The sequence below is a fragment of the Lonchura striata genome, chromosome 5, assembly GCF_050655825.1.
Source record: "Lonchura striata isolate lonStrDom1 chromosome 5, ASM5065582v1, whole genome shotgun sequence".
In the NCBI taxonomy this organism is placed as follows: Eukaryota; Metazoa; Chordata; class Aves; order Passeriformes; family Estrildidae; genus Lonchura; species Lonchura striata.
Genome location: NC_140707.1, coordinates 55,140,459 through 55,284,637, shown reverse-complemented (window position 1 = coordinate 55,284,637; position 144,179 = coordinate 55,140,459). Strand labels below are relative to the sequence as shown.

General features: G+C 35.9%; 1 protein-coding gene and 1 long non-coding RNA gene across 7 annotated transcripts; one reads left to right on the top strand and one right to left on the bottom strand.

Moving 5' to 3' along the window:
* Positions 1–71,770: 71,770 nt before the first annotated feature.
* Positions 71,771–138,872, bottom strand: FLRT2 (fibronectin leucine rich transmembrane protein 2). Of its 6 annotated transcripts, none has more exons than XM_085580611.1 (2): positions 138,725–138,872; positions 71,771–88,159 (listed from the first exon to the last, which is right to left on the bottom strand). In XM_085580611.1, exon 2 carries the CDS (start codon positions 87,747–87,749, stop codon positions 85,764–85,766), a length of 1,986 nt encoding a protein of 661 aa, XP_085436737.1. In that variant the 5' UTR covers positions 87,750–88,159; positions 138,725–138,872; the 3' UTR covers positions 71,771–85,763. The 6 variants fall into 6 exon arrangements, with proteins under 6 accessions (XP_085436737.1, XP_085436739.1, XP_021398561.1 ...); XM_085580613.1 differs by lacking the exon at positions 138,725–138,872 and adding an exon at positions 137,639–137,797; XM_021542886.4 differs by lacking the exon at positions 138,725–138,872 and adding an exon at positions 135,839–137,543.
* Positions 137,940–143,434, top strand: LOC146767381 (uncharacterized). The gene is made up of 2 exons (XR_014955719.1): positions 137,940–138,264; positions 138,872–143,434. It is a non-coding gene; the product is annotated as an uncharacterized LOC146767381 (long non-coding RNA).
* The last annotated feature ends 745 nt before the right edge of the window (positions 143,435–144,179 follow it).

The following is a 144,179-nucleotide window of genomic DNA, read 5'->3' as shown; positions in this document are numbered from 1 at the left end:
TCAGGGTAACATCTCAACCTTTATGAAAGAAACACATGAAAAGTTAAATTTTACCTCCTGGGAGATAAAGGAAAATTCGGCTAAAAGACTAAATTCCAGCAGTTTTGATTGTCCTGTGAGCTGATAGAAAAGACAAACCTGTTTTAGAGAGGGATGAGAAAAGACTGGGGGGGGGGGGGGTGGGGAGGGGGGGGCGGGTGGTGCAGGGAGGGAAGACAAATATATGAAAAGGAAAAATGTTCAGGCAGCCAGGAGGGTCATCCATGTCCTGGGGTGAATCAGGCACAGCATCACCAATCACCAGCCAGTGGAAGGAGAGGATTTTCCCTCTGTGCTCTGCACTGTTGTGGCTTCACCTTGAGTGCAGTTTTGAGCACCATAATATTAAAAAGACTTTATGTTATTAGAGATTGTCCAAGGGTTATTAGAGATTGTCCAATGAGGATGGTGAGAGTTTTGGACAAGAAACTCTATGAGGAGGAACAGATCACTTGGGCTATTCAGCCTGGAGGAGACTGAAGTGAGTCCTTATTGCAGTTACAACCTCCTTGTAAAAGGAAGCAGAGGGGCAGGCTCTGATCTCTTCAATCTCATTACCATCGACAGAACCTGAGCAAATGGCCTGAAGTTGAGTCAGGACAGGTTTAGGTTGGATATCAGGAAAAGGTTCTTCACCCAGAGGGATGTTGGGCCCTGGAACAGACAGACTCCCAGGGAAGTGGTCCCAGCACCAAACCTGACACAGATCAAGAAGTATTTTGATAATATTCTTGGGCACATGTCAATTCTTGGGGTGTTCTGTGCAGAGCTCGGGGTCGGAATAGATCCAGATGGCTCCCTTCTAACTCAGCATATTCTGTTCCATGATTCTGTTTGATTCTATGGTTTTGAGAGCACATATACCTAACAAACTTTAATTTGGGTGACATTGTAGAAATATGTCAATTTTAAAAAGAAAGAAGCAAATTAATCTGATCAAAATAATAGCTTCTTTTTGAATAAATAAAGAAAAATCATTATCAATTTTTATATAATGATTGATGCAACAGAAACTACTACTCAAATGATAGACCATTGTGACAAAGACAGAGAAAGACTTGACGTATGTGGACTGATGAGTTTTCCAGGGCTTAAAATGCAAAAGCAAGATGCATATTTATTTTATTGTGTGGCCATATGTTTCCATTAATGAGAAAAGATGAAGCAGAGAAGGCTGCTGAAAGCCAAAGAGATAGCAGGAGAAATATTGCTAAGGTATCTTTGAGGGGAAATTAAAATAATTTTTTTTTTTTGAGCAGATGGAGACTTAGAGAATCCAATATGTATCCTAATATATATCCTCAAACATTTTCACTGGAATATTACCAACCTCTTATATTAGAGTCTGGAATTGTAAGGATTTTGAAGTTGTTGGTTCTGCTGGATTTAAGACTCTCTGATACAAAAATACACTATTGAGATTGGAAAATTTAGTGGGAAATAGAAGTAGAAAGTTCAGATGTATTTCATGAAAAGAAAAAAAGAAACCATTTTCATGGGAGTGGGTTTTTTTGTACAAATAAAGTAGAAGAGAAAAAAAAAAAATAGTGTCAAGATATATGAGTATGATTTCCACTAAACAGTATATCAGTCAATATTTCTGTCAATAAACATTGCAAAATCAATGTGAGAATCTTAAAACTCTTTTCTATATGATCTAATAGACAAGAAAAAAGTTGTAACAAGTCCACTTCTGTCAAGAGTCACACTAATAATTCTGCCTATTCTGTTCATGAATTCAGCAATAGCCAAAGAAATGGAACTGGTAATAAACCACTATGTAACTGCAAATATGTAATTGGCACAAATATGTATCTAATTAAGTAAATGCTATCATGTAATGGCAGATCCAACAGAGGACAATTAAATTCATGTTTGATGGCTGATAGGTCCTATGAGTTTCTCATAATTTAATCTGTGATGTGGTGTGCTGTGATGCTGTTTTCCCAGCCTTGGAGAGAAAGGTGGCAACATCAACTGAGATTGTGACTTGTCCTGCTCTCTGAGCCTCAGACAGCTCAACCAAAGCCTTCTGTAGGGAGGAAAAATTTGGGCTTTTCTGGGCAATAAAGACTATGGAGGTGCAACCATCATTTAAATTCAAGTAAGCATGTGGAAAGCAGTAAGCTTGCAGCAGAAGTTCTATCATATATATATATATATATATATGCCTTAAGTCTGGTTTTAGGCATCTGGGTTCTGTATAGAGTGTTATGAGCTCTGTACCCTCATGTCTCTAAAATAAACCAAGTAAAACACAGTCTTTAGAGAAGGTGTATTATTCTAACCACATGTAGATGAATCACACTGTAAAACACTTAGGTGTCTCCACTGTAAAAAAGACAGCTGAAGGGGAGGTGGGTACTTAGATCTGGATGGATCAGCTCCAACCTGATAGGGTCTTTCTTACTCATAGCAACAAATAAATCTAGCACCAATTCTCAAAAATGATGAAAAGCAGTATGCTTTTCTAGTGACCTAGATAGTACTGTGAGGTTTGTGTAAGGCAGAACTAAACATAATCAACTGGATTAAAAAAAGAGGACCCATCTTGTTGGGACAAGGAAGGGAAGACTTATGTTCAGAACTTTATTTACTCTGGCTCACTGAACAGCTGAACGTTTATGCTGCTTAAAGTGCTGCTTTCCTGTTCCCATATATATGCTTGCGACTTCCAAAATATACACCCTTATAAAATGCAGACTTTTGAATCCTACTGGTGTCTACACTTAAAAAAACAAAATAAATTATGCAGAATAGATTTGCATAACGTTTTTGATTACCTCGGATCTGGTTGCACCAAATTACCTTCTACACAGATGTGGCTCTAGGAAAGGTTCTTTCTGTGTATGGGGAGATTAGTGAACCTAAGCTACTGTAAAAATATATTTTTTGTATCAAACCTGACTCAAATAAGCTTTTATAAAGATAGTGTAAGATCCAGAAAACATTTGTTCTAGCTCTATCTGTTGTGGATGATCCTTGTAAGAATTTCAGCAGTGAATATTAAGTGAGAATTTCACAAAAGGCTTTCAGACTTCATGGTTATTATAGAAACTTAAGAGTTTCAAAGCTGGTTCCTCATGAGTCCAACATTTAGCCCTTCAAACTCTTAGGTATGACTACAATATTTCTATTTTCTTTCTTTTCTACATAGATCAAAATTTGGGGGCATGAAAATATGCCATATGAACTGCTAAATATTTCAACAACTAAAGTAAATAAATACTAATTACCTACACAGAACATGGAGTTGTAAAGAAAAACTAGCTTGTCTTTGTTAGCGAGCTTCTCATTTCATTGTGTTTATGTAGTAAGATCTTGGTACCAGGGGAGCTGGAAGAGTCCTCTCCTGGCTTCTGTGGAAACTAAATGTGCACATATATATAATTATAATTTTTTTTTAATATGTTTGGCTAGAAGGGAAACTGTTGTAATTTTTCTGCAGGTTTTGTGTAATCTGAGAAGAGTTGAGGAAGGTAGGTAACCCTGGAGAATACCCTGTCCCACTCTTCTGCTCAAAACAGGTTACTCAGGACCAGATGCAGCCAGGTTTTGAGTATCTCTGAGGCAGACTACACAATTTCTATGGGCAAGCTGTAAAAGAATTTATTTTTCTTCTGTTGAAATTTAATATACTATATTTTAATTAATGCCCATAACCTCTTTTCCTACCACTGAAACTCTATGACAAAAGTCTGTCTCAGTCTCTACAGACTCCCATCAGATATTTAGACACATTGATAAGATCCTCCCTAAGATTTCTATTTGTTTACATAAACATGATAGAAATTATTATAATTAAAACTTCCTTTCAGCACAAGCTATTCTTTTAAAAGATAACTTTATTTTCAGGGAATTTCAATAATTTTAATAATTAGTAATTCTTCTTAATATCTTCTTTATAAATTTAAAAGGAAATTATATAAGGAAATATATAATTATATATTATATAAGGAAATTTATATTTCAAGCTTTTCCCCAACATTCAAAATGCCTTAACATTTTTTTAAAATTACTTTTGGCTTTTATAAATTGTTTTTGCCAATCAGACCAGCTTTTCATGTGTTAAGTTATATAGTTATATACTTATTCAAAAATTTTCTAGTATCACACATGAAATGATGCTTTGATTGATTTAAATCTCCATTAATTATTTTTCCGGTTCTTAGATCAGAATCTGTATTAGAAATTTATATTAACCTATATGTGATTTTGGAGGTGAGCTAAAGAACAGATCTGCACTTCTCATGTTACATGCAATTTATTGGTAGACATTGTCAAGAGGTTGCACTCATTAGATGTCTTGTCAGTTCCTTCTCTTTTCAAGAGTTTTTGTAATATTCTTAATATGGTACAAAATAACAAAACATCAGATTTAGAGTCAGTGTGCAAAATACTTCCTTAGCTGCTTTTAGGGAGCAGCTGTAGCAACTGTAGAGGAATACAAATTTTGGTTTCAGTCTTGTTTCAGTTTCTGACCAATTATTAGGCACAATAAAAGTAAAACCATAGAAAACTTTAGTAAGTTTAGTTTTCACATATTACACCACATTTATGAAGATCAGAATAAATCTATTAAAATGCATACAGCATATTTTATATCAAATTGTACTACAGCTTTTAAATTCATTACTTAGCTCATAGGATGCTTCTAAAATATTTCATTTTTAAGTGTGGTCATTATAATTTAAAATAAAAAATTATTTTGGAATTCAGACTCTGCATTCTGACATTAAATTATAAAGTATTTTGCCATTACAATTTAAATTGCAGTGAATGGTTCTGATTGCTTACCTAAATCATTTTATTAATTCTACCTCAAGTATAAGTTGATAAGCACGTTCATACTATGCATTTTTTCAGAGTATAATTTGAAAGTTTATTTTAGGAAAACTAAGATAGTTAATCCTATATTTTCAATCAACTTCTTAGGATTATTTAGGATTTTAAAATTTGAATTAATGACTTTTCAGACAGAAAAGCTTCCCTTCATAATCTAAGTTATCCTTTTTGATACTGTTTTTTCAGGATTAATTTCTATGATGCTTTGAAATGTGAACATTTTTCAGATAGAAATGAGTTGGTATTGACCAATGTTCACAATTTTATAAAAATGTACAGGCGACAACAAAGCAATTCTGATTTATTGCCCAGAACCTACCCCCATTCTACCAAACAGTAGGGAAGTGGATTTTTTTAATGCTATTAATGCTAAAGACTATATTTAAGAAGAATCAAGAGGATAAAAATCTTATTTTACAAAATGTAAGCTTAGCAACCATCTTGGTGGGCATATACAGGTTTATACATGCATATATCAAGGTTTCCTGACAAGATTATTTTCAAGGGTCAGATTTAATATTTGATTTCAGTCAGTTTCAGAAGCAGTCAGCCAGTTCCATACCAGCTAGTTAGATTTTCTTCATTATTGTTTTACACTATAGCCCAGATCTTCCAGGATGTCACTAGGTTGATGGCGTTCTTTGCATTAGAAAATCACTGTAGTAATCAAGAGGAAATAAATTTAGCAAACAAGAAATTGAGGTTCTGAAAGAAAGGGAATTTGTAGTAATTTAATAGTCTTCCTGTATAGTGCTATTATTATTTAGAGGTGTAAATGTCCATAAAACGGGCTAGATTAGATGTGAACTAAATAACTAGAAGTCTGCCAGTCCAGCTTTCAGAAGTGTTAGACAGGCCAGGGCAGCAATGAGACCATATATTTCTTTTGGATGTAAAAAATATGCTAAATTAATGACAATGAGATAAAATCCATAAGTGTGTACATGTACAAGACATTTTCAATATCATTACTTCTGTACAAATACCTCCAAAACACTCTAAGAAATAGTTAAGGAGAGTAGATCTAGTATTAATTAATCAACAGTCAAATTAAATTAGTAACTTGAACCAGCAAAAGTGAAGGGAAAGCCAGTGGATACATCCCTGAGACATTTCAACTTGAACATCAGCTGAAATAGTTTATACTGAATATTTAAGGGTATTAATGTAATTTCTTCCATGTTTTCTCACAAGACAAGAGAGAAAAATGGCATTTTTATTTTTTTTGCAATGGTCAAGCATTCATCAGGTTCCTATATAACTTAAATGATAGGAGATATTTTCACTTAATTCTTAAATCATGGAGCTGTTCTCATTCTGTTTCACAACAGTAGGCATAAAGGAAGAGGTAGAATATAAAACAAAACCATTCTGACTTCTGCAACCCAGCCATTATCATTGTTGCTCTGTTTCTCATTTTAGGCTAGAAAGTCTCTTCCCCACTTCACTCCCTAAGAAAACAACAGCACACCAAGCCAAGAAAAGCCTGAAATATATTCCTGTGAATTATTGATGTAATAAAAATATGTTACTGGAAAAGCATACGCACTTCAGAGTACCAATATTTTTCAATGGAACAATAACATAGCATCAAAACCTGACTACGTCCTGTAACTTTATTTTGTTCTCAAAGGATGCTTGTGCTCATCAGTTATTTCTGTATTCTAGTTGTAGATTGTGTAAATGTATTTAAATTTAGTCTTTAATTTGTCCTAAATAAGCTAAAGTTTTCATTAAAAAACACAATCCCCACATGTGAAGTGCAGAGCTGCAACAGGATTGCCTGCTTTCCAAAGTACATAGTCTGGAGCTTTGGTATGGAGCCAGGCCAGTGACCAGGGTCAAGGAGTGAGCTGCACTAAAACTTTAAACACTCTCAAAATTCAACTGCTTGGCTCAGCAATGCTTTTTAGCTTAATATTAAAATATTTCTGTGTTGCATGATGTTTGGACCAAGTACTAAGATCATTGTTTGCTTTGGGATTTTGATTTGGATTTTTCTTTCAGGATGGGAAAGACTTTTGTGGAGTAGTGAGGTAGGGCTACCTTTTTGAAGAGGCATCTTTGGTGGTTGCCTCCTATATGGGTCATGTATCCTCTTTGGGAAAGGGAACAGCTGGGAAATGTTACAGAGGAAGAGTCAGTAGCCATATGAAGTTCTAGAGTATTTCCATTTGTTCCTCTCCAGTGCCTGATAATTGCCTGCCAATCATCTATACATATGACCTCAGATTTTGAAAGGGCTATCCTTTGTGTACTTGTGCCATGATTATCTCAAAGCTACATGCCAATATGCACATTCAAGCAAACAAATCACAAATGTTATCCCATTATGTCACAAGCTGTACTTGTAGGTGTTCCAAAGTACTTGACTCTATTGCAAATGCTCAGGCTGCCAACGCCCATACATATGGTGTAGTTTCATAAATAAGGATTTGTGTCCAAAGTGTTAATTCCACTGTGAAGGATCTGAACCAATATTTTTGTTGAATGTGGTTCCTTTTCATATACTTTTCAAGTCTATGACATTTTTGGCTGATTTAAATTAACCGACAATATTTCTGGTTTGAAGAAAAACACCTATCTTTTTTTAATGAAAGAGAGTTTCTAGCTGTAGTTTTTGCTTTTTTCACTGCCAAAACCCAATCCAAAATCAACCATGTGATTTATGAAGATAGCCTTGCCCTGGATCTTTTTCAGGCTCACCCTTTACTGTCTGAATAATAATGTCAAAAACAGTGAAAAAATAAAAATAATTTATTTATTCTAACATTTTTTATAAAAAGTTTATTCTAAAACTTCACAAACAAAACATTTCTAACCTGGATTCATGCAAATAATAGATCTGTTTAGGTTATACTAGAGTTGGCTGGCTGTTAAAGCAGAAATGCTATCCAGTTAAGGCCAGCCTGGAATGACCATGCACTAAATACTAGCTGCATTTTTTTTTTTTTTAGGAAGAGAACATATTTGCTATGGTTTATTAATTTATAGTCTTCTTTTGCATAGCCAGAAGTGAATCCATTAACATAATAGATCACTCTTTAAGTTAATAAATGCTTTCTTTAATGCACTTCACTCCGGTGTGTAACTGGGCAAATGATTAAATACATACCCGTGATGGTGGGAAAAAATCTTTCTGACTAAATGACCTCGTGATCAATGACAAGGAAGTCACAGTGAAGTCCTTTTTAAAGGGATACTGTAAAAGTTGTAACACAAAAGCATTAACCTGCAAGTGTACAAGAGCAAGTTGTCATTCACTTTTGAGAATCTGGGTTTGCATTTTTTGTCATCTTATCATTACAAATTGTTAGTTCTATTTTAAAGTACAGCATCACTCATTGTAAAATTCCCACTGTTCTTAGGTTTTGTTGTTTGTTTTCCCCTAATACTCTGTCTGCATCTGCTATTTAAATTTTATCACCTATGAATAAGAACTGATTAAATTCTTATGAATACCACAGGACACATATTGTTTGGAGCCCAAAATTCTTGAGGAAGATAGAACCAATCAAACAGGCCTTATTGTGAAAGCATGGTTTTCCTAGTGTATTGTTCACTGCAGCAGGCACATTTCAGCCTACACTTAACTGGGAAATACCATGATATATCTGTTCAATCATGAGAGTGGTATGGATATATATTACCCTGAAATTTGGCCCAGAACTGTCTTACTGAAATCATATTTCATAACAATGCCTTCCTTCTTCCAATCTCCTGCAATATAATTATTTTTTGCACTTAAAACTGTTTGAGTATGGTGCTTTGTAGTACCATGACACAGAGTAAAATATTTTTAGATTACAATGAGAAGAAATACTTTTTTGCAGAAAAAACCCAAAACATATACAAAGTATTTTCCAAATGTATCTGTTCTTGACTCTGCTACAGAATTCCTCTTGGGCAAGAAATTTAATATTTCTTTGTCTCACTTTTTTTCCTGAAAAATGGCAATAGCAGTATTTTCCAAATGCTTTCTATCAATCTTGTCTCACTAAAATATGGGTTCTACTGTGCAACAACAGGAAGTGCATTTTACTGCATAACTATTTTCCAAACACAGTGAAAATTTTCCTAGAAATTAGCCAATAGAAGACTTTAGGCCAAATGAATAGCTTTTCTTATTTTTTTCTTATTTTTGAGGCATTGATGAAAATAGTGTAGTGGGATTCAGCTCAGCTTTTGATTTTTTTTTTTCCTGAAGATAATCAATGAACAATTTCAATCAGAAACCAGGATATATTTATGAGATCCACAGAAGAGAATAGACAGAGAAAAATTTCTAACAGCCCCTTGACTCATTTGTGCAAAACAGTAAGGCACAGGTTTCTGTCCATTCACTTTGCTGATAAGATAATTTCTCTTCTTCCAACAAAGAGATCAGTGAAGCAATAAATCTATGTCTGTTCTTTATGCATAGACAGAAACAAGGGAGAATATGTTGGAATGAGATGTTAACTTGAACATTAAGCTGTCATGTTAATGGATCTACTACTTTTCCCTACCATGCTTCAATATTCTCCCTTGACCAGATTTTTTTCATTAACTCCTCATGGTGCAATATTTAAGGGGACTGTTACAACTCTTTCACGTATTCTCATAAAATAGTTGTTTGTTCTTTACACTATTTCTCTCTCCATCTGATGTGTTGGATTATTGTTGGTAACCTTATTGTTAATCAATAAGGTTAAATAATGTTGTTTTCACAAAATTCTGGATACTTTAATAAGAATCTCCTGAGAGTAACTTTTCAACTAGCTGTGTTTCACTGCATTTTTCTTCCTCTATGGATTATGTAGATTTCAGACCAATAGAGTTTTACTGACAGAAGTTATTTAATTGAGGCACTTCTTATTCCACCAGATGTCTGTTCATAACTGAATTTATTCACTTTTCATTGATTATCCCACAACTGCAAGAAAGAATACTGGAGACAAAATGTAAAATTAAAAAACAGACACACACTAATGCACTAATGTCTCTAGGTGGATAATCAAGACACACACAAATTGTCAAGTAATGTTCACAGAAGTCAAGGGTAGTCTGTTGAATTTGGACACAAATTCTATTTTCTGACCACTTGTCCTCCCCTGTGGTTTTATTCTCCAATTCACTGTAAGGCTACACATGCAAGCAAGGTTTTAGACATTGCAGAGTTGGATTTAGGGTAGTTGTTTCAGAATTCTATTTGAATTTTTAAAGTCATAGACCTAAAGGGCAACTCATCCATCAGGCAGAATTTAAGTGTGTTCAGAAATCACCTCAGTTCACTCCACAGTCAAGATTACTGTCCATAACATGTTGATTATTGCTGCATTTTTCTGCATTTAAGTTAAAACTTGAGCTTTCAGTCAATATGATCCCTATGATAAGAAGTGGTATTTTTGATCTCTCCTTCTGAAATAAATGTCAAAATTAGAAATTTCATTCTATATTTTATAAATTTTCCCAAAAGAGATGACTATTGGAATGATCTCTTCCAATTACATGCTTAAACTGCAAAAATCTATAAATTCCAAGAATACATAATTAATAAATTATTAAGTTGAAAGACCAAAATATGTCAAATATATATGTGAATAACAGTATATGTTATATTAACAAAGAATAATACAAGTGAGAATAGCTGCCTACAATGAGACCTTTCTAGTGAAAATGCAAGCTACATGTAGCAGACCTATACCCAAATGACTACTGATTTACACATTGGCTAGACCAATGAATAGATTTTTTTTTAAATCCTCTCAAACAGTTCTGTTACATCATTAGAAACTTATTTTTTTTTTTTCCTCCTACTTTTTGCATGAACTTGTTAAGCTGTAGGAAAGATTTTGATTTGCATTCAAATTCTTGAGCCAAGTTTATAGTGGAATACAACATAATCCAGTTCATGGGAACATTCCCTTGTGTATCACTGAAGTGCATTCTGGAGTCAAATTTGTCAGCTATTCTAATAGTAGACAGCAAAGATACATAGCAATTTAGAACAAGAAGTCAAGAGAAATGTCATGTGAGTGGTCTGAGGATTTACTTTGGAAAAAAACTTTGTAACATGCAAAAGAGAGCAGGAAATCATAATATGTAGAATTTGTAAGTAATCTAGCTGAAAGTAAAAAAAAAAAAACAAACCTTTGTGGTTTAGACCCATTGCTAAAAATAAAACCATAAAACACATTTTAACCCAATTATTAAGTAATTTTAAATTACAGAGTTAAAATACTATCAGTACATGAAAATTACTCCTTCCTGTATCTTGGATTTTCTGGCTGATAGTAACTGCTGCAGGAAACCTTGTAACTCAAGCTCTTCCGCTTTTTTTTTTCTTTTCTTCCCCCCAAAAGTTGAAAACAAAAATCTTGACATGACACAGATGTAGATTAGAGGAGTGGTTTCTTTCAAGTGAGAAGGATTAATGTTTCTCAATATACTGTGGCATGAAAACCTACACTCTGCAAAAGCTAACCTTATCTTTCCGTAGGACGTTGCTGTCGCACTGTAATGCAAAGCAGCTTCAGCATTGTGTTCAAAGTTGGCACACAGACAAGCGTTCATGAGTACAGCATTGGGATCCAGATATATTTAAATTTATTAAAGCTTGACAAAGCATTGCTGCTATTTTCCAAGTCAATACATCATATCACCTAACAATGACTTGTTAGAAGTGAAAAATTAGACCTCTGAAATGTTTACTTCTAATAATAGATTAGTTACGATACGAAGTATCCCAAGAGTAGATTCTTAAGGTCTATCCATTGATAGAGAAGTCCATGGAGATTTGATTGAAGATAAAAAAACAGTGTAGTATTCTCTTTTTACATGAGAAGGTAAGCCAACATACCAAATTGAGGACTGTGTGAAAACAAAACATATATGAAGAAGGCCAATGAAAATATAATTACAATTGGTCTAGAAATATCAACACAATTATGAAGAGAATGAGCAGTGTTGGCCAGGAAGAACTCAAACTCACATTTCACATTCTGCTTGAGTGTGGGAATTAGAAAGAAAATTTCCTCACATGGAGTCTCATTTCAATCAGCCAGAAGGATGGAGTGGAATTCGTTTATATCCCAAGAGTAACGTACCACAGGGTGTTTGAAATTGCACAGATTTACTGATATCAAGAAAAAGAAAACAGAGTAAGAAAAACAAATTCTCTTCAGGACAGTGTCCAGGTGCCTTCCCAAAGTCCAAGTGTTTACTGCAAGAATTTAAATTGAAATAGCTAAACATAAAAGGAAAATAATGAATGGTGGCACTCATGTTGAAAATTAAGAAATATAGAATAATTTTTAAAAATAGAACAGTCTATTTAGGTTTTTTATCCTTCCCTGCCACATGAAGTAAGGTATCATAGTAAAGACACAAAAATTCCTGGAAAAGTAGATTTCATATTACAGCAAAGTTTATCTATTGAAAATACAGGATGCTGTATTTTGAATTGCATGTAGTAACAAACTAGTGTCATTTCTTATGAGCAATACTATGAAAAAGGATTATAGTAAAGTACGTTACAGAGGTATAAGCACTTGGAATTAAATGTTTGAAATTTTCTGAGGATTGCTTAAGGATATTAATCCTTAGCACTCTGTAGCACAGAAAATCTTCAAGACTTAAGTTCTCCGCATTGAAATTAATCTTCAGGCTTTCCAACCTTGGTATAAGAAAAATGAAAATATAAATCTATAATACTTTTTGAGATGCCTATCGATCAAGAAGCTGTCTTTTTCTATTTATTGTGGAAACTAAATGGGATAAAGTCTAGGGCTGAAATTCTCAGGGAACTCTGTCAAAGTTGGGCCCTGCTTAACAAGAGGAGAACATGGTGCTACATAAGAAGCCAAAGGGTGGGAAGGCTGATGTGAAACTCAGAGGCTTCTCTGAAAGATCTCATGAAACTCATAGTTTCCCATAAATTTTTCAGTTTTAATGAGTGTAAAAATTTCCCTGAAATGAAAATATTTCTAAGGAAACTAGGCAAAAAAATTGAGATTTAGCTTTTAAAAGGTATTCAATAACATTCTGCCTCTAGGATGCCTGCAGATAAACATGAAAAATGTAATTATAAAACTGTCAGCTCAGGTACTGGAGACTCTCTCCCTCTCTGCACTAGTACCAAACTTCTTCTATATTTTTTTTGCTGCAAAGGGAGACAGTTACCTGAACTTTTTTTTTCTGTGTGATTATCTACATTGTATGGATGTTCTTCTGTATCTTTGAAAAATGTTTAAAGACCTCATTTTAGGGTTTTTTTTTTAATACATAATTGATTTTGTCTTCTTTTTCTGAGGAATTCTTAAACTTATTTTGATAATAATATGAATCTGAAGAAAGTTTGAGATAAGAATTGTGAAATATAGTAATAAAAATATGCTTTATTTTTCTGATATTTATGTATGTAAAATATATCTTCTAAGAGTATTTTCTAAATTATCAGAAAGTGTTGATTTACAAATGGAATAGGAGGGAACAGTATATGATACACAAAAAATGGTCTGAGTTCAACTTGTATATAATTCCTTCTACTTTAGTGTCATTACATCAAGAATTTCTGTGACTGACTGCACTCAGAGCACAAAGAAGTTAAAGCTACTTGATGTTTTTGAGGATATGCAGACACAAAGCAGCCAGAAAAGGGCTTTACAGTCACCAGAGTAAAGTTTTGTGGATTCACAGTAAGTCAAACATACCCACAGCTGAAGTAATCTGTGAGAATGTAACAATTTTTTTCTTCCAAATGCTGCCATGTTAAAAAAAAATTGTGGATATTGTCTCTATTTTTTGTTTTAGTATTGCTCCTACTTGTTACTGCATTTTCCAAGCAATGTGAGGACTGCTCTTTGCTCACTGCACAGACTCTCAGCCAGAGTGTCTGCCTAAGTGCCTTTATAAATGGACAGTAATACAAATGATAGAAGGAGGAACAGGACACAAGAAAAGAAGAGACTTGAAATTACTAATCAAATTCAACTTTCCACTGTTTCAGGTCAGTGCTACCTCTTAACATATTTCATTTCAAAGGGTCAAGATCTCTTCAATAAATTCAATTGTGAGCAATGTTTAATGAAAAATTATAGCAACATCTTAAGCAATAGATGAAAGCTGAGAGAAATCCAACTGCTGTTTGCCAGTCTGAATTAGAAAGTTGAAATTCAGGTATGATTCATCTTATTCTGGGCTGAAACATTACATTGGCTTAAGAGGAAAAATTTTGAACCTTATCAGGTCTTTTGAGTAGTGGACTTCAGCCACACGTATCCCTCTTATAAGCACTAGCAAAAACACAAACATTGGAATCCTTCCAGAATACATACTGTGGTGGGCAAACAAGTGAAAATGTCTGTAACACTGTGAAAGAAAAGTTTGTAAAATGGCCCACCCTCCTGCTCCAAACTTTGACAGGGACAAATTTTCTTCTTGCAACTTCCCTGCTCTCAACACATTTTTATGTGTCCTTCTCTTCCTCTTTAAACTCCCAACACATATTTTTGAAGTCCTATGATTACAAAAATCAGGGGGATTTAGTCCATATTAAACCTGCAAAAGTCTCAGTTTCCAGTGAAGCCTCCAGTTCATTTTGCAGAGGCATAAATGCCATGAGAACTTGTATACTGTAAGGAAGTGTCAGGCTTTCAAGCAAGAGATTTTATCCTGCTACCCTGGTCTGAATGTTACAAGTGGGAAGACAAGAAAGGGATGAGGGCTGGGCAGAAATGAAAGAACCAATGAACATGCAGACAAATGTATATACATTGGTGTGATTCTCTGACTACTGTACAAATATTATAGTTTTTAAATAATTTATCACATAAAAATATTGATGTAATTTTCTTCAAGTATGTGTTTTGCTTATTTCATCTTATCAGGAGGCAGTAACAGATTCCAGGCACTTAAGTGACCCGTGGCAATAGAGAGACAACAAAAAAGTAGCTAATTAAGAAAAGCAAATGGTTAAAAAAATGCTTCTGTAATATTCTTACTATAACCTTTTGGGCAATAGATGGCAAATTTTAGTAATTTTTTTGGTGATCATTAGTTATCTTAGTCACCTGTATTCTTCAGGCATGGGAACAAACAGAAAGAACAATTCTTTCAAAGGAATGGATTAATGTCTGACCTTCCTAGAGAGGGAGAAAATTGGAGATGACCCACTATCTCTAAAAGACACAAACACAAAAACGTAAATAAAATTAATAATAATAAATATAAGTTATATATTTTGCTTCAAAATATCACAATTTCAATGATATTTAATAATTCCTGAGTTTCTGATTTTATAATACTTTATGTAGGATATGTTACTTTTTGACAAAATAGTAATAACATGACTAATCATTAATTAAATTTCAAAATACATCAGCTTTAAAGAATGTGACATGGGATCTTCAAAGTCACTAACATTTCTTCAATATATTACATGTTTAGCTGAAAATACAAACACATTTTACAAAAGCATGCTGTGTTAATTCTCATAATGTGACTTCCAAGATTCTAGTAAATGAGAAAAAAAAATTTAAAGCATTTTTCAGAGAAAACCTTTGAAACAAAAAGCTGAGATAATAGAATTTGGGGAAGCACCTCAGTTATCAAAACAGTGATTCAAAATCAGAACATATCATTTGCACATGAGGACAGGGAATTTTATCTCCTAAAATGCAATGTATTGCTGGATGAACTATGTGGTAAACTTCAACATGTTGTTGATATAAATGATCTAATCTTTCACAAAAGCCAAAAGATGAGACTTTCCCTGAAGCACTCAAAGTATCCTTTGTCAGCACTGTTTCTTTTGAAAGGAATTCAGTTCTCACGCTGTAGTTAATCCTTGACCTGCCATCCACGCCTGCCAAGGAAACTGACACTTAATGTCAATTAGAGTGATCTCTGTTGTGACTTGGACACAGCTCCACTGGGACCTGGACTGCAATCAGCAACAAATTAAATGAAGGACTTTGAACAGGTCAGATCATATAGTCATGAAATTGAAGCCATCAGACATGATTTAGCCAAATTTCAGCTGGCGATTGATAAGCTGGTGGCTCTATATTACCACTTCTGTTATTCTACTGACAATTTGCTGAGCCATCCAAAATATGTCCGGGGTCATATGTCTCCAAAGACATGTGCCAGGGTGTGCCAGCTTGTGTCTATTGCATAGATGAATGTTTCCAACCCATTGCAGTCAATGTGCTTTTTGTTTATCAATCCAGATAACCTGATTATAGAATCAAAGCCAATCAGAAAAATGTCATAGTAAAGGAGTACATATTTTAAAGGCGTTACATAATATTTATGCCACCCTACCTACTAATATTTTGTATAAATTATTTTTCAGCTGTAGTTCAACATAAGAGCAGTAGGATCATATATACTGTTTTAGTCTTCCTTATATATTTATCATACACCTTAACATGAGTTAGGTAGAATTAGGCCTCAACTCCTATATATACAATCAGAAATTTTCTAGGCATCATCAGTAGGCATAAAGCATTTATCAGTTTAGTTCATGGTAATCTGGTATAACAAATATTACTGTTAAATTTAAGATAAATATGTATATTTATAAATAAGATATCTCTGGACAAACAGGATCATTTTTTCAAGAAAAGGAATTTGTTTTAAAGAGTTACAAACAGAAGGAACCATTTGAGAAGAATTTGCCAACAGAGCATTAAAACAACACTGTAGAGTGCCAGAAAATCTGGAAAATCATTTGAGACGATAGGAAATATAGTAGAGTATTGTATATGAATAAGACAGGAGAAGCAGTTCCAGAAATAACTTTTGCTTACCTGTAGGAAAGAGCGGATCAAGCACAAGGCTAAATAGATTCCCACTCCCGCTCTGAAGTTCATTACACTTACAAAAAATATACAATGTAAAGTATGAAAAATAAAAATGTGTCTATAAATCTAAAATATAAATGTTTACACATTTTTACTTGGAATACAGACTTGAAGCCATACCTAATAAAAGTACAACTGTCCTTTTAAATATGCAGAAATATGTGAACTATGCTTAATTAATCTCAGAGGCAGCAGATCTCCAACTTTACTTTGAGGGAATGAATGATTAATGGTTATTATTTCTTTCCAAGGCTTTTTTTCTTTTCTTATAACAAGGGCTGCAAATGCAATGATGCCTGGGAAGCTGTGACTACCACTAGACACCTTTCTGTTACAGTGCACAACGTTCTTCTTTGCACTGGCAAGAGTCAGAAAATACCCAAACAAAATTTCAGCATTTTAGGTCAGGAGAAAACCTGAGCTCGGCTGACTATAGTCTACAAAGGTGAAAGGACTTTGTGGGTGGCATCATTACTGACCTGGGAACTCAGCTGGACACACTTGAAAAAATCCACTAAATCTTTTCCTGAACAGAGAAAAGAATAATTCAAGACAAATCATGCCATAAATAGTTGTGGGAACCAGACATTTTTTTGTTTAATGAAACATGGAAGTGAATGAATGATCTTTTCAGCGATCACATACTTTTAGCTCCAATTCAGAAGCTGATTACTTAAAATATTGACACTCTTTTAATGTAATGCTTATTTTATATCGGTTAAAGTCCACTGAAATCTGTAGAATTATTCTTAATTTATGTTGGCATAAAAAACTTAAAAACCAATAAAAATCTCAGATTCTCCTCAGGTCTGAGCTTTTTGGTTATGTTTCTTTGGTGGGTTTTTGTCTACTAGCTGACTTTCTGTTATGCAGTTATAACTTTGCATTTCATTTAAGGAGTTTTAAACTTGGTAAAAATGTACAAAAGACTAGCAGCTACTGAATATTTGAGGCAAAATTGTCCCAGTATGTCTAGAAAATAAATTAAACCAGCCCTTACCAAAGAGAAGCTCTGTATGTCTTCAGCCAAGCAAAATATAATCTCATAATTCTTTGAGACTCTTTTTCTAAAGGAAATAAAAAAAACCAAATAGAATAGTTTTTTAATGGACATTTCCTGGGAAATTCAGGCTATGTTTAATAACTTTCATTATTTTCCATATATGATGACCAGAAGACTATAAAGGTTGTTGATTTATCAACTTCCCAAATTGTTGTAGGAAATGGGAAACCAAAGTGCTATTGACAGCGTGCTGTCACTCTCTGAATCCCACCTTGTTATTTTAAGAAAGCCTGAAAAAAAGCAGCAAGACATGAAAACTGAAGCTTAGCAGTACCATTGGTAAAGCAGGCAGAAGAGCTTTCAATCCATGTATTGGACACTTCAATACCACATGTAAAATTGCTTGATTTTTTTCCCCCTAAGTGTTATGATAATAAATGGAAATCAAAAGGGGGCACCCACTGTGACCTTTTAGATCTCAGATTGTTTCTGATGACTCTAGTGAGTTCAGTGATCATGGAGCATTGTCTGCTCCAGATGGGAAAAGTCCAAAATCCTTCCTTTTGAGGTTGTAGCATGGAATAGAAAAAGCCTTTCTTGAGGAGTGATCTCTAGGTTAAAAAGGTTTAAATGAGGTTAAAAATTCTTAATTCAATGAGTATTCCAACTGTCTTTTGTAGGATTGTGGTTTTTTTTGGTGGGGAGGGGTTTGAAAGTTGAATGAATCATTGCTAAATCTATTGTCCTTGGCCACAGCACCATAGAATGAATTTCATTTATGCACTGGTTAATTAATGCAAATTTCTTTTGTTAAACTGAATAAAAGGTTATTCTGAAGTTTATATTATGTTCTGCTTTGTAGCAAATGAAACAGTCATCATGTCTGAGAGTTGCAGTTTTAATGATACAGTACATTAGAATTCATTATTCTCTTAAAGATGTGTGTGTTCTGTTATGCATACAGAGAAATGCATACATAGGTACAGCAGACAGTGTCAAATGAAAGAAAAATAAATTACTTTGTTGTCAGTGCAAAATCCCCTATCCTTATCTCTATGCTTTGCATGGCAAACACAATGTTGAATTACTACCTCTTCTGTAGACATAAAAGGCTAGATCCACACAGAATACATGCTGATTATAAAAAATGCCAGCATTTCTCTGGACCTACTGCGTCCCAACTCCATAGTATTATTAGACACAGTAAAGTCAACTCCACAGGAAGCTCATTAAAGTGACTTGTGGACTATAGGAATGCTTAAAAGGTTGATAAAGAGAATCTTTGATCTAGAGATCTATGAAATCTAGAAATCTATGTCAGATTTCAGTAGATCCAGTATCTACATGTTTTTTTCATAGCAAGTGTAATTAGGGTTATGTGAACACTGTTTAGACATAGCAAATTCTTTAAAATGACCTTCCTCTTTTTGTTTCCAACAAGTAAGAAACCACTTCAAATTAGAAACTATTAGATGTTATAAGCAGCAATTTCTAGATACGAATCTATTTCTTTCCAAAAAAAGCAGAAAATTAATTTAAAAAATTAGGGGTGTTAGCTTACTAAATATAATTCATTTATTTTACTTTTTGCAACATCAGTAGATTAATGATATATGCCAAACAAAAATGTTTCTTGGGCTGGTGATTTTTTTCCATATTGAGAAATAGAACAGTGAATTCAAAGACAACTCAGTGTAAAATGTCTGAAAACCCACAGAACTGAAGTTACCAGTTAGCCTACTCTTCTGCATTAGCAGATTTAAACATTATCAGAACACACAATATCTTAATGGGACATTATCAAGTGTTTGCGTATAAGTGTATATATGTGTATTTTTCTTTTGCTTTAAAAACCTCTTAGGCACTTTTTCTTTGTCAAAATGGATTCTCTTCATTGGGCAAATGGACTTATTTCATTCTCAGCACAAGACAGTTTGACCTATTGAAAATAAAATTAGTTTTACTGGTTTAATCCAAAGTCACAGTCATTGAACAGTTGACACTATTATATTCTATTGGTCTGATTATATCTGTCATAAGCATCTATGTAATAAGGGAGAAAATAATGTATATTCAGCTATCAATAAAGGTCCCCTGACATAGAGAAAAGCATATCAAAAAAAGAGCAAAGTTTTTATTGGTGATTTCTGTGTAATGCATATGTGTGTCTGTAACAGTCCTTAGTGGAGTTTCTCTCCAGGCTTCCCACATATGAGGTGGGATCCACAGCCAGCTCAAGGGGCTTTGGCTCAGTGGTGGAATCTGCAGGGTAAGGATGTCTCTGTGAATGTCTCTGTGAATCAAAACCTACTTCCTAATGGAGCAGCGTTCTCATGGAGGCCAGGTGGGGATAATAGCAAAAAAGAAAGGGTTTGGAGATGGATACACAAATTCTATCTAAGTATATGGGTCTTGCATGGGTCCTGCAGATTGTTGAATAGGTTTATTAATTTAGCCACCAGCTAAGTTTTCAGGTAGTCACTATCCAACACATAAATCAGAAATCAGTAGCTTTCTCTTCTGCTGTCATTTGTCATGAGAAAGAAAAGGTAAACAATTCAGTTATTTCTCTTCATCCATTCTGATTTGTCACATTTAGCTAGTTTCAATTTTTTTTTTTTTTTTGCATTGATTAGCATTGCTTAAGGGAGAACAGAGAAGGGAGAGCAATCTCAAAAATTATTAGGTAGTAGCATCTAATTTTGGTGCATACTGCTGCTCATCACTTTTACTGCACTAGGAAAAGGAAAATTCCAGAACTTAAAAAGCACCCAAACATAAGCAAATAACCAAAAAAAGGCATAATTTTGTTGCAGTGACTACTATTGATCTGCAAGCTGCAGTTTGGCACACAGTGCTGTGGTGTTGTGACAAAATATGTAAATTTGTACTATAATGCAAAAGCAGTTAATGTTGAGTGATTCCATAATTGGCTCAATCATTTTCCATTGTTTTAATTGATATTCAATATACTCTTCTATTTAAAGTGAAACTTAAAAATAGCAGAAGTCTAATTATAGTCACATTTAAATCTGTGATTTTAACACCACTAAAATTACTTGTCATTTTCTAAGGTTGAATGTGTATTGACTTTATCTAAATATTTTTTTTAAATAACATTCTCCAGTTTTAAATGGAAGTCATTGGTGAGCAGAGGGATAATGAAGTGTGGGAAAAAGATATAGTCATGATTTAAATTGCTAAATTTTATGGAAATACACAAAGAGAAAGAGCGCATTTGATATTTTTGTGTGCATTTTTATTTTCCTATGCAAGTTAAGGCTGAGAAATGTTTTTCAAATGAGTTCAATTTTGTTCACATAGAAATATTGTATTTTAGGAACTAGAATATCAAGCATAACTGCTGCAAATATTTGTATTAATAGTGTTTCCTTTCACAAATATACACAATCTTCATATATAAGCATATCAATCTTCCCAAATGTGCGATCACAATCAAATTATGTGGGATTGAGGATCTTTTCTGTTATGGAAAAACTCTATTCTTGGCTACACATAATGGTCCACAAAAAGTAATTACAAACCAGCTAATGATTTTATTTATTTCTGAACTAGATCTTGTTGCTTCTCATTTCACCTGGAAAATATCCAGAGAAAGACAGATTTTGGCTCAGTTAAGTAACTATTACTCTTTAGAATTTGCAGGGATTGTTTCCTTTCATGTTGCTTTTATATGAAAATTCTGTTGGAATTTATTTCTTGGGTAGTTGGCTTTTACTGAAGAGTTGTACTAAGACATCATTCCTATAGATATGACAATTATGTAGTCTCTGTTCTACAGCATATTAAAAAGTTACATGCAACATTGACAAGTTTTCCCATTTGTGCTGCAAACAGAAATGAACTGATAACAATTAGATCTTTGTCAGTAGGAGCAGGCAGGCCTGGGCTCCATCCCTGGCTTTCAGCTGACTAGCCTGGCTCATCTGACTCCAAGACATGACTTATAAGATCACTATTAATGAATCCCAAAAAATCAGGAATACTCTGTGGTTAGACTAAAAACTGGACAGGGCAAATCTGAAATGTATAAACCTGCATAGATTGTTTCAATTGACTGTTACTACAGTTTTGAGAAAGAACTACTCTTTTCCTTGAAAACATCAATTTACATAAATATATTCAAATGCATAATACCCTGAAAGTTTAAATTACTTTTCTATATTCTGGATGGGGAATTGATCAGTCAATCATTAATGTCAGTAAGCTATAAGCACAAGCTGAGCTTCCCAAAGACAGGCGTGCATATCTAAGAAGCAAGACAGTAACTGATATCCTGTTTGTGACATTGCAAGGAGACTGCAAATCCTGTCATTTAGCTTGCAAAATTATTTTCACTTCCTTACCCCTTTCCTTTTGAGTACATAATTTCCTCAGCTACAATATAACTTTTTCTTTTTTTTGAAGGCATGTACACACAATTCAGAGTGAGGTTGCAACCCTTAAAAGTAGCAAGACACAGGAGAAAACCAGATGTAAGATATCAGCAATTCAAACAGCATTGAGAATGCTTATGGGAAGATCTTATGTTTCTTGCTGAAATAATTAATTGGATTTCTAAATATTTCTATGTAATATTTCTAAATATTATGGTTTCAGATAAAACTTTGGAAACAGCAAATCTAAAACAAGATCCACTTTTTATATTATCTTGTTTTCAAGACAAACTTGTAATGGAGAGACACAGGATTGTTGCAAGTGTTGTTATGAACTGAGTCAATGAGAAATTTAAAACTAAAGGCTAAAAAAGTATCAGCTTGGAGAGAGATTTCTTTCTCCTAGGGCCCTTTGACCTCTCTTTGGGCTGGTAAGAATGCTGCTTCTCAAGGTGACTATAATGGTGGGAGCTAGTACATTCCAACATATGGATTCAGCTGACCTCTCTATCACTCAGTTCCCTCTAAAAATTAAGTTGGTACAAACGTAAGGAATTTTATTGCATGTTTGAGTGGATAAAATTCTAAAAATTAATGCAAATTTCAGAAACTTAATTCAAGTAAGACTTTTCTATGTTGAAAGAGAAAATTGTAGCATTTAAATTATTACATATTTATCTACTTTTAACAATCATGATTGAAAGTATAAAAATGACTTTGAAATTTGCTTGATATTTTATATCCAGACAATGAAACCTGTTATACTTTAGCTGACATTTTATTCAAATTTTAGCTTATAAGAAAATTCTAACTATCTTCATGCTTCTGACTTGTGAGGGAGGTGTATGTGTGTGTTACAAAGGTATAATTTTCATGGTTCTACTGGAGATTCATTTGTTTTGAGGAAAATTTAAACTGATGCTCTTGACTGTCATGCTGTCTATGCTGTCAAATATCAATGAGTAATCTCCTTGATGAAGGCTGAGTATTGCACTATCTGCTTCATCTTCTTTAAATACTGAGATGAAGAAAGATTTGGGGGTGTTGTCAATGACTCAACATGACCTAGCAACCAAGAAAACCATCAAAATACATCAAAAGGTGTGTGACCAACAAGTCAGGGGAGGTGCTTCTGTCCCTCTGCTCCACTCTTGTGAGATCCCAGCTGGAGTGATGCGTCCTAGTCTGGGTCCCCCAACATAAGAAGTACTTAGACCTGTTGGAGTGAGTCCAGGAGAGGTCACAAAGGGGACCAGAGGTCCTGCAAGGCTGGAGTCCTGCCAGAAAGACAGAGAGGGACTATTTACAAGGACATAGAGTGACAGGACAAGGGAGAAAGGCTTCAAAATGAGAGGCTAGGTTTAGATTGGACTTTAGGAAGAAATTCTTTACTGTGAGGGTGGTGAGGCCGTGGCACAGGTTTCCCAGAGAAGCCATGAATGCCCCATCCCTTGAGGTGTTCCAGGACAGATTGGATGGGGCATTGAGCTACCTGATATAGTGGAAGGTGGCCCTGCCCATGGCAGGGGGGTTGGAATCAGATCATTTTTTTGGCCCCTTCCAATCCATGCCATCCTATGATTCTATGATTATGACCCATGACTACCAAAAGTTTCATTGATATGGTTGTGCCACCTTATGATAGCTAAGGACAACTGTGTAGTTTTTCTTCTTGGTGTTTTTTTAATTTATTCATTATGTTATTGATGAACCTCTTACACTTAACTGGAAACAGCGTTTGCTAAGTCCTTGCAAAGTGTTTCAAATCTGCCTCAGCTGGTAACAATGGCTTGGCTCAGAATTGCACGGCACTGTTTACATGAGTATTGCCACAGGGGCTTGAATATTTCTGTTGTGATTTCTTTATTTTCTTCTGAAATTAAAATCACTTTCTAACTTGATATGTAGACAATATTTTCCCACCTTTTGAATATATTTTTCCATTTCTTTTTCTACAGGGAAGTGTATTTTCTGGATATGTCACACTATGGCAAATGAGGGACCATAATTCATGCACCAGCTTAATCTCCTGTATACAAAAGCTTCTCAGTACAGATGATCTGTGAAGCATGCCAAGCCTCCAAGACAGAATTCAAATAACAGGCAAGTCAACAATAAATTCTTATAGTAAAATTAACTGTGCTTTTATAGGAAACAAAAGCACCATGCAGTGTCTCTGAAAAGAGAAGCAATGTGCTTACACCCTTTGGTGCCACAAGTACAAGGGCTATACAACATTCAAGAACATTTTTGAACTGCAAGAATGACATCAAAGATTCACTCTTGCTGAGTCTTTGATGAATGTGGTAACACTTTCTGAGAATGTACCTCTCTGCAGCTAGAATAGCATCAGTTATTTTATGTTTTACATGTGGATACACAAACAAGTCACTTTGGGGCAGTCTGTTATGTATAGATCTCCTCCTCTACAGTCTCCATGCACAATCAAACATCTATGACACAAATCCTTCTTAAAGAAAATAGTAACTGCAATGAAATATACCTTTTTCATTGTGTGAAGGCCCTTTTTTTGGCAGCCATAGTATTTCATAGATTTAGTGGAATAAAGCAGCACTACTGTACAATAAATCTCGTTACTTTTGAAATATGCCTACCTGGCTTTTGTTCATGTGTTGACAGGCTGATTCTGACAGCAGACATTGTGTTTTCTATGAATACTACATTTTGTTTATGCAGCACATCAGGCTTGTTGCCAGGGACTTTAGATGCAACCTCAAAACCAACATTATAATAACAAGGATATTTTACACTACATTGCACTTAGCCTTAGCAATCACCTCATTCCCTTTAATGGCATTTGCCAGTTACAAGACTGAGACAGCATGGAGTGAGCTCATGTTAGGAGATCATTAACACAGATAGTTGCCAAAAAGTGCAGCTCTGTCAAGTATCAGGTTCTAGAGAAATCCTGCAAAATGGAATGCCTCTGCTTCTGTCAACATTACCATGACCTGACTGCAATCTAAAATTTCACATAACAGGTAGCTGAACTTAAGAATTGTTCTTTTCTGTGGTTTTCATTTATAATATCTTCCTCCTATATAGATTCTCTGGTATCTTACAATGTCATTAACTAGCAGAATGATCTCATCAGTGAGATAGTCAGTGTCTCTTCTTTTACACCTTTGTCTATTCTCACCAAATGTGTAAGGATTTAATTTCCTTGTGCATTATCCATCATGTGTCAGTAAGATACAGTAAAAGACTGATAGGCAGAAAGATAGTATTACTAAGCAAAGTGCATTTTCTGGATTGCTAAAAATCCACTCAAAATCTTTCAAAAATGCTAACTAAAATACCCTAACATAATTTTAGCAAAAATCATTGTCAGGGTGCTAGAGCATCAGATAGAAGAATAGCAAATCTTCTGTCCTTACCTCTGACCAAAGCTGAATTTGGTTTTCAGCAATACATCCCTGCTGCTTACATTGCAAGAGTGACTGTGGCACCTGCATTTCTCCTCATCAAATCAGGTGCTCCATGCCCTGAGCACAGCCATGCTGCAGGGCCTTGCAATGGTGTGGGTCACACAGGGCTCCACACTGACAGTGCAATCACCAGGAACGATCATGGGGTGGGCGATGCTGTGGCCAAGCACCAAGGCTGCTTTCTGCTCTAGCAGAAATGAGAGTGAGCCCATGCAGTTACAGCGGGGAAAACCACAGCAAGAATCATCTGGGGACATGAGTCAGTCTGCCACTCACAAAGTGGTATTCTTACCTCTCCTTATAGGATAAGGCAACCTCTTTTATGAAGGATACACTCATTATGCTATATTCTTAGTTTTTAACCTCCCTCTGCCCCTACCCAAAAATATTTCTATTGTCTGCTGTGCAAAAATCCAAAGAATTTTGTTTTCCGTTTGTTTTCCAGCTCTCTTAGACAATGTTCTTGTTGTAAACCTGATAGAGTATTCACAAAAACATCAAAAACTTCACTACCCTCACAGCCCAGACTGGATAGTGCCTTTGTTAGTGACTCCTTGGTGTCAGTAGAGGCTTCCCAAGGGACCAGCAGCTGAAACATTCGAGTGCTGAACATTTTCTGTTTGGAGAAGATAAGCTACTGTGAGGCAGTCTGCAATATTTATGAGTCTCTTACCATATCAACAGCTATATTTTTTTAATTCTACAAATAGATTTCTGGAATTATGTATGCAATTCTGGAAATATACGTACTGAAGGATTCAGATCTTTCACTAAAATATTTTCAGTAATGAGGTCTGTTGAAGTAGGTTCTACACCTTAATATGTTTTCTGTTGAAAATTATCTTATGCTCTACATTTAAGATCTTGTGGCTTACAAAGAAATCCATGTTCAATAATAGAGCTTTTCTGTTAAATTAGCTTTATTTATCAAATAGGTATAATTCCAATTATGAGAGGGTTTAGGCCGACAGTTATTAAATAACTTCTGAACACAGGTTGTAACATGTGCCAAGACTACATATGGTGAAAATTTAAACAAATACTTAGTAGAATAATAACTCACAAGGGAGTTAATTGTCCTGGTTGTACATTTTTTCCTTACACAAACTGTTAAAGTTTTGGCCTTTTTTGTTTTCATATGAGCATGCCATTTTGCTAATGGATTTAACACCGCCATTTGCCCCAATTTCCTCATGTCTACTTCAATCAGCACACCAACCACTACACAGAAAGAAATGCATATAGATTCATCTCCTCCATTTCAGAGCCCTCAAGGAGGAAATCTGTTATTCCTTCTCCTTTGAAAAACTGTATTTAGTGATAGGTTAAGAGATGAGGTACAGAATAAAGTGAGACCTTCCCCAGAGCAGAGCTGGTTTCAGAACCATTGAGATAAATGCTGTTTCTATACATATTATAGAAAAATACATTGATTTTTCCTAATTTTTATTTGTCATCACAGTTTTGTCTTTGTTACTATTTACTTTCTTGTTTCTTTGAAATTTCTTTACCTCCTTTCCTTAGATCATAAATTTAATTCTCACTCTCACAGTCTTTTGACTATCTCCATTTGCCTTAATTGAGACCTGATTCTGGGAATTGTTCTTTTGAATGCAAGATTTATATTGGTTCTTGTTTGTTCTTTTTCTCTTTTTGTGGAGTCCTCTCAGAGTAGATAATTGAGTAGTGTAATGCTCCATATAGCAAATCTGATTACAAAAACATAATCTAAGATGACTGCCTTTCAAGCCTCACCTTTTTTTATTAAAAATTGTCTTTTTCATGCACAGCTCAAGGCTTTATCAATACAAAAGGTGCTAGCATGCCAGAAAATTCTATTGGCCTACCTAGTCTTTTAATTATAACATGTGAAACTTAAGAGGTATTTTCTCCTGTTTTAATGTAGTGCTACATTATTAGACATTATGGCATTAAAAAACAACCCAAACAGAAACAACCAAACAAAAATCCATTGTAACATGATTGAAGTAAGTAATCATGAAGGAAAATACTAATAACTGAAGTTATTTGGAATAACATCTTTTGCTGTCAGAAATTAGTGATTGCTCTTTTTGTTTCTCTTGAGATTTGTCTGTATATTAAGAAGGGGAAATACTTGAACATAAATGACATTATTAGTGATTTTAATTTCTTGATGGTGATGGAATATGTCAATATTTCCTTCTTTAGCTTTTATAGATGACTGCTTTCAAAAATCTGAAATTTCTAGAATCATTAGAAATTTGATTTCTTGCAAAAATATATAGTAGAAGTCATTATTCACTTTTTTCTAAGACATTTCCTATATGACTTCTACGTAGTTAGTAGAGAGGTGTTAAAATTTTACTGCCTCCTCCTTTGCTCCATGAACATTGAAGGCAACAAGCACCTTCAGGTCCTACACAATTCATTATTTTTATATAGTTTGTACTACTCAAAAGAGCTTTTAATGTAGTTTTTTCAATTATATTTTCACCCACTGGGCTTGCATTTTCTACTGAATTTGAATTTTGCTGGATGCAGCTTCTGGAAAGCAGCATCCAGATCCCTGTCTGTGACTAACTGCAGAAACCACATAGTGACAGTAATGATGCTTTTTTATGTATCCACCCACAGAAGAGAAACAACACTATATGACTTCTCTGGCTATTCTCAGATTTTTAAAGTCTGAATACTGACAATATCTACACAAATGTTGATTAGAAAACTGCATTCTTCTTAGCTGACAGAATATTCAAAAAAGAATGACTAGGAAGAAATTGTTAACTTTTCATAAATAAGAGGGGAAGAAACTACTAATAGCATACTGCTATTTAACATGTTTCACTGAATGAATGCTGATTTAGTACATTAAAAACCATTTTTTTAAAAGCTTTGATTTTGTATTCAGTTTTATGTTATATGTTTTTTTTTAAATATATATCATTCACTCATTGTTTGAAATGAAGAGAGGAAAAGCTAAACATTATATCAATTTTTATATGCTGATATCCAGCACGGTTTTTCCCAAGAACTGTTCTGCCAGATTAGGTCTATGAAGTGCACTCTTTCATGAATGTTCAATATTTGAACTGCAACTATTTTATATTCTAATGACAGCCAGGGTAATTATTTGTGATACTTTGCATTGTTATTCCAAGCCTCTAACTTCTCATATCTCTTCACCTTGTTATGTATCAGTGAAAATAAAAGAAATATTTCCTAGATTAAAAAAAAAAAAAAACAAACCAAAAACGAGTGTGACCTGTGGCAAAGAAGGTCTAAAGGGATGGTTTGTAGACTGTTCACACATCATTTCAGTGTCAAGACAAACTTTGATGGGCAACATTACTAACTTGAGGCTGTTGCATGGTCAATTTAAGCTGATTGATGACCCCATTTTTATTCGTTCTAAATGGCTTGGACATCACAAAAGTGCTTTAGCATCCTTAGTAAAGGTTAGGAGTTTAACAAACTGTACTGTTATACTACTTTGTCACTGGTGGAGGTGACAAGACCTGGATTTATCAAGGCAGTTAAGGGGGCATTAGCCTCCTATGCTGCAGTTTAATTATGGTGCATACAGTCTCAATCATGTAACAGCAAGAGTGTATTTGGTATAATCATCCCATCCATGGTGGCCTCTGTTGAGCTATTCACCTAAGGGAGGCTAATAAATATTTGTTGCAATGTTTGCTCTTGAAATAGATTGCAGATACAAGACAGATTTCTTTCCACAAAAACACTTAGATTTTTTTTTTCCTAGTGAAATGGAGGGAATAGTGCATCTTATTGGTCCCATGGGAAAACTCAGCAGCCAAAGTTAGAAAGTGAAAAATAGAATAACACTGTCTCTTAATACATTTAGGCTGAAATCCAGTAAATTTTTAACTGACTCTATTGTGAAGTTTTGTATAGTTGTCTACTATATAAATTATCTTAAAAAGTAAACTATTTTCTAGATCAAATTTGATTCATGTGAGAACTTGCAAGTGTCCTGAATTTGTTGTTCTATTTGTGATTGTAACTCTGTATCATTTGAGTAGAAGATCGGCAGTCAGGAACTTAAGCTGTCATCTAGTATTATATTTTACTCCTGTAGTCACTGTTGGTTTTTCCTTTCCTTAATCACAGACAAAATTTTACAGGACTGGGATGGTCTTTATCTACCTTTGATCAGAGCGAGTTCTTTCATTGTTTAGAAATTTATGTCAAAATTTTATGAAAATAAATTTCAACTTCTGCTTGGTTCATGAATGATTTAAATATTGCTCAAGGTAACTCACTGTTTGAACAGAGAATTGTGTCACCCCAGTGATATGTTTTTGCTCTATGACTAGATGAAATCCAAGCAAAAAAATTCTATTTTATGTAGTAAATATTTTGGAAATTAACATTTCTGTAAATATTTTCCGCATGAAAGTGAATAAATGTTTTCAAGTAGATGAAAGTTTTATTCAAGGCAACATTTGTGAAAAGTTTTTCATACTTGCTAAAATCTAGACTATAGCTGCTGTCAGATGATAGCATTTTGTACAGTTTTTGATCAATCTCCTGTAATCTAATTCATGTCTTTTTTTTTTTAAATTTTGTTTTTGTTAGCGTTGTCTTTCATTTACAATGAAATATAAGGATTGAAATATCCTATTTCATGTTATACCAGACCTTTATTTTACTTAGACTTGATAATTTCTTGTGAGATGTGAAAAATTTGAAGCATCAAGAAAAGTATGAGAGAAAAAAATTAAATGTCAATATCTCTGCGGACAAAGAAATCAGCAGATAAGTATATTTCCATATGCCTATGTAGGAAAAGTTTAGATTAGAAATGAAATGGGAGAATTATCTGCATATTCATGTTTTACAGACAGATAATGAACCCTTTGGAAACAGTTGTTCCCTTCCCTAGCCCTTTGGAAAGGGTTTAGACCACTTGCTTAAATTAACTTTTCCTCTGCTTCTAGATAGGTCAAATGCCACAGGAGTCAGAGTAAAAATATACTGACATTTATGCCATATAAATGGGTGATATCCTTTTTTATTGAAGGAAAATTTTTAATACATTTCCACATACATATATACAAAGTCAGTTAGAAGTAACAGCTGTCTGTTCTCTTTATTTTTAATTTGTACCTGTGTATCATTGCTTGCCCTCTGTCAAACTCAGACAAACTAATCTGCCTTTTTTCTTCAAGTATCATGAAAAATCTAAATCATAAAAAAACACATAAAGAATAAAATTGAAAGTCTTAAAAATAATATTTGAACCTACAGCCTTGCCTTTTTGGAGATGTCTTTCTGTCTCCTAAGTTGATCACTCATAAGGAGGAAGAGAAGGTAAAGCCTGGTCTTGAGCCGGATAGGTCATTTGGAAATGCTCTGCAACCAATGACTGCCTCTATGGAATTTATAGTTGGGATGCAAAATTCTCCTTGGTAAAATAAAGGTCAGATTTTTAGCACATATTTTAATAGCTAGAACACAGGGATTTTTTTTTTGACTGATTACCTTTCCCTGGGAGAAGAAAATTTGTTTTGTTGTAATAGCTGATGAGAAAGTCCACAGAACTGTCATGGCAGCACATGGGGTTCAGAGATTCCTGCTAGAAGCAGATATGGGATGTTAACATCTCTGTCACGGGAATTTAATTAGTATCTAATTTGGTTTTCAAGTGAGGAATTCCTTTAACATTTGATTGTGTATTTTATAACTATCTAGGAAAATAAACCCATCTAATTTTTAACTGAAAATGGATAAATAAATAAATAATGGGTCTGAGGGACAGGAAGGCCTAAGAATGTCACATTTCAGAATCCCTTGAATCAAATCCAAATTGGTAGGAAACAGAACACTGATGTCATTTAATGTTGTTTGTTAGAAAATGAGCTGCCAGCCTCTGTTCTAAATCAACAGCTTCCTAGACCTCCACATCCAGAGTTTCAAGTAGTATTATTCATGCAGAGGTAGGAAATAACACATTTATCATACATACAGAGTTCTAAAAGATGTTATCACTATAGATGCTGAATTCCTGTGTCAATTTTAGAGAAAAGTCCTTTTAAAATCTGGACAAAAAGAGTATAGAAAATTTGCCCTGTCATTTCTCATGTTATTCATGGGTGAAAGGTGTTCAGTCTTCCTGAATAAGAGCCTTTCTTTATAATTTAGCTATCTAAAATTTCAATGTCTAGTCAAAGAAAATAAATTTTCCTTTCCTGTATTTAATACCTTTGAAAATTATGCATCCAAATGGCAACTCATTTATTTTTCTAAACAAGTGAGAATTAAGTGATATGAGTTGCTCTTTGATGATATTTTTTTGTGTTCCATTCTCTAATTAGGACACCTAGGCTCCTAAACTAGAAAAGGAAATAAATTTGTACATAGAAAGAATGAAGAGGGAGAAATAGTAATACAAGGCTTTTAAGACTATATCTTTCGACTGAAACTTAATTTCAATTTTCTCTCCCTCTGTAATCTCCTTCATTTTCCTTCTATTGTTGTGGAAACAAAATTTGGTTTGCAAAGAAAGTGTAGTTTATTAAAGTTAGCAAAAAAGACAAAAGATTCTATAAATTCATAAAAAAACACCACCAAGATTGAGCTGAAAAATATCAGTCTTCTTCTAGTGGGAGTTGTATACATGGACCTGTCTAAGTAATCTAATGTAAAACCTCTATCTTCACATCACAGGCTGAAGAAAGACGAGAAAGATGAATAGTGTAGACCAACTGGTGTTTTAAGTTTCCATAATAACCTGTGTGTAATTTAAATCCTTGTTTCCTTCAGTAATTATAGCAATAAGGACAAAACTCAGAGCTTGGACTGAAATATATGTTACCAAGTTGGTAATCTGCCATCCTCACATTCTCCTGTAAAAAATAAAGTTGTGAGTCAACAGAAACAGAAGACATCATCCCAGAATAACTATCTGGAGATGGACCAACTATTATCTCATCAGAAGTTAATGCAACTATATTTAAAATTAAAAGCCAGAAAAAACAACAGACGGAAGGAATGCAGTCAGCAGCAAAAAAGCATTGCTGTTTAACTGTAATTTTGATCCTGAACCTGTCCCCAGGGTCCTCTTCCATCCTACACGGAATCAGCCAGTTGGCTCACGGAGTGCTCTGCACACGAGGAAGATAAGCTGCACATGCTGCTCTGTGTGTTTGGCACACAGTGGGTCACACTGCTCGGCTCTTTGGGCAGCCTGGCATTAGTCTGAGAACTTCATATCTCCCCCACACCGTTTTAAGTTTCCTTTGCCATGCCTTCAACACCTTTCATGCTTTTTAATTTCAAACAGAATATTTCCGGAATATAGAAAGCAGAGAGTAATTTTGTTTGAGCAGATTTCAAATTTTTTATAAAAGCAACAGTAATATTATTATTTAGTCCTTGCAAATTTGGTTCATTAATTGGAAGGGAAAATGAGATGGTGGCTGTTCTATTGTTTTTTAGGGAAAGAAAAATATTAAAGAAATGGTAATACTTTTTATTAGTCCACCTTATAAATGAAGGAAAAGCTGACTTTTGTACATGCAGATCTGTCCTCAAAGAAAAACAGAACATTTTTATATTTTCCAAAATTACAGCATTACATAGTTGATGGTAAAAGAAGAGAAATTAATAGGTTGGGGTATTTTTTTCTAAAAAAACTGAAGTTGAAATATATTCAGTGGTATATGGAGAGAGATATAGATTCATTAAGGAATTGTTGTTTTTTTTATTTTGTTTGTGTTGCTTTGTTTTTTGGGTTATTTTTACAGTAAAACTTCATGCTCAAACGAAACTCCTTTTAAACTTCTAAACGGTTCTGACAAAAACTCTAAAGTTGTAATATGTCTTGACTACTTGGGCGTTTTTTTCCATGTCTTTTCCAATATGAAGGATTAAGGACCAGAAGTGTCTGAAATTTATGTAATTTAGGAGAATGCCCAGGATTAGGACTGTGGAACCTGTGTGAAAGCAAATAATCTCAAAAAATATCTTTCTCTTTTGAGCTAGGAAGATACAAGAACAGCATATGAAATTTTGGTTTTGACATTCATGTTGTTCTCTGGCTTACTTCTTACTGACACTTGATTTGGAATGACACTTCCTTGTTCCACTTATTCATAATTATTCATCTCTTATAGAAAACAAAGAAAATAAAATACTGCGTACACTAAGAGATAAGGAAAAAATGTGTTCACTTATAACCCAAGAAAAGCTACAATTTCATGTAGATTTTATATCTCATTTCTGCTATCAGAGACATTCATAAAGAATGACTGCTATTTGCTCTTGTGAGACCTTGGCAAGAAACACAAAAAGATGCAAATAACTAATAGGTAAAAGTCTATGTCCCACTGAGAAAAAGAGAGACTGACAAATGCACTACGAAGAATAAACCAAAAATTTTTAAAAGGTGAAAAGATTACAAAAAATAATGATTATGCAGAAGTTATGATAACATGGAAGATATGTCGGCAGGAGGGGATTCAATCTACATTCTGAATCTGTACTACAGATGGGGAGAACTAAATCCCCCATAAGTGTGGTCATCTTGCATTCCGGCCCTTGGGTACTCTTCCTGCCCATGCATTTAATCCATGGAGTAATCAGGGCTATGAGCAAGGAAAGGTGAGGACAAATGCACTTTTAGAGTTAATGGCAACATTTTCAAATGCGTGTCTAAGGTGTGTAGATCTCTATATTGAAGACTATAAATCTCAAATAAAATATTATCTGAATTTGGAAATGTGGGTGAGAGATTTAATAAAAAGATTAGCCTCACCATTCAAAAATGAATAAGTGATTAATGAACTTAATGATGTGGGTTTTTTTACCTGCCTTTTTCAGAATTCAAGCTGTGTACCTACTTAATTTGTAATGCACAAACTGGAACACATAGACACACATATACTTAATAACAAGGAATGTTAAATTGCTGCAATGTACAAGCTGGCACAGCCAACTGAAACCCCATTAGCAAAAATGTGCATTTAAGTAACATAGTAAAAAGGATTGTCAAACTTCTTTCTACCCCACTACAAACCAAATTCAAAATTAAAACCATGCGTGCATCTTAAAAGGAAATTTCCTGTTGTAGTCAGTGTTTAGCATTAGCAAGGTTGTTGTGTCGTTGTTCTTTATTTTACAGGGATCATTTTAAATGTGCAATGTGCTCTAATGTGTGTTTCTATACATTTGGCACAGATGTCAGATTGGTAATGACGAATTTTCCTGGCAGACAAATACTTGGTTCTATCAGATCATGGAAATAAGCTCTTTTGGACTGAGGTCTGCATGGAATTGTACCAGTATGTTTGCACTGACCCCAAGCTGAAAATGTTTCATTTAACAACTTTAATGGAAACTGATAGTTTCTGTTGTTTTAAGAAGACTTTTTAAAAAATTATTATTTTTGTTTTGCCTTAGAAGAGCTCAAGAGACATCACAATACTTTTGCCAAAGAGAAAATCAAAAGGGGAAAAGTGCAAGTACTGGTTTAGCTTATATATCTTTTAACAGGATTAAATAAAAATGCACGTGATGCTACCACTTGAAAGTGAGAAGGTAGTGAACTTCAGGAGTGAAGTTAAGTCTGGGAAAGAGAGAGAGGTGGTGTGAAGATGTTTTTAAGACTTGGGTTTACTTCTCATTATTCTACTTTGATATCATTAATAATAAATCAGATTATTTTTCTAAAGTTGAGTCTATTTTGCAAGTGACAATAAGTGGCTAGTTTTCTCCATCTCTATCTCAATCTGTACCTATCTTGGCCCTTGAACCTTTCCTCATATTTTCTTTCCCCTGTTCAGCAGTGAAGGAATTTGATAGAGTGGTTTGGTGGGCACCTGGTGTCCAGCCAGGGTTAACCCACTACACCAAGTGTGTTAAAAAATGTTGCATCAAATATATAAATATAGTATCCAGTGCAGAAACAGGAAATATAGGTAGTATGTTTTGCACTGTATCTAATAGTACTCAGGATTTAGCAAAGAAGAAATAGAGGCAGACAAAACAAAAAGCATGTCAGTATCTTCAATAATTATTAAATTTCATATTTGCTGTTTGCAGATAAAAAATGGTTTACCTACTGCTGTTATCTTCTGAGACATTTGTCTTTCAATTTCAGCTTTCAATATGAAGAGCCTTTTCTTCTATTATGCAGAGTGCTGGCTAGACAAACTTTGTCTTCTCTGTTTTTAGAACAAGTCTTTACCTCGTGTACACTCAAAAGCTGTGACCCATATTCTGCATATCTTTTCATATGGATAGCACTTCTAGCAGTACTAGCAATACCTTTCTGTCAGGCTGCTCTAGGGGGTGAACCTGCTGTGAGACTGAAGCAGGATACCACTGGCAGCAGTTGCTGACTGACAGAAACTCTGCTTCTACCTAAATGAGGTCAGCTCACACCCTTGTTACTCTTAGGCAAAGCAAATCTAATTTAATGAGAAACTATGAGTGAATTAACCAAAGAACAAGTTAATTTTATTTCTCAAAGTAATGATAATTACTGAATTTCTGCATGGTCAAATATGGTACTTTGTATAAGTGGATCATACAACTTCGTGTGCCTGTGTGAGTTCTATGAAACTGTTTTCACAGAAATAATATTCATAAGGATAGTTTCCAACAAATTTTCCACTAGTTTTTCTTGCTTAAGTAGATTTATGGTAAGGGTATCTGAAAGGAAAAGGTTATCCTTTTCAACAAGCAATAAAAAGGCCTTTCAGGGTTTTTAGGTGACTGGGGAATAATGGTTAGCAAAATAAAAACTAAAGTATGACACTACTGCATAGATATATGTTTGTGGCATAATTAAAAAAAATCTGAAAATGCCTTTTTCACAAAGGAAATGAGGTGCACAAATTTCTAGCCAAGAGATTGTTGTGATGCTGCCTATTATTTTGAACTTGATGTGAGTCTGATATTTTTCTTAAATATTCTCTTTTGGCTCCTGTAACACAATGCATTTCACATTTCTTTTTACATTCTATGGCAAAGAAATAAAAGCTAAAAACTAAGATTTGTAGAGGTTCAAAATACCAGAATGAAAATAAAAAGAAAAAGGCTACCATGAGCTAAAATTGTGGAGACTTAGTTATTTTATGACCTTCTAAGAAATAATCCTGGTGTATCAGTCCTTCATGCTGGCAATATTTTTCTCTGCCAGAATTATTAGTAGCACATACTATAATAAAAACTCAGTTATTTCCCTCAGAAACAAGACAAGGTATGTTTTTTGCTTCCCTTAAATGTCAGAAAATTTTATTAGCAATTTTATTTATTATTCTTTATATTTTTATAAATTAGAAATATTTATTAGAAATTAATATAAAATTTTATTAAAGGCTTAGTTCTATCACCTTATCTGACATTAACAAAAATTCTTCTTACAATAAACAAAAAAAGTAAAACAGTAAAATCAGATGTGCACTAAAGCATTAGTAATTTTATAAAGTGTTATTTAATTTGGATTTTTTCCAGCTCTGTCTAATGATATTTGCTGCTTGTGGATTAACAGGTTGAGCAATTAGTCTGCTCTTTAGTGCAATTATTCCTTCCTATCCATCTGCCCTATATCATAAAAGTTCCTTAAAACCTGTTTCATTTCAGCAGATTTTTGTTTTCCCTCCTCTAAAGGCATGCTTTGAAGACTGCATTTGTGCTGCTTACTCTCTCTGCTGTTCTCCTTGTGTCCCTGGGGAAATAGGAGCACAAAGTGTGGGAGTAACTATGATCCTCATGCTAGCTGCTAGCTGAGTTACCACTTGGAGGCCATCAGAGCTTGTATCTGCTGAGCATCCTTTCCTTGGTAACAGAAGAGCCTCCCTCCCCTGTCCCAGTTCAAAGCATGGTGCTGTCACTCTTGCTTCTGACCCTGCCACCCAGTTTCACCAGTAATGGCTGTGCTTCTTCATGACATTATCTGAATTTTCCGCCCAGCAGAAAATAAAGCAATTGTTACAGTGTGACCAGAGAACCTGTCTCCTATGGGAGGCATCACAGCTCCCAGAGCCTGGGTTACACTGCAGTTATTGTGTGATACTCCTATCAGTGAGTGCAGGCACTGGCCCTGAGGGGTTCTTTTTGCAAGGGATCCCTACTGAAATTATTCTCACCACAATTCCATTTGGCCTTGCATGTGCAGCTGGTTCACAGGTGGGGCCATGTAGTCCATTCTCCTTACCGAGTTTGTGAACTCTAAAATATGGACAAAATTTTCATCTTGAACTTCACCATGATTGTTGACAACCATGATTGTTGACAATGATTGTTGAATTTGCTGAATTTACATGCGGAATATTTGCTCCTTGAATAACAGTGGTATTGAGTCTATAATCATGGATAAAATTGAATTATGCCTCTAAGATCACCTTTGGACAGCCAGAGTCACCTAAGGAGGCATCATCTGCTGACACCACCACAACACTACCAACAGGAGGTTGGGGCAGCCTGTCTTAGGAGTCCTCAGTCATAGCTGTCACATTTTAAAATGCAGATATTCTGTCTGACTTCAAATTTATTTGCTGCATATGAGCTAGAAAAATTGATAAGTCATTGTTTAGGAAGTTTCATCTATGAATTGTTTAAGACAACCTGCAGGCTCTTGCAAACACAAAACTTCTTTAAGTCATCAAAAATTTAAATAAATTAATGATTTAGATTCCCAGTCCTAGTATATGAGAAACTCTAGGGACAATTTGAGAAAATTTAAATCATTTAAAATCTCATAACCAGTAGTTAAGTTTGAGATAACTTTTCCTTGCTACACCTCAAAGAATAAACACTTGAAGACAGGTCTACATCAAGTGACAGGATATAGAATCAGCATTCCATGTAAAATGGAATATAACACGCATTTAAAATATATATATTTGAACGTAGAGGAAAAAAATCACATGGGTAAGATGGGATTTTCAAAAGCATGAAATGTAGGTCTCTGATTGCCCTGAAATCACTACTGAGACATTCAGTGACTTCTATGGGAGCAGATCAAGTACAATGCTGTTCACATTTTTAACTTCTACTCATAAGTAACTTTTATATATCTGAAAATAGAGAAACATACTCTGGTAATGAATATTCAGTTACTCCAGAATATTCTTAGCTTTCATTTGAAAAGTATTTCAGTACATATGGGTACAAAATGTGTGCTGCATCCAATCTATATTCCTGCTGTTTGATAGCACCAAGTCTGTAATTGAAGTGCTGGGCAAATTGATAATTGAACCCATTCAAATAGCTGAGGTGCTTTTTAATATATTTCTGTTCTGCTTGAAAAATGCATTTTTAATAAAATGTTTCTAGCATTAAAATCCTTAAAAATCTTTTAGAAGTAAATATTGTTGAATTACACAGTGATTTTCTAGTGCAGAGAGGCAGGCAGATATGCCTACATATCCCTTCCTGACAAAACTGTAATGACTTTTCAAGTGCAAAAAGCCCATTTAAAGTAGCAATTATAAAAGAACTGCCAGAAAATACATTATCAAAAACTACAGATGAGTCTGTGCACATCTGTACATTTTTGGCTGCATCTCCTGAAGCATGGAAAACTGTCTACAGGATGCTTATTGCATAGCTGTACGCCAGCTTTAATAATAGTAATACCTTCCACAATGTAATTGTTCAAAAGGTGTTAGTTAATTCCATGTGTGGACATAAGTCTAGATAGAGCCCTTGAGAATTTAGTTTTAATTCCATTGAATGACAATCTGAGATTTAACAGAGTAAAATAGGAGACTGTTGTCTGGATATGATGTAAGGAGACTGGGAAGTACCACCAGAAGAATGAGGAGTCTTTTCAGGAAAAGAAGTGAATGATGTAGGTGATATCTTCTGTCTCCCTGCAACAGAGATGATGTAAAAATATATTGCACATTCTATCCAAGATGCCTGTGTAATTAACTTGCATTATACCATGTTAATTAATCACATGTGAGAATAATTTATCTTATCATATGAAATACAGAAATAAATTAGCAGGAGTAAAAACCATTGTGCTTCCAGCTTATAACTGTGGAATATGGATAACAAAACCAATCACATCCTGGGCAGAGAAAATTATAATCATAAATAATAATCCATTCAATGCCCCTTGGTCAGGAAATACAAGTTTCAGAAAATGTCAATAAACTAATTGAGTTTGAACAAAAACAGGGTGAAATTTCAACAGAAAGCTGCAGTCAAAATTAGACAGGATCTAATTATATGGTTTTAATGGGAATATGAATCTGATTAGCTACAGTGTAACAAATATTAAACACAAAGTATTGACTATAATTGCCTTCTGAAACTATTTTACTGATTGGGAAGTTAGAAAAATAAGGAAAAATTTAACAAAAAGAAAATAAGACTGACAGAAATCAAACTAGAATAAAAGAAACATTGCGTTGGTCTAGATTGACACTGCACCTATATCTTTTTCCTGTCCCTAAAGAATGCATAGGGCAATCCTTCTTTTTCTCAGATCTAATTTTGGTGTGCAGAAGACCAACACTACACAGAAAATGAGGGCTTTGTAAATCAATGAAAAGGTGCATAGACAAAGCATTAGGACAAGCTAGATATGCAGTTTGGTCAATATCCGACAAAGTAATCGGCTTTTACTTTTTTGTCTCAGACATACTTTTGTAATAAATTATAAGATCCATTAGAAAAACAATTTTAATACCCTTATGCTTTCCCATAAAGGAATTTTCTAAACATGGTGGCACACTAAAAAAAGGTTTACACTCATATAAATCCACTAGAACTGTATAAAAAGCATATCTTTTATTTTATCATTAAATATGATGCATAGACATTAAAAAGAAGACCAAAACAAAATTGATATAAACTCTCTGTAGTTTTATTTTAATCACATCAATATAAAATTTGCAATGTAATCACATGAACTTACTGTACTATTTTCACAGATTTCTTTAATCAATGAAAATTTGTTTCTATAAAATATTGAATGTGAGAAGACTGAAAGCATCTATGTTCAACTGAAACCACATCAAGTTATTTGATATTTAGTATCGAACTTTTATATCAATAGTGAACAAAGTAGTTTTGTACTGTACTCTATTGTTACTATGCTGTGTTGATCAGGCAAGAAAGCATTTACTTCATATATTATTTTTACAAAATTAGGCAACATTTTAAAAGAAAAAATTAAAAATAAAACCTGCTATTCATAGTAGTAGTTCTGGTTGTATCTTCCCCACATTTCAGATTGAATCACAGTCACATTTTTTTATATAAGAAATTACTTTTTAAAGTTTTGTTTAATAGATACATAGAGTTGTTTACCACTGTATGGTTATTGCATTTCATTGATAGATGAGGATCTTCCTGTTTATCAACTTGGTAAATGTTTTGAGAAAAAGGTTGTTGAATAAACATACCATTGATACACTTAGTTTTAAAGGCCAGGTAATGCAGCTTCATAAGGTCACATATATTTGTGGTGAATAACTATTAGGTCATCTGATTTAGTTCAGCCACAAATAACTAAAATTGGTTTTGCATTATTTCTTTCTGACCCTCTGGGAAATTTTTCCACAGACATAAATATCAATTATAGTAATTGTATTCTGATAGTCAAACTAAATTTTGCTTCACTCAATTTCACCTCACTTTCCCTTGTCATGTTCTTGGAATCAACCAAGGCTGTTAATGTCCTTTTGTAGAATAATAAACACTTAATTATATTTTTCTTCTTTATTACCTAAAGACAAAGGTAAGACAGGAACCCTTCTTATATGAAAAATGAATTAAGAAAGGAATATAATCAATTCACCAAAGACCTCTGCAACTGTTTTGTAAAGAGGTGATAATCTTCATGAAACACTAAGCAGAGTGAAAATAGGCAATATTAGAAGGAATGATTAAGTTTTGTTGAGTCAGTCAGTGACAGCAATTTGAAGGGCAACTATACTTCTACTTAATTGTTCTTCATTTGCATGTCATAGATTACTAGACCTTGATCTGTATTTCCAGAAGCCAGTTATGAAGACATTAGAATATGAGGAATGAGAAAATATCCATATTTTTTCTATTCTCCAATCATTGTTTAACATGGCTACTTGCAGCTAAAGCATCTTGGGCAAAGTGACATGATTTTCTAACTTAATGGTTGCTTAATTTGTTATTTAATTCAGTTAAGTAGTGTCTTTGAGGTCAGTGGTCATATTTTCAAAAATCGCTCAGGTCTCGTAGTCATCAGCATGAATTCTCTAGATTTTTCAAAGTACTCAATAAGACATAGTTTGAAATGATTATCAGTGAATTTTAATAATCATGTGTTAACCACAATTTTTAAAATCATGCTTATGATTTGGAGGATTTTCTGTTTCCTATTCTGTTTTGTCTTGATATATGTGCAACAACACAAAAGTTAGTCTTTTTCAAGTATGATATTAATGTACTAAACAAAATCTACTCTTAATTGAGTCACCAGTCTTTCTTCTTAACTTTATATATTATTACTTTGTCTTTAATTTTGGTTATAGTGTTATAGCTTGTTATAGCTTGTTATGGCTTGTTTTATCCAAGGATAGAACAGCTCTGTCTTGTTTACTGTAAGCCCTTTTTAACTTCAATGCATCTAATACCAACCACTATTGCAATTTCCTATATATTCTTCTTTCCGTAATGCTCAGCATGTATTGAATTAGTATTTATAACAGTCACCCAAAGGAAGCATCAAGAGCTGGCAGAGACAAAAGTCCATCTCAGGATGCACCTGATTCTAATTATGTTATTTTATATCAAATAAAGGAATTCAATAAGACTGGATCCAAGTCTTGGCATTGTTCATTTGTCTCCCATGATTATTTGCACAATATTATTTTTAAAAATCAGTTGTGGCTAATTATCATTTAGGAAATAGAGGCAATGGCTTTTAGATTTAAAGAAATAAAGAACTTGGCTGATAAACTTCAGTACCTGCTCATCGTGAACTTTGTGCTGATCTGTCAATTTTTTATTCTACAGGCTTTTCTTTAAGCCAAGTGATTTTAGGTAATAAAGCAACAAAGGATTAAACAAGCCTGATTAAGTTTGTGTGGTGAAAGAACTTGAATTCAGATAGTTCAGCTTCGTAACAGTGAAAAATAGTACAGCAACTTCATTACTTAAATGTCACTAAGTAGTTACAAAAAATGTCATTAAAATCAAAGTGCTCAAGAGTCTCACAGACAAAGAATTTGGAATTTGTTGTCTACCAAACCCCCTCAGCAGCACAGAGGTCAAACCAGGGGTTTGCTGGGGAACATGCCCACCAAAACATGGAAATTGTGTTTACAGATTTAGATTTTTCAGAATTATGTTTGGCCAGGAGAGATTTTCTAAGTAACAATAATTTGGAGGAAAAAGGAGGGGAAGAGGAAAGGGGAAGAAATTCAGTATAATTTGTCATAGGTCACTGCTTAATTATTTTCTATTTCAAAATGATCAAAATGATTATCCTAGCCTCCTGTATAACACTGTGACACGCTATCTGTCAAAGTATAGTGCAGCTCAGGTGACTTAGATTCCCAGTTTACTACCTGACCATTAAAAAATCCTTTCACTTGAGTCTAAGCCTTGATCTATGCCTGTACTACAAACTAGGTCCAGTTTGCTTATCTACAAATAGATGTCATTTGTTTGATCTGTCATATTATTTGATCTGAGACATCATAGATGGCAAGAAAATTAAGAAAGAGACATTTTGACTACTTTTTGCAAAAGAACCTATGATGGTATATAGCTTTCTAAACACTGATGAGCATTGAACATATATGTTCTTGTAAACAGCAACTTCAAGGCACTGAAAATACTCTCTTTGGTATTATATGGTAATATAATACTATCCTGTAAACTAGTTAAATAACATTATCATCGTTTTTTTTTTGGCTGAGACACATGAGAACTTGATAAGCAATCAGATTATAGACTGTAAAAAATCACAGGCTTCAAATTGCAGAGAAAGTGTATATTGTGCTTACATTCCTATTTTTTGATGAGGAATATGTTCAAAATCACCATGAAAGTTACATTTTTTCCATCATTCACAGATTTTCCCTAGTTTACTGAACATGAATCCAAACAAGATCTCAAAATCAAAGTGCACATGAGAAGCAGAAGATATCTGATCTACTGTGTATTTATTTGAACTTGGTTGTAGCTCTGGCCATTAGAGTGACTTAAATTTCAAGGCAAAAGTAATATGCCTTGACTGGTTATAGCTATGGATGTAAAAAGGGTTAACTTAGAAATGTAGGAAATTGTGACAATATTTCATTATGATGCTAAATAATACAGCAGAATAGAATCAATAAATATCAATATATTATAATGCACATTTATAGTGGAGTCATTAATTTTTCCTCTAGCAGGGACAATTACATTTTGGCAAGAGAGTCAAGAATCTGCTGGAGAATATATGAAAAGGATAACCAGTCAAGGCACTGATATTTTATTTTTTCCTCCTTCACCTAACTTAGTGTATCTGCATCCAAGATTTGTCTGTGTCTTTTGGCATTGCTCAAATCCCAGGATGTTGTGTGTAGTGACTTTGAGCAGATACCCTCTAGTGGTTACATTTTCATTACAAAATGGATATAATTTGCTCCTCAAAATGGAGTATTTACTTAAGAACTAAAAATATGAAAATAACACTTGTTTAGTTTTCCCCTGTATCAGCAAAGGGAAATAACCTTGGGTTTCTCTGCTCTCTGACAAGTCAATTTCATTCCTTTTTTTATCAATTCAAGTATAACACTAGGAGTTTTCATGGTCTCTTGTCCCTGTTTTGGACAGATATGAAATAAATTCATCTCCTGAAATAGATATACAATCACCTTTTGGTCTATTTTCAGTTAAAAATACTTTTGTCTTAATTTCCTGCAATGTCAATGCAGAATGGATTGAATAGCAATTATTGCAGAAATATTTTCTACCACTGGAGCAAAGAACATTTAACCAAGATTTTGCTCCCAGGTCTGTAACTGAGCTTTACCTTCAACTAGGAAGTTGCACATTGCATGCCCCAGTATGAAATAAATATAAAAATGATTGGTTCCCTTAAGCATTTAGCCAAGCATTAAATATGTATTTGTTAATGTTTTTGAGCAGCAAGGAGTAGATAGATCCACATCACTCACTACAGTACTGTTTCAGAAATGAGACTTAATGATAAAATATGTTCAAGGATATTTTCAGGATTTGACAGAAAAAGAAGTACCAAAAATATTCCAGTATTTCTATAGAGCAACATGCCCTCAATGGCTTTGGTTCCTGTAAGTATTTCTAAACTCTTACAAAAATCTGTAATTTAACGATTTTGAAATAAAAACTCTGACTAGGTAGATCAGTGTTGCTACTGCTTAAGAAACTTACCCATTCATTGTATTGCTGAGATGTGCCTGGAAAAAAAAATATAAAAAATTAATTAATTGCATACTTTAAAGGTCAGCATTAATAAAAATCAACATTAAAAATCAAAGTGCATTATTAAGACCAAAAAAGAAAATAATTAGTAATACTTTCAAGTGCTGTTAAAATCAAATCAAATGAATAAATATCATATTCTATCAGAAAGGCCATTCTTGTCCCTCATGACAGAAGACCTTCAGAACTTAATATGGCTACCTTGCAATTTGAATTATGAGGTGATAAAGAAAAGTTGCTTCATAAATTTCAGTCATTGCAGTTGCTCACCATGTGTCCTTCAATGCTTTGTGAAAATAACACTTTTTTCCCAGGGCTATTTTGAAGTTTCTCTTATTCTCAGAAAGAGTTATGAGTTTAGGGAAAATTTTCAGTTCTGTCCATTGATCTTTTTTGCCACATCTCATCATGAAAATGTTGATAGAAGACATTAATATATCAATAGTATGGGAAATGACAGAAACGTTGTCAATGCCTGTTCATTAAGAAACTCAGAATTGCTGATTATTACCTTTATTAAAATTAATCTCCTCCTTTTAACTCACTTGAAAGTTTCAGGTCTATTTGCCGAATTTTTTGCCATTTCTTTTAGTGGAAATAAGCTGTTAGCCATATATGGGTGATTTCACTTACTGTTTTCTCAGTAAGAGTCTCATACACTTAATCTGTGGGTAGTCTTAGATGTCAAAATATGAGGTCTTTAGGTATAGAAAAGATTTCCAAAGAAACATAATCCTCAAACACATTGTCCCTGATTCTTGTTTACATAAAGACCCCTTTACAGATTCTGGCAGCACAGAGGAACCCTAAAGTGTCCTTAAATAAAATTGATGCCCACTCTAAGATTTTTTTTTATGCTGCCACAACTGTGTAAAAGAAAATCAGGTCCATTATATCTGAGATGATTTTTTTCTTTCAACCGTTGTACTGTATGTATGAGAAGGCATTTCTTTGTAACTTCTACAATGACAACACCACAAATTTAGAGGTAAAAAGTAAATTAATTTGTGGAGTTAAACAGGGAAGAAAAGTTAGGATTATTCTGTTTTAAAAATAGGTTAATTTAATGAAAAGCAATCAGTTGGAAATTCCTTTCCTGATTTTTCTTTTGTTATTCTGAGAAGCTGTGATGTGGCATGTTAAACATCAGAAATGTTTGGTTTAGACCAGGTTTCAAAACAGTTTGACTGAAAGATGGCTTGCAGAAAATCAAACCTGTGACCTTTCTTAACTAGAGAGCAGTCATAGCTGTTTTGCAAAGATAAAATAAAATCCAGAAATTATGTGAAATGGCATGATGGTTCTTCACTTATCTTGAAGAAAATGTGTTATGGAGGCAAATTTTTAAGAGCTCTTTTAGATTGATACTTGAAACTATGTTGAAGGGACACATCCAGTGAATTGTTTTAAATCTGGCCTTACAAGTTAATTGCAGACAAAAAGTGACATTTCTGTTTGATTACAGACCATTTCCTGGGCAAGTTGAATGCAGGCCAAGGTCAAGCATTTGTATTGTTTCCTTGAATGTCCTTTCTTTAGACCTCTTACCTGCAGTTCTGGCCTTGGCCTTGCTCCATTTTAAATTTGTTTTTCCTTACATTTATGCCAAGATTCCAATGGATTCTAGCCTTTCCCTGTGCAGTAAACCCTCTTATTTTTACTCCCAGTAGAACGTTAAAGCATAGAAAACAGAAGACAATTTACACGTTTAAAAAGATAATTTTTTTCTGCATTAATTTGTCACTAAATGCATTATGTTCAAGTCCACATTGACCTGAAATTTCCGTGCTATTGTTTGAAGTCTATAGAAACTGAAAATCTTCAGTATTCCTAGGCAACATTCTCATACTTTATACATCATATAAGGGATTACTTCAGTGAGTTCCACAAGCATTGGCAGTAAAATGGGATCCTGTTGGTAACTGTGATTTGTACACCTGTTGGAAAGGATTCAAAATCTTTACTCTGCCTTTACTCCCTTTTTATCTTCTCTTCCTGTCTTAACTTTTGCTTTCCCCTGAACACTCATTACCCCTAAGAACCCATACATAGCTAACAGGAAGTCCACTCTGGCAAAAATTGTTTTGGGACAACTAGTTCCTCGTGGACCTCAGCTAAATTTGAATAAAAATCAATGTTTTTTCCAGTCCCTGAAGTGGGAAACACAGTTTTCTGGATTTAGGTATAATAAAAGAAGGTATCTCAGCTTTTTAACCTACTGGTGGTTTGTGTTCATCTATTTCATCAATCAAGGTACAGTAAAATGTAGATTCTTGAACACATTGTCCTTCTTGGATTTTCTTTTGATGTTATTAGAAATCTCACAACACTGATTGAAAAATACGTAGTGCCTATTATCATGAAATAAACATAGAAACTTTACCTCATAACACAAATTATTTTATCTTCACAGACACACAGAGAAAAAATGCTGAAATATCCTGAAGCAAAGCCAAATGGCAGTGTGAGGTGGAACAAATGATTATTAATTAGACAAAGAGCAACATATTCAGGTACAGTTATAAAAATGAGGTAACCTAATATTTACATGTAAATCAAGTATCTAAAATATAGAATCTTCTTCCTTTACGTGATTTTACTATACTTTCTTTAATATGTCTACTTTTATTCCTGTCTCCCTTTGATTACTTGTACAACATATGCCTTTACTCAGCTTGATTTCTATATGTTTCTCTAGTTGGACTTTATTCCATTTTAATTACCAATTTGATAATAAATTAAAAGACATATAGCATATAATTAACAAATGAGTGAATATTTTTCAGATGCTGGTTAAAAGTTCACAAGCCACAGCCACCATTGCAATTATCCCATTATCTAACAGAACTGTTCCTTAACATTCACACAAGAAAACAGAAATTACCAACAGACCTACCAGAGTGATATTTAGATGACTAAGAATTTCTTCTCTTTCTCTGATATAATAGATGCTACAGCTCATACAGAATGAGAAAGGGAAGTCTGAATATATCAGTAGAGTGAGAATCAGAGTATTGAAACTGAATGTGAACCTAAAGCAGCCTGCTTAGCTTCATAATTATTAGTCATTTTGTAGGTAGATATTAAAAAATAGAACTAAAAGAAAGATATTTTGCACTATATCCACTGCACAACCTCAGGACTGCAAGCACTGTATAACGCAAGCAAACAAAAAACCCACACCAAATCCACACAAAAACTTCAAAGATACAGGGGTGAATGGTGCAATTTTCACCTTTCTTAGTAGAATATGTGAATCATACCATAGTTTTGTCAGGTTATCTTGCTGCAGTGTGCTTGTTTTGATGCTAAACCTGTATCATCATCACTTTAAAGAAATAGTTCATCTCCCTTGAAAGTATGCATAAGGGAAAGTATGCAAAATCTCTTCCTTGCTGTTAAAGGACAATAAAGGCTGTGTGAAATTACTTAATGAAATTACTCAAGTCTTGACTTGTAAACATAAAATAATAAGGATTTTTTTCTGAATTAAACAGAACTGGATAGACAGACCAAATAGCAATTTAGGCCCTAAGTCCCTCACTGTTTTTGCAGCTACATCTGGCTAGCTCTTTTCATGCCAATCTTGCACATGTAGATAGCAGTTCCAGAAGGGAGGGCTTGGGAATTTAGACAGGCAGGAGATGGATGAGGAGAGGTCTTCTGCATGTAGGATCAAGGTTGCTAATCTGGCTCGCTGTCCAAACTGCTGAAACTCTGATGAATTCAGAGCCCTTTCACCATGCATTTGGAGACCCGAATGCTCATTAACTTCTACCATAAATGCACCATTTTACTGAGGCAAAGATCTTTTGTGATGTTGAGCAGAACCAGAAATCAGATCCCTTATGACAATGTTTATATATTTCCTACAAGGCTTGTTTCCCCTTGTAAAATGTACATCTCATATGCCTTGATGTATGACATCACAGACCTCCATAAACATCTTTCTTTTACTATATTCCAGGTGTAGTCATTCACCTGAGTCAATATATCCAGCACAATTAATTGAAATAAATCTATAAATCTTGAACAGCTGCAGCTTTTGGAGAAAAAAAAATGCTTTATGAACACAGATCTATTGTCACCCCCCGCATGGTCACATTTTCACCTGCACACATAAACACACAGACACTCATCATGTATGACTCTGCAGCCATTCTCAATAGCATTCATTCCACTTTAAACCACCTGTCAAAACAGCCATTTAATTAGGTTAAGCTGTCTGGCTTTGTGAAAAGGTTTTACTGTACTCTGTTGTCTTTGCCATAAAATTAATAGTTTGACCAACTTCTGAGGGGACAGGTTTTTGCACTTGTGAAAGTCAAATTAAAGCCACCTTTGCCAAACAGAATAATAATAATATAAAAAATAAAATCTTGATGTCTGAAACTTTGAAAGCAACACTTCATTTATAATCTTTTCCTAGTGTCAAAGTACAAATTATGTAACAAAATAGAACTGCAGCTGCAAAGAAACCAAGACTTTAACCTGGAGCATATGTTATCCTTGCAGTTCCTGGGGCAGTTGTGAGACAATGAAACTTGTACTTTACTCTGCACAACATATTTGCTGTCCAGTTCACTGAGGAAGAGGGAGTCTCCTCATTTTACTGTCTTCTCTCTTACACCTATGGAAGTCTCTTTCCAGCGACTATTAAGGAAACTTTGTGCTGGCCTTGTGAATCACAAGCTCCCTGAATACCAATTTAGCTGAGGGTTGAAAATAGTCTGGTGATACTGATCTATCAGAATAATCTTTTTTGTCAAGGAACAACACTCAAAGTGGATGTCTAAGCAAAAAGGATCACTGTTAGGCATTGTTAGGCATCTTGGTAATTGCTAAGGAATACAGCCTGATGCTGCCAGAGGCTGATTTCAGTGGGAGTAAAAACATCCAAATTCTCATCATTGTTTCTACCTTGATGTGCCTGGGTTTTTTTCAGGATTGTGAGATTGTAAAATATAGTTCAAGAGAAGCTTCCATTTTTTATGGTAATTAGTACTGGTGTCACTTGCTAATACAAGTGACAGTACTATGCTGAAGGTCTATTTAGTATGCAGGACATGTTCTTTAAATTTATTAAAAAAATGAATATGATCCCCGAGGCTCATACAATCTAATTAAGATACAGTTATGAAGGAGATGATCAATTAAAGTTTACCTGACAAGGCATATGCAGGTTTTAAAATTTTATTTTAATTTGGAGCTAACTGGTTACTTTTATGCATTGACTAATAAGATTTTGGCCAATTTATTTATTTGTATTGTTACTGCAGGTATGAAATTTGTTTTATCAGAATAACAGCACCTTCAGTACATTGAAAATCAAATAAAGGAAATGAGAAAGAAAAAATATTAAGCAATTTTAATTAATAATTTGCACTTTATCTTCTCTTAGTTATCCATGGTTGTTTTTTTTTTTCCTTTTCCTTGGAAAAAAAATCTTATTTTAACTGTTGCTGTTGCTTGCTTGCTCAAATTGGGGCAGGCAAGAGTGGGCCACTTGGGATAAGATGAAAAAACTAGGTTTTATAACTAACATTTTAAAAATACACTTTTCTCAATTACTCAAGTATGCACACAGACTATCCAAAGGTGGACCTATCCTGCAGTTGCAACAAAACAGAATTCAGGTGAGATTTTAAATATACCTAAAAGCTTAATATATGAAAGCTTGAAGTGTAACTTCTATTTCAGTGTAAGTATTGCCCTTCTTCTGTACAGCTGTGAAATAAGCTACTTCTGTTCATACTTCTTGTTTTCTAGGTGCACTTCCACAGACTCACAGTATAAGCTGAATTGGAAGGGTCTCACAAGGACCATCCAGTCCAACTCCCAGCCCTGCACAGCACCATCCCCAAAAATCACAACAAATGCTGAGAGCATTGCCCAGATGCTTCTCAAACACTGTCAGGCTGGTGCTGTGACCAGTTCCCTCACTACCACTCTATTTTTTTTTTGGTATAAGCCAGCCTCCATCAGCAGTTTGCAATCTACCTTCCAAAGTCAACAAGCCAGCAAGCCACATATTTATTCTTTTTTTTAAACCCCTAACATACAGCATTTTTTATTTCTGCTAGCTTTTCGTCCAAGCTTCCTTCTCATTCTTTTATTTCTCTGCTCTTGCTGTTTTCTGTAAATCTGTATGAGATGAGTGAAGCAGGACTTTGTTTTCCAGGCTCATATTACACTTCCATGTGTGGTTTTCCTGAAGTCTTTCTGTTTCTCTGATGCTGCCCTAGCTGAGCAGAAGCTGTGGTTTACCAAGAATGTTCCCTGGAATGTGCAACTACAGTTGCACAACTACAACTACAGTGGCAACTACAGTTTCCATAAACCTAGGAGTTCTTTTTCTGATAACTAGAAAATGTCATGCAAATAATTGTATATTTTTGTGCATAATTCTACTTGGCCAATACCAGTTTTCTGGATTCAAGTGGAACGTTTCTGCACCAAGTAGATCACATTGCTTTTAGTTTGCTGTACAATAGCTGAACCATTTCTGCTTTACAAAATGCTTATAGTAGACTGCTATAGTGAGGTTATTCTGTTTGTTTCTAAGATTTTAATCTTATGCAATTTGATACAATACGTAATAAGTGTTTTCAGGAAAAAAAGTTACACCTCCCTCTCATACTCCTAAGGATATACTCCTGCAGTTTTCCTTCTGCCAGGTCTGTTGATCATATAGCTACAAGGCACAGTGGTTTGGTAAGCTGATTTGGCAGAAAATGAAGTATCAAAAATGTTCTGGCACTTCTGTGGAGCAACATGTCTTTAATGGCTTTGCTTCCTGTAAGTCTTTCTAAACTTTAACCAAAATCTGCATAGCTTTTGTGTCAAAGAGATTTCCTGCAGGGTTTCCTGCATCATAATTTCCTGACAGCGCAATGAAGGTGTCAGCTGTGCTTCTGCTGGTCCTGACTTGTCAGCATGATGTATATTGAAAATACTGGCCACAGTGGAGATGTCCTATGACTGGTCACCTTTTCTGCCTTGTTCTTTATTATGACTGTGTGCAGCACCCAAGATTTCAGTCCAAGACCCTCAAATTACTATGTTTGCAAATATATTTCCAAATATTATGTGTTCATAGAGAGTTTTTGGACTCCAATTCTTAGGTCATATATCTCTTTATTTGCTGTCAAAGCCATTAAAAAACAGCTAAACTTCTATTTCCTTGTTATTTCCTTCCTGGTTTCAGTGGAAGCAGTGTATTTCTAACATTGTTTTACATAAGAGGTTTAATAAGTCCTCTTTGCATTTAGATAAATGTTCTCTTTTGCTTACACTACCCTGAGAAACTGAGAACAGTGTTGGGAAAATAAACAAGGCATGGATTTGTTAGGATGCTTTTCTGATATAGTATGTTCTCAGCAGCTCAACATATTCACAAAAAAGAATGTCTGAGAAGTCATGTCCTGGAGCATTTACTGTTCTGGGCTCTGATGGGGTCAATGCAATACTTACCTAACGGTGCATGAATCTAAGTTAGCAGTTAGATTTAATATAGCTGAATTTATGAGAGCAAGCAATTTAGCCTGTGCCTGAGCTACAGACTGAAGCTCATTTTCCTTGCATTCCCTCTTTGCTTGCACAAACAATCAGCCCAGTGATTCATAACTTCTTTCATTTTGTAAAAATTCTATGCTGGGTGGTATGATAATATCTCATTCTCACAATTTTCTTATATCCTGGCAGCTGTGACACTACTGCTGCTAAAGTTTTAATTTTGCACTGGATCGTGGTGTGATTGTTAATGCTTGTTCTTCATAAAAAGCAAAATGGATGGGAACAGTAATTGCATAGAGTTAAAAGAGGTTAATTGGACACACAATCTTCTCTGCAGGTTGTCTGCTTGGCTGGAAAATCCAGTGACACTGCAAAAAACATCACCTCAGTAAAAATATGATGTCTCTATGTAATGTTCAAAGCACACTGACAGAATTTTGACAGTGCATAATGCTAAGCCATTATTAGTGCTATGAATAAATTTATCTAAATATTTATATAAGTTCTGAACTAATTTTTAGAGGTTCTATTTTAGAGGTTCAGTTTTAAAACAAGGGAAAAAAATTTACATTCAGAGCCTATATGTAATTTATAATCCAGTAAATGCAATTTAAAGAAAAAAGTAACCTGCACATCTTTAAGCGTGCATATGAGAAAAATGGGGGAAGAAGGACAGAGTTCTTATGAATTTGTTTGATTATCTGCAGATTCCTTTCTCCCTCACATTTTATTCACTTCATTTTCACTTTATAACTTTGCAGGAAAACAATGATCAGTGTCTGAAAATCATAAGGCCCTGAGCAAGCACTAGGTACAATTCTATATGCATTCATACATATCCATGTAGCTGCTGCTGCTACTCCATTAAGCCTCTAAAGGGCTCCATGTACTGATGATTCTAAATTATTGTTAACTGATCGCAGAGACAGATGCCAACAATTGTTATCTCAGTGCAAAGATTTCATGCTGCAAAAGCAGCTGACATTAATGGACCTTCTGTGGCAACCCATGAGTGAACAACTCTTCAGTGAGAGTAGAAAAACTCAGATTCTGACTGAGGATGTATACTAAAATAAAGTCCCATCTTCAGTGCCTCTCAGGAAAAGAAAGTAATGATGCTTAAAAGATGGGGTGACTTTAAGGGACAAAAATACTTCCCCTTTTTAGTTGTACAAGAAGTATGTCTATTTTATTAAGGTTAGAAACAATGCTCTGTGTGATTCTTTGGGACAGGAGGGATGGGACTGATTTCTGTATGAATAAGTGTAAGCAACTGACAAAGTTTTGTTGATGAAAATTTCATTGCTATAAGCAAAACCTTAGTAACTTAGGATATTTAGTTACGTCTAAGGAAAAAAAAAATCAGTCAATACGCTTTTCACAACACACTTTAAAATATTTTGAAATAAAGAAATGCTAAATACATTAATATTAAACACAATGCATATTGTTTTTTCTTGAGTAATTAATGAAATAAAGAATAATCCTTTCCAAGAAGCCTTGCTTGCTTCACTGTGTGCTAGGTTTTATTCTAGCAAGATTTGGTATATGCATCGGCAGGGATATAGAATTCATAATAGCAGCCAGGTGACTTTTACACACTTCCCTTTAGGCAGTACTTTCTCAATATTTTAGAAATTATGATTAAAGCTCACATCCTCACTGGATTTATAATAAAGTATTGCCTATCGATCATAAAGATGTACAGATTTATGTTTTAGAAAAGAGTCTTCTCTCTCAAGCCCAGCTGTAAATGAGACATGCCAAGATAGCTTTGAAGAAATCTTTCAACAGTCCTACTGGGCATAGTTGCTATTGTATAAGAGATGAAACCAGTGGTTAATAAAGCAGTTCACAAATATGCAATCTATTATCTGGCCATAGAAATGATGCAGCTCCTTAAAAGTACATAGAATGGGGTTGTATTGAATGAAATTAAAGGGACATGGTCAGCCTGATATCTAACCAATTACTAGATATGAGCTAAGAGTGCTTCTATAGACATTTTAAAAAACACTACCTGCTTCCTAGAATTGTCAGGGGGATTATTTCTAGGTAAATCACATATTTCTTTCTGATTGCTGGCAGGTCATAATCCCAATTTTTTTTTATTCTGATTGCTTTGAGTTTCAAAGATCTTAGAAATGGAAGCTTTCCTTCCCTACAGAGAATAACCACTCCATACAGACTTGCACAAACTTTAACAGAGTAAAAAATTCTTTATGTGCTCTTCCCAAGCTGTAAACACACATAAAGAACTGCTACTATCTGTCTGCAGGTAAGTACTGTGCTTGGAAGAACAAGGAAAATATAAAAAGTATTTAAAAGTGTTTTCTGTTCTGTTCCTATCAAAAACAAAACAAAACAAAACAAAACAAAACAAAACAAAACAAAACAAAACAAAACAAAACACTGCAGGGCTGGTCCCCTGACAGTACAAATCACAGACTCTTCATCAGTGGTGTTGTGCATAAATAGACATATTGTACCTGTCTGAATGGGGAAGATGAGCTTCTTGAGTGGGGGAAAAATTCCCAAATTATTTATGGGGGTTGGAGTGATACTGTAAGAAAAGCAAAAGACACTAAAAATCTTCCATGGAAGTTAAGTTAGGATTACAAAGGAAATAATTATTTAGCACAGTTTTTTAATGTTCAGGGTGTAGTGACACAGAGAAAATGTACTTCTCACCAAAGTCTTCAATATGCTGGATCTCCTCTGGCAACTTCAAATCTTTACAAATTTTGTCTATGTAACAACTGTCTAACAAAATTATTATTCAGTAAAAGACTCTTCAAGGTTAAAATGGAATTAAGATATTTGGGAGAGTAAATCTTCAAGATTATTTTTCAGGAGTCAGGTAAAAATTCAGGAAATATTTTGAGACATGCTGAAAACCACAGAAAAAACATCTTTCTTTCTGGACATATTCATCTTTAGGCAAGTGTGGATAGAGTGACCATGTCATGACAAGCTCAGAGCAACCTCCAAAAGTGTCCAAAATAAAATAGCACAGAAAAGTCTGACATGTTATAGCAAATTTCAGTCTCTCCTTTGCGTAGACTAATATGAGTACTTATGAAGAGGAGCTGCTGTTCCATTAAATTCTTTTCATCATCCATATCTGATTCAGCTTTTTTAAACATCAACTCCCAGTGGATTTACACAGACCACTCTGACTGTTTATGTAGTGATGCTGAGTTGGGCTGTTTACACAGCTAGATAGACCATGAAGTTTGTCTTAAGTCCTACCCTGGAGAAGTGGAAGATGTGCATCTTTGCAGAGATGTTTAGGTAAAGATTAAGAAAAATCCTACTAAAAACCTTGATGATGCATTAAAGTAAGTCATTAAGAGAGTAAGTTATTTATTGAGCATGAGATTCTACGTGCAGCTTTTACCACTTTTCATAAAACTCAGTGTTTCCATGAAATAAACTTTCATCTGCAGCAATGCAGACTCCTCAAAATGATTATTCCAACTCTAGAGGTGTCTTGAGCCAGTAACTCCTTAATCATACAGGACAGAGGGGAGGATAGGGGAATATAGGATAGGCTTAAGCACAAGGTAATTTTCAGGTTTCATAGAATCTGAGAATATACTGAGTTGGAAGGAATTCACCAGGATCTGGCCCTGAACATGAAACCCCAAGACACCACATGCCTCCTTTGGATACTATCTAATAGCTTCATGTCTTTTTATGGTGTGGTGCCCAAAACTGGACACCTTATTCAAAGTGAGACCACACCAAAGCAGAATAGAGCAGGACAGTCACCTCCCTTGCCTGGCTTGTGATGGTGTGTCTGATGCCCCCCAGGACACACCTGGCCCTCCTGGCTGCAGGATACACTGATGGCTCAACTTGCCATTGACCAGGACTCCCCTTTCCACAGCACTGCTCTCCAGCCTCTCAGTCCCCAGGCCAGGCACACAGCAAGAGTTTCCTGGTCTTAGGTGCAGATTCAGTACTCGCCCATGTTGAACTCCATATTTTTGGTAATTGCCCATCTCTCTAATTTGCCAAGGTCTCTGCAAGACCTCTCTGCCCTCAAGAAAATCAACAAATCCTCCTAGTTTAGTGTTCTGGGCTTCCTTAGTATTCCTTTGAGTCCCGCATCTATGTTGTTTATGAAGATGTTGAAGAGAACTGGACTGAGGATGGAGCCTTGCCCAATACCACTTGTGACTGGCTGCCAGCCTGATGCCACTCCCTGCATGATAACTCTTTGTGCCCAGCCTGTAAGCCAGTTTCTCACCTATTGTACAATACAGTTATGAACATTTTGTGCAGTATGATACTGTGAGGGACAGTATCAAGGTAGCAAAGGTCCAAAAAGCAGAGGGTCAGAATAAAAGTAAAATTAAAGCTCTCATCTCTTGCATATGAGTAGGATTACAAAACAATAATATGAAAAATCCTGGACTTATTCTGTGTGCAATATGCAGAAATAATTAAGCCTCAGTAGTCAAATACTGTCACTAATGCATAAAGGTCCATGTCATGCTGTTCCTGAACCTCTGCCTATGGCATGCATCAGGTCACAACACATCTGTCCACATCCTCCTGTAATGGAGAAATCCTAGCATTATGTACTAATGGAGAATACTAATAATATTTCTCATCTGGCCTTAGAAGAGAGCATCTTGCTTTGTGTTTGTGTGAGCCTTATTTCCAGGCTCCAGGAGAGTTGCAAAGCCCTTCAGAGCCAGGGATAGTGGCTCAGTGTGACATTTAAGCAAACTCTGTACCATGCTTACTTGCAGCCTGAATGGCCAGACTAGCCTTTATGCCATTTGCACATTCTGAGTAACTCTTTTCTGCCTCTGAAACCAGTGTCCATAAAATGAAAGATTAATGAGATCATCTGCAGCCATCCCTCACACAAACAGCATTCATCCCCTCATCACTCTGCCTCTACAGAAATGACAGACCTGCTTCACAAAATACTCTGATATCACAGGTTGTGCAGGGTCACTTCCCCAAACCTCTCTATTCTAAAACTCATGTGTCTGCACAAAATAAGATGTACAGTAAGCTATTAAAACACATCTTTCAGTACAGCTGTGACAGTTCAACTAAATAATTACTCTAAGCGAAAGAGGTTTCCAAAATATTTGCTTACTTCATTTTTTTTTCTGTAAAATGATTCAATTAATTAATTATTATTATTTAATTATTATTAAATTATATATTATAATTATATATATATATTATAATTATTATTAATTTATATATTTGGAATAAAAAGAGATTTTGCAGAGAGAAGGAAGGAAGGAAGGAAGGAAGGAAGGAAGGAAGGAAGGAAGGAAGGAAGGAAGGAAGGAAGGAAGGAAGGAAGGAAGGAAGGAAGGAAGGAAGGAAGGAAGGAAGGAAGGAAGGAAGGAAGGAAGGAAGGAAGGAAGGAAGGAAGGAAGGAAAATTGATAGCAAAAAAGAAAGACTGAATAGGAGCTGTCTAACTTGCACCCGCACACAAAATACATTCTCTAAAGTGTAGGAAACTAAATACTACATACCTAGTGAACTCATGTTTTGAGTGATTTATGTTAAAGAAAAAGTTTTATCCCACTCTATATTTTCATAAACTGTTTGGGTTACAAAGGAAACTACAAATCTTCAACTGATAACTGATATTGCTCCTTCTTCCATAACCAACTATTTAACTAAAAAACATCTGTTAGCCTTCCATATGCATTCAGCTAATTTTTCAGGTTTTAATTTAAAATTATTTCTTATGATATCTAAAAGACCCTTGCTATAGGCGGAAAGGAAATTAATCCACATCCCATTGTTTCTTGCTGCATAAAACTAAATCCTGTATTTCTTCCTCCTTCCTTTGGGAATTCCTGTTGTGCAGTACAAAGCATACATTAAAGATGTTTTAATGGATCATTAGCTCTCTTACTGGAGGCTTCAGCCAAAGAAATATTTTGCTGTGGTCACTGATAAGCACAAAAGATATTAATGGATAATGACACACATACTTTGATATCCAAATTATTCTCTCCTCTACAAAGTCCAATGCAGAGAAGCTTGAAAGGGACTAGTATAAGGGGCTGGATATTTAGAGGTTTTGCTTTTGTCAAGGACAACAGGAAACTCAAGTTCCAGTATTAATTCAGGCCATAAAAGTGACTTTGGATCCTTTCTGATTACCAGGTGTTCTATAGTAACTGTGCTCTGTTTTTTTATGGGAGCTTGCCCTCTTTCTCCCTCTTCTTTAAAAACTGAGAAAATAAAAATTTTCCTCAATAATAACTTGCAATATTCCAAACCAGTTATTTTCATACAACAGTAAAGCTCTATTTCATCCACTGCTACTTATATCAACCTCATCATTGGTACCAACACACTGGATCATTCTCACCACTGAACTGAGGTAGAGAAAGATAGAAAAATATAATATGTAGCATACCAGACATAAGGCTAGCTGGTGTAACATGGCTTAAAGTATTTAGGAAGGAACAGGAGTCAAAAACATCTTGACTCAATGTCCAGAGAACTAATTATTGGGGATGTTCTTGGCAAATTATAACTCTAGCTAAAATAAAGTAGGGGATTAGAATAATCCTATTTGTTTCTAAGGAGAATTTTTAGCTATTTTGTACACTGAGTGCAGGGAATCAACACTGCAGCTCTTGGCAAGTCTGCAGTGCTCTGTCTTCTTTCTTCCTCTCGTATGCTTCTCTGCCCTTTGTGAAGGAGTCACTTTGACAAGCTGAATCAAATAAAAATCCATACATAGCCTTTCCAGGCAAAACAGACAAGAGAAGGTGGGAGGGGAGAAAATATTAATAGAAAATCAGCCTAAATCTGAGAGTATACTTGAAACCTTATTTCTAAGTCTGCATGTACATGCGACAAAAAAAAAAAAAAAAAAAAAGCAAATATAAAGAAGGGATAGTGATGAGAAAATAGACTGCAAATCTGTGAGGCAGTAGACTGGATATTAGGGTAGAAGAAAAATAATGATAAAGCTTTAGGTGAGGTGGTCGTATCATTAGAGACTCTCACCTCTTTCATCTCAGCTCTTGCCATAAAGTCCAGTGATATGGATTTTGCAAATTGTAAAGCTGATTGGTAAAGCTGAATTGCTTTTGGGAAGATGAATATTGTGGCTATTGCTACTGACTCTCACTCTCCCTTTCTCTGTCTTGCTCGTTTACTGAGTCTGTTTTTGGAACACAAGAAAAACGTTTCTCAGCTAGCATGACATTATATTTTTTACCACTGCTTGACACTTTCATGGCCTGTGACCACAGTGGAATTTTCTCCATAAAATGATATCATCTCCACATGGCTAAATTAGAGCTGAAAATCAAGTTTAGGAAGAAAACAAGCTAAACATACCTGACCACAGCCTTGTATCAGGAAGGAAGGTGACCTGAGACTGACAAGCAAGGGGAACAGGTGGAAGAGGAAAAGGTTCCCAATGGGAGTATAAATTACCTTGCTCATGTTCTTTTAAATAGTTTGTGTGACCTCTAGTGGCCTTTGCTGCCTGCTGTGTCCCTGTGACTCCAATTTGTGGAAGCCACCTGGGACATACTGATGCAGCAGCATATTTACATGGATGTTAGATGGTTTTAGATTTCTGCTGGAAGCACAGGTCAGATGGGGTTAGGCATAGATATAGCCACACTTTTTCCTTAAATAAACAAAGAGGATAATATTTTTAATTGAAATAAACATGTGAACTTTGCTTTTCTCCCCAGAAAACCTCTCCTAAGATAGAATACAGAATGGCTGAAGTTGGCTTACTCCAAACCCTTGTCCAAAACAGTCACCTAGGACAGGTTGTTTAGGTCTGTGCCCAGTTGGATTTTGAATTTTCTAAAAGAATGGAGACTCCACAGCCTCTCTGGGCAATCTCATCCAGTGTTCTGCCACACTCAGAGGAAAACAAACAAACAGACACTCTTTTTAATTTTTTTTAATATTTAAATTGAGTGTTTTTCAGTATATGACAGTTGCTTTTTTTCTCTGACTGGATTCCAGTAACAAGACCTAATGCATATTTTTTTAAAAAAATGTGAAGAACACATGATACTCACAGAAGAGACAGATTAAAACAAGAGATTTAAAAACTACACACACACACACATACACATATTTTTGTAGAGTGGCTTTTTCTTCCTTTCTTTCTCTTACCTCAGAAATTTCCAAGGCCTCTGAACTGTAGCACACTACATACAGTTCTCACTCTGTGCTTTGTTTGACTTGGCTACATCTTTGCTCCCTGCTGTTCTCAGGAGCCTCCTCTTCTCTGTTCCTTCTGGATGTTCCCAGATCACCCTTTCTATTCCATCCCTGCTGACCTATCACTTTTTCTGTGGCATCCCTCACTTCTGTAGACATTCCAGCTCATGAAAAGGCATAAATTTTCCCTCAGTCTCCAAAAGGGAGATAGAATTTTGTTGTAAAGAGAATTCAAACAGGTGATCTCTTCTATGCTTTTCAGTCATATTTACTAATGGATCACAATATAAATAATGTACTGTAGAAGATCAAATAAACCAGCTTTCCCTCATTGCTGGATTTGCTGACTGTTACATATAGATGACAAACATTACTGGTATTTTTCCAATATACTGGTGTGCTTAGATTAAGATGGACATTTTCCCAAAACTCCCAGTGAAGATGATGCTTTAATCCAAAGGAGAACAGTTTCTTTTACAGGGTAAGTATTGCATTATGCTGTGAGCTGCAGAAGGTGGGAGTACTTGTATAGTAAGGTATACACAGACAGAAGATGTAAGGTATTCATTGCTTGAATCATTTTATGTTATAATTTAAATGGTAATAGATTTATCTTTGCAGATCTTTTTGCACTGCATATCACTGTCTTGTCCCTATTTTACAGAAAAGGAATTGAGTCAAAGGCAATAATAAAGATCATTAAGCATTATCACATCAATACATTATGAACACTAATGCTAGATTACATACTACAGCAGTGGCTTGAATAATTTGTCTAAACTAACACAGGAAATATGTAAAAGGATGATGTTCTAGCATTTTAAACTTATTATCCTTATGTGTTATGGTATTTTAACCACAATGTCTCCCTTTTCTAAAGAAAAAAAATTAGATATATAATCCCCCAATGTATCACCATGACACCAACCTTGATTAACTTGAAATAATGAGGATGACAGTGAAAATAAGTATCACATTAAAACATTATCAAAGAGCTTAGATGAATTTGATTCTCTCATATGTATGAGCAGGAGAACTTCCTGATTCTAACAGCATATCTGAAAGTAGAAAATCTTTTGCAATCAGAGAAAATTTATATCAAAGCAATCAAAGAAAAGAAATAAATAATAATAATAATAATAATAATAATAAAGGAAACAAACAAAAAAACAAACCCCAAAACCAGAAAACAACCGACCCAACATTCATACTAATCATCAAAATATATCTCAAGTCACCAGACTTTGATCTAGCCTGGACATTTTCAAATTCAAGGAATATATATATATATTTTTTTTTTTACATTTTGTCCTTCTGACTTAGAAATTTACAGTACAATTGAATTATAAGGTATGTCCAGAGAGATAGCAGGTGCTGGTATTGCTCAGCCTGAGGAGATTCTGTTGTTCTAGGAAGAAGCTGGTGTTTCTTCCTAGTTATGTTTGTACTGTGCTGCAATTAAATAAACATGGCAAATATACAGATCTAGTTTTGTAGGTTTTAGTGGTTATTTCTACCTAAATAAAAAGCTGATCCCTCACTTCTTTTTGAGAGATATGATACAATGTACTGCTAACATTGAATTTTTATTTCTGCTCAACTATAAAGATGGTTTATAAAAGTTATCTCTGCCAAAAGGTAAGTGAAGATAACAGACCTGATTTGTACACAGCATATGGGCCTTTGTATCCAATTTATTTCCTACTTTATTTCTTGGATTTGCCTAAGGCCTGTGTTCTGTTTGTATAGGATTTCATCCAAAAAATGAATCCTAAAAACATCTCTTTGAAACATGCATTACCTTTTTTATTAACAAACTGTAATTCAGACATCTGCTAAACTGTTCCCCAATATAACAATATAAAAGACAAAGCTAACACAGCTCTAGCCAATTACTGTGTTAATTCTACATTGTGGAAGTTTAGCATCTGCATTTAATGGAAATACGTTATTTATAAAAACACACTGAAAACAGCTTCTGAAATTTAATCACTTATCTAGAACAAAATTCTGTTACTTTATAAGCATTAAGCATGAGTTTTAGATCAAACTGAGTGTTTTAAATAGTACTTTTTTAAGACAAAAGAATAAATTTTTAATTAGTATAGTTCAAAGAAAGCTTAGTGGGTCGACTTTCTGCCTAATGTCTGTGAGGCTTGCCAACATTCAAATTTTTGATTCTGAAACCTTCATCAAGTTGTTTCTTGTCCTGGAAAAAACAAAACTCTCTCAGAAAGGAGTCTGTGGTTTTGCAAGTTAGAATACAATCTCCTATAAGACTGCTGTACCTTAAAGAACAGAATTAGGTCTTAGTTTGTGTTTCAAAGAACTTAGGCATATGGATCAGAATTTTCAAATGGATTCATTTCTGTGTGGGGTTTAAGTCCTAACATGACCAACAAAAATTCAGATCTTTTCTTATTGATTTTTACTGCTTTCTACTGCTTCTACAACAACAGTTTTAGATGCTGCAATCATGGTCCATGTGGCTGTCTTATATTGTGTCTGTAATGGAAGGTAAAATTAAGTGATGGTAGCAGATGATGTGACCAATTGAATCCTCTCGCAGACTAAAAGAGAATGAGTTAGATCAAACTACTTTCAAGATTATATTCTTTATTAAAGTAGCTTTGCCCTTGAAATTGACAGAACAAATTCATAGAATCTATCAGAGATTTCAGTTCCAGAATTTTGTTTTCTTTATGAAATCTTTGTTTTACTAAACTCCATTAGTACTTAATATGGCATTACTTTGAAAGAAATCCTCATTAACTTCCACGGGGTGAGGATTTCACCTCAACATTTTACAGTGTCAGAATTTACCAGACAAATGAAACATATGTTAGTTTCCTTTTTTTTTTTTTTTCACTATGAAATAAGCTAAGTTCCTGCTTGCATACTTCCTATTTTGAACTTCTCCAGAAACCAAAACCACAATGCAGACTGTGATTGATAGTTCTTGCCACGAATAAGACAACACATCAACAAAATGATGCTTTTTCCTAGTTTTGATCAGGAGAGCTTGAATGGCAACCCTATCTACCAGGACTATAAACATATTAGAAAGGCTTCTTCTAAATAGAGTGTCTGTTTTTATACTCTGCCCAGGGGAAATTATGGCCTTTTGTGTTTAGGTCCCAGGTGACTCAGAGAAATTAAATCCAGAGCTGGGTTCAGAAGGAAAAATATTTTCTCAGAATCTTGAAAATTTTCATGGTATCTACTTCCACAAAGCAGTGAGTGAAAAACAGATTGGCATTTTCAATGCCCATTTCTAGTGAGTGCTCTAAAGAAGCAATATTGCATTAACTCATTAGATTTAAAAAGAGCTGAAGGTGCACAGGGTGCTCACATCCCATCTGGTCTTTGTCTCCAGAGGCAATACTGCCACTCTGGTACACATTTCTTGCAGGTAGCTCAGAGAACAGAGCTATGAAGTTTTACTTAAGGCCCCTTCCATCCCAAACCATTCTATGATTCTGTGAACTTACAAAACAGAAACAGGAGTGAAGTGGCAGAATGGGCTATGTCCATCTTTGTATTCAGGGCACATTGACCAAAATACAGTTTAGAAGATTAAGAACATATGAGCTCAAAAACTTCTTAAATATGGCATAACTTTTTTGACCTAAGCATCAAATTGTGTTTTTAAAATAAACAGATAAAATTACCATTAGTAAATAGCCAAGCCATGTGATATTATCTTTTGAGTCCTACAGAGGCTTAGAAATTAAATTTCTGTACAGTAGTAGGAAATTTAATCATTTTGAAAGACACTTCACAGAAATAAATGCAAATAATTTAAAAAGAGCTTCTGGAGAACTACACAGCTAAGGACCAACATGTCTGACTTCCATGCTTGAAAACAAAGTATAAAAATAAATAGAATTAATAGAGAATATAATGTATATGGGAAAGTCAGTATAAATAAATAACATTTTGTGTCTCACAGAGTCACCAGAAGTCTTTCAACCACTTAACATTTGGATAAAACATGAGGGGAGAATGCTATTACAAGCTGAACAGGAATCAATTTTTCATTGCTGTGTTGTGAAAAAGATAATGTGAAATTTGAGCAACAGCTGTGAGAGCAACATAACTCTGATTGCCTTAGTACTGGCTGCATCTCAATATTACATGTAGTTCTGTTGTAATGCACTCCAAAGTAAAAAATATCAAACAAGCTGCTCGGACAGATTCATCAGGAAAGAAAACATCTTAGAGACATGAACAGCAATGATGGAAAAAATCTGACCTTGCTTAGTCGAGACATGACAGAGGTTAGAAAAACTAGTAGTTAGTACAATCAAAGAGATCATGTAGAAACAATTAAAAAATTATATTTCATTGCCCATGTCCAGGGCTGCTAGGATAAGTAATGATGTGTTTAATTTTCAGCAACGGCTAGACAAGGTAACTAAACTCCAAATGCAATTCCCCAGAACATGATATTTTTTGACTAAATATAAAGCACTGGATGGACACTTCTCTGGAATGTCATCATATAGAAGAGAGGGAAGGATTACAGGTCTTAGAATATACTTCCCAGATTAATTTTCTATTATTTAATAGTTATATCCATGCATTTCAAATTCCTTTCAGGAATTTTGATCTAAGCACTTAACCTCAATAATTGCAATAGCTTGGTTGTGACTTTAAATCTTATATTTCCAACAAAATTTCTCTGTGTTTTCACCAAAAAGCACAGGTCCAGTGTTTCCCAAGCCATCATCATCTCAAAGTGTTGATTAATATCATGTCTGGCCTCAGTCAAGAGTTGGTAATGAGTGACAGGTATTTTTTCCAACTGTAACCCTGAATTAGGTATGTTTTTCAAATTGCAGGTTGGTTTCAGAATTGAGGCTTTTTATGTGGAGATGTTTTACATTGGAATGTAGACATTTAGTAAGCAAATAGGGAAGAGAGTTTTACTTTACTACTAAAAGAATTCAAGATATGTAAATAAGCAATTGTAGAATAGGTGGCTTTTCATTTCCAAAGAATATAAATAAAAACTGAGCACCTTTGTAATTTAACAGGAAAAATGTCAAAAATATTTCTGTGTACTTATAGGTGAACAAGCTTTGGGGAAATAAAATTATTTTGGAAGGAAAGGCTTGGGGAATCCCAAAATATTATGGGCTTGAACAGTTCCTAAGAGAAGATTTACACTAACAAAACCAAAACAAACAAGCAAAGTTCAGTGTGTCTAAGAAAGAACATACTACTGTCCAGGAAGAAGCCTTCAAAAAGTGATTATGCTCTAAAATAGAGACCCATCTTAAATGAGAATCTTCAGCTAAATACTAGCAATAGAAAAATCTGATGTTAGCATAATTGAATAAGGTACTGTTCATTTGTTACCCATCCTTTACAATGTTCCATAACATTTTTGTATATTTAAAGGCATAAATAGCTTTTATTTGTATTTTACCATACTCTAGTTCAGATGGTGGACATTAAAATACATAGAGTTAGCAGCAAGCTATTTTAAATCAACAGATGTGGTGATCCTTGAAATTGAATTTTTATCAAGTTCATATCTTCTCTTAATATTGATGCAAGAAATTAGAAAGGTAAGAAATCTATTCTTTAAGCTGTATGGATAAGAGGCTATACCAGGAGACTAAGAAAGGAATAAGTATTTCTCAGTAGTAAGAAGAAGGTTTCACCATAGTGAACAGGACAACTAAAACCTGACAGTCCCAAAGGAATTGTTCAAAAGTGCTGCAGCCAAGGTATTTTCTGTTCCCAACTACTTGAATCTTAGTTTATTAAATAAGCATAAATAAGAGTTTTGAAGATACTGTCAAGGAGACATTCTCACTTTACTGAAAAAGCAAGAGAAAAAGATGAATGTTACCCAGTATGTTTCTGCAGGAAGCAGGGATAGAACAGGGAATTTGCAAAATAAAAAATCCTCTGCACGACTGGGGAATGTTCTACCCAAGAGAATGGTCACAGCTAGAGCTGTAGCTGCACAGAGAGAATAAACTGGCTGCTTTTGATGACAGCTAAACAAGACATAATGTGTCTATTGAGAACAAAGACGTAGAAGATAGGACTGTGATGGAGAATAAAATGCTAGAATAGACAAAAGCCATTATGATCCAGGAATATATGATGAGGAATGGGGAGTGTTATTAAGACAATACAATCGGAGGAATTGGCTGGGGAAAAGCAAAACCTTATCTTTGATTAGAAGAGTGTGGGAACTCTTCCTAGTGGGAGTTACTACTTATTTGCAAGCACACTGATTGAAATTATGACCTCTCTTCAATAATAAATGTTGAATGGCTAAAACCAGAGAAGCTGTGGATGACAGCACAGATAGAGCTGCTACTACCAGCAAGCCAAGAAAATCTAGGGACTAGGCACAAATACTGGAAAGTCAGAGTAGTTATGGTGTGGAGATCGTGTCAGGAAAAAAATTCTTTTCTTAATGTGCCATTGCAGGCATAAAATAGAAATGCCTCATGGAAAATGAGCAGATAGGTAGACAGAGAGGTGCTACAAAGGTGAGGGGCTTTGTCACAGACAGACCTGTAGATTCTTAGGCACATTATACTTTTACAGGTATCACATTATGATACTAATTTAGAAAGTTATTCTTTTTCATGCTAGCAGGCATGGTGAAGTAAGCACTGCTGCAGCTTCTGTAACCAGACTCAAAATCTGAAAAGAATATTTCCTTCCATGAAAGTTCCACTAAGCTACTGTCTCAGATGGTCCAGCAGGCATTTTGATAGTCTCCATCATCATTATGAGTGCCCTTATGGATCAGGTTACATGGAGGAAAATACTCTGTCTCTAAATCTGGCAAGAAATTTTGCTGTCTAACATCTTAAAGCAAGTTCTTTGCCCTTTCAGATAACAATGGAAAAAACAATTTTTATGGTCTATTAAAGAATTATAAAATGATGACATTTGTCTCCTATTTTCTCCAGAAATAAATTATTTAACAGACATTTTCACTAAAAGTGCTTAAGGCTAAATTGAAATATATGCAACCAAAAAGATTACAATGATAGCATAGTATTACCTGATTTGCTCCTGGGTACTACAAGGTACTTAAGGAATCTCTGTGGTTCATGAGTTTATACACCCACACATAAATCTTCAGATCTCAATGGATACTTTTGGTGAAGCAGCACTAGATTATATATTCGAGTGTTATGTAGTGATTTAAAATGCACATTACCTTTGACATAATAATATATAACCAAAGGCCAAAGGGACTGGTACAACTAGAATTGTTTCAAGAATTCTTTTGAAGTGGAGGCCTTGATGCTACCCTCAATCCTTGAAAGCTACTAAGATGCAAACTTCTTGGGAGAGAAGTCTTTGAGGAAATGAAGAGGTTAATGAATCTACTTACAATGACAGGAAGTGACACAATCAGGCTGTACCACAAGTAACACACAATAATAATTTGAAAGTCTATTACAGATGTAAAGAGCTTATAAATATGATTTGCAGGAAAGAGGATGTACCCCTAAGCCCTCTTCTGTCAGATACTCACCAACAATGAAAGGAAGCTCTTTAAAAAATTCTTCTTTGGGAGGTATCACTTTCAATGGGGGCACATTTTGCATAATCAATAGAAAAATCTTTTTAATAAAATTGCAGGTTATGATGAAGATCCTATCAGAAAAAGCTGCAGACACTAATATGAAGTCAGGGATTTTAAACATTATAAATGACTAAGGAAAAATTAAGTAGTCCTTGAGACATAATAAGACTGTTTTGAAAATGCATTTTCCATATGACTTGGCAATGGCTGAGCAGAACGGCAAATTTTAACCTATTTTCTTTTTTCAAAGAAAAATAATCTGTTGGTAACTTTGAACTGATTCACCTATATCAGCTAGACTTTCATTTGGTTTGATAAGTTTATATTTTCAGACTCTGTTCAAAATGTTCAAATCTGCATTCACCATAGACAATTGGGGAGATCAAGACACTGTCTGTCCAGTGCTGAATTTATGTTCCAGAATTCAACTAGAGAGATGCCATGATTATCTTGGGAGCAGTCATTTACAGAAGCAGCTACAAAGAGTGCAGAGAGCTGGATGGAGTCTTTGAAAAACTAGGACCTGGTTGTTAGAAGAACATCTGATGCATTCAGAGTTAATCACTTGGTCCACCAGACCAAACGCCTTTCTACTCCCCAGGCAAAAGGCATAGTGCAATGGAAAATAAAATGAAAGGTGAAAATCAATGACTAAGAAAAATTTATGGACTGTGAAACCATGCTGAGGAATGTGAATATTGAAGGCATGACATAGGAAACTAGTCTTGTTACTAATTGTCTTTTTAGAACTTTAATGCAAAAATATTTTTGGAAATAAAAATAAAAACTCAAAATAAATACAATATTCACCTTACTTAACTGTAGGAACAAATAAAGCTGTGAAAGTAGGACACCGAAGTAAGGTCAGAATCAAAAGATGTTGTTGTGGGATTGATTTTTTTTTTATGTTTATTTTTTTTCTTAGATATTTCTGTGGATTGATGTAAATTAAAAGTTCCATCATTCAATTTCATTTAAGATGCATCAAAGTGCTGCAATTCATATATGTCCTTTGAGAGCAGAATTTACTTTTTCTCCACATTTCTAGGATTTACTTCAGTGGAATAAGTTCTGATTTAAAAGGAAATCAGTATTGTATTCTCTTCTGAAAATTGTTTGGGTTTTTAATTATTTTGATTTTATTACCAGTGTCATAAGTGATGATATTGCTGTTTTGCTGTCTTTTAAAATTAGAATCAAGAAAATTATATAATTAGCCTAATTATTTTTTTTCAAATTTAAGATTATGTAAAAAGTTTTGAAAACATATCTGATTACCAAATATTCCACATAAAAAAAAAAAAAGAAAAAAAAAGAAAAAATGCATAGTTGTAAAATTTTTATTATCTTAATACTGAAATCTGAGATTTGATGTCTTGATTCATAGCTTTTTTAATTTATAAACTTCGTAATGTTTCACTAAATAAACCCATTTCATCCCAGATCAAGGTGCTCCAAGCCTCAGCAATTGCTGTGCTTCAACAATTATAAACTGCAACTTTGTCCCTAAGAAATTCTAAGAATTTAACATAGTTAATTGTCTGCATTTTTTAGAAGTGTTCTTATTAGTTTGAAGTTTAACTGAATTAGAAAACATAAAAGTAACCATATTCTGAAGTGCAGAAAATGGGCTTGCATTCAGTGCTTTATTACACAATATAGTATAATAAACAGGCTTAGAGTAAAGCCTCAAATCAAATCTCTGTTGAGAGGCCCCTCAACATACAGGTTAATTAAAATCTGCATTTAAATCTTACCGTTTGGGACACATCTGTTTAGCTTAACATATGCCAAATTATAGGCTATAAAATTTCTTTGCAAAGACATCTTTTTAAATGAAAATAAGTTTTCATAAATGCCGTCCATTTGATAATGTTTTAACAGAAAAACAGAGTGATGCACTGGGTGAATTACACCCTCTTATTCTCCTCTTATTCTTCTTATCCTTTCTGGTTTTTAAATTTTCAGACTCTGTCCCTAAATGAGGCTTATGCAATTACCCTGATTTTTTCTAATATGTGGCACTGCTGTAAACACAACTCTAGATGTAATTTGTTTGATTTTCTTGCTCTTTTATCATAGCAATACCCAGCTATTCCCTAATCAGTTGGTCTAGTGTAATTCCTTAGATGATTTTCTTGCAGCATTACTTAACCATTTTTGATTGCTTTATATAGAACACAAACATTTTTTGTGCTATCTGCCTGTCAAATTGCCAGTCACACCTCTTTTTATTTTTTCTTTTTTTCTTTTTTCTTTTTTTTTCATATTTTTCTTCTTTTTCTTTTTCTTTTTCTCTTTTTCTTCTTTCTCTTTCTCTTTCTCTTTCTCTTTCTCTTTCTCTTTCTCTTTCTCTTTCTCTTTCTCTTTCTCTTTCTCTCCTTCTTTCTCTTTTTTTTTCCTGGTTTTTGGTTGTTTTCAGGAAGTAATAAAATAAGAGGCATCACAAACAGTCAGACTGCTTTAAAGCATGTGAAAATTGATGGCAAGGTAGACTACAAAGACTCTGTGAATGTCCATTCTCAGGGAAAGGACTCAACCAGCTGGTCAGTCCATGGCCATGCACTGCTTATCACTAAGTCACTTCATCACTACTTTCTCTCAGTCACTGATGGCAGCTTTTGTCTATTAACCATCAAGACTCATGTTGAATGGTGGTAAATAACATAGAAAGAGTTAGAAGAGCTGATTAGGCACAACAGAGATATTACACTAGTGGTGGCACTGAAATAAGTGTAGGGACAAAGTGGAAGTGGACATGATAAAAGGGATAGAAGAGTGGAGAAGAAGATGGGACATAGTAACTAAATCCATAGCATGTTGGTTTCATCATTTGTTCATGCAAGGATTTTATTGTGGAGGGAGAACACCATCTGGGAACTTGTGCTTTTCAGCAAACTAAGATAAATTTTGGGAAATAATTCTGTGATATATTCACTTAAAGATTCTACAGAATTAGAATCAATTAAAAATAGTGACAAAACAAAGGGTAAAAGGAATAAACAGGAGTAAAAAGAGATATAGATAGAGACTTCGAATACTTCTTTGTACTTTGAATACTACGTCTTTTACCTATTAACACTGTAAACACTAAGCATAAAGGAAATTATGGAAGTATCAAGAGGAAAAGTTTGCTAATAAACAGACTTTTTCATTAGGAAAAGCAAAACAGCTAAAATAGCTAATATTTAGACTCAGAAAAATGGTTGAGGAATACTTAAGACTAAGCAAAGCTTTAGAAAATAGACCGTAAAAAATCTTTGCCAGGTAAATTGACAAAGTTATCTAATGCTGTTTACAGCCATATTTGGATGGATGAGGAAGGCACAGAAGTGTGACTGGAATACATTCTTCCACTAGCTAAAAACAGATTTGTGTCAGCTAGAATAAACTATTTTTGTATCATATCTGGGATGGAAAAAGAAGTGACATCCAAGAATAAAAGAGAAAAGACATACGTAGGCCATCCAGCTGAGCAATGATCAGAGGCAAAGAAGCATATTTGGGAGTTTGTTTTTGCTATATTAAAAGCCTGTTTTGAAAACAACTTCAAATTATTTCATTTGATCATTTGAGGAATGTAAGCAACACCAGCAGGTTTTCCAATCAATTTATATTGGCTTTTTTTCTCTCTAGCATTTTTTTCAGAATTAAATATATGGATAATTACAGCTGAAGTACAGAAATGCCTTCAGTTATATTAGCTCTAACAAAACAGTTGTTATAGAGGTTTATTCATTTCAGCACTATCTATTCAGTGATGTTTTATTTAACAGCAGAAAGTCTGAGAATGCATAGCAATAATGAAATCATAATGTTTTCTTTTGAGACTGGGTTTTCCTCATTTAAGAGAGGACGATTTTATTTTTGAAAAGGCAAGTTGATTTAACCATCTGATAACCTTTAAATAAATTAAAACAAAGTCTATCATCCTATTACAAAATTACAAATGCATCAAGTAGACACATTATTCTGTAAGACAGACAAGATATAATTAGATATTCACCAAACAAGAAAGAGGTAACAGAAAGACTGCCTTTCAAAAAACAAGAAAATAAGAAATCAGGATATTTTGGGAAGCCTACTAAGGATTCTATTTAAGTAATAAAAGTATGAAAGATGCCCTATTGAATAGACCAAAGCATCTCATTTGAATATGATATCCCTTTAATATCGATCTAATAATGCATTTAACTTTAAGCCAGATTTTTGATCCTATCTCTTTAGATGAACAAGCAATTACCATGTAACATATAACCACATAAATGTATGCTTCTTGGAGAGGTATTGAGCGATATAGAATAGATATTCACTTCAGATTAAGCAACAATTCCCTACATTTTTAACTTAGAGAGCAATATCTCAATATGAGAATTAATTAATCAATTACTTAAATGTTGGTAAGGTTAAAGATTCAGAATCTGCTCAGAAAATAAAAATAAGCCAGAGCATGAGAATAAGACTTTAGGAAAATCTTATAAGAAAAATAATCTCATCAGAGAAGCCAACCATCACACTGAGAAGGATAGTGTCTTCTATAAAGTGGAATTGACAGCTTGTAAAGACTTCTCAGAAACAAATTTTTGCTATCTAAGTTAAGGTTGCAGAATCACTGCAGAAACTATAACTTTGTCATAGATTTCCACAATACATTCTTTTTTCAGAAGGTTTTGTTTAGGCTAAACCATAAACCTTAAATAGTAGAGCAATAGTAATAGAAAACAAAAAGCAAGTCAAAATTTTTATCCACCCTTTTGTGTTTTTAAACTCTTAAAGGAAATGTATAGGTACTTCTACAGCCAGGATAATGCTTTCTAATATTTAGTAGATTTTCTTACAATCTTACAGGTACTAGTCTCTAAACTAGGGTGCAGAGGATGTACAGTGGCTTTATTACAGCATTTTTAACATGTGCACTATGTGTCCTAGCCTGTAGCTCATTATTACAGTATTTCTATTGCTAGAAATGGGCCACAGGATCTGTACTGAGTTTATGAGGCCTCAGCACTATGGCTTGTCAAGCTTACTTTGTATGACTTTTTCTTGGTCTGCCTGCAACTTTGCTTTGACCTAGTTTAACTGTAACAGTATTTTTCTCTCATAACTGGATAACCATGTTTAATTTGTTTTAATATGGCTTGTCTTCCTATGGTATAACCAGTTTCATTGTAAAAAGCAGTTCTCTATAAAATGAGATATTTGTGAGCCTAATGCAATGAAGCAATGTAGAGAATTACAAGGCTGGTGTGTTGGTAGAATCCTTGAGAATAGGAAGCAAAGCAAGCAGTACAGAGGAATTGTGGTGTGGAATAAGAGCAGAGTCACAGCCTGGCACCAGAGATCCCATGGCTATGAACAGCTCATCAACAACTGGTTAAAGAAATGTAGACCTGAACAAAATTGGGGTATGGGGGTATGACAAGTGCATCATATGTAGTAAATTTGAATGTACTGTGGACTTGCACAGCAATGAAGAGAAACAATGTGTGAAAAAACATTAAAAAAAGAAACAAATACCCCAGCAAATCCTAAAATGAAGAAGCCAACAACAATTTCATCATAGTATTCCCTGTAAAATAGTTTGGGTGCTGGTGATTTTTACAGGTGGAAGAATCCCAAAGGAGAGTGAAAGGTTCAACAAAACCATTAGCAGCTAGGAAATGTGTGACACACGTCTAACTGTACTGTTATTGAGGGTTGTTTTGCTTTTTTTAATTTGGTTTGGGGCTTTTTTGAAATGGTGTTATCCTTTCTTTATACTCTTTATTTTCTTAATTTTCTGTTATAATTAGATGTTGGCTGGCTTTCTGATTAAACTTTTAAGTTATATTAATAATGAAGTCCTGGCTTTATGTACAATCATTGTTTACTTTTTTACCGATCATGTTTTTAAGCAGAACTATGGATACCTTGATGGTATAATTCCATTATATTTTGTATGTTGTTTTTTGAGTTCCTGTGGAGTCCATATATTAAGGAAAACTCTCAAAAGAGTAAAGCAGCTTCTTATGGTCTATTAACATGTCTCATGATTTTCAGCAGCATATTGTGAAATAGAAAAATGCCTAGCTTTTACCCGGTGCTTATCTCCAGTTTAGTACAGGATGTATCATTTTTCCCATTATAAAGAAGAATCAACAAGTATGCAGGCTCAGGATCATTAGCATTTTAGTGTCAGAATTTGTCTTTCCAGTGTACTAGATGACACTGAAGATTAGAAATTTATCTGTGGATCTACAGAAGAAATCATAATTTACCTAGATGTCCTTCTACATCAGTTCTAATCTGACAGTGTTTTTTTATGTTTTTTGGCTAAAAAGATATACTTCAGGATTCATTTCAAAATGTGAAACTCAGAATAAGTCCCTTTGAAGAAGACTGTAACAGGATCCAGATTATTCATGTCCTTTTAAATTCACATGCAATTTACATTTTGTTAATCTTTTTTAAAAGAAACGTATCCAAGTACTCTTTAAGGATGTTGATACTCTATTAAAAATATTAATATAAATTCTTATATAATATGCAAAACTAGAGCCTTTAGCATAAGCATTGAATTTGCCATAAGTTACGTTTAATTTACGTTTCTAACAGTTGCCATCAGCGGAGTGAAAGGATCTGCCCTGATTTGTCTCTTCCTTCTTGTCCTGCTGCCCTGAGAAAAACCTACACACGGAAAAATGGCATATACTTCACGTGATTGGCTCCAGTCAGGGTAGTCAAGCAGGAAAAACAAAAGGAAAAAACCTGCAAGCAAATCCAACAGAGTATTACCAAAGACCTCTCAGGGCTGGGAGCAGTTAAAACACCAGAGTATTTAGCATGGCTAAAAGATCTTTCTGCAGGATGGCTTCTGAAACACAATTTTTGAATAATTATGAGAAATATCCTAATCAAAAAGTTTTGAAGGTCACAGTGTTCATTAGAAAATACAGCTGCAGTTCACAGCAAGCAGTAAATTCTACCTTGAGGAAATTCATACTGTTTCAGTCATATCAAACTCTGCTCTAAACTAATGCTGTTAGTGTTTTAATAATAATTTTGTTATTTGCTATGGTTATTTCACATATCCTTTATCAGCGATCTAAATCTAAATTCAAATCAGTTCATGTCATTTTTTAGAATTAATGCAAAGAAAGGATTAATTGGACAGTGAATTTCTTTACTACTTCAAATTAACATCAGTCTTTCAAACATTGTTAAATTTCCCCCCACCCCCACCTGATCCAACTGTTTGCTGGATTATTAAGGCTTGAAAAAACTTTAAACAATTTGTCTTCTATAGCAAGGTGGAGGAATGTCTGTGATATTTTGTTTTAATTGACAAGAATGCAGCTTTCAAATTCACTGCCACATAGCAGACACTAGTTTCTTCAGGGAAGAAAATGGAAAAAGAAAATTCAGATTTTTAATGGAAAATGTATGAAACAAAGAACTTTTCTAAACCCAGGCAAAGATTTTCTAATGGTGTACTAATTGAATCCCACAAATAAAGAAAAAATAGAAGAAATTTTTGCGTCTTTATATTTGCCAGAATTGTTTGGTACCCTAGGTCTGAATAGAACTGTTATATTTTGGCCCATATTTATTTAAAAGTAATTTTTGTTTAGAGGATTTCTGTCTTTCAAATCTATCTCTGTCTCCACCCCTTCTCCAAATACTAAAAGAGCTTTGATGTTCCGAGTAGTCTGTCAGTGGAACTTCATAAACTAGAATAAACTTCTTTACTTATATCAGTTCATTTACTATTACTCCAAAGTAAAACACTAAAACTGCATGGCTCATCTCAGAACGATCTTTTTCAAACAGTTAGATTAATGACTTGAGGAGGATGAGTGGCAATGAAAACTCCCTTTGGGCAGCTACACACAAATGCATTTGCTCATGTATAACAGAAGTGCTCATTAGGGGCATTCCACAAAAAACCTGTAAAAAATCAGGTTCTTCATGAAGCAGATAAAGAGTGAATTAAAAGACAACTCCTATGACAAGGAAAAACTGTCAAATACAGGGAAAGAAATACAGACCACAGAGAAAAAAAGTTGATAGAAAGTCAACAGTACATGGTAATGATGTAGAAATATCTGAATTTTTTCCCTTCTTGTTCATACTGGGTTTCAGTTTCATACTGCACTTTACTTAGTGACCACACAGAACAGGCCTGCTGGAAACTGATTCCTCAGATGTGCTTTGTGCATTCCAAATAGTGCATTTGGAAAAGTGTATTTCAAAAGGTGCACACTATCTGTTTCCAGGAGCTGTGATAATCTTCTCTGTAATTTTCAAGTTTTTTGTGCATAGGCTGTCAAAGCACATAAATTGTTGAAAAACATGCTCTAATACTGACATTACAGTTATTAAAAAAAAAAATCATGCTACTCTACCTCTTTACTCTCTTGAACAAGCTAAGGTGAAACTGAATTGATGCAAAAATCCAGAGCAAAAATACAATAATGGACTCAGCATAGCTCAATCCATAACTGTACTACAGATATGCATTCCATATACCTATATATTTGTATATGTGAGTATTTGAATATACATAAACATAAAAATGTATAAATATAGTGTTTGTGCAGATGTTTATGTGTGTGTGTGTTTTATGTATGTGTAAAATGGTGGAGTAAATGTATGTGTAAAATAGTGAGAAACCAATAGTGCAGGGGCAGCTACAAAGTAAATAATTATTAGAGCAGCTCAAAGATACAGACAATCAGAAAAGAGCTTAGTTTTTCTTGAATTAATCTTAAATGTAAACACCAATAAATCAGATAACCATATGAGGCATCAAGCAGCAATCTGTCCTCTAAACCAATCATGCTAGAGAGGTTAATGCAACATAAAGGAAATGAGGCAAAAGCAACAGAAATTGTGAGATAGGTGCCTCTGGAGTTTTCATAGTCTGGATATAAACTGAATTGATATCACAGTAGATGTGACTTCATGACAAATTGTTTGCTGTATTGGCAGAATTTCTGTAGCTTAGCTTTGCTGGGTAATCATCACAGTTTGCAGGTATAATGGTTTTGCAGAAGCCTTTTCCTTGTGTTGTGACAAATAAGCAAGAGTACAAACTGCTTAGTTTCAGGTATTAAGAAAAGAATTAATGTGACAAGAAATAAGGGAGAAAATTATTAGACATCTGAACTGAAAGCAGTGCCTGATCTGATGGCTAACACAATGATCACATCTACTGTGGGTTGGAATCTTGCCTGCAATAACCTTACTAATATTTGCATTGATAAAAGGAGTCATCAAAAAAGTGACCTTTCAAACCTGCCTTGTTGCACAGTCCTTCTTGGACATTGTGGTGTAGCTGGCACTCCAGAACTTACAGGAAAGAGTAAATAAGGATGCACAAGACAAACTAAAACCCAGATCCTTCCTTAGTAGGGTTCTGGACAAACCAGATGTGCTATGAAATAATGCAGAACACCTGTAATTTGCTGCATCCCTCATAATATGATTCAGCTCTACTTCTGCCAGCTTCTGTAGTCATCAAAGAGAAATGCCATGACTGCATGTACTTTCCTTCTGTTCTGGCCACCTTGTTTCTTGAGGGAGATCTCTGTGAAGGAGCTGTATTTCCTCCTCAATCTCTACAGATAGGAAACTGATACTTTAAGGAAGAAGAAACCTTTGATCCCTTCTCTTTGTGCAGCTGCTACTAATAATCTGTAAAACTGAACCTATGAACCCAAAGTTCCTGTGACCACAAACCTGAGTTTACTCATTGTTACTCAGTGTTTCTAGCTTAAATTCTCAGCAGACTATTGTAACTAAATGTTGAAAAATTATTAATTCAACTGAAGGTTATAAAAATTATTTAATTTTTGTTAATTCAGTGTTCTTAAAATTTTGTCTTCTTTTAGAAAGAATACACAGTCCTACTGTTGTAATTACACCAGAAAATAGTTGAAATTTGTTCTTTAAATTTGCTTAATTTTTATAAAGTTAAATTACAAAAATTAAAGCCAAAACAAAATCAGAAAGCTCTAGACATATACTTGATACTTGCTTCTCATGAAAGTGAGAAGCATAATCTATCTTCACATAATCTATTCCTCAAACTCTTCATAGCTGATAAAATAAATTATTGCATGCAAAGACCTCAAATAAACATCGTGACCAATTTAAAAAAAAAAAAACCATTGGCTTCAAAACTAACCTTCAACAAAGATGTAAGTAAAAAGCTGTCTAATCAAATTTCTTGTGAACTGGAAATGGAATGTATCCTCCAAGGGACAGGAGATATGAAAAGCTTCAATACTTTTATGAGCCCTTTATTTAATTGTCAAAAGTACTTAACTGTATACTATTAAAATAACTGCAATAATGTGGAATATTTCCCTTTACTCAGGTTTCTACTTCTTTATTTTTCTAAGTCATCTATTCTTGATAATCCATATGTGCTTTTTGTCAGATATACTGTTTCCTTTAAAATGAAATTATATGCATGCCTTGCTTCTGCAGTCCTCACTTACAAACCCATGCTAATGCCCTGCATTGTTCACACTGCATATACTGCAGAACTTGACTTCACATCAATTCTCAATTTTTCTTAATATGTTTCCTAAATCGGGAGAAGTTCCCAACATTTGCATTGTAAGTCAGATCAATGAATTATCTATTGGTTCCTGACCTGTGAATGCCCAAAGCAATTTGTGAAGATATATGAGGTCAGGATTATAAGACCGTCATTTAAATTGTTTGACTTCCTAGTTAAACCAAAATTCTCTCTTCCTTCCTTTCTTCTTTTCTCTTTCTCAGTATTCATACATGCATTTTTCAGTCACACTTTAGCCATAATATGAGGTTGTAATCAAAAAAAGTATGTTTATGTGAAAAAGGAATACTTTTGCTATGCTCACCAACCCATTTGTGGCTTTAAATGTCCTTATCTTCCATGGCTTCATACTGGCCGGTGTTGCTCAGAACATACTTAGCTCCCCCCTCATTTTCTGTGCAGTCTTTTTCCCAGCTTTTCATAAGAGAAACGTAGGCCTACTGCCTTATTCAGTTGATGTATTTCATTTGGGGATACATGGTGTGACATGAGATGTGCCATATTGTATGTTTTTAATAATCCTTCTGTTACATTATTATGATTTATAGCTGAAGGCAGTGGGGTCAGGATTTCACCATAAAAATGTGCTAATTTGTTTCAGGAATGGCAATTATTGGTAAAAATTCACCAAGTCTTTCTCTGTGTAATGGAAGTATTTTAGCAATTTTTAGTTTCAGCCTTTGTTGACAGTGGCATTTCAGGTAGTATTAAAATATTTGTTACCTACTTTAATGGTGGAATGCAGTTTCTCCATGTGGTACCATAACTCTTCTTCAATGGAAGAACTCTTTAAAGTGGAATATTAAAAATTTTGACTGAACAATAATGAAAAATACTCCTCCATGTGCTTTCTTTGAGAGATCTTTGTAGGTAAACCCTCTGTACACAAGAAATTTATACACAAATGCACATGTATGAAAAATTCCAGATAAATGAGCTTAGAAGTATTAAAAATAAAGTTCTATCTTTGCTACAATAAATAATTTTTGGTTATTAAAAATTACCTAATGAAGTCAGTGGCTGTAAACTTCTTTTGTTTGACAGAAAAGTATTATCAATTGAAAATGATGATTCCCTCATTATCAGAAATGCATAACTGATGGCAAGTGTTTATGATTCTCATTATCTCTATTTTTCATCCTCCTGTGGTAAGGCAAGTAGGTTTAGTTACCAGGGTGTAATGTTCTTCAGCAGAAACATCAAATGAGGGGAAAAGAGGCAGGGCTGGGTGTGGATATATTTATTGCACACCAGCCCTTGGTAGTTTTACATGATACTTGGGGTTAAGAAAGAAAGATAATTTGTTGAGGAACTGTGACAGCAATATTAAACTTCTAAGCTTTGACATAACAAAGCACTCAGCAACTCACTTTCTAGTAAAGCAAAAAATTAGTTCTCGTACATGGAAGTAGAAGAGGGGTAATTTCCATTTCTAAGTAGCTAAACCATCTCTTTATAGATAGTATATATTACTATATATGTTATGTAAAAGATTTGCTTTATACAAAAATTTATTAAGGTTTATGTATGAATGTTGTGCACTCTGAAAATTCAAGAACAATTTTGAAGGGAGAATTGGAAAATAAGTCATATTTCATGTCAAGGAAACAGATTAAATAGATAAAAATAGTTAAAAAACAGATTCATGATTGTCATGTCATAAATGTCAAAAGCATCAAATGGCTATTCATATAATGAGTCACAGCTTCCACATATATATATTTGTTATTGACATGTGTAGTTCCTTAAGTGTACCTATTAGTTGCAAACTCTGGAGTACAGTCTGTTCTCATTGTACATTGCTTTTCTATATGCATATTAGAAAGAGACAACTTTTTAAAGATAAGATTAAATCTGAGAAACTGAGGTAAAAAATATTTAACTCTTTGAGAGACAAATAATATTTGTATTTTAGAAACTGAAGAGAGGATTGAACAGAAGTTTCAGTAGAACATCTGAAAATATCTCCATGAATGAAACTACAAAAGATGGATATTTTTTGTCCCTTTCAGATACCCATATCCTTATTTTAATTAACTTGCTAATATAAATACAGCAAAGTTGTTGTATTTTTTAAATAACTCTTTACTGAATATGTCAACAAGATAATATATAGTGTATAGTGAGGTTTTGAAGTTAACAATGCGTGCAACATGGCAGATTGCAGAAAACAGGTAACGCAGACTTCAAACCATCTATTTTTCCATGTTAAAGATAGAAAGTATACCAAACACAGAACAGAATCAAGTGTGCATATCTCAGTTTAAATCAATTTTATGAAAGATCATCTTCAGATATTTGGGATCAACTTGTGATAGCAATTTGTTTAGTAACTTATCTGTTTCTGAGAGGATCAGAATCAGCTCTCATGAGGCACATTTCCACAGAGCCCCAGTGTAATAAAAGGTTGCCAAATCTCTTCTGTGCTAGTTTTCCTTATGGACTACTAGCCAGCGTCCTTTTAAAGAGCAAAACATTCTCTGCTGTACAAAAGTTTAATGCCAAATGGTTCAATATCGCCTGTAGTATCATCTGGGATACAGAGTGCCCTGTTCAATAGAGTTCAGGGAAGGAGTGATCATCAGCTTCCTAGGATTATCTCTGTGTTTAGAAGAGAGCATCAGGCAGGATTTGATGAGGTTCAGAGCCAGTAACTTTTGGTTATGGCACTCACTTTTGTTTTGTTTTTCCACTGAGCTGTAAAGATAAGTCATGTGTAAAACCATTATTCTCATGTTCAAAAGAAAAAAAAAAAAAACTTTAATATCTCCATGTTAAATTTAAGGTGAAGAAATACTATAAATGTAGAATTCAATGGGAATTAACCACTTTACTGTCAAAAGCTGAGACTGAACTTTCACTTCAATGCCATTAATAAAGTGCCTTATGTAGATCCTTAAAACAATAATATCAATATGCATAAAGTTTTTCTGTTTGCAAATTTGAAATTAATATTTTTTTTCAGAGGGATAAACTTGTTCTCATGGAAAAAAGAAAATTATTCAATGAAAAATATATTTGAACAACTCTAGTAGCAAATATCATATGCTACTTCATTTTTCATTTTTCAATTTTTTTCATTTTTACATGATATTCACTGTAGTCCTTTATTGGGTTACATGGAAAACTGCTAGTATCTTTTCAGTTCAAAGTAGCTTATTCCCTAAATATTCTTATAAAGAAATTCACTAATAATGTTCCAATAAGAACCTGTTAACACAAAGTACATGCATTAATCAGGTGTTTCTGCCAGCAAGCCACATGCAAGTAGCACTTATTATAGTGACAGAATCCATGAAAATAAGGACCTGTTTGTAAATATATGTCTTCAGAAAGAAGCCAAGTACTGGGAACAGCAGTGTCGTGATACTTCTTTAACACAATTTCACTTAAATGCTTATTTTATTCTACTCACCAATCTTTCTGCACATCTATGTCAGCTATTAGCAGTATACAATGGGAGATGGGTGATATTTTGTCTGAAAAAAAAATTGTCCCCAGATCTAATGAACTTGATCAAATCAGAACTTAAAAGTGAACATTTTGAGTGAGTTGTACATGTACAAATATGTACAAATACAAATACAAATATGTATTTGGCACTTCTGCTCTATAGCCTTTAGTTACTATATGTGGTCGAATATTTGTCCTAAGTGAAAATCACCCACGTTTTACAAAGCCCCAGGAAAAAGCTACTAGTCTTAAACTTTATATTTCCAAAAGACTTTTTCTACATACTTTACCTAGTGAAATTTCCTCACTAACTGCTTATCCAAGTGGGAACCAAAATGAAATCTCAGACGTTTGTGTGGCTGACACTTTGAGATGCCCCAAATTCTGTTGTAGGTTAAAAGACTTTTAACTCTTTAGGAACAATTAAATAGGGAGAAACATTCTTCATATTACAGACATGACTCCTCAGATGACTACAACTCTGAATTTTTTAGATAATATTCCCAGCTCTATCCACAAATTTTGGTATAAAGCATTAGCTATGTTTTTTCAGAAGCGCCTCTGTAGTTAAGAAAATTTTACCAGTATCACATACAATTTGATATATTTTTTTTTCATAATGAAGAGAAGCATAAAATACGCTATCTTTAATATGATTTTTGATCTAGGTAAGTGAGTCATAGTCTACATATATATATATACACATACATATATATGTTTCATCATTCAAGATCAAAATGAAGAGTTTGTAAATGCCTTCTGTTTTCACCCTATTCTATAAGTAACCAGATTTGTTGTCATCAGGTTGGGCTTGTGGATGATTCACCTGCAGTACAGGCCAAACTCCCTGAATAAGTCAATTGCTACAAATAAGGTGCCTATGGTATACAGAGGTCTGTAACAGAAGATTTCTCCTGCATCAGTAAATATTAGTAAGCTTGTACTTTCAAAGGAGACCTTTTGAAACCAAGTGTACAACCAGTTATTTCATTGAAATTAGATACTATGTCCACACCCAATGGGAATCACTGGCTCTGCTTAACTTCAAGCAAACTCCAGCATTCAACAGAAGTATACAGAAGCACAACTGTTTGCTGCTTGTCTTTTGAGCTGTGGCATCTAAAATTTGTTAAACAAAACAAACAAAAAACCCCAAAAAACCACTAAAACCAAAAACCAAAGCCCATAAGTTTAAACCTTATCATCAGTAAATAGATGACAGATAAACCCCATCCACTTTGCATAGACATTTCTACCTAGAATTATGCTATTTGAAATCATATGGTAAAATTTTAATCAGCAAAATTTTAGTGACTTAACTATTACAGTAGCCAGACAAGTTGCTTAGAATACCCATTACAGCTGGAGAAAATAGCTAATATATAGAATATAGACTGGAATTTTAAAGTGTGATTTTAAAAGGTGCTGGTGGGAGGAAGTGGTTCCTTACAAAATCATCATACTTTGCCATCAATCATAACTATGTTCATTTTGTCATTGCAGAAAATTAGTGTTATCATGTGATCTGAATTACAGAAAATACATGCTCATAGACTGCTGAGTTTCAAGAATGGGTTGAGTGAAATGAGCAAAGGATAGGATTAAAATCCTCTCTTCCAGCATAAGGAGCTCCATTAAGTGAAAAGTCTAAGCATTTCATTGTGAAAGTGCTTCAGCTTTTATTTCCAATCCATATGCAGCAACTTTTTGTCTATCCCTAGGTGATCACTGTAAAACTTTCTCTCTTTCCCTACTATCTCAGGGAAGCTTTCTCTCTATATTTTTTCTTTTCTCCTTTTTTTTTTTTTTTTTTTTTCCCAATGTGATGTATCTTTAGCTTGTCCCCAAACTCAGGAGAAAATTAGCTACATTAAAAAAGCAAACTGAAAAAACCCCAAATAATTAGATTCCACCACAGTTCTTGGCAGTCACTGAATTAGCAGAGTGGCTGAAATATTACATAATTTTGACAGCTGCATTATGGTTTTAATACAACAATGATATTTTGTATAATGCATGTAAAGCTCAAGGACTGAGATGAATCTGAGGGTATAGAAAAGCAAATTCCAAACCCAGCTACTGCTTGTGAGGCAGAAATCATTATGGAAAACTCAAAAATGCTTAAGGTAAAAGAAGGGTAATTCAGAGGGACACCGTGTACCTGTGCTCTCAAAATTCCCCAGTCAATCAAATGCTTAGCTAAGGTCATTCTCTGTATACTTTAATTGGGAAGGAAAAAAAAAACCAAACCAAAACAAACAAACAAAACCCACAAAGATTTGTACATGATTTTCCCCATTTCAGTTTATAATAGCCCTCAAGGTCTTCTCAGTGCTAAGTAATTTTTTAGAATATATTTCTTGTTTGTTTTGTCTTTTTGTCATTTTTTCCCCTATTTCTCCATATTGAACATAATTCAGGCCCGTAAGTCAAACAAGGCTTGAACCATACAAATTATTAGCAAAACCTTTCCATTGCCATTATATTTTGCACCATGTTTTCAGCAATATGCACTTTTAGATTTCAAATTACATGAACACATACATGAATACTGCAGAGCTGGAGGCACTCAGAATTTCCCTCATTCTGGCTTTACCTGAACATGCTTTGTCAACAAATGCTGCTCTATTAACAGGTGCAACGTAATGACAGCTCTGTGTTACATACTGGTACATAACTTTCACCACCCACTGAGAAGGGTCAGAGAATGCCTAAAGCTTCTTAATCCTGGTGAAAAGCACAAACAGTTTCTGAGATAAAGTATATAGTATTGGGGACATTTTTTGAGCAACTTTTGCAAATAGGAATCAAGGTCACTTTGAGTTTGACACTGAGTTCTTTCCACATTTCCTATTCCAAGCAGATTGAAAGAAAACTAATCAAACAAGAGACTAGCTTTTTTGGCAGCGCTCAGAACTCCAGCTTTCAGTTGGAGGTGAGAAGTGCAGACCTGACAAAGAGAAAGGTATGTATTTCCAATTGTTTGAAGCTCAACAGCAATTGCTGGTTTCAAGTCAGAAGAGCTGTGCCCATTTTATCTGAATTGCTTTTGTCTGTTCCTAGTGACCCTGTTTTAATATGCACTTATTTTCCTGTATTCCAGGACACCTAGAAACTTATACCTCAGACTGCTTCGACAGCAAAGTGGTTAATGTTTGAAGAATGAGTCATTCTTTCCTTTGCCATGACATTGGGTTCTTATTGTACAACCCTGTACAGTACTCAGCAATATTTTTTAAAGATTTAAAAAGCAAAGAGTTACAAAACCATTTGCAATTAACTTGAAATAGAAAAGATAGCACTTTTTTTTTAAATCCCATTATATAGTACACCGTATAAATTACAGAGTATTCAAATGCATAAATGCATCTGTGTAACATTTATCAAATGTAATTTTTTTCATTATTGTTGGGGGGCTTATTTTTTTCTAGAGTTTTTTCTCCTTGTCCTAGAGACCCCCATGGTCCCTCACTATCACGTATGACAGTGCTCCAGGTCTGAGACGTTGCTGTTGCAGTATCGCATGTTGTTTGGGATGTGGCAGTCTGTGTAGTTAATGCCCCCATTTGGGGTATAAATGGGCTGCAGTCTGAAATCTCCTTTAAGGAGCTGATCATTATTTAAGGAGACAATCTGGAAGCTGGTTTCCGTCATCTCCAGGATGGAGTTGTCCTTCTTGGTCCCTGCCTCACAGTAGTCATCTTTCCGACGGCCCCGGTTATATTTCCACTTCTGGGAGGTGTAACGACCTTTTTTGTGCATGTGCCAGCAAAAAATGCTGAGCAAGACCACGAGGACAAATATCACTGCACCCCCAATCAACCCTGCCAACAGAAAAGGGGAGCCTAGGTTCTGAGAAGTCGTCTGCTCATGGCTGGAAGGGATGTTGCTGCCATTGAAAAACGAAGCCTTGGTTGTGGCTTCTGAACAGACAGTGTCTTCTCCAGTTCGGTAGTTGTTATAAGTATCCAATGGAACCAAACAAATCCTGTAAGTGGATTTGGGCTCCAGATTTACCAAGCTTGATTGCTGCTTCTCACCACTAATTATTCGTTCATGAACAATTCCTCCTACCAGACTATGGCCCATTTTAACCCATGTGAGTTTATATGCCATCACGGTAAAAAGTGACATCCAGTTGACTTGGATGCAAGTGTCATTCACAAAATGGATGGAGAGCTGAATCCATTCAGACAAAGGAGGTGTCACCCTTTCTCTGTCCTCCCTGTCAGGCACAGTGGGGAGTGTGGCTATGATGGGAGTGAGAGGATTATATTTACTACTTGAGGGAGGAAATGATGGGCTGGGAACTAATGTAGTCGGCATGGTTGTAGCTGGGACTGGGGTGACAATAAGTGGTAGACCAGGGGTGGTGGTGGGGCATGACAACATATTCATATTGAGCTCCCTGACTGCCATACCTCGGACCTGCTCTGGTCCCTGGCACATAAAACCACGTACATTGATGGAAGCAGGAATAAATTTGAGCCATTCAGTGACCCACTTAATGCTGCAGTCACATAACCAGGGATTATTCCTTACAGTGAGTTGTCTCAGGTTATGGAGATTATCAAATACTCCCTTTGCCAACATCCGAAGTTGATTGTTGGAGATATCAAGACGTTCCAGTTTGCGGAGGTTTGAAAAGGCTGTAAGTGGTATATGGGTTATCTGGTTGTCCTGCAAGTAAAGTCTTAGCAGATGTGTACCTGGAAGATCGGGAGGAGGGTAAGTCAGTGAATTCCGAACAATTGAGAATTCCTTGAGTTTGGAGAGGTGGCTAAAAGTGCCTTCAGCTATGCCTTTATTAGTGAGGAGATTGCCATCCACGATCAGACGCTCCAGACTTGTAAGGTTCTGGAAGGCCAGGTCTGAGATGACAGCAATTCGGTTTTCATCTACACGGAGTTCTTGTAAGTCCAGCGGAAGGCCTACTGGCACGCTGCTTAAGTGATTCTTGGACAAGAACAGAAGCTTGAGGCTGATGGCTTCCTGGAATGCCCCATCCTCAACGCCAACAGTGGAGATGGAGTTGTCATCCAGGTGCAGTTCTTCCAGCTTCAAAAGCTGAGCAAGAGCAGCACGTGAAATGGTCTGAATGTTGTTTTCCTGCAGGTGGAGAACCCTGACATTCTTGGGCAGGTTCATGGGGAATTCATCCAATTGATTGCCATACAGGTAGACTGTGTGCACAGACTGGACATTGTGCAACTCTGCAGGAAATCCAGCATTATTAATTTGGTTATTATGGAGGTAGAGGACGGTTACACCCTCCGGTATCCCAAGAGGCACTGAGGTCAAGCTTCGTTCATTACAGTAGACAAAGTTTCGGTCACAGCGACAAACTTTTGGGCAGGCCAAAGTTTTGGAGACCTGTATGTAGAGCCCCAGGGAAAAGATAATCCATGATTTCATGAGAAGAGCCCAATCTGTGGGCCACATTTTAGTCCACAAACCCATTTCTAATTTAAAGAAATAAAGTAGCAAATGTTTAAGAGCTGATAACAATAATAATGCACAGGTAACAAAATCTCAGGTCATTAAAATTGGCTTCTATTTATGTCCAGTGTTCAGGCAAGAGTTAAAGTCCTGGAGGCTAAGCAGAAAATAATCCTTTTATAATTGGCCTACCTCCTAGTTCTGATAAAGGAAAACACAGTCTTATTAGCCAGGGTTACAATGTTTGTTGCCTTCCTCCATGTGCGCTGAAAGAGCCAGTAGCCATGTCTTTGCGAATGAACAACAGGTTACTTTAAAGCTACCAAAAGTCTCTGTGCTTGGAGGGGTATTTCACTGAAGTCTGTTGGCTTCTGTCAGCTTTCTGAAGTCAGCAAAGTCCTCATATTCACTATCTGCCAGATCTGGTCTGCCTGTAAAAGGAAAAAGAAAAGAAAAAGCTGAATAGCATGAAATGTTTAATAGGGAAGATCAAGCCCATTAGAAGACTATTCTAAGTCAGAGCTCTTTATGGATTTCAGGGAAAAAAAAAGGGGAAAAAGGCATTAATATTAAACATTAGCTTAATATTACTGCTAAATAGTCTTGAAATAGATTTGATGCAAAGTCATTGCAATGACTGAAGGATTTTCAGTGACTTCAGTGAAGGCTAGATCTATTACTTTCATTTGCATACTATACCTCCAGTCTTTGTCCTCTCACAGTCTGTTTAAAATTTTAGAACGAAAAACCCAAAAACCTAAACCATTTAACTGGAAATTTTTGCTCAGGTAATTATTTTTCTTTTGCAGAACCACTGACTTCAATGACCACTATTCACTGATGCCTGACAGAGTAGACTCTGGGCTGTATTCTTTAATCACACTCTATGTTTTCTTCATTTTTTACCAGACTCTGGAATATTCTCCTTCTATTTCTGTAATACCATTACATATATTGTCCAAATTAATGCACACTGCCAGATTATTTTGCCTCGCTCTAGTGAATTAGAGACTTATGAGGAGAGTCTTTTAAACAAGTATGGTAGTCCAAGAAAGTAAGATACTCTGCTGGAAGACATGTACTTGCTAAAACTATCATCTTGATATTGGTTCTGATGTGAACTGTGCTGTCAATAGATTCCATAACTTGCTTTCCACTAAATAAAACAAGCTCACATCTGCTAAGTTATTGTTTTAGGAGATCAGCTCAAACTATGGCAGTTCTGCAGAACACTTCCTTTGAAACCATAAAGGTTAGATATGGCTTTTAATTTCGCTACACAGTTATCTGTGAATGGCTACATAAACAAGTGTGTTAACTTTAGTATAGCTGAGTTCCTTAATGTGTATTTTCAACTTATAAGCATACTTTCTATTTTCCCAGCTACTATTTATTATTCAGATCTATAACCAAACATTCCCACTCTCTAAAGAATGCAATGAAAGGTACCGTGTTGTTTGATGTTGTCTTGTCATATGTTGTTTCCAATGATTGTCACTCCCCCACCCCATATGCACAGTTGGACCTAATATCAACCTCGGCAAGTACAAAGCATGTGCAGATCTCAGGGTCTTCAATTGCAGTGACATAAGCACAGTAATTTTCCAGATTTTGTTTATCCAGATCAAAGCTCAGGCTAGGATTTCAAGAAAATAGAATTTTAGCGAACAAAAATCCTGTTTCTTAATGGTGGTTGCTTTTTTTTATTAATATTTTTATCATGATATTCATATTTATTTAAACAAATTAAGAACATACAGGTAATTCAGAAAGAAAATTACTTTGTTGTACATAAAACCTTGTTCGTCTGATACAGCTGTGCAATTTACAAGAAGTCCCTACGTTTGAGGATCCTATGGACTAGTAGTGTAGAAAGCATCCTTAGGAGTCAAACTGATATAACCCTTCAACCTTGCACCTGCAGATTATTGTATTTATTTAGAGCATCACCAGGTATCAGCTTCAAGGTTCAAGCAGATGGAGATAAAAGGTGAGACCCTGAAAAATCCTGTTTATCAGCATGAATTCAAATTTTAAAGATATGTAAATATAATACTGTATTATAGCCTATAATGTATTGTCCTTTTTATGTAAAAAGTAAGATTAGGTACCCCACTACTCATGTTTTTCTATTTCACAGGCATATTTCAGTCAAGACTGGTTTCTTTTCAATTATGTCAGATGACGTGATGCTGTAGAGAAACTCTTAACAGGATTACATTCTAACATGAGCCTGAGTGTGACAGTTTATCTGCCTTTAATATGGCCTGGCTCCCATCTAGATCATAGTGCTCTGATCTGTCATGACACTTTCTTTCAAAATGAGAATAGATATGTAGAGCATCCTCTGAGATGTTTGGGACCACAGAGAGTAATCATAGTTGTTCTATCACTTTCCTGTCATCATTGGAGAGAGACAGCCTGTACCTCCTAATAGATCCAATGCCCTGCAGTCACCCCACTTCTGATTCTAAGTCCAGTGACTGATTAAGCTTTATTTCACTCCCAGGTACAATAGAAAACCCAGCTGAGAACATGCAGCCACAGGCAGCTGCAGTTCCTGGTTTGCTGGGAATCTCCTAAGAAGGGACCGTCATATTAAAAATTTGGCTTAGTAGTTCCTGCAATCAATGGAAATATTTGTTTTCATAACTTAGAATGCATTTCTGATCAACATTTTTATCTCACTGTATTTTTTTCAAACCTACCTTGTCTAAATTCTCTTTTGGCATAACTGATGCTAGCTGGAAAAGAAAAATTCTGGCTTTATGTACTGGATAAGATATAAGGTGTTTTCTTTAAAGATATTTTAAAGGTTGAAACATCTGGCTACAAGTTGGAAAGGTGAAAGAATCCCCAAAACTGCCCTTACAATCATCTTTCCCATTTTTCATTTTGTATTCTTCCAAACATGCAGTCAAGGTCCCTGTGGCTACCTGAGAATGTAATGATACTCAGGGAAGATAGCGGAGAATAAAGGGAGAAGATAACATATGGAACCAAGCTTGCTAGAACACTTACAACCCTATGTTATAAGCAGTTTTGAAGTGTTCCTAGAGCCAGGTTGTCTGTCTTCATTCGCCTAGTCATGGTTTACATTGAGGCTATAAATTTTTCAGAGATAATAAAATTAAGAATACTTGGCTATTCTTTCCTTCAAGGAGTACTGAAAATAATAAAAAATAGGTCAAAGGAATCCAAGACATTTTTTTCTCTGATAGTCTAACCAGTTAGCATCAGTTTTCCCAGCAGTTCATCTGTTTATATGGACCTGAGTGACATGCAACATAAATTGAAAGGCAAGCAAAACCAAAACCAAATGGTCATACTTACTCTTTTCACTATTACCAGTCAGTGACTCTTATTTAGTGCTAAACCATTTGGCATAAATTTTCTTGACTGTACTGCAGACCAGGGTTATAATCAAGTAATATAATCTTACTCTACATAATTATAATACACAGTAAGTACAAGGCTATTATGTCTGGAATTGAATGACAAACAGAAAACAAATCTAATTCCTTTCGTATGAAATCTAGCACAGAGTTCCTTGTTCTTAAGAAAAATATCCCTGTATATCTATCAACTGGTAACAAGAAAAATTACAGAATAACACCTGACATATGCCTTTTTTCCATGCAAGTAAAGTTCATATCTGTGAGTGCACACATTAATGAGTATCCTGGTGGTTTGGTTTTTTGGGGTTTTTTTTGGTTTGTTTCTTTTTAAAAGTGATTAGGAGCCTTGCGTGATAGTTTGCTGTATATATTTCTCTATGAGTTACTTGGGTTTGAACTTTGTGCTCATATTTTAATAAGAGTCTATAATCTCTGCATCAAAGGCACGGGGAAAATGACCCAAAGGAATCAAAATGCTTTTATAGGAAGCCCTTTTGCATGCCTGCTGTTCTGGCTGCTTCACAGCTATGAGTGGGTATTATGTAAGAAGAAGAGGTAAGGAGGAAGAAAAAGAGCTGAAGAAAAAGAGAGAGGAAGAAAACATCCGTGGTGCCCTCTTCTAGAATGAGTATTGATGACAGGATAATGGCAAGTAGCTCTTATAGGAAGGAAACCTTAGTGTCTCTGTACATTGTTACAGACAAATTAAGTCTATATGAACCAATTTTGGCAGAGAAGGGCATTACTATCTTTGCAATATTGTTAGCAGAATGATTCAGCAAATGTACACATCTGAACTCTTGTGCTTTTTTCTACTCTGATCAGGATGTTTCTGGTTTTACTCCTAAATTTGCATTTATAATTATTCTCAAAACCTCAGATCAGGCAGCCTGAGGATGCGAGTAAAATTTATTTGGATCTGACTTGGGGACATGAGAAAATGTAGAGAGTGGTACATCTTGCAACAATGGGTGTAAAGACATCATTTACCATCCTCCTTCTGGTCCTTCTGTAATCTTCAGGTCCTCCAAGACTTTTTTTTTCTTTCTAGCTACATTCCTGCAAATTATTATGTGGACACATTGCCCAGAAGGATGCAGGCTTTAGGAAATCCTTTTTTAAAAGGCACGCTATTATAGAGAACAAGAGCTTTGTCTTTGAAAATTTGGGTAGTGTACAGAAAAAGGACTCTGTACAGTTAACAGGACTCTGATGCAGCCCAATTCCTGACTGCCAGGAGAGGGAGCTAAGCCAGCAGAAAACTTTCTCTCCCCTGAATAAACAAATAAATAAATAAATGTGGGAATTGTTTTCTTCCCACTTTGTCTGTTCTGACACACATGCACACACTTCTTCCTCAAATTTGTCTGTGACTACTGACTTGTTTGATGGAATCTTTGTTACATACTTGACAAACTGAGTTGTACAGGACTTTGTTACTGGGAAAATTAATTTTCATGTGTTTTTATAAAAGCACTATTCCCAGCTTCAATGGTTCAAGACTTTTTACTTGTGAGTTACCACACAGTGAAATTAATTCATAGGCATGAAGAGGCATGTAAGAGGGAGGGAGAGAAATGAGAAGAAATAATGGAAAATAGATAGGTTTTGGGGAGAAAAAGCTCAGGCAGAACAGATTTTTTTTTCCTTGTAGTAACAGGAACCAGTAACAGGTCAAGAGAGAGAACTTACTACAAGACATAATCACTAGAGTGACTGCTGTACCCCAGGAAGCAGAGCTGAAATAGCTACAAGATCAATAGCATTAATGCCTCAGGTGGGGCCATGAATTCAAGGCTGCCAGCCATCCTGCCAGGCACTGTGCTGCATGACACACCCTGCTCAGCTCCTCGTACTTCTCCATAAATGGGTGTTGAAGTGCCAAAGTTCAGGTGTGGAGACTGCCTAGACTAATGTTATCTTCTTTCCTGTGTTTAACAGTTACTGAATTGTAATAGAAGGAAGTTATTCTGAAAATTTGACATTGCACAACTTCATCAAGACTATCTCATCTGTGAAAACGAACAAACTTCTGGCCCAGAAACAACTGTGTTTGTAGGCTGTGGCAAAAAAAAAAAAAAAAATTACCCTTGCTTGCACATAGGTAAATACAAATTTAGTTATTAAATAGTTTTAAAAATAAGACTGTTTTTAGTAATAAAACCCATAAATGAAATATTGTAGAAGGTCTAGTGGAAAGCGTATCCATCCAAATTCATGTTTTGGTTTGTCATACCATCCAGTCTTATCTGAATGTCTGCATGAATTAATCTTACATGGACCTATTTGTATTGATAATTTCATCTTAGGAGTGCTAGAAACGGAAAACTGCCAAGAATGTCCTGCCCGTGGACTCCTGAATTCTAATGTAGGAAACATACAAGCCTGGTATTACAACTAATTGTAGCTGTTAGAGTAAAAGTTAATAAGGACACACATGGCAAATTAAAAAGAAAAATCTTTAATTGCTTATACATGAGCAGACAGGACTCCCTCACAGTACACAAGGAAGAAGAAGAGGTGCAGAATTCCAGGTTTTTAACCAGTGCAAGCTTTTGAGTTGTGTAGGACTTCAAGGCAGCCAAAAGTCATTGACAGCCCAAGCATAATTTTATAGGGAAATATCCCTGCCTTCATTATAAAATTGCTGATTGCTGAAAAACTACTCCAGATGGTGACCATCATGATATTTTCACTCCAGTGGGCAAAGAGGAACGGATGATCACCTTCAGGACTCATATTAAATGGAGTATTGCACCTAATAGCAAAAGGTTATTTGTATCTTTATTAACCTTGCCCCAAGGCCTACTTTAATATTTCATCAGTCTAATGCCGCAGTGTTTCCAAACTTAACAAATTTGTCAAACAGTGAGAGTGATCTGTTTAGCATGGCAGTAAATTAAAATCTTAGTCCTTCATCCCCAAAAGCTGTTCTCATATCTTAGATGAATTATTTTTGATAGATCTCATCTAGGACTCCAAAAACTCACCTATGTACCATGTAATGATGTGAAGCTGGTTTGAGAAAGTTGGAAATGGCAGATGAAAATAATCTCACATGAGGAGCTATCCTGAATGTTTCAACAAAATACACTTTCATTAAAATATAGTATTTCACTGAAGCAAAAAACCTGCATGGAGATTTGCCAGGTTTGATAACGTTTTCAATAGAAAATGTGCCTGAGGTCCAACCAGAGACAGAGAGAGAAAAAACAATGGGGGAAAAATAAAAAAAAATGGCTTTTTTAAAACATAAATTTGGACACAATTCTACTTCATAGAAGCATTTGTAAAATAGTGTTTACATTCCACAATTTAAACCTGTGAAAACTGTGGAATTATCTGCCTCTGGGCAGCTGCACTTAACACAGTGAAAGAAATAGAAAGATAATCTTACTTTACCTTCTTGACCATTTTTCAGAGGGCTTACAGCTTACTTTGATAAAACTGGACATGACTGTTTGAGAAAAACTATTAATACTAAACTAATTTCAAGTAATTCCCCTTTTGGAACACATACATTCTGTACTGTGGTTAGCATAATGCATTTTGTACTAAGAAAACCTGATGGCAACCTGCTCTTTCTTTGCAAACAAATTGGTCCCTACCTATAAATTATTCTACACAGTGAAGCAAACAGTTTGCTTTTATCTAGAGTTATGTGGGCAGCCTGGCAAAACATCTATGGAGAATTTGAAAAAGCTGCTTTTAGTGACCTAAGTGGCTAAGCATTGCTGCTTTGGAGACAACATTTTGACACATTTTAAATGTGTTGCATGGTGCCACATCATTGATGAGATCCCGTACGGCGTCACTTCTCCTTGTGGGGTATTGTTCGTTTAGGATCTCAGGCAAATGAGCGTGGGCTGTCATGTTCTTGTCTTCTGTATTTGTAGCATATGGCCTGGAAAGAAAATATGGAAGAAGCTGCCCCTCAACTTCTTAGGCACCTCAATATAAATAAAGTTGAAAGTGTCATCATATGTTCATGTTTCCAACAAAGGCAGATGGAGGTCTCTCCTTCCTATTTTAATATTACTTAGCATGCTGCTCCTTCACAGCTCTAAGAACTACTCCATAAACACTTCTTAGGAGCTATCAAGAAGGATTATTAAAGTTGTTTACACTCTTAACTTCTGCTTCAAAGAACCTGTCGTGTTTGGTATAGTCACTTATAGGGCCAGTGAACAAAAAATGCTCCCCGGACAGAGAAAAAAATCTTGCTTATATGACAGTCCCTGTAACAAGCAAATAGGTTATCAAACAAAATTCTTAAATCATGGCCATCAGATGGCCAGTTATCAGAAAAGGGGAAAAATATAAGGATGATAGATAAAGAATGTACAGCTAAGCCTCTGAAATCCCGTTCAGCTAAATAGCTGAATTATTTATCAACTGTACAATATCTCAGCATCAACAGTGCCTGACAAGAGCCTGGGGATCTGGATTTGTTATCTTTTCCCAGTGATACAATTACATTTTTCTGTATGCACAGGTGGAGAAAGTACAATAATCTCACTGCACCAGATAAGACACAGCAATTCATACAGGAAGCAACTTGTGCTCCTACATATCATCAGAAAAAAAAAAATAAATCAGCAATATTAAACAATGAAAGTATAGCTACAACTGTAACTGCCTTATAGCAAAACAAAAACATCCATATACTGGTTATCTGGACACCAGCAAACCCACTGATTTTCTGAGTACAGAGAGGAAACACCAGAGGCAGTAGGAGAGAAGAGTTTACCAAGGGTACAGACCATTAACAGATCTTTTTACCTCACTTACTTTTGTTTGGTTCTGCTATTTATTTTTTGCTAATTGTCGTTCAGGATTCCAGTATCGCTATGATAATAGCTATTTTCAATGAGAGAGTCCTGTTGTCTCTTTTTAGTGTTGCTGGTCAAGCATATATCCTAAGAATGTATACATCTGAGGATTAAAAGAATTGAAGAAAAGATGATAGGATTAAAGAATTTCTTTGTAGCAATGGGGATGAGTCCTCCCCAGGTCTTGATTCTGACAGACAGCAAACTTTTTTGTCACTTTGCTCTGATTTGGTTCTCATTTAGTGAAAGGCTACATTACTCCTTTTCCCCAAGAGACATTCAGATCTCCCATTTAACCTTGAAAGTTCTTTGAGGAAAGAAGACTGCATGGGACAGAATTTAACATGGGGCAGCTTCAGTTTTAGGTACAAATAGAAATATGAGCAAGCTTGAAATAGTAAATAGACATTTCTAACCCAATGATTCTCAGCTGTGGAATTAAAACCACAAGAATCTCCTGAGAACTCTTAAGGGATCACAAAATAATACATAGAGGCAGTGTTAGCCAGCAAGAGCACTGTTCCTGCAGGATGAAGGAGTGTCGATTATACGTTTAAACACTGACTGCAACAGTTTACATCAACCAAGAAACTGCTATCTGCCTTTAATTTCTGGCAGCAGCTCAGTTCCCTGGGGAAGAGACAGAGCAGAAGAAGAAATGGTGTTTACATCTGCAGTTGTGATTTAAGTCACTTTTCAGTCTTCCTTCTGGTATACTATTTCCTTGAAGGAGCAGAGATGCTGCCAACACAGAAGTGCTCAAAGACAAAGCAGAGCCAAATGGACATAATTTCCAGAAGCTGGATGCATTGCTCCATCCAGCCAATTTTTCTTTTGCCCCATGCTGATGACTGTAGAACTGAATATTCTGTGCGAATAGTTTCACCTCATATACCGAATCACAAGTCTTCTGACCATGAACCAAGAAAGGAGGACACAGTAATGGCAATAGATCTAATTTTGTCCATAATGTACAGAGTACATTCACAGCAAAAAGTCTGCCATCTTTGTGCATTTATGAAGAAGCAGCTCAGAACAGAATAAAGCCCTGCTATTCTGTCCTGAAGCTTCTATCATTATATTTTCTCAATAACTTCTCTAAAACATTTTAAAAAGAGCTTGTCTAAGCTTATTTCAACTGTAAAGTTCAAAGACTCTATGTTGAACAAATCCTGACAAAGATGGAAAAGAACACAGAAAGCAATTCTGCTTTGCTTTTTCCACTTCTCCCCTTTATCTTTGAGGTCTGTGTGTGGTTGCATCACTTGATCAAAATCGCCAGGAGGCTTAAAATGACATATACCAACAGTAAAGCAAAAACCATAGTCCTCTGCCATTACTGCTTCATGGTAGGTGATTTTTAGCCACGTGTAGACAGCCAACAAGAGATATGTAAACCACTTAAACTCTCAGTAGCTTTTAAGTGGGTCCTAAGAGGTGCAGAAGCCTGGAGTTGGCCTTCAGCTCAAATGCAAAATCCATCTGACATGTGCCAAATTATTCCAGGCAGCAAAGTCCTTATCAATATGTGTCCTTGTGCTACTTTTCTGCAGAGTTGTTATTGCAAGGAATCACAAAATATTATTAGCATTTTGTGCTTATACAAAACTGGACCTCTCAAATGAGTTCAGAAAGGCAGAGAAGCAGTGCACAATAAAACCTGAGAGAGAGCCAGAGGGAAAAATATATTAAGAAAAAGTGAGATAGAGTTTTAAGCGATTCTGCAGGAAGCAAAATATGCCTGCTCAAAAATGCAATTATTGTTTTCTTTTGTTTGCAAGCACTCTATTTTTTCAGGTCACTGCATGAATCAAATAAGAAGACACTCGTTTTCTATGCAGACTTCTGGGTACTTTAAATGAACTACATAAAAAGATCTGCTATGGGATTTGGGGATTTGCTGATGGGTTTTTCTTTATACTAAAAACTCAGGTAGGTCCCCAATACAAGTATCTTTGTAAGTATGGGAAATCTTGGATTTTGATTTATGTCTGCACCAAAATTTTACATACCAAATGCACAGGTTCTTTACTTACACTTCTGCTAATAAGGCACAGAGTTGGCATAACCCATTGATGTAGTGTACAAAGACAGTACATGAAATCCATGGTATTTTCAGCAATATTACTCTGCTCATCTGCTCTGACATCTACATGATCCTTTTTTATAAGGGGTTATTTATTAAGAGAATTTAAATGCAAATCAACTTTGATGGCCATGGAAATACTGCTGTTGCTATATGCAAAAGAGCAGGCATGGACTTGCACCTTCCTGTTTCACTGCATATACTGGATAAATACATGTGTACATGGAAGCAGAGCAGATGATGAGGAAAAATGTCAAAATCTTCTGCTTTATGAAGACAAGAATGGCAGAAGAGCCTATAAGCAGCCTGGAAAAAGGATTTTGAGAACTTGACTAACTGCAGATGTTACTCTGATTACTCAAAGGAAATTTTCTTTTAGTGCAAATCCCTTTTGATTTCACCTCTGTCTCTGGGCTACTGCATCTGTGTTGTGTTAGGTAGAATACACAGCTTAGACAACAAAGGGGCACTGGTGATTAGAATAAATATGAAGGGAGGAAGTCATCTGAGGCTTCACCCATCACCACCAGCACTCCCATATGCCTTCAGTATGGATTTGGCAAGAATTGTCAAACATTTCACTTCAAATCCAGACGTCTTTGACCCACCACAGCAAATAGCTGACCTTAACTCAAGAAGTAGTGTGAAGTAGTAAAGGACAAAAAATAAAACAGTTATTCCAATAGATAAGACTTACTGACTCTTAAGAGTTCAGCCCACAACAGCCGAGTTTGTTTACTGTAAAGTATTATTTTAAAAATTCTTTCCTTCTTATTTGGATTAAAATAAACTGCATTTCCTAATACTACATATTGTGAGAGATGCTGCTACATGCTCCATCCAAACACATGCTCAAACAAACCCACCCTGGCAGCAACTACCTTCAAGACCTTTAAGTCTCTTGGGAGATATTACCCTCCTCTGCTCCAGTGAAACAGAAAACCATCCTGTATTCAAGGGGAAAAAAAAAATCTGTTTCTATATTCACTGAAAATACTTAAAGCATTAACCCTCTTTAAAAAAAAAATATTCAAATCTTCTGCTTAGGGCTTATATGAAGGAGGAAATCTTGTCAAAGCAATAGTGTTCATTATTATTATTAATAACAAAATACTTTTAAAGCACAGATAAGGACTGACTAAGCATATGTCAATGTTTAAACACATTCACTGTAGCTGTTCTGGTCACTTTCTGAGTTTACTTCCCACAAATCACTGAGCTACACTGGAACAAAAGAAAATAAGAGTTAATTTGAATAGGTACCTGCACTAAATGAACTGCAAATACCAGTCTCCACCTGGGAAGCTTCTGACTCACACTGCTTCACAAGAAGCATGGAATTAGGAAAATTATTGCATAAGAATTATATTTTGAATACCAAGAGGAATTGTGATTCATTAAAATTAGTAAGTTCTCTGCAAAACAGGTAACAAAAAATATTCCTTTACCCAATAGATAGTGAAGTGAAAATGTCTGTGGAAATGGTTCCACAATTTATAGGTCTTTAAATAGGTTCCCTTAAAAAGAAGAGAAAGAGAAGCACCCTCAAATATGTCTAGTTCCACTATTTCAGGCACTTCTGGATGTGTACAGGGGGAAACTGGATGGCAAAAAGCAACTCCAATAATATCTTCTCTTAGTTGGAGACAAAACACTGAGATAGATGGACTGTTGGTCTGTCTCAGCTGAGAATTTCTTGTTTTGGTCAGTCATATCTTATGGTCTTAACTAGGGACTGAGCACAACAACAGAAATGCAACATGCATGGACCTGTCCATTACATTCCCAGAGTATTTGAGACAGAAATTAAATATGGTGCTATCCCATAATGTATCTGAAAGCTTAAAAGTCATTGAAACAGCTCAAATTATGCATTTTGAAATTCTGGATAGTTGCAAATGACCATAAATATAATGTTAAACCTAAACTGACCAAAAAATGTATTCTCAGGAATATTCCAAAAGCAACAAGGAAGGTGACTTTACTGGTCTATTTTGCTTTTAAGACCATGAGTTTTTAAGGCATGTAAGAAAATAGAATGGTAAAATGATGATGCAGAATTGTGCTTCCAGGGCTAAGTTCTGGTTCCCTAAATAGAATTGTTCTGCTTTAGCTTTAGAGGACTGGAAACTGTAAGGAGTGAAGTAGTGACCACAGAATGAACTGAAACGTAACATCATGTTTTATACAATTTTCTTCAATGACCTCTGCACCTTTCCTATATAGAAAAACCCAAGCCAAGCCAAAATATCTGTATATAGAATTGCATTGACTTGAAAAAGACTGTTTTGAATCCAGTGTTTCAGTTAGAACACATCTGTAATTTTTATTTAGCTAATTTTTGTATAAATGTCTTTTTTTTTTTCCTATTCCATTTGTATTCTTTATATTATATAAATGGGATCTTTCTTCTCAGTGAAACTTTGGTGAAAAAGGTCATCCAATCAGCTGCTATATAAATTCTATATGAAGTCTGTGAACTTTCTAGGTTATGTAGTTTCCTTTTTGACTGCTGGGAAGGTTGTCAAAGACAATCCTTTGAAGGAAGACTTGCTCACCGTCTCACTTCACCTCCTTTGAGGTAGATATTTAGAAATATCCTCATCTTCCACTAACATATAGAATCAGTAACTTACTTGTGTTTCAGTGTAAGGACAGTTTACAAAAAATGTCTCCCTTTCTAAATGAGACACTTAGCCAAATAAAATTTCAGAATAAATATAGTGATGAAAAGAAATAAAAGTAGTGGATAACCACACCTTTTCTTCTGATACTGTGGTTGATTCCATTCTATCACCACCCATAACACATCAACATCCATCCAGATTAATGTCTTTACCCTTTTTGTGGATAAACACTTAAAAACTTCCACTACTCTCTGCCATTGTTAACCTAAGCAATAACAATCATAACATTTAAAGTCTATTTTCTAAACAATCACTATTTTTCTCCTGTTTGAATGTCCTAATAATAAATAAATAAATAAAATCCAGACATGGTTTCTTGGCAGCTGTGGTACTAGCACTTAGTAAATGCTTGGTAACAGCCAACAAGGATTGTTTATTTTCTTCTCCAAAAAAATTAAGTCAAAAATTTGTAATCCCAGAAGATAATTTTCTTTCCATTGTATATTTGCAACCTCTCTCTCAGGGAGTCAGGTCAGCTGCATCAATTACTGCAGGACATAGTAAATATCATCCTAGAATGTTAACACAGCCCTGAGAGTTCAAACACTGCTTTATTCCTAAACCATAATTATACCCCGGGATCTGTTGGACACAGTCATACTTGTCATTGCAACACAACATTATTCACCTTTCTCATCATTCTTTCTAATCCAGACTAGGACAGTAGTGTCCAGCCACCAGTCACCATCAGGATGGTGAAAAATGAGGTGGCAGCTTAAAGCTATCCCTCAGAAGTGGAGTCCAAAGTGGAGTGAAGAGGAGGCAATGCTTGTGTGATGGTTTCTTTTTCCTGATGACAAACCTTTGATTAAATGCTGAGCCAGAAGCAGACAGGCAGGTCTCTAAAAGGGGAGCTTGGAGAGACTATTGCCACTCCACTGTCAGAAAAAATCTCCAGTCTTCAGTTTCTCTTGTTGGTAGACACTTATTTTTTCTATGACAAGCTCTTTGAATGAAAACTACCTTACAGTTAGAAGCAGTAGATAAAGACAGGATGGAAAATGACACAATCCTTCTAATATTTGGCAAGTAGAATACCCCTGCACATCTAAATGGTTCCATTTAATCAATGAAGTAATTAATTTTTCTAAGAAATGCTATCGTGGCCTGGACATCCCTTAGCATTTACATTTGCAATCCTTATTCTCATACCTATAATCACAAAGTCTTGCATCTCTCAGGGAAGACAAGCTTAAGTACTTCTGGACCCACTGGTTCAAGAAGATGCCATAAAAGACATGACAAGCGTATTAAGATTCACAGTAAAATCAAGTTGCAAGTCAGAACCTATAATCAGACATAACACCAGTAAATGTGTTTCTTAAACTCAGTATGAGCATTAAGTAAAAAATGACTGATTAATTCAATTATCCTACATAGCTTCCCACTTAAATATTTATGACAACTCTATCTCTCCCGAGCATAATAAAAGGTAAATGAAGCTAAGCACCTGAAAGAAGCTCTCTGCCAAGTTGTGTGGGTAGAATGTCCCAGATACCTCACTAAAAAAATAACAAAAATTCACAAGATAAAGTGTTCTTAAAGTGTTCTCTGCTGCTTGTGTTCAACAGGCAAAGAAACAGAGTCTGGAGCAGTACCACAGACTTAATTTAGCCAGTGTCATGGTATAAACAGAGGATATTTTCCTCTCCTGTTACTTTTTTTGAAACTTTTAAGGTTTTGGATTTCCCTCCTCAAAATAAGGAATCAAAAGTTCTAGCCTCATATGGTTATGTGCTGGCTTTGTGAAGTATTTTTATTGCTAATACCAGCTACAGTCAATTATATTCACCCTAGTACTCATTTTTTCATGTGAGTTTGGGGTTTGCAAGCTCTGTGCTGGAGCAGCAGCACTGGCCATGCTTCTGACCAGATGGCTGCCAGCAGGAGTGGAGCTCATTCCTTGGTTCATCCACAGGCTATGGCAGCGTGGTCCTGGAGCTGACCTGCTGGCCAGAGCCCAGACTCCCTCTCTGGCAGGCAGCCCCGCCACTGAAAGGCAACCCCTCGGCCAGGAGCTCATGTTTGCTTTGCTCTTCTTCTGTGAATCCCTCCCTGTTTTCTCCAAGGAGGTAAGAGTAGGTCCTTCAGCTGCTTTTGTTCCCAGAGTTAGCTAAAGATCCCTCACAAAGTCACAGCACGACAGGCATCATTAGTCTCCTCCTGGAATCCAAAAAGCATTTTTATTTTTTAGTTTAGATTGAGAAATTGAGACACAGGTGCGTTCTGGGTTCAGCTGAGTTCTGCATACAGAAATTGCTCAAGTGCACAGCTGGTATCAAAAGCAGCTCAGACTTTCCCAAGAAATATAGAATAAAACCCAGTATGTGGGATATAGGAGACTAAGGCCAAGGGCTTGAGGATAACACGAAAGGTTATGATTTGGTACACATAATTGTACTAGCTTGGGTGGTTATTCTGAACTACCTTTAGGATGGCTTCCTGTCCCCTTGGAGTAGACCAGAATGAATACAACACAGTGTGGCCTAAATCTGCCTTGGCCTTTGGGACTGGTGTTGTGACTCCACAAAAGACAATGCTAGATCTTCTGCAGAGTTGAATAAACTTGCTTAAGGGTTGCAAAGTGAGACTGGAGCACAAGTAAAATTAAAAGTTACAAGTTCCTGTCTCTCAGTCTGCATTCAGTCAATGAAACCACACGTCCTCTCTGCTTAGACATATGGCTTTGAAGACGTGGCCCTTAATGGCCTGAGGTTTGACTGTTTCAGCTTTGTTACTTTGGTTTGTTTTTTTTCCTTTTAGCCTTTACAACCAACCTCAGACAGAGTCACTCAAAGCAAGTAGAGGGAAGAAGACTGGTGTCACAGTGGGGAACTCAATTTAATACAAGCACTTGGAGAATTTTTTTTGTTTCTTGAAAGCATGTAAATAGACAATATGATTTACAAGGATACAGGGAAACAAGCACACAACTTCCCATAATGTTGTGGTTAAGACAGCTTGGAAACTATAGTGCTGTGCAGAGAACAGCACAAACATACACTGCAGAAAGGCAAGGCAACTATTCAAATCCATCTTTGTTTTAAGCACCAACTATTAAAGTGACCATGCTGGTTTTACCTTGTTCTCTCTGACAGTAGGTGACAAAAGGCTTTTTAAATACTGAAAAGTCGCAAGTCTGCTTTTTCTGAATTGCAGAAAGAATTTGTCTTGGCTTTTGAATAACTATGCAGAGTGAAAGCCGGAAGGAATATTCACATGTATCAAATACGCACGGAATAAATAAAAATAAATATAAATCTGGCAAATTGAGACTCATATGGATTAAAGTGCCTAGATTATACAGCATGCAGTTTTTATGTGGCCTGAATAAGACATGGTAGAATTCATGGCAATTATTTTACTACATGAGCAAAAAAAATTAACCTCATGTTGCTAATGCTGCAGATTACCCCAAATCCTTCATTCAACTATACTATGTGGACAACTTTGTGACAAAGTTATATAATCTTTCTGTCTTTCACCACTTATTGCAGCTCTTTTTACTATTCATTGGATGAGCAATCTTAGACCTCAGACGGAGACAGAAAATTGCAATACCAAAAAAAGAAACACCTTTTATTCTGTTCCTGGAGTGCTCTTGATTCAAATATGATGATTTTCTAAAATATACCGATGATTTTCTAAAATTTAGCGATGATTTTGAATTGTACAATAAAGTCTTCTGCAAATTACAGCTATGAGATGACTTACTATTTAAAGTGTCATTAATTGCAGTTGGTCATATTAGTCACATGAAGAGTTTTTGGGTTCATGCTCAATGCTCAGAATTTCTAGGATTGATTTTTCTGGTGGAAATGCCCATAGAAAGCTGTGTAAGACAAACTCAACACAACACCTTACAATTCACTGCTAAGGTTCTTCTCAAGACTCATGTAAATGTGCCCAAAATGCAAGGGAAAAGGAATGTAAATATATCACTCCCATTTTCAGGAATTTCTGCTTCCAGGGACAAATTCGCCTGTGAAGAAAACAGCCATTTTATTGTGCTTGTCTGGCTGAGAACATACTGCATAATATTTTGACACTTGAAACTGAAGTCTGACTAAGGTATAGCACAAACATTTGAAGAAATCAGTAAGAAGATGTAAAAGGTTTTTGTGGGGTTTTTTGTTTGTTTTGTTTTCAGGTTTATTTTTAAAGTTATCTAAGATTTGTGGATAAATATTTATTTTTTTAAAACAGATGCCACCATGTGATAATGAAGTTTGAGAATGTGAATGCTCTTTCTCTCTTAAAAAAAAAAAAAAAAACCTCAAACCAAGCCAAACAAAAAACAACCAAAAAAAGGAAACCCAAACCAAACCAAACCCTCTCCATTGTAACTTTCTTCCCAATGTCATGTGTTAATATGTCATCATAACATCTGTCATCTGCATGTTTTCTCAATAAAATTAATATTGATGGTTTTAGTAGAGTATTTAAAAGACTTTACTGTGAGTTATTTTATTGTTTAATTTTCAATATTCAGGTTCTATAATGCTCTATTTATCATATTTTCTATTTTTGAAGTAGGTTTATTTGCATAAGGTTGCAAGACTATGTTATTTAATTCAAGAGAAGCCAGAAATTATTAAAATTGGTAAAAGAAGGTGGTCCATAGGAAATTTATGATTTTGAGAAACTACTACAGAATCATAGTCATGGATTCCTTTCCCATGCATGAAGCTTCATGGCTCTGATTTTATTCTACTGCCTTTGAAGTCAAAGGAAAATTTCCCATTAGTTTCAGTAGGCCCTTTGTTTTATTTTCAGAAGTCTTTTTTAAAGTTTCCCATTTTGAAGTTCCCATGATTTAACCTTGGGTGTGACCTTGAGAGAATTTTTATGCCCATGAACAGAAATAATTACTGAAGTAAATGAGCCTGAAGGGCTGGTCCAAATATCATCACTTATAGTGCCATATTCTGTTAACTGCATGGAATGCCAATATCTTGACTTGACTTCTCCATCCCACTTTATAATTGGAGATATGAGCTGTGCAGCTTATGCAAAAGTTATACTGCTAACAATGGCAGCTCAGTAGAAAAACAGGACAAGGACATAAAACTGCTAGAGAGTAGTTTCAGTGTGTTAGGGAAAAAATAGCAAAAAGGCAATTTTCTCCAAGTTTCTTGGGACTGTTCTGAACAGCACTTAGTGTAATGGGCTTAAAAGAAATATTTTCAAGAAAGTAGTTGAAACTTTGTTTTACATAAATTCAGTTGATTCAGGAAAGCAATTATAGCTGCATCAAGGGATTTTTCAAAGACCTGAATAATAAACAAGATAATGGACTCTATCAGTTTCATGGGATATTTAAGGGTGTAATTCACTTTTCAAAAGGAAAATTTATCCTAAAATTTCATCTGGTGATGCAGTGCACCATCCTGCACCATGTAAAATCTCACTGCCATGGTTTGATTTAATTTGAAGCAGAGATAAAAACACCACCGTGTATTCACAGCAGTCTCACTAATTAATGTCAGCCAAAACTTTAACTCATTCAGACATTGTTGTATTTCACATCCTTCTAAAAAAAATCAATGCCCTCTCCACCTCTTCCACCCTGGAGCTCTCATTGGTACCAGCATGATGCCAAGGAAGGGCCCAACAGGAACCCTATACTGGATGTTCTTTCCCCTGCTGTGTAACAATGACCTAAGTTCACACACACACACTCCTTTTCATTCTCTTTTTTCCACCTTTTCATTCCCTTTTTCTCTGCTGCACATTTGTTCTACATTCTTCCTCCCTCATCTCGGCACTCCCCAATATGAAGCACAATCCACTCCAGGAGGTTTCTGTGGATTTCAGCAAGCGTGGATGGGCTTCTGACTGATATTCTCTCCCTCCCATGACTTACATAAACTAAATGGCATTTGGATTTCTGAAAGAACTGTATTTGGTTGGAAAGTGAATACTTCTTTTATTCTTAATTTTTCAAAACAGAATTTCTAAGGGGTTTCTTTATCCCTCTTAAATATCAAAGTAATTTTTTCTCAGCAGTTCCAAGCTCCCCTTAGATTTGTGAGCTGAACATTTTGTTTCCTTTAGTGTGCTAATATCTTTCCAAAACAACATCAATGAAAAAACATGAAAATAAATCCATCTTTCTTGAAAGAGGTCTCCGCTAAATAAATGGATTTAAGGATGTCCAGGCTCTACCCATAGGAGACAGCAAGAGCATTTAACACTTACAGTAAATGTACTTCTGTGCTAAATTACTTTTCACCTCTCAAATATAGTAGAAACATTAGGTAATGGTGCTCCATTCCAAATGAAGACCAGCAAATGCATAATCAAGAAAAAATTAATATTAGAAAACCTAAAAAATCACTGACATGCAACTAGGACAGTTCATTACATTTGGTCTGACTCAATTTCATCTGTAAGTACAATAGTATGTAGCAGACACTTCCCTGCTGAAGGCCAAATGTGCAAAGGTTCTCTTGACCTACTGATTTTAATAAACCATGTGTTTCAATATTTCTTTAAAGTCAAAAGCCAAAGTTTGGGGAGGCTAGGTGTCAAAGGAGTACTGGATACCTGGAAGTAAGCACCACATAAATATATTTGCTTGCAATGACTTGAGCAAAAACATCACTAAATTTACAATTAAGCACTGTTAAGTGATAATTTACTGGAAAAGTATTGCAGATGATGAGTTCAGAAATCAGGAATTAGAAAGTAGTGAAGGACTCAAAAAGTATGGCAAGCACAGCATATCATGAGACATCTTTTATGGTTACAAGTGAAATATCTTCAGGTAGACTTCTCTTCTGTAATTAGGACCAATGCAAAAATGAATAAAATGGAGAAGATAAATTGTGTATCAGTAAGGTCTCAAAAAAGAATAGTCAAATTCTACAGAAAACTTGTGATAAGATAAACTTGTGATAAACTGATTATCTAGTATATTACTACTTACACAGGTTTGAAAATATTCAATTTCTTGATTGCATCACATTTGTTTCAAAGCCTTTGATGGTCTCCTACTGTATATATTTTCCCTTCTGTTGAGGTGAAAAATTCTGGGTTTGGCACATTTTCTATTATTAACTGTTGGAGAACAGTTGTGAAGGGGAGAAGGAATGGATGCATCTTTTCTTTTACTTGGCACTCTTCTGTGTTCCTCGGAGCAGCACAGTCTTTCAGTACATACTCAACAAGGATGAAAAAAATGCTTTCAGTTAAATCTATTGTCAGGTTTGGGTTTTACATTTAAAAGCATGTTGTAAACATGAACAATTCACCAAATATTTCTGTAGGCTAGATAAATACTATAGAACAACTAGCTGAAGCAGAAAAGTGAATAGCTGTATTTTTAAGAATTTAAGCAACCACAAGATTTCTAATAGGATTTTAGATGTTTAGCACTTGATTGGTATGTACTTTTCATCAGTGCATATTTTCTGGTGAAAAGTTCTGAATCAATGACATTAAAAAGCTTTGTACTGCATTGCTATAATTAAATTTTTAATTGCAATTTGGATTTGAGTACTATTTAGACACTGCTGATATTTTCAGTGCTCATGCAAACCAGTATCCTCCTACTACTGATCTGGGACCAGTAAACTCTGAGGGTTGGTTTCAATCAGTCTCACAATTTTTCACAGTGAGAACAGATAATCAACCACTGCACCTTTGCTTGGCTGAATTCCCACCAACCATCCACCAACCTTCCTTGGAGCCAGGAAGGTAGTAAAGGTGGATCCGGATTTACAGAGATGTGAATTAATATATATTCTGGGCATATATTCTGAAAAAAAAAATAAAAAAAAAACCAAACAAAAAACAAACAGTTGCCATGGTCATATTCACATTACCACATTGTTCAGGTCTCACAGTTACTAATAGCTTTAAGTATCTGGTAAATCTGGAAAAAAATTATTAAAACTGAGGTAAGATGCTTTGGAAAACATCAAGAGTTCTATTTGTTATTACTATTAGAGAAAAAAAATATTTTAAAATTATAAAATTCAACATAGTTCTCATTTTCACATGGGTTTTTGAGGTACAAACAGAAAATAATCAGGATTTAGAGGATAGTTCAGATTCACCCCAAAGCAGTAAGGGTCAAATGCAATTAGCCCTAGCTTCCACATCAAAGTCAGACAGATCTCTAAGAGTTTCTGCATGATTTGTTCCTAGCTTCAGCCTATAAAAGTTTAGATTGGAAAGAATGTCTAGAAAATAGCACAGATTGTAGACATGGTATTAGATTAATATATGAGGAAATATTTGGTTGAAAAGATTGAAAATAAACTACAAAATCCCTGAAACTTTGGCATATTATTTCAAATTAACCTCAACTGGACCCGGCCACTGTCACCAGCTGATGGCAATTCTGAAATAAGGCAGTGTGAAATAAAGAATCAGATTCCAGTGCAGCAACTACTGGCTACAGCCAAAACCACAATTCCCATTTGCAGTAACTGTGCCCTTGTAATGCCAAAAATCCCCAAATAGTAATAGAGATGAAATGACCTGGTTATTCCCTAGAAGGTCCCTCTGAGATAAAGTGAGGGACAGAATCAGATTATGTGTATCTGTGAAAGGAGGATGAAAGCATGGCTCATATTTCCATAGCACCTCTGTTGTAATTCTTCTTTGAATAGACACATTAATTGTTTGAGACTTTCAATCTGATAAACCGGCACTACAACAATTAATAATTGAAAAAGTTGAAACTAAATCTTTTCTACTCACTGAAATGACAAGACAGGAAAATACAGTACAATATATAGGCATGTTAGTGTATTTTCTACTCTGTATCAAATGAGAAGTCATTTAAATGCCTTTAATCTCAACCTTCTTAATATAGTATTAAAGAAAAATTGATCACACTTGTATCACCCTTCAACAAAAAAATGAAGGGAAAAGATTTCTCTATGCTGAACATAGACTTATATATGACCTCCATTAACATTAATGAGAGCCTTTAGCTAAATCCCTAAGCCCTGCAGCAGACACCTACACTTAATAATTTAGTCAAGAACTAAAAAGATGGTGGAATAAGACATAAAGAAATAGCAAAAAAAAAAAAAAAAAAAAAAATCAGCAGAACTCAAACAGTAACAGGAATTGCAATGTGGACAGCAAAACCAGTGCAGAAAATCAAAGTTTGCAGCGGAATGGGGTTGCTGGATTCAGGGCTCTGAAGAGGTAAAAATAGAGCTGGTGTGAAGAAGAGTGACAGAAGTCCAAGAAGCTTAGGAAGCTCACTAGACTATCATCACCTCCACAAATAGTGGCATATGCCTCTATGATGGTGCAGGTTGGCAGATAAGGGTTTATTTCTCAGGGATGAACCAAAGTGATACTTTGTGTTTGTGCATTGTTTTGTTAGTGGGTAATTAGCTTCAGGGGAAGAAAGCTTCAGCAAAGGCAACAATGAAGAAGATATATGAACAACTCATTGCTTTTCCAAGCAAAAAAACCTCAAAATAATACTTTAAACCAGATGAGCTCTTGTTATAGCTGGCCGTATATTAAACACAATTTTGCAGCATAAAAGCTCATTCTTTTAGTTTTCCTCTGTCCCCACACACTGTAAGGGCATTGAAAAAAAAAAAGAAAGACACACATTCAAGAATGAATATGTCAATTTTGGCAATCTAAGCTGTTGTACCTTTTATCAACTTCTGTTCTCTTATCCCATATCTTGTAAGTTAAATTCCACATCAAATCAGACCCTCTAAAAACTAGTAGAATTTGATGGAAACAGAAAACTAGATTTAAAGGAATTATACCAAGAATATTTTTGGGCCAAACTCTATATAACAAAATTTCTGCCAATGAAGGTCATCACAGGAGCAGAAAATCTAATAAACTTTTTCACTATGTTATCACCTTTTATTTAACTGCAGACAAACAAATGACAGAAGGTTTCATTTTCATGCCATGAGAGGCTGCAAAGATATATATATATTAAATTAAATAGCTATTTGAAAGGCAGAAAAGAAGTTGAATTTAAAGCAGTCCGACCCAGTGTAGCTAGTATGTGGTGTGAGAAAGTATTTCTTACACCTGGAAGAGTTTTGCTGCAGAACAGAGTCCTTATATGCAGGGTAGGCAAAATGAATAAAAATTTCATCTACCATGTGTCCTAGGAAAAGGCCAATTTCTTAAGGAGTTAATAGAAAGAATTAAATTCAGATATTAATTTAAAATATAATAAACTTCTCCAAATTGTAATTTGCACTGTGATTCTGTTAAGAAACTCAGATTTGGTTAGTATTTTGTGATTTGGTCAGCATTTGTGTGATGCCTGTTTCCAAAAATGTAAAAAATCCTTCTGCACTTATTCAAATCACTAATCACAGTTTATTTCTACTTCAGTTTCTCTGTAGTGAAGTTCAGAAATTTATCTACAACTTGTAAATTGACACTGCAAATGCTTTATCCCTCTTGCAGATCAAGAAATCTTGGTTAACTGGAGGTCCATTTTGCCTTCTTATTTTGCATTCAGCCATATCTATAGTTAGATTGTTTCTTTATGAATAAGGAATTATCAGAGCAAAATGTCTACAAAAAATCACAAAGACCATGTTTCACAGTAACAGATGTAATCTAAAAGTTGCATAGCGTTAAATGGAGAAGAACTGTGATTTATAATTGATATATTGAAAGGAATTAAAGTCATCAAAACAAAACAAGAACACCATTGGAACAGCTCCGTGCTTCTCCCTCTCCCCCTCTTCCCTCTCTCTCACTTTTCTATTATTGAAATTAGTACATTGATGCTGACAGAGTTTATCAGGACTTTCTGAAGGACAACATTTAAATATACAGAATCTCATTTTTCTTTTACTTATAAATTAAAGAGTCATCACCATTAATGCCATCAGTTTGAAAATGCAGTGAGAGTTCTATAAAAATCTGAAGTCTGTTTTCTGAAATTTGTCAACAGGAAATACCTGTATAGGTGTATGTGTATATTTTCTTACAAAAGTTTCTACTCTTCCTTCTAAATATGATATACACTTACCAGAGAAACGGTTTCAAAAGGGTTAAAGTTATAATATTAATGTTGTACTACACTGATGTCAGCAATTTACAGCAGGATGGTAGGTTCCAGTGCCAGAAGCCATGGCACAGGAGAGAATGTTATTTTAACAGCATGATTCTCTATGAAAGCCTGTCATCTTCTGTTCTTGAACTCCTGCTAATGTACTGAGGCGACATGCCCAGATAGAAAAGGAATGTTATTCAGCTGTTATGTGATGGCTATTAATATAAATACTGCTATACAAAAAGTATGATGCCACTGCTTGCCTTCATTTTAAATTGACAAAGACATAGGAATCTCTTGGGACACAGTGTTTCTAAAGGGCCACAACCTTCATTCCTTATTCAGATGAAACTCTTAATAACCTAGCTCACGAGAAACTTTCCTTTTAAGAATTTTAAGCCCTTGAGACCATCTGGGCACAAATACCATGCTGTGTCAGGCCACATTCACTGTGACTGACAGGGCATAATGCAACACTAGTTTGAATTTTTCTGCATTGCTGCTCTCACACTCCTTAATATTTGCTTAGCATGCCTGACAATATCACAGTCAGATCCGGCACATGCTCAGTACCAGAAAACAAATTCTGAATATTATGACTGATGAACCATTTTGTCTGACTAACTGCTCTCACAACTCACAGTGGATGAATAAAAAATTTAGCATTTAAGTCATCCCAAAATTTTCTTTCTTTCTGTTACCACTTCCCCTAATTACTCAGCTGTACTACAATAATATATGTACTTATTTTTCAAAACAAAATAAAAGGCAAAGAGAAACTTTCTGCCTACGAAATATTTTTTTATATATACCACTTTACCAGTTACTTATCATTTTCTTTGGCTAACAAGTTCTTGCAACATCATAGCCAATGACTAGAGAGGTAATTCTCCAAGATTTACATCCATGCCCTTCTAGGCAAATTATCAACAATGCATATTCTTAAAAAGATAATTCTGTATATCCAACTTATCAAGAAAGGAATGTGAGTAACCAAGGTGAGCAGATGCATCTCAGTCACCTGAGCCAATTAGGTCACCCTAAGCAAATGTGGTACTTCAAGGCATCAGGTCACTCACAAAATCAGCTTGATGATCTGAGAGAGCAAGAAATTTCTGTGGAGGTAGTGGAACTTACAAAAAAAAGCCCCAAACAACAGAGAAATACATCTCTATATTTGAATTTCCTATATGTCTGTAAAAATAAAGCATTTCTTTAATGTGAAATAAAAGTAACTATTTATACTTTTTATATCAACATTAATATGTAACATGCATGTATGTATTTGAAATGCTCGTATTTTAAATACAGTGGCATAAAGCTGGTTGTTTCACCTGCTCAGAAAGTTTACCACCTACCTTTCATGTACTTTTTTTGCCTCCACTCACCCTGATCTGACTTTCTGCCAAAAAGTCTGGAAAATGCAGAAGCATAACATTATTTCTCTCATACATTAAAAAAAAAGAGGGGAAAAAAGTGGGGGGGGAGGAGGGGGGCAGGAGGCGGTGGATCTAAACCCCACTGCCTGATTGCATCACTGCTGGAAACAAAAATCAAAGTTTTACAATATCACAGCAAAGTAGCTAATCACAGAAACAGGTGATCTGCTAGTCAGAGAACAGAACTGGGATTTGTACAAGTGCATGCTGTAGAACTAGAGGAGGCATCCTGGGTCAATGAATCCAATTCCCTGCTATCATAAATAATCATGTCATATAATCCCATTCATCTCATTTGAGCTCCATCTTAAAACCCTTTTTATGAATTTGTAGAATAAATGCATTCATAGCTGGTTTATATTCATTTGTTCTTGTGTAACCTTGTCCTTTATCAAAAATAACTCATCTTCCTCCTGCCCCCATTTATTTATAGAAGGCAATCATACTTTTTCTCAGCTATTATTTTGCTAGGCTAAATCCAGCTCTTTCAGTCCCCTCATGTAAAACAGCTTCTTCATTCCTCTAGTTATCAAAGCAGCTATGTATCTACTCCAGTTCAAACATGGTGTTTTTTAATACTCTCTTCAATGCTCCAAATAGTTTTAACCCTTCCTATACTAGTGATAAAAATTTCATTACCTACTGGAGATACTTCACTTCAAGCATACTAATCTGTCCTTCCTTCCTTCCATCCCTCCCTCCCTCCTTGGCAAAGGCACTCAAGTGTTTTGTGATTGACTCATACATTCAAGTCTCCCTTCCCAGCTGTTGTTCTCCCAGCCTACAAGTTAAAACTTTTATTAAGTAACAATATAAATACACCAATACTTAAGATGTTTCAATATGTTAATAATTTCAACATAATTCTGTCTTAGAACAGTAAAAGTTTTCAGATATTATGGTAGTACTTCCATGAGAGTTTATCTTATATATGTATCATTGGTTAATTTTATTCTAGTAAACTAAATTTCTAGATTAAAATGCTGATAATTTCCAGCACCAAAGATAAGGTTAGAGGAATTCTAATAATAATATCTATGGAGACAAGTTACTGAATTTTTTAATTATCTTCCTTTTAGTTCTTTTACACTTAAAAAATTGCTTCCAGTCTCTAACTTTCCTCCTCATGCTAAAGAATTTCACCAGATCAGATGTTCTTTCGAAGTCTAGATAGAAAAAGTACATTATCATTTTCTTCAATAAAACCAGTTATCTTGTTAAACATAGCTACCAGGCTAGCCTAGCATCACTCCTCCTATATCTCTGGCTGATGCAAATTGTATTCCATCCCGTTTTACACTGACATTTAAATTTTTAAACATTTGTCTTAAAATGTTTTTAAATCTTTGCTTATGAAAAGAGAAAAGAACCCCTAGCCACACTAACAAAGATGATGACTTCCTTCTTCTTCTTCCTTTTTATATCTCCTCCAATTAGTGAAGAATGCCACAGGACTTACTGTTTCAAATCTCCAAGGTGAAATTTATGCATCCTTAATACTTGCTGCATTCTCAGATGTAGAAATATTAGTTTTTAAATACATGCTTCTGATAGTTTTTCTCTCTGCCTTCGCATTTTTCAGTGTCATCCCCACTGAAAATTCAGTGACAGAATTCTAACCCTAAGCCTAAGACTTAATTTAACTTATTTGGAATGAGTTATAAAAAATTATCTCATCTGTTTCCCTGCAATAGGGATAATGAAATATGTCACTGAGAGCACACTTGTTTTGCATGTATTTATATGTTGCTTTAGAAATAAACCCCAGCGTTTAAGTCCACAACTGTATCACCAGTGAATGACAATCTCCTTTTCTAAGTGTCCTGATGTACCCTTTTTGCATCCTTGCAAGTTGTTCTAGATGAAAAACTTTCACATTAGGTATTTTCTAGGAGTCCATCTAGATTAAATCATTGCAGTCCATATGTTCACTGTTGTGCTATGCTAATAAGTTATTATAATACTACTATTTTTACAGACTAATCTTACATTGCCAAAAATTGCTACTGTTTTGTTATAATAACTTCATAATTCATTAAAGCAAATAATAAGATGAAATTGCTACATAGGCTGAAAATTATAATCGGAAATACAAGCTGCATCAAAAGTATTATGTGTAAAACATCTTTATAAAACATAGCTTAGTAACACAGGCTGGCACCTTAGATATGTGCAGATTAATCAGAACTAACCTGGCAAATAAATGCTGGAAAGGCACACAGTAGTAGACAGAATGGAAGACAAGTGTTAAAAAATACATGAAAAAGAAGGTAGTATAACTTCTTTAACCATATGTTAAATGGCATGATTCTGAGTAGAGAAGTAATTATTTGATATGGAAAACATAAGCTATACATCATATAAGGGAGAAAAAGGTCAGGACAGACTAGTCAAAAGCAGTGGCCATCACCAAAGGCTTCAGAAGGTCCTAAAGACTGAAGTGCCACAGATGCTAAACTTTTAATTCTTCACATTTGTAAACAAGTTTCTGAGCTTCTGCTTAGTTCCTGAATGATTAACTGCTGCCTTATTCACTCCCATACAAGAATACATAGAATCACTTCTTTTTTTTTCATAACTAAGAATGTCTTGTAATCCATATAAACAGCTTGTACTTATTCTGACCGTAAATTCTGCAGCACTTAGTTCAGCAGGATAGCTCCTACCGATAGAGAATACAATCACTTTAAGAAGTAGTTGACTTCCAGACCCTTGATCTAAGGAAAAGAACACTTAAGAATAGTCTCCTTATTTACCTAGTAGCTTTTGTATTATAATATCATCTCCCTTCTGAGCTAGATACTTCTGTTTTGTGAATGTCTCCTTACATTTGCAACAGATTATATTGTGAAAAATGCATGAAAAACAAATAAAAGCAATAAAACTAGAAAAATATCTCTCTTACTGTTGACTTTAATTCTGAAGAATTTGAGATATTTTGATATGTATGGGACATTTCATACAAAGATGATCCTTCACTACATCATCTTTAAGTATTTGAGAGACAAAAGATGACACAGCTCTGAACAAAATTTCTGGGACTGGTCAGAATTTTTAACCAGCTAAGACCAAAGGTTAAATTACTTGACCAAGTAAGCTCAGTGAGTCAGCAGCAGAGTCAGAAGGAATAAGCCCCAAGAGAGAAATTTGATCTTTTTTGAGGCCAGCATAATTTTCCAAACATTTTCTGCTTAGCCAGGATTTCACATCAGTTTCTATAATATGCTTCTGCCTCCTCTAATCACCAAAGCACAATGGCTCTAAGTGGCTCTTCAGTTACTAAACTTTTAAAGGCTGTTTTGATGGTGTTGCTGGTGATATTTTTTGCCCTCTCATGTACTTGATTTCACATGATTTTACTAAAGTGCTCATCAATCATTATTCCAGTAATATAAGCTTAGGGAAGTATCTTGATTTAAAATTTACTGACACTATAATCCCTTTAAATAGTTCCAGCATAGCATTAACTTATTATAGAGAATGACAGCATAATACAAAAATTGAATAAAATAAACTATAAATAAAATTTCTGAAGAAAGATAGTTCTCATGTCAGGCTATTTGCACCAAAGAACATGATGGCAATATACCATATTTGTGAACTTGATATAGAAACACTTTCATCACTTTTGTTTATATGTACAGGACTAACAATGGCAACATTTTCTGTCATAAATATATGGAAACTGAAAAAAATAAAATAAAATAAATGAATACTTTTGTATGTTTGAACAGTCTGAAGAACCTTGAATAGCCAATCTGAATAATTTTTTCTTCTTTCAACATCAAAATAGCAATTCAGATATTTCCTTAAAATAACTTATTTTTAGATCATTACTATACTTGACAAACTTATCACAAAAATTTATAAATGCCAAATTGATTTAGTCTTTTTGCAGCAACACTCAATAATTAGTGGAAGCTTAGCTTTGACACCTTCAGTACTTTCTTGAAAACCCTAGTTTGCTGATGCTAATGACTGTCCAGAATTTTGCTCAATATGCCTCAAAAATATTTGAAATCAAAGTAGTGATTCTTTGATATAGTACTTATATTTTTAACCAATTCAGATGGGAATATTTTCCGATGCAATTTTACCAATGACATTCAATCTGGACAGCTACAGTTCTCACATTGCTGAGATAATGTTATTGCTATTAATAATCTCAAAGAACCTCTGAGTTTGAAGGCATTGCATAGAGCCACAGATGGCTGCATAAAGGTCATTATTTTAATAGTTATAACATTAAAAATACTGGAAATTCCATACACTTGGCTTAATTGTCCTGTATGTTTACCTTCAACAAGCCAAAAATTATTGTGACAGGAAGAACCCTTGCAGGAAGCATAACTATATAAATGACACTCTAGTGCAAGCTGACCTTATGGTAATAGAAATATTGATGCTATTAATGCCACCTAAAGTATCTACTGAAAGTATCCAGATAGAAATATACCTGCCTGTCTTGTGTGCACTGTAGCAGTTTATGTCAGCAAGACATTGCTCCTATTGCAATGGTTTATTTTGAACTGATATATTGAATTGATGTCCACCAGAAAGGGAAACGAGATTGAGGAGATGCACAAGGGGAGCAAGAGAGAATCAGGAAAAGAAAGACCCAAATGCACTCAGTGTTAATAATATAAGTTACAATATAAGTAATATAAGTTACAAACTATCTTTCTACAGATTCCCACAGAGTGTGATTTCAGCTACTGGCTGTACTGTAGGTCCTTCTCCTGCGTGAATGTGGTTTCCTGACGTGAATGGAAATCTACACAATTTTAGGGGTTTAGCAATTAAGGCCTAAGGATATAATATCTGGAAGATATACGTAACAGATTTTATGAATAGGTGCCTGGACAAAAACTCTTCCAGTGTTTAATTGATTTGTACTATTATTTCAGTCCCTCGAGTTCTTAATCACCCAAGGGTCCAACTGAAGATGATGTTGTAGTCAGTGCATTCTCTCTGTCAGAAGGGAAGATATGAATCCTATGGTATGGCTCAACTCTGATCAATCAATTTTGCTATTCCAAATGACCAAACATGGTTAATTAATTTATATTAAGTACTGAGGTTTCCTTATGCCAGCAGTACTTGCTCTGTCACTGCAGACATATTTTCAACACTAATACTTTGTCAAAGCTAATTCCATTTGTGCCTAGAAATGAGGCTTATATAATTTATTGGAGACTATGTACTAATTTTTGATTTTAGAAAAATATCCTCATGTTCTGTTTATTTGAGACAAAAAGCTAAAAGAGTAAAGATGTCATTCCAGCTAGTGGGACAAGTATAATGATTTTCAGTTTCTCAAAAACTGCTCAGCATGTCTCACACTTTTTTTGGATGATATCTAGAAGCAAACACATTTCAGCAAGGCAGTTTATTAGGTCTGAGAAGAATTCAAGCCTGAATGTTGCAAGTATATACGGAAATTACAATTAGATGTATCGGATACTGGTTTTACAAAGTTTCTTTAGATCATTAGGTTCAATCTAATTTTATATGTTTTTGATGAAAAATCCCAAGATGCAATTCTGAGTTTGAATTATAATCAGAATTCCTGTGTATTAGCTTAGATTCTAGGTGCTCATATAATAAATTTTTGTCTCCCTTTGCGATGCATTCTTGTCTCAGTGCTCACGTTCCACTGAGACAAGAAGAAAAGGAATACATCTTTTTCCAGGTGGCTTGCAGGACTTTACAGTAGAGCTAAATCTAGTAATCAAATCACAAGTTAAGCTTTTACATGTGGCCATTTATTGAATGGATGCTCCTTTACATGACAGGGAAAGCGTAAAGACCTCTTAAACATGTCAAGAGTTTTAGCAACTACTCAGTGAAGTGCTTTAATGAAGTTCTAATTAACTATAAAGGACATGAAGAGGGTAGTCAGAAGTTACCCTGCTTCTTTTATGTCAGTGGAAGCAATTTCTGTTGATTTTGCTGAAGGACAAATCATCACCTAAGTCTTTGTCTCCAGGAACTTCAGTCACTTATATTAAAACAGAGATATAACTATAGCAATGCTATTATGACGCACAAATACCTAAAAATAGATTATATCCAAATTAATGATTACCTGTCACAATGGGCTAGTATTAAATTTCAGGAATTTATGCAGCTCAAATTTCTGTTTGGCACACTAAGTAACTAATTCTGCATCACTTTAGATACATTGCTTCATTGAATGTTTTATTTGAAATTTATTTAAGTATTTGTAAAATTTTCAGCCAGTTCTGGACATAATATGGGAAAGAAAACTTATGACTGTACTAAATTTAGGAGGAATGGATTCCTCATTAATATGTTAAATTCTCTTTAATTTTTTGTTATTCTGGAATAATATTCTGTTCTATTCTGGAAAGCTAATCAGATCAGATAATATAGTTGACAGTTCATTCTTCTGTTCAAATCCTGAACTAGCATAACTAATCTAAGAAAATTATGTCAGTACAGACCAACTGATGAGCAGAGCTGCATGCTCAGAAAACAGAGTATATATTCTAGCATCATCAGATACATTAAATATTGAATCAGTAACTGGATGTCACATTTCAGCCCACTGAAGCTCTCCCAGTATGATACTGCAGTATTTTCTCTTCAGGAAACAACTGGCCATGAAAATTTCACATAAATATGAGAAATTGCTAGGATATACTGCATATTGCAAAAAAATATTCCAACATTCTTTATTAGGGAAATTAGTTTGGGAAGTTTTAGCACAGAGGCAAGTGGAAACAAAGGTTTTGGAGACATGCACAAAAGCTCTCCCTTGAAATAAATCTTAATTCCAACTATATCTCTAGAAGAAAACTGGTTTTGACAGACTGTATTTTGCCTCTGTTTCATTTAATTATTCACATCAATACTTACCAAGGGAGATTGGTCTTTGCTCAAATTCTCATTGCATGCCAGACAACCTGCTGCCTATTCTTATTACTTTTATTACTTATTGCTGTTGTTTTGTGGACCTTGCAGGCAAGAGTGTTATAATTTAAATTAAAAATAAAAGTCACTATGAGAAAACTTGATCTTCATAAAGAGCTTTCACTTCAAACTGTCTCAGATTTATATTTTAGGCCATACTACATTTTGAAATGAAATCTTTCTCACTCAAAACCATAAAAATATAAAGGTGGTTCTTTTTGGTCCCTCCAATGGAGATAAGTTAAAAGAAATTTCCACTGAAAGAAATATGTTTAAGTATGTGTGGAGACCTTGCAAAATGGTTATCATGTTCATGTTCAAAACTTATTGACTTTTACTGGGATTGAATTATGCAGAATTCTGAAGGACTTGACCTCAGCTGTGAAAAGCTTCTCAAATTTATTTTTTATCTAACTGGAAACAGAAGGAGCCAGCATGAAACAGAGGCCTGCATTTCACAGGAATATCTTAGGCACTTTTAGGAGAGAGTGGGAATGTAGAGGACAAATCTAAAAATTTTCTATTGCTTTAGCATGAAATGACTGCACTATAGCTGCATGATTCTTAAGCTATGTGGGGGGGGGAGGAACCAATCAAAGATACTGCTGAGTAAGTAATGTTTTTAAGTAAATAATTTTTAAACAAGTAATGTAGAATTAATTGTCCCAGGAGCAAAGCCCCTAGAAGTCAGCCATTGCTGCCTGGAGATATCTGTAAAAAGTGATATATATGCATATATTTCAGTTATGGTCTCGTTGTTACAGTATTCTTCAGATTTTTGCTGTACTTTATGGAGAATCTTACAATCTCCTTCACCTATTTACTCCAAATTCACTTATTTATATAGAAAAATCAGACATTTTGAAGCTGCAGCTTCATTAGGAATCATCTGATTTTAGTGGTATTTTTAATGCTTGTACTTGGGCTGGAAGCAGACAATTGTTTTGCTGGGTTTGTTTTTATTATTCTCCCAGATCCTTCACATAACAAAATGGCAAAAGATACACTAAGCACATATATGAGTTTCTCTACTGGATGACATACTAATCATCAAAATAAATCAAGAAGCTCTGTTCAAACTGTGTGAAAACTTTGCTATTTGTGGAATGCCATTTTTTTTAGTTTATATTAAAAACCAGAGGATTCTTTTATATTTCCCTATTACTTAGTGTTTTTAATGACAATCTAACACACTTTTACAAATTGATTTTTGGACATGCCCTTTTGGACTCAATATAGTGCTTTTGGTTCTGTTTTCTGTTTTCGAAAGTGTTGTGGATTTTTGCAATTGCTTTTTAAATTACTATGGATATAGGTAGCATGCACAATAGGCAGGTGACTGTAGTTGCCTATCTGATTTGTCTATGTACTGACATCTATACATTGATTCATAAACCACGAGCACTCTCTACTTTACTTCAGGCATTTCAGCCCTGCACATGCACTGTTTTTCTGATTATTTACAGCTCCAAATATGTTTTTTCGTGACATTGTCTGATACAAGGATGTTCATCTTCTTCCTGCTTTATCCTATAGGTTAAGACCTGAAACAAGGAGTAAGTCTCTTTATTTACATTTATGTAGATGTGAGGTAATTCCAGATTTTAGAAGAATGAACCTATATCTAATCTGGAGAAATATCTGTAGTGAAAGTGTGACAAGTTACACTTTAGTTTTTGCTATTTCAGGTTTTACAATTCCTTTTCCCTTATTGGCAATGATACATCATGAGAAGATTTACAGAGTGAAAAATTATCAGTAAGATCCCTGTCTATTTAAGAGCAGTAATATGAGATATGGTGTTATTTATTTCACATTTTTTAATTTCAGCATAGCAGTGCATATAAGGGAAAACTTCTCCAAATGACTGTCAGCAATTATAGAATATGGGTACTTATTTATAACAAGGACAATCTTCCTCTTGGAAATTGCCTGAAAAGCAAGAAATATACTGGGATCATGAATTCAACCTGTGTAATTACCTGAGAGAAAGGAAGAGGAGATTTGTTTCTTGTCAGACCAGCTCTAATCTCATATTTCCACAGCCTGAAATGACAGCTTTGTACTGATACCTATTAGTGAACCTGTGGAATCCTTCCTCTCTGATAGGAGATGTTAAAATAGATGGAATCATAGTACCATGAAAACACAACCCTTTAATCTTGCTGGGCAGACCTAGGTTTCAGCATGTCTGGGGCTTTAAGCATTAGAGGTTACAATAGAAGGACAAAGTGATGGAGAGGGAGAGAGCAAGAGAGCAGGGATGAGGGAGAAATGCTGTATATAACATTTCTAGAAGAACAGTCCATTGGGAGTAATTTTTGCCACATTGTTATTTGCAGTTGGAATATGCAGCACAATTGACATCATTTTGCTAATTACTTATCTAGATTGTGCATGTGTATCAAGTCAGTGATGTTATAAACATGATCAATGCACCCATAAATTACTGTCTGTACAAACCACTGCCCTGAATTTCATGATCAGAAGGGAATTTAAAGATTTTCAATTCTGACTGACCAGGTCTCATGTTGCGTATTTATAATTCTCTGCATTATATAAAGATATGTAATATTATTGAACATTGCAGAACACTTTTGTAATGGCAGATTTCATTAAAGTTTTACATATTGGCATTAGCTTAATACAATGAGCAGAATAAGATCACATAGAACAGAATGCAGTGTGGCTCATTATTATTCACTTTGTTTTATATCTAGTTGCAAAACATTGTACTAGTTTCTATAAAGGAAACAATGACTAATGAAAGGACACATTTATTATTAGCCATTAACAGCCTCTGGGGTGCTACTGAAATTTGTACTGGAAAAGGGCCACTAAATCCTGAATGAAAAAACATCACTGGTTACCAGCTAGCAAAGTCTTACTGTAAAATCTGGAGATAAATATTCACTGCAACACAGCAATGCTGAATTTTCTCCAGTAACATTACAGCAGTTGTCTCATGCTGTTCTTATCTTTCTTAGACAACACCACCATCACAATATGCAGAATTATAAGCTTAACTGAAACTTAAAAATGGCAAATTGATAGAGGACCTCTGTCATTATTCTCCTTACTCCTGCAATAGAGCTCCTACAGCAGGATAAATTATTTAATTAATTAAAACTGATATGTTTGAAATTTACTGCAAGTGGCAAAAGTACACTGTTGAATTGATAAAGCCATTATGTCTGTAGTTCTCTAGCACAAGGAGATGACAGTTGGGTTGATAAATTTTTTAGAGCCATATTACATGACCAAAATGGTCACATACCTGTGAAAATCAAGCTACATTAGTTATAGCAATGGTGGAATGCATGAAAAATGTCATGGAAAACATGTCAGTCACAATGGGCAGAGCAATTGCTATGAGACAGATATAAGGATCATAACTGCAATATAAAATAGATGCCTCTATAAATTACTCCACAGATGATTCTGAAACTCCAAACTGTGTGGCAAATAACTAGAGCAGTGCTGTAAACCTGACCTTAGGCAATTGCATGCCCAAGCATTTCCAGTTAAATCAAGAAAAAAAATATTTACTTTGTGTGAGAGATTTGAAGAGCAGGGTCCTCTATCGATTCTGAGGAAGCCAGGGCACAAACAGCAGTGTCAGCTACCAGACTGCAATCCTTTCCCCTTATTATTTAAGAAGGAAGGCTGGCCTACAGTCATGGCTCTAACGAGGAGCTCAATAGGGAAGTTTTCGGTTTTATGCTGAGGAAAATTCAGCTGTAAACTGGTCGAGCCCTGATTTACACAAGTGCTACTGCACATCTAATATCAAGCCACTTTCTGAATCTGCTTGTGCATCAAAATTCATTGGTCAAATGCTGTTCTTTACTCTTCCTCCTATCTTATGTTTATATTTCCCCTTTTTATGTCAGGAGAAATAGAGTTTGTTTCTGATAATGCTTTTTATGAGGACTTGTACAGTGTGACTGAGGCTCACGTCTGCTTTGTAAGAGAGGAAGAGCATGTGGAGGTCAAAGAATGGTTTTTCTTCTTTACCTAACAAATCTTCTCACTTCTGACAAGGAGTGGAAAACAAGGCTCTGTTAATAGCAGTGGGTTTACCTGAGTCCCCCTTTCATTTCATATAGATCACCAAAGACTATGCCTGGATTTCAAATAGCAATAAAAAGATTTTGTATTCAGCAAGAATAACCCTGTGTCATTTACTCCCCTCGTAAGCTTTTAACCTTTTTGTTATTTATTTTAGTCTGTCAGGAAAGATGAATCAGAAACCATAACACTGTTTCTGTTTTCAGGCATGACATGTTGACTAATTTCTCACCATAGTAAGGGTATTCTAATTTTTACTTCTACTTCATTTGTCTGCATTGTCCAATAAAATATTTGCTAATCTAACAAAATTTGAGTTTTCTCCAATTTCCTAAAATCAATTGCTTAAAAAACCATGTTTGGCTAAATTTTAGTGCCTGTGAAAAGGGAAGGCAGAAACCACTGAGCGAATCATCACACACAAGTTCCCTGGCACAGTTCTGCCAAAGCAGTTCAGTCCCACACCTGTCCTGGAACTATTCACAGAGCTAATCTATGCAGTAGTTATTCCCATGTGGGCAACTATCCATGAGAGGCTTGACTGAGACCAGCCAAATTCATCTGCCTTGTGTTTTATTACTCACAGGAAGCTTGATCTGAAAGAATGAAGGACTAACATGTTAACTCATACGGTGCCATTTTTCCACTGAGCTTTCTTTTTCTCTTTTACAGTTACAGTAACTGAATTCTAGTCAGATTCTTTACTGGAATTTTTCCAAGATAATAAACAAGCAAATAACTAGAATTACATGTTTTTCCAAATATTATTGCTACCACAACACTTATGGAGAAGGCTGACACATTAAAAAAAAAAATTGCACACCCTCCCTAACAAAGCAAAGACATATATCTTTAGTATAGCCTTCACCATGAATTATCTCCTTCTTTCATATTAAGGGCTCATACTTGGTGCTGATGCTGATTGTGGGCATTTGTGGTGCCTGGGGGAAGAGAAATGCCAACCCTCCTATATGTACATGCACAGGGAGTTTCTGCAGCCATTGCTGGTTTAGTCCTCAGTCTGTACCACTCCTTGTCCCCTGGCTGCAGAATCCATGCTGAATTCTGCCCTGCGTTCAGCTGCAAGAGGCAAAAGCACACTGCAGACCACAGTACAGAGTTTGATCAATGTTTGACCTAGACAGTGATTTAATCAACAGGACAGCATGAATGCACTGATGATGCAGAGAAAACATCACAATTCTGAATGTTACAGTGCACAGTGAGCATTTTCTTCATCTGGTTTCTCATAAACAACAGTAAAAAAGACCCACTTTGCTGTCATTTGCTCCCTTGGCACTGTCCCCATTGCTCCCCTAATTCAGTCTTTTTTTTGCCACATAAGGGATCACTAATCTCTTTCAGATGGGATGTCCAACAATAAAAGCTTCCAGGACTTATATTATATACTTTAAATGACATATAATATTAATTATTCATCTTTGATTTATCCATGTAAACACACTTTCTGTGACTAAACCCATTCCTGGCAGGAAAATTTAGGACTAGTTTCCCACTAATTTCTTTATCCATCCGATCTTTACCCTGTGCCTGTTTTTTCTTATGGTTAAAATGCATAGTTTCTAAAGACACAAAAATGACAAAATAGAATAATATTAATAGGGAATAGGTTAAATAACAACAGACTCACAAAACCAGCAAGGCTTCTTTTCTAGAGGTAACACACTCTGAGAGAACATTAACTGTGGGACAATTCAAATGTGCTATGCTCACTACAGAAACAATTAGGGGAATGCAACAGATTCTTTTGTCCCGTCTTAGCTTGTCCTAGAAGGTGCACTGTCCTACTTCTCCCTCTCATGGCACTCCTTTTCTTCACAGACAAATATTGGCTTAGGTTGTTAAAAGTGTGATAACTAGGCCATTCTGATTTTCTGTTGCACATAAACTTGTGTATCTCTGGACTTCCTTTGGTCTGGACAATATTGATTACTCACTTCCATCCTGCTTTTCAGTTATTTTCTAGTTACTTTCCCTTTCCAGCTTTTATCTTCCCTTGGCACAATGCTTCAAGACTTGCCTTTCAAAAATGATATGAGAATTATTTAAATGAAAATAAAAGCTTCCATGATCATTATTATTAGTTTTGATCGTATCTTTAGGATACTTGCCCTCAAAGCACCTGACATGACAGACATAAGAGGATGAACTCCAGCTTAAAACAAAGATCCTTCTTATCTGAAGAGCTAACTAAAAATTCTGATTCAGCCTATGCTGCTGCATGTATTTAAAAAAAAAAAAAAGACAGTGGAAGAGACAAATAGGAGAGTAGTATGCTGCTACCAGAATACAAACACACATCGATAAAAGTACCCCAAACCGTGGGAAGGAAAATATCATAGCAAGGCTCCAGGTCTTTTTTTATTTCCTATTGTATTAAACAGGAGATACCTTTTAGCATTGCAGTGAAAGAGTTAAAAAGAATGTCTTTCGACAAGCATTGGCTATCAATCAACACAAGACAATATACAGCACTATATTTAAACACCCCTTCCCAAGATTGCCAAGTATTTCTTCACAAGACTTAAACAGCCTGTGAACTGACACTGATGTTATCTGAAATTTAAAAGTGTTTATTCTCCTAGAGCTCAAAAAGGATCATCTTTCTGCAGCTGGTTGGCTATACTAGAGGATGTATTCTCTGGGTCAGCACATGCATAACCAGACAATCATTCAGCAGCTTGTAAAATATGATTGCACAGGAGATATTGATGGCCTAAGGGAAGTTCTGGATATCAGAGGTTCATAATTAGAATATCTATGCATTTGATTCAATAGAGTTTCCATCAATGTCACAGAGATGAGTGGTTATGAATTTCAGAGTCATCTCTGCTCGTGTGGACTGATTTATGTACTTTCAGTTTTGGACAAATGAAGGGTGAAGAGTTAAACTCTTCTACCTAGAGACCTCCTTATCCTTTAAAGGGCTCTAAAATTTATAATTGCCTCTCCTGGTGCTCAGGATCAACTCCACAGCTGGCAACTCATGACCTATTTATGATCATGCCATCCATCCACTTTCAGTCATTCTGTCCTCTTATCTGTAAATTCACAGTCACACCACGTAGGATGTGTGGATCTGCTGATAAGACATTTTGCAGCAAAGAGAATCTGGGTAGATCAACAGTTCTGTTGCCAGAGCTGCTGGCAGCAACTCTAACATCTCATTTATTCCAGATTTATAAAGATCCACTGTGCTGATGAGAGAATACAGCTGAGTGTTTGAATTCTGTGATAATAGACAACAAACCTGTATGTGGTACAAAATATAAAGAGATACCGATAAGATTATCCAGTCTGGAACAGAAAACACCCATCTTGTTAGTATTGAGATTTCCACAGCTCCTGAATTGTGGGCTTGGGTGTCCTTTGGTTTTGCTTTTGGATTTTTTTTAGTGGTTTGGTTGTTTATTAAGTCTTTATTTAGTTTTCAGTGACAGCATTTTATTGGAACTATACATAACTAAAAACTAAGGTTCTAGGTTATCACACAAGAAGGGATACAGAACTCCGTATCCAGAATTTAAATTAAGTTAAATCAAATTTCAACATTTTTCTTAAGACTTTATTGAATGGAAAACTGTATTTTGAAAACTGTTCAGAGTCAACCGTAGAGGGAAAGCTCTACAGCAGAAAACCAAACTAGAAAAACCCATGTAACAGTTCCCATTTCAAAGTTCTTCAGTATCACTGTTTTCCCCACCACCTAGTATAATAACAAAAAAGGAAGATGCTAACTAAGCTCCAGAAGGAAATAGATTTTGTTAAATGATCTTTTGCTACTCTAATTATCTTGAAAATATTTTTCGTTGGTTTTCTTTTCTATATTGTGTGTGTGTGTCCCCACATGCGTGTATTTACATTTTTATAATTTTAAATACATACTACCACATGAATAAAAAAAAATGTAAAAGGAGATTTTTATGGGTCTCAACATGGATAAAGGAACAAGAGTAACGTTACTGTCAGATGCTTTGACACAGATGCTTAGGCATCTCTGGGCAATTATAAGGGACTTGTCTCTGTCTGTGGCATTCAAAGTACACATTCTTAAAAGAATGAGTGGTGTCCATTATGCTTCTTTCTTTCCTAAGTATTTTCAAAGCTATAGTGGTAAGCACTTCTCTCCGTGAGTAAAGATTGTAATTCTGCTGCACAACTGATAAATAATAAGGTTTTGAAATTAGTTTTGTTGAACAGTGAAAGTAATTTCTCAAATAAAGAAAAAAAGACTTCTGGCAAAATGCATTTTGCAATTTACTGTTGAACTGTTCAAGAAGCAGCTCTTCTCTGAGCAGCATGGCAGAGGGCCAGAATGAGCTATTTCAAAAATCACTGTTAGGCATATACCAATTTGATACACAGGATTCAGCAATACAGATGAGAATGACTGTCTGTATGTGATCATGTTCTGTTAAATTTTAGCAGTCCCTCACTGTATACTCATCTTCAACATGAGGAAATTTGTTCTTACACAACCAGATCTGTTTTAAAGGAGGACAAATTTATCAGGCTGGATAACAGCCTATTTTATTTGCTTTGTTTACTTATTTTGATTTGGAAATAAACTTTCAATGGGCAGTTGAAAGCATAAAGTAAAGTACTGAAAAAGTTTAAATTAAGAAATAGAATATTATGAGCATACTAGAGAGAGAAGGCGTAAGCTGTTGGTTAGCCTTTCCTGTCTTTTCTGACTCCACTTTCTCTTCTCCAATTATTAATGTGAGGGCTTATAGCAATGGATCTGTAAAACATGATGCATTATGCAAATAGAACAGTAATATATTACAATCACCGGATCTAAGATAACACAAATTCAGGTATCAAAAATATTTGGATTTTGTATATTTTGTTTTGCTTGGTTTTTTTGTTTGTGTTTTTTTTTCTTTTTACATAACAAATGATGAAACTGAAGAGCAAGTTATCAACCAATATGGCTCAAGAAATAATGTGTAGTCTTGGAACATTTGTGACTAACTCCAAAGCTAAGTGGTTAAAGATAAGAATAAGGTTAAATCTAGATGAGCTAATGAGATGGCCTGTGAAACCAGCCCAACAAGACTCTTAAATAGGGTACATTTAGTTGGATGCAAATCTCTCAGTGACACAAGAAGCATCACCTAGGAAAAACTTCCTAGATCACAAGTGAAATTATAAGGTTTGGCTAACACATACACCTTCATTTAGAGACACCTGACATGGTTTCAGTTAGCATTTAAGGCATGAAATAGGCTCACTAAAACTCCCTCACTTACCAAAACCATAATTCATTAAATAATATGCACACATGATGTCTCGTCTGCAGATAGTTTTTACAGAAGTATGCCTATATGTATTCTGTGCCTGTGACAAACACAAATACTGCTTCAATCCTAATAAAAACACAATTCTAGTAACTTAAATTACTTTTACCTACATAGCTTGTTTTCCTATACATATGTGAAGAAACTCCTACTGAAAGCATACATACATTAGTATAATCAGAGACATGCTGTTGGGGTTGTATCATCTTCAATTACAGCTAAATGACATCACTTTGGGGTATTTAAATCATTACTCACATGAGAATTACCTAATAATGAGAAGAGTGTCTGTGAAATTAACTTGCCAGTGAAAGAGAGAAGGATTGAGTCTGGAATCAAGTACAATAATTTAAAATTCAGTTCTTCAGCTGTAAAGTTGTATTTCATAAGCACAGGTAAGTTTGTGGCAGACTCTTTCTGTTGATGTCGGGAGCAGTATCTCTTGGGAGCACCTCAGCTTTTCTACCCAGTATAGGAATTTCCAACACACTGGAGGCAAAGCATACCTTTATTCTTATTGTTTAATTTGATTTGCAGTTCACCAACAAACTTAATTTTTAATTTATATTAATTATATATGCTTTGAAAGGTCTGAGGGAGACCTCTATGACTAGTCACAATCACCTATATATGTAACACATACAAAAACTATATATATGCATGTACATATATATATAACCTACATTTCTTTTTCAAAACTGCATATTAATTCCTTGTTCTGTCAGTATGATATTGATATAAAATATTTTTTGGCAGTAGTTTCCAATGACATTCCAAAGGTTGTCTTTTTCTTTGTAGGAAAAACATACCGGACATCTTAAAAGAAAGAAATATTTGCACTCTGAACATAGAGGTCTGCAGCTGATGACCCTGTGACTCCAGTTTGGCCATGTTTTGATCCTCTGCAACCCGTGTGAAGATTGAAAGCTGTGCATGAGTATCACCAAAGGCCCCCAGCACTCCTAGGACATGCTGCTGGAGCACTTTCCCATGCAGACAACCCTTTTGAAGATGATGTCCCTTGGCTAGCTGTTATGGAACAGCTTGGCCAGGTTATGAGCTGCTAGTGCAGATATGTGGTACAGCACAGGAAGCACTGCCAGAAAAAGCTCTACTCTTTAGTTTAATTTGACCTGTTGGTTTTATGAAGGAATGACAAAAGCTGCCATTGAGAACTGAGAGTAACACTGCAGCACACTGACTTCTGTTTTTGGGAGGTGCTGATGAGGCTTTTCATTCAGAGCTCTCACCTCTCAGAGGTCATGTAGTACTTCCATATAGTTTACAGCATTTACTACAAGAGAAGTGTGTAGCTTCAGCCTGCTCTGAAGGTTTTCCTGAACCCAGATGTGCATGACAATGAATGTGTAATAAATCAGACATGTAATTTCAAAATCTTTTGTTTGTAATGCTCCCACAAGATCTCAGTCATTAAAAAAATCTTGAAAATTTTGTCTGAAGAGAATTTTTGGAATTGCTTTATATTAATTTAGTCATCAAGAAGGAATAGCTTGATATCTATATGATATTTTTAAGATAATTAGATTACCAATGACAACATGGACACAATAAAGAACTTTGGCCAAAGAGCAGAACTTGTGTCACTTCATTCAAACATTTTCACTGTGATATACTCAAAAATAAAAGATGATAAAAGAAAGTAAGTACTGAATTCTGTGGCTCAAAGTATGTCTCTGCCTGGGTCAGGATTTGCAAAAACACACTGCAGGCCATCACAGTAATCTACTGACCAGGGCCCATTGGAAGGAAGGGGCCAAAGCAAAGCCATCACTTTGCAGGACCAAATTTGGCAATGATCTGATCCTGCATATCAAAAGAGGGTTTTTTTCTGAAAGGACTTAAGCAGTTTCAAAGACAACACTTTTGAGTGATAAACAATTTTCTGTGTCATGTGCATTTTTAAATACATCCTTGCATTAAACTAGGCTAGAAAATGTTTATGAAAAAAACCCAAACCAAATAAAGCAGTCATAGCTTGAAGTAAAATATACAGAAGACTGTTTCTAGGTAGAGTTGAAACACAAGGCTTCTTTTAAAAAGGGAAACTTTACAGACCTTGTTCTGCATCATTAAGTTTTCAGGAATGCTGAATAGAGCATGATGGATTTAAGTTGCTGCTAGTATTTAATTTTGATACAGTTCAAGGGGCCACATCAGAAGAAGGAATCAAAGACAGAAAAAAACCAAACAACCAACCTGTTAACTGGTAAAACCATCAATTAAAAAAAAAACCCAAAAAAAAGTATAAGAAGGTCCCAACACCTTTCAGCAGTGGCTGAAAAGATCAGATTAAATTCTAGTATTCCTGTGGCATATTATTTGATGTGATTAGAATATAATTTGTTAAATAGAGCAGAGCTTTAATTTCAAACACTTCTTTCCTGAGTATCATCGATGGATTAAGGTGTTGGTGTGATTAAAATAAATGAATTAAACATGCCATCATTTTAATGATGATTTTTTGTGGTTGTTTTTCTTTAAAATAAGCCAATTACTTGAAACGCGTGGGTTACACATAGCTGTAGGGAAACTGAGGCTCATATCTTCAGTGTATGTCAAATTAGTCTTCTTTTAAAAAAATAACAACTGCATATTATTCTTTTCTACTTTTTTTAATAAGAGAAAAAAAATTAAAATATTTGTTTAAAAAATAGAAAATAAAAAAAAAATAGAAAAGAACCAATTTTTATACCTTGGGGCAAGTTCCAACTATTTTGGCTTCTTGAGGAAACAAATAAAAAGCTTTGCAGAAAGACTCCTAAAAAAATTGCCCAAGGGGAGGGAAGGAAACACCTTAAAACATCACATTACTAAGCGCTGAGGTAATCAACTACAATCTGAGAAATGTCAAACAGTGGTATTCATCTACTCAAAGATTTTGCTGGTCAGGTTCTTAACTGCCATTTACAATCACTAACTAAAATATGGAATATAGTTGTGGATATAAACAAGAGACAAATTAGGATTGGGAAGATGGGTTTAATAATCCTCTAAAAGAGTCCATCTGTTTTATAAAGACCCCTTTTTCCTTGATCTCTGACATGTATTCCTAATATAGACAGCACTGCATTTTTTTTTTTCTTACATTTTTTAAACACCCTGCTACTATAAACTCTACTCATAGTATATATCATCTGAGTGTTTCTCTCAAGTTTCAATTATGTAAGCACTGAGGGACAATAAAATTTCACACAGGTTCAGCCTGCTTTAGAGTAAGTATTATAACATCAGACAAATATAGATGCAATTCTTTTAGCACTGAATGTTCAACAGCACTGGTTACTTCTTGTTTTTCTGATTTTTGCAAATCCTTATCATATTATCACTGGAATAGCTGAAACAGAATAAAAGCACTTTCATGCTTGGAACTGGGGTTTGGTTTTGTTTTCCTGCTTAAAACAATTGAAAATCACACTGTTTGCCATGAATATAAGATTGATAACCTAAAATAAACTAGGTGATTTGCATGTATAAAGGACTAAAACAATTTATAGCCTGTGCTTCCTATCCACTCTGGAGAAAGGAAAAATACATCATTGACTACACCCTTCTCACAGATAGAGGTCACTAATGGACTGGATTTGAATCTGCCTAGTGAAAACCTGAAAGTTATATGAAAGTATCCTAGACAAAAATGAACTCATTTTGAGATTAAAGAGGTAACAGAAATTATTAAGAAATAAAGCTCTCACCTTCCTGGAAACATATTATCTTAAGTGTGCCTTCTAGAATAGAAAGTTAAGTACAGGAAAAGCCTGATTGTTATACCTGCTTTAACTGCTTTTTGTTTTCTTCACTTGGTAAAACTATGTCTCTCCTCCTTTGCTGTGGGAAGGGTAGGGAAGTCAGCCCTAATGACATCCCACGTTTTAGATACTGCTATTTTAAGCATTTGAATGCAAGCACATTCTTGATTCTTGAAGGAAAGCATAGCCTATGTAATGCAGATTGCAACTGGAAGGGTGTAGGGTTGCGCAAAGGAGATATGCCTATATCCTAAATCAAGCTATCCAGCAGGCCAGGAGGATATAAATGTAACTTGTAACAGTGGCTCAAATTAGATCCAGACTTCCCCAAGCCAAACACAGATAACATCACCTTATACAAAATATAGGGTGTACGTGTGTGTGAGGAGCAGCTCTTAAGTATGCTGGGTGCATTCCAGCTCCACTTCTTGCTAAAGCCTTGGACTTTGGAAAACACTGATGACTGTTCTAGTCACAGGTAGTTTTATAGACACTGTATTTGCACAGTGCTCTGACTTGTTTTACCTACAGTACTCCAGGCCTGAACTCCCTTAACTGCCTCGCTACCACATCAGCACACAGAACAACCATTGAAATACTTCTTGAAATCTCTCCTCACATAATTTTCAGAAACAAGATCAACACTAACATTCTGACATCACTTTTTTCACATAGAAATAATGACTTTAAAATCACCTCTGTCTTTTTTATTATACAATGTTTAGATCTTTTCCATTTTGCAAAGTTTATGTCTCAGCGATAATATTGCATATATTGACTCTTTCAAAGAAGAAAGGAGAGAAAGGTGAATAGAGATAAAGGTTCAGTACCTTTTAAGAGTTTTGAAAAAAATGCCAGGATGAACTTTTCTCCTTCCAAAAATACATATATCAAAAATCAGTTCATTAGCTTTTTCTTAAACTACAAATATATAAAGTTCTTTCTTTGGAGAAAGACCATTTCTGTGAATGAAGCAAGGAATTTAGTCCATGGAAATTTTTGAGGGTTTTTGTATGGTTAGTTGGGTTTATTAAACCCAAGAATTGATCAATCCCAACCTCTAAACTGGCTTAATTTCCCTTCAAGCACTACAAAGTTAGTTACAGTAAATAAACCTCTCTCTAACATACGCCCTGACTTTCAGAGAGAGAGGTGGGGGGAGAGGGAGAGGGAAGGAATGAGAGAGGGAGGTAGAGAGGGAGAGGTCTAACTTGCTTTTAGTATCTTTTCCTGCTCCTCGTGTAAGGAACCTCTCCCTTTCTATTTGGCTGAACGCTGCATTACAAAAGGCAGTATCTGAAGAAATATAATCAGTACCTTCCACACACAGTGCAGGAATTTACACGGATTTGTGCCTTGGATTTATTAGCTTATTGTAAGCCTTAAAACAGATTTCCTCCATTAAAATTAATTAAAAGCTCCTGTTGACTGCTTCCCACTCCGAAAAGAAGGTGGATAATCTTGTTGTCTTAACTTTAATGATTGTTTATTTATCTTTTATGGGGCTTTCTATCATATTCAAGAGAGGTCTTTTCAGCTGCTTTACTTCCTTTTGCCATCTCCTATTTTTTGTGCACACACCATCCCCAGGCACACGGCCCCCTGCAGTATTTATTCTTATTCTGTCAGATCCCCGTCTAACTCGTCAGGTCTCCGAGCGGCTCCTTTGTATTCCCAAGTCTTGATCCGATTCCCTCAGCCTCTCCCCCACCCACTCACCGCCAGCCCCGCTCCGGAGGCTGCTGAGGGGGATCGGATGGATCCTCCTGCCGGGCGCAGCTCCCGATCTCCCCGTAGATTCCTCAGCACTCGGCAGCTCCGAGCTAAGCCGGCTACCCCTGCCAAGCAAGGCTCACCTCAAAGGTCCCGTTTCTCCGCGCCAGCTCCCAAACGGAGGCTGGCGGCGCTCACACGGCGCTCCGCCGGCGCCCCTGCCGCAGGGGTAGTCCTCGGCTCTCCCCTCCCCTCGGGGTGGGGGCCAGCTCGGCACCCTCCCTGCTCGGCGGCCAAACGCGACCGGGACCCGGGACCTCGCCGCGGCTGCCAGCGCCGAGTCCGCTGCTGAGCCTCAGCTGCCGCCACACAGCCCGGGGACCCTGCTAGCACTTGCCGCCGGCCATTCACAAATCCTGCCCGTGTGTGCCCGGCGCCGCGGACACGGGGCTCTAAGAGGCGACGGCGGTATTTGTGACACAGCCTGGTCGCGGCTCCTCAACTTTGCCATCTGGGAGCAGGCAAAGGGCACCGCGGCTTTAGATCGCCCGGGGCTAGAATTGCCAGAAAGGAAAAGAGTAAGAAATGAAATCCCAACTGTACCTGGCGGTGTCTGGGAATCCCTCGCCGGCACCGATCGTAATCCCCCTCCGCGCCTCTGGCCCCCCACACCAAAACTTTGCCGCCGCCGCTCCTCGGTGGTGGCCGCCGCCGCCCTCCGCCCGGCGCCGCTCCCGGCCGGCCCCGCGGGCCCGTTCCCCGCCGGCCGCCGCCGCTCCGAGCGACCCCCGCGCCTCCCGCGCCTTCCTCCGCCCTTACGAGGCGGCGGCATCGTCCTACCCCCTGCTCCGCCACCTCCTCCTCCGGCGCGCAGCCCACGGCTCTGGCATTCCCAACGCGCTTTCTCTCCTCGATTCGCTCTCTCTTTCCCCCGCCGTTCCTCCTCCTCCGGTAAAAAAATAAACGAGAGGAGACCGCGGCTACGTTTGGTCTTGGGGTTTCTTTCTTTCTGGTTTTTTTTTTTGGGTTTTTTTTTTTTTTTTTTTGTTTGCCTTTTTTTTTTTCCCCTCTTTCTGTCCTCTGGAAATGATGAAAGGATCACATGAGGAGCAGGCACAGCGACCCAGGATCCCGGTAAGTCGGAGAAGGCATCGGACACATGTATGTGAGCATATGTGTGAGCGTGTGTCTGGCTCTCCCCAAGTCTTGCGCCTGCCTCCAGCCGGGATTGCAGGATGATCTGAGCAGTAGTGATGCCTCACATCTCACTATTCCCTGCTAATGTAAGTCGTGCCTTTTTTTCCTCCTTGCCTGACACCCCAGGGAGATGTTTACAGTAATGAATTCAGTTGATAGCCATCTCTCTCTCTCTCCTGGAGTCCCTCCCACATTTCTAGTTTAAAGAATGCTTGGAAGGCAGGGCTGCAACCTAAAGCTTTCCAAGAGGCAAAGTCAGGCTAGATTTTCTCTTTTTCTTCTTTCCTTATTTCCCTCCCCGTCCCCCTCGTCCTCCCCCCCCCCCCCCCCCCGGCTGCATTTAACCCCTGGGTTGCTGAGGACAACTTAGCGAGTTTCATCTGTTTGGACTCCCCCTCTCGCCGCTTTCAGCAGAGGGAACCAAGCGGGCGGCGCTGCCGGGGGATGCGCGGGCTGCAGAGACCCCGATCCCCGCCCCGGCTCAGGCCGAGCCCGCCGGGCCGGCGCTGCGGGGAGGAAGGTGCGCGTCTCGCCGTCCTTCGCGGCGGGACTGCCCGCGCCGCTGCTCCGGGCACTCTCGGAGTCTATCGGAGCGTGTCGGAAGGGAAGCCGGGAAGTGAGCTGAAAAACTCCCCGAGCGGCGCTTCTGGGAGATGCCCTCGCTAGCAATAATTACAGCCGTACTCTCCACCAACATGGCGATATTTCATGTGCAGCCGCCGACAAGCCCGCCTCCCCCACCCCCTTCTTTTCCTCTCCTTTCTCCCTTGCGAACTTTTAGATACACAGCACCAGTATTCAACAAATATAACGCAGAATAAAAGAATATCCAGCCCTCGGGGAAGAGACGGACCTCCTCTAGTGTTCTGTATGATTTTCATCATCAGTAAAAAAGACTTAAAAACCTCTGGAGAAACCGCCTTTTGCCCTAAAGCGGTAACAACACCCACTCCCCCCCCCCCCCCCCCGCATCCCTCTATTTCTCCTGTACACATTCAGTGCGTGTATATATGAGTGTGTGTGTGTGTGTGTGTGTGTGTGTGTCTGTGCATGTGTGTGTGCATGCCGGGCTGGCTGCGCTTGTTTCGGAGTAACCCTTCCCCCGCCGCCCAGCTCCCTAGTAGGCTACTGCCTTGTCCTGGAAAGTCCACTTAAAGACAAGACTATTTAATGCCGAGAAGCACGTGAGCGATAGGATACAGCTGTCAGGGTAGGATGTGGGGTGTGCGAAGTGAATTTGCCTTAAACTCCTACATTAGTAAAGAAAACGCACAGCACAGTTTTTGCTGTGAGTTGCTTTAAGAAACGGGCTGACGAGGGATGGAGAAGAGGGAGCTGATCAATGCCATGTGTCGAGGAAACAGAAAAGGGAACCGAAATGCCTCGGGGTTGGCTTCCCCCTCACCCCTGGCTGCTCAGTGGCTTCTATTTGCTCCGCCGTACCTCAAAAGCTGAATCACTCGCTATTAGCTCCGCGCCTCCTTCGCCCTTCGCTTGGGGGGGCTAAACCACTCACGACTTCAAAGGCTCAATAAAGCCATAGCGAGGAGCCCCGGCCAGGGCCAGCCCAGCCCCGTGTGCTCGGCGCAGCTCCTGCCCCCGCACTCGCCCTGCCCTCCACCTCCTGCCCTCCAAGGGGGCTTCGGAGAGTCCCCGCGTATGGACAGCGCCGAGCCGCGCCGAGCCGAGCCGCGCCGCCTGCTCGCTCGGAGAAGGGCTTGTGCCCTCACCCACGCGGAGTGATGGGGGTGGGGAGCGAGCACGGACGGGGGAGCGCAGGTAGCCAGTGTTTCTTAGAGGACTCGGCAAGAGGCAGGGAGTTCAGGACAAGAGCCCGCTTCTCTTCCTGCTTTACGCGCCAGGGTGGAGGGGAGGCAGCCCGGGACCCCCGCGGGTCCCAGCCGGCCGGGAAGAAGAGGGCGTGACACGGGTCAGTCCCGCGGTCAGAGCCTGCACCCCCTCCTCGGAGCAGGGGCTGCTCTGTAGTCGACTCTGCTCGCTGATGCCAGCTGGTCCCGTGGGGATGAAAGGATCAGGAGCCCTGTAGAGTACAAAGGCTAATGTTCTAGGTATTTTTTTTACTTTTTAAGATCTATCTTTCTTAGCCTCTACATACTTTTCATAGTTCTTATTTGAGCATGATTTATATCTCCTTCATGAAGCTGATAGACAGTCAGTGCATTTTCTGGCGAAAAACACCCCTCTCTCGTGTAATCCACCTGTCCCTCTGTTTTCCACGTCCCCGATATTAGCAACCTGTCGTCAGCACAGAAGGCAGAGCTGGCCATTGTCGATCACAGGTATTTCTGCCCTCTGTGCCCCTAATCAGGGAGGAAAGAGGGAATGTTAAAAACTTTTGCAAGGCTGCAGGCGGTTGCCTTGCTCCGCAGTCTCAGAGGGACTAGGCGGAATTATTCCTGTTCCTGTCCCTGGACCCTCAACCAGCCTATACTTCAAATCAGTGAATGATACTTAGGACACGTTTTGGTCAATTGTATCAATCCAGAAAGTGACTTAATCAGGCATTACCTGTTCCTGCGGAAGTGGGTTCCTTCTCGGTAGGTCACCCAAAGCCCACCGGGTCCGGCAGGTTGAAAGGGGAGAAAGTGGCAGCACAGCTGGGCTCCAGCATGGTACTGTTTTAAGGATCACCACCGAGGTCTCTGTTTTCCATAGATGCCAATGGTCGCCAACACCCAAGGTTGCTCTCAAGGAAAGGAGGAAAGAAATTATCTTCTCAAACTGCTCTCCAGCCGGACATTTGACCCTGACACCCACCGATGACACTGAAGAACACCCCGTTGAAGCGGCTAAACGCCTCACAATTTCCTGTCTTCTCTTCCCCCAGGCGGCCCCGGCGCACCGCCGCCGAGCGATCTTATCGCCGTGCGATCATTATTCATCGGTGACAACCAGAGATGCAGCGCTCCTAAGTGAGTGTGACAGATTTCAAACGCGGGGCTGCAGCGTATCCAGCCTCAGACATATTCTTCTTCAAACTTTGCCTAGCAAGGAAGTCAGCGGCTTAACCCTTTGCAGCTCTTTTCACTCGCCCAGGGACCGGGACCTCAGCACCGGGGAATACTGGCTGGGGGGAATGCAGGACAACACGGTTACTTGCCTGGGAATTCTTTTTTGCCTGCCATTTTATATTCTTGGTTATTTTCACTTGAAACAGATGAGAACCGCCAACTCTGAGGAGCAGATGGAGGGCTTTTCTGTGATTAGGGGCTGGAAAAATCCTCTTGGCAAAGCAGATCGCTGGGGACTCACCTGTGGTCCCTCTCTGTCACCGTGTCTGCAAACTCATCTGCATGGCACAAATTCCTCTCATATGCACATATACAGAGCTTCTGCACTTTCCCCAGCGTGGTGTGGTTAAAAGTACAATTCCAAAAGTGCCATTTCACTCAGATCTCCAGAATCAGCTCTTTTACAGGTTATTAACTACAACAGAGAAAGGAGCAAGTGAGAAAGAAACATACTTTCAGGAAAGAAAGAAAGGAAAAAAAGCCCTTTTCACACATGCACTTTGAATTCAAAGGAAATATTTACCACCACCAAACTCCAGCATGTCAGAGCACGTTTCCTCCTAAGCACAAGAAACCTTAAAACGGAGAGGAAAGCATGTGCAATTCAAAGATGAAATGAAGTGCTTGAAAGCTTTCCAAAGTGTGTACCACCAGCCCAGAGCCCGATGTCAAGACAACATCAAGACAACAGGGGAACAAGATTAACAAACTCAATTGGTTGCCTAGTATTAATTTATCTATATTTTCAGTGCATTATGATATTTCTGTCACCCTTGTCTGCCCCCACCTCTTCCCCCCCCTCAAAAAAAAAAAAAAAAAAAGAGGGGGAGACACACGACCTCTGCCTGCAGCTGGCATTCCGGGAGGTCCTTTTAGATCCCCTGTGGCCACGCTGTAGGAAAAATGGAGGGGCAGGTAGATGTATGAATGGTAATTTCAGTGCTTTCTTCATTAAATGTGTAAGATAAGGCTGGACAAGGGAGGAGATGAATCCTACAGTAAGCAAAAAGACAGGAAAAAAATATATTCTCCTCCCATCCACATTTCTAATTTCCGCTTTAAAGCACGGCGGAAAAGAACAACCCCCAGCCACACTCAACCACCCCCCCGGCGCCCCAAAACCATCACACATATGCTGACCGGTGTGTGAGCGCAGTTGCGGCGAGCGGGGCCGTGAGCGGCCCCGGCCGGGCGGTTCGGCGGGCGGGAGCGGCGGCGCTGCCGCAGGTGCGCGGCGGGGGCTCCGCGGGCGCGGAGCGCGGCGGGCTGCACGTCCCGCGGCGCGGCCAAGGGGGCAGCAGAGCACAGCGGTAGCGTGGACGCTTCCCCTCGCTCCCGCGGCGCGCTCTGCTTAAACCGCTGCGCGCCCCGCTTCCCCCTCTCCGCCTAAGCTTGGTAATAGTCTGATCACTTGGACTTTAAACAATTTTTCCCCTCACCGTCACCAGACTATAAATGTGTCAAGGATGTATTTATTTATTTATTTGCTAGCAAACCGCTTTGCATGGTTGAAAAGCTGTAAACTAAAAGGAAAGGAAACTAATAGGAAATATATTCTCTTTAAATTATCTGTGATCATACAAGAGGGCTAGCCTGGAGTGATGGTCCGCTGATCCATAATACAACCTCACTTATTTTATAGAGAATGTAGGATGGGATAACATTAAGAAATGCTATAAAAATGAAAGTGTCTTTTTAAATACTTTTTTTCTTCCAGCTATATTGTTAGATTGATTTCTGCAGCTTGCAGGAAAGAGGGTAAAAGGAAATGGAAATAATTTTGTAACTGAGAGGTTGATCTAAATCATACTGAATAATCTCAATTTTGTCAGTAATTGTAAGATTTTACTTCAGGCCTTAAATCCATGCAGCTGACAGAAGGGGAAAAACCACTAAATAAATTCTTCATCAAATTTTGGAAAATCAGCTTATTAAAAAATATTTTGAGGAAAGAAAGGGAAAGGAAAGGGGATGGGGAAGGAAAGAGAAAGGAAAGGGATGGAAAAAGAAGGAAAGGAGCAGAAAGGAAGGGGAAGGGGAAGGGAACCAGGTAGACATAGTTATAGAATATTGATGTTTTTTACCACAGTTTTCATGCTGATGGCAGTTGCACAAATGTAGATCAATCCAACCAACATTTAGTTGACTTTGATAAAATTAAGGTAATTAAGGTGGCTAAATCATGATATAAAAATTCAGCAGTCATTAAACATTGTTATGCATTGTTTCTTTGTGGTGTTATTGGGTTTTTTTTAATGTATAAGCAATGCAAGGGAAAATAGAATAATGAGAAAAACTGAAAACAACACCTATATGAAAAAAAATAATCAATTTATGATTGACCTACCTACCTACCATGGTGAGTGGAAGGCATAACGTAAGACCTTCTGAATAACATACAAATAGCCAACATAAGTTTTTTCTTTCACATTTTCTAAGCATGATCATTAATGTCCTTTTCATCGTCATACTCAGCTTTTAAATAAAGGAATATCTTCCATTTCTGGTTCTGTCATTGGACCTTTATATTTCTGGAAAAAATGATCCACACCCTGCTATCAGACAAACTCTTGCTTCACTATATAAAGCCAAAACTCCTCACTGAAAGTCACACAGCACTCATTAAGTTGCCCCTTCTGCATTCAGTGCTCTTCTTTTTGTTTCTAAGTGGAGAAGCCTAGAAGGCAGACTATCAATCTACTGTAGGGAAAACATCCTTTTCTGATCACAAAGCTATCCTCCCAGTCTCCTATGGGAGTTCAAGAGCTCACTCATTCTAATTTCCTACTGGTTAAAAATCAGATTTATTTGTACTTTCTTATCCACAGGTTTGTCAAGCTCAAATCATTCTTTCACTTTTATCTCTGTCAAGTCAATTTCTGTAAATTTTGTATTTTCAAGAGGATGTAGCAGAGACCTAGCAGAGTGCCCATGGATCAGGTAGAATAGCACATGGATCACCACAGCTATGTTATAAACTGAATAGCTATGGTTCAGTTTAAGCACTGCATTAACAATGTTTCTTACACAGAAGTAAGCTGTGACTACTGCCAAAATGCTAATAGCCTGAGATGTTCTTCTTGCATAGAATGAATACATGGCTTTATTTTTTGTGAAGTGCAGCATAACAGTTTCCATATACACGTAATTATAATTATGACAGAGTGCCTCTAAATGATCAAAGAGGAGTGTCCTAGGATGACTTCATGATACTGGTATCCCCATTTGTCTGTTCTGTTTATGATGGATATTAAGTTCTGCATCTTTATGACTGGTTCCAAGAGTGATGGGGGGAGAAGAAGAGTGGAGTTTGTTTTCAGAAAGTGAACTTCCAGAATATTTTACTTGTTAAATAAACTGGGTTTTTTGCCACTTTTCACCAAAGAAATCCTTTTCCGAACCAGTACGGGGAAGGGTCACTTGAATTTGCCTTCTAGAGGGACCTCTTTGGAAGTTTCCTTCCAGATTTGCTCTAAACCAGGACAAGGAGCCAGTTTTCTTTCAGTCCAATAAACATGTATGAACATCAGAATTATGAAAATATATACAAGTTGGACAGGAGAACATTATTTTAAAATATTAACCTGATCAAAATGTCTCAATATTATTTAAAGAGAGAACATAAAAAATACTACAGTTTATAATATAGACCCCCAAGGCTCATGGCATAGCTTTAGCTTTATATTTGCTTGATTTCCATGCATCACTTTGCACAAGATTAGCAAACTTTAATCTACAGTATTTCAAAAGATTTCAAGCTCTATCTGACAAGTGTTAACTCTCTTTCAATTGCAGTGTCAGCTAATTATGTGTAATAGGATACAATGGAGAATGCAAATTTTCTATTGAAATGTATTGATTTTTGCCTTTTTTGGATTAGTCCTTAGATTCTAATAAACTGGTAGCATCATTTGGTAAAATCTTTTATGGTCTTTTCTGTTTATTTATTTTAGAAAATATTGTTTTAAAAAGGATGGGTGAAAAGGAAAATTGGTTTCAATTACCTGAAGGAAAAGCTATAAAAATGTTACCCTGACCATCAGGGTCAAGAAGCAGAGGCTACATTATTACACCCCCAACTCAGAAATAAATGAGCAATAATCTTGGCATGCTGGTGCACCAATAGGTCCCCTTTCCATGGGACCTAGAGGGCAGAAAAATATGTCACCATGGTACAGACCAATTACCTGAAAGGGGAAAATAAAAAGACTAGGCAGATGGTATCTGTTTTGAATCCTGATATATTGGCAGTAAGCTTTCAGGTCTTCAAGAGGATTTTGAGGCAGTGAAAATATCTTGTGAAACCATTTGTCTTGCTCTTTAGCAATGCAAAGCACCCACATCCCAGATTTATGGACTGAGGGGGATAGGAAGATTGTCACAGCAGTCATCAACTTCAGCTCTTTTAAAACATAGGGCACCAGATTAATTTTGTTCAGACCAAAAATTTTTCTTAGGATTTAGTAAAAGAGATTCCGTGTCACTTCAGTAATCTCTTTGCGAGCAGGAAGGCACTGCCTTTTAGACTTAAGTGAAATGTTGTTAGGAGGAACAGGGAATTCTGATGACATCTACTGAACTAGTGAAAGGTACCCATCCAGGTAACCATGTCCTGCTGAGACAAAGAGAAGGGATGTGCACTTATGTGCAACACATATTATGCTGAAGTAGAAATGCAGTGTTAAAAGTTATGAGGCTGCTTACAAATGGCTGTTATGAAGAATATGGTGCCTAGTGCCAGTGGATTTTTAAGTTTCATTCCCATAGTATAGCAGAACTGGGAAAGTCTAAATTTGCTTCACTGATGGGATGCTGAAGGAGTCTTCTGGTGAGAAAACCCATCTGCAGAATTCCACCAGGACTGCAAATTTATGGTGAACTTAATTCAGCTAGGAGTCATTGTTAGTCAATTCCATTCTTCTTGTGGAATTGTGTTTTCCATTCAGTAGTCT

Coding starts and splice junctions, on each gene's coding strand:
- FLRT2 (XM_085580611.1), bottom strand. CDS start 87,749: ATGGGTTTGTGGACTAAAATGTGGCCCACAGATTGGGCTCTTCTCATG.